Source organism: Melopsittacus undulatus, chromosome 3 (assembly GCF_012275295.1).
Source record: "Melopsittacus undulatus isolate bMelUnd1 chromosome 3, bMelUnd1.mat.Z, whole genome shotgun sequence".
NCBI lineage: Eukaryota > Metazoa > Chordata > Aves > Psittaciformes > Psittaculidae > Melopsittacus > Melopsittacus undulatus.
Window position 1 is genome coordinate 16087111 of NC_047529.1, and position 130918 is coordinate 16218028.

The following is a 130918-nucleotide window of genomic DNA, read 5'->3' on the forward strand; positions in this document are numbered from 1 at the left end:
TATTTGCTGTCAGCATGAAGAGTCCTTTGGCTTCTCATCACTGCTTTTAAGTTTGATTTTGCTCAAAGCAGAAGGACTCGAGGGCAGCCCTTCACAGACTCACCAACACTCTCAGTGTAAATGCTGCATTTCAGTGTTACCAGCTTTGAATTTAGTTGTTAACCTTGGTTTGGAGGAAAACCCCTGCTAGTGAACCACAGTTTGGGATGGAAGAGACCTTAAAGCTCATTCAGTTCCAACCCCCTGATACAGGCAGGGACACCTTCCACTAGATCAGCCTGGTCAACGTCCCGTCCAACCTGGCCTTGAACACTGCCAGGGATGGGGCAGCCACAGCTTCTCTGGGCACCCTGTGCCAGGGCCTCAGCACCCTCACAGGGAACAACTTCTGCCTAAGAGCTCATCTCAGTCTCCCCTCCATCAGGTTAAAGCCATTCCCTCTTGTCCTGTCCATACAGGCTCTTGTCAAAAGCCCCTCTCCAGATTTCTTGTCAGCCCCTTTAGGCACTGGAAGCTGCTCTAAGGTCTCCCTGGAGCCTTCTCTTCTCCAGGCTGAACCAGCCCAGCTCTCTCAGCCTGTCTCCATAGCAGGGGTGCTCCAGCCCTCAGAGCATCGTTGTAGCCCTGTGCCAGGCCCTGTTCTCTGGACCCCAACTTAGTCTAGCCAGGTGAGCTGCTCCCTGGCATTGCCTGGGTCAGCACCGCCTGCTGCAGACCACATCCCTGCCTGCACCTCTGCCAACAAATTCAGTGTGGACCCTGGGGTTTCAGCTGTGCCCAAACTCTGAGGCTTTCCTAACGGGGATGTACTTTACAGGGATAACCCAGGAAAAAGCTCTCGAGCTTACACTGATTCTCTGTCTCCTCACCCCCGCCTGTGGGATGTTGGCAGTGTTACAAGGGAAGTTCAGGTTAGATCTTAGGAAGAAAGAAGTTCTTCCCTGTGAGGATGGTGAGGCCCTGGCACAGGGTGCTCAGAGAAGCTGTGGCTGCCCCATCCCTGGCAGTGTTCAAGGCAAGGTTGGATGGGGCTTGGAGCAACCTGCTCTAGTGGAAAGTTCCCTGCCTGTGGCAGGGGACCCCCATGTCCCATTTTATAGAGCTGCTCCCCAGCCGGGCAGATCCCAGCCTGTGCTGCTCTCCTGGGCCGTGCTCACCCAGATGCAAGACCTGACACGATGGTAACTGGGATCCTCGGTGTGCTGCTGGGCCGCCTCTGGGAGCGGGGCTGCCGCCTTTCACCCGCTGCTGTCTATACACGGAAGATCCCGGTTGATGCCCCCATGGAGGGGGCTCTGGGGGCACCCTTGCAGAGCGGGGCCAGGCAGCTCGAGTGTCAGATCGCCATTGCCGGGTGCTCCTGAGGCCATTTAGAACACGAAGGGCCGGGGCGGCAGGCCTGAATGTGGGACCTGTTCTATGGGCAAGCGAGGAGCCGCGGCAGGCACCTCTGCACCGGCTGTGCCTCGTTCCAGGCAGGTTCTGCCGAGTGCCTTCGTGTGCAGCCGCTGTCACCAGAGTGCTTCAGCGACACAAACACCGCGGCTCTGCCCGTTTGCCCTCTGCCAGTGCCGGCTCTGCGCGGCTGCCGGCTCCCTGCCTGGGCCAGCTCTGCCCGGCTGCCCCCTGCCAGTGCCGACTCTGCCCGGCTGCCCCTTGCCAGTGCCGACTCTGCCCGGCTGCCCCCTCCTCGCTGCCCGCCCCCACCGCCCCGCCCATTCCTCTGGCCCCGCCCCCTCCCCGCTTCCCCATGCCCATTGGCTGCTCTGCCATGAGGCCCCGGCCCCGGCTCCGCCCCTCCCCACATGCCCGCTGATCCCGCGGAACGGTTGCGGTGGTGCCGCGGGCCGCGCCGGGCTTTTATCGGCAGCGCCCTTTCCGGTAAGGCAGCCGGGTCCCTTCGGAGGGCGGGGATTGGCTCCGGTGCATCACGTGAACTCTCAACATCCGGCGACGGGCCGTGGTTTTCCGGGCTGTGCCGCTGTGCGGGCACGTCCGGAGCACGGCGGGGCGAGGGGTTCGCGGAGCCGCTCCGGGGCTGCCCTGCCGCTGCCCTCTGGGGGTACCGAGCGGCTGCGGGACCCCACAGCCCCCGCTCTGGGGCCGGCGCTGCGCCGACCACGGGGAAGGTGGCCCTGTAAGAGCGCCGGCCTCTTCCGAGCGGGCTCGGAGCTGCCCCTCGCTCCGCGCCTCCTTCTCCCCGCCCTGGGAGATGGGGTCACCGTGTGTGTTATGCCGCTGCCTGCCCGCGGTGGCATAGCGCTGCGCCGGACGCCTGTTCGCCGTCCTGCTGCTGGGCGTGTTGCTGAGGTTACCCCGTTCTCCCCTGCACGGTTTTGTGGCTTCCCGTTTGCCAGCAAGCATGGAGTTTGCGGAGCTGATCAAGACCCCCCGAGCGGACAACGTGGTCCTGCACCGCCCGTTCCATATGGCGGTGGAGGGGACTCTGTGTTTGACTGGCCATCACCTCATCTTTTCTTCGCGGCGTCATGATAACGCTGAGGAGCTGTGGCTGCTGCACTCCAACATTGATTCTATCGAGAAAAGGTATGATTGATGGTTTGTGTCTCGGTGCTGAAAAGTGGTTGTCAGGACTGGCCTCCACCTTGGCTCTCTCAAATCGAAGTTTTGAGGGGAAAAAGGACCGTCAGAACACAGGGCAGAATATTGGCATGGAAAGTTATTTAATATTGTGGGGTATTGTTGTTTGACAGAGCCTTTTTTTGGTCACAGTCAGATTTTTTTATGCTTAAACACCTTTGTCAACAGTTCTCTGTGTTAATTGTTTAGTGGATTTCATCAGTAGATCTTGAAACACTTGATAAAAGATGCATCTTTACCATTGTTCAACGGAGGTGGAAGCTGAGGCACTGATTAAGTGATTTCCTTGTGTCACTCACCACAGCTGATGGCTGAAGTGGACTCTGGGCTTTCTCAGCCCCACATCAGCCTCCTGCTGCTCAACAGCATCATCCCCTTCTCCAGCTGCTCATGGAAATCAGTAATACCTGAACAGCGTATTCCTTGTGGGGACAGTGTGTGGGTGGTGAGCTGCTTTCCTTGCCCATCCCCTTTTGTTGCAGGCACTTATGGATTAATCTTCTTACTATCACTTCTGCCTGCTTTATGTACCATTGCTCTGTTGTGCTTCTGTTGTTGAGTAGCAGTCCCACTCTACCTGGTTATTGTCTTCTGCTTCCTTGCCTTGATCCCTTTTTCAGTTTCATGGGATCACAGAATGGCTTGAGTTGAGTTGGAAGAGACCTTAAAGCTCATCCAGTTCCAACCCCCTGCCATGGGTAGGGACAGCTTCCGCTAGACCAGGTTGTTCCAAGTCCTGTCCAACCTGGCCTTGAACACTGCCAGGAATGAGGAAAAATCAAGCAGCATCGATTAAAAATATCAGGTTGCTTCACAATCTGAGAATGGGTGAAGTACTGGGTGCTGATTAAATTTGTTCCAGTGTTCCTGATATCTCTGTGCGTTTCTGAGAAATGCTGCGTCTTGGCCTGAGGATGGAGAGGAACAGAGCGGTGGAAGCCTTGGGAAATCAGTTCCTGTCTAATGCTGCTCCGTCATCTGTGGTTTGGCCTCATCCTCCTTCCTGCTGGTACTAAACTAGCTGTAGCTGTTTTGAAAATGATTGTGGCCAAGCTTCTCTTTTGTTTTTATGTTTGTATGAGCATAGGTGCAATAATTTAATAGCAAATAAGCAGATAACACTTGTTAAGTTAGGGGGTAGCACACTGATAGCTCAGTACATGATTTATAACAGGATTAGCTATGCCTGCAGATGCTCACAGCCTTTATTGCCAGCCCTGGTTTCTAGAAGGTTTCTCGAGTAGATGTCTCCCTCCTTGAGCATTGTGTGTAACCGCAATGAACCTTTCCTATATAAAAGGATTAGAATATATTCTTGGTGCTGGGGAGGGTAGAATAACAAGACTCTTAAACTAATAAAGGTTGTAGAATGGTCCAGTTTGGCACTACTTTAGGTTATTAGTGCACAACAACTGTGATGTTGTGCCAGATTCATAAAAATACCTTCTCCCACTTTCACATTATGAGTGTCTTTTGTACAAAACAATGTTTTGCCTGATTATCAGATGGTCATCAAACTGCTTCTTAAATCTTTGTAGCTTTTTAAACAAATACGACCCATAGGGTTTATTGGGGAGTGGAGAAGTCTCTAGTGATTTCCTGTAGTGGTTTTGCTTGAAGAAAACACAGCCCTGTTGATGTGTTGTAGCTTCACTGTGTTATTTCCTTGGAGATGTGTTAAACAGTGCTGAAGCAAGGGCAAGCCATGTAGAGACTGGCTCTGCTAGAGCTGCAGAACCCTTCTGTCAAAAGGCCTGTAGTGCTTCCTTCAGCACTACCCAGATTGTAGTTGGCTCTGCATGTTAACCTTTGCCTGCACAGAATAGGCAATAACCTTTCAGCTGTAATAACAATTCTAAAATAAATTACAGGCATCTTCTGTAGTACAGGTGAAGCAACCCAGAGCTTAGCAACAGGTCTATTGGAGTGTGCACAGCTCTGCCTTTCCTTGTGCTGAGGGTCAGGCTATGAAGAACTGAAACTTTGTCCTTCAGGTCTTGCCTGCTTTTGCCTCTTGCATCACCCTGGCTGCTTCAAGCACTGCTGTGATGTCTGGGAGACTCTGGTCCTTTTCCTCAATTCACTGCTTTATGAACTAAAAACTACATCTTTCCTGTGAATGCTGGTATTTAGTTAATGTAAACAAAACATGGATGCTTGGGCATCATCCTTTCTGGTTTGTAAGGAAGACTGGTGAGAGCATCTGTAAGCTGTGTTTGCTGTGTAACAGAGCTTTTTCTGGATTAATTTGGTTTGTAGCCGTCAGTGATAAGAGCTTAATGTCTCTGAGGTCTCCATAGTACTGCAGCTATCAGAAACCAGATTTTCTTGTTAAGGACATCAGAGTGTAATGTACCCAGACTGAAATGTTATCTTGAACATTAAACTAAACTCAGATGTTTCTAGCAGTCCTCAGAGTTTCAGTGCATTACTTTAATGAAACTGGAAACTGCCACCTGAAGCTTACAGTACTACCAGAAAATACCTGAACACACCTTTTCTTTTTCATTCTTTAAAAAAAAACTGGTAAGAAAATCTCTCTCTTTCTTAATACTTACATTTCCACTCATTGCTGCATCAAAGGATGGAATTTCCCTCCCTCAAATAAACTTGCAAATACCAAATAAAGAAGTGGTTTTGTTTATTTTTTGAAAGGTTATATTGCAGGCAAATTAGTACTAATGGAATTTTGTCTTGTAGACACATGTAGGAAGAGCTGTAATACCTCATCTTACCTTAGATGATCCTGTTCTCAAGAGATACTTCCTTTGTGTCTTGCTGTAGGTTTGTGGGCTCATTGGGTACCATCGTTATAAAATGCAAAGATCTGCGGATTATTCAGCTGGATATACCTGGGATGGAGGAGTGTTTGAACATTGCAAGCTCTATTGAGGTAAGAATTCATAATAACAACAGCTAGGTTCTCAGATATTGGTCTCAACTTTAACAGCATGGCACAGGCTGGAGAGGGTCCAGAGAAATGCCACAAGCACTGGGCAGCTGTATGAGGAAAGATTGAGAGAGCTGGGCTTGTTCAGCCTGGTGAAAAGAAGGCTCAGGGGAGACCATATCCACATGTTCCAGTATTTAAAAGGTGGCTACAAGGAAGATGGAGACTCTCTTTTTACAAGGAGTAACATGGGAAAGATGAGGGGTGATGAGCACAGGTTACTGCTGAGGAGATTCTATTTGGACAAAAGAGGACAATTTTTCATAATGGAAAAAATCAGCCACTGGAATAATCTCCCCAGGGAAGTGGTGGAATGCCCAACACTGGGCATATCTAAGATTCAGCTTGACAAGGTGCTGGGCCATCTTGTCTAGCTCATGCTTTGCTGAGAAAGGTTGGACCAGGTGATTCCTGAGATTCCTTCCAACATGGAATTCTGTTGTCATGGTTTAAGCCCAGCTGGCAACTAAGTACCACACAGCCACTCACTCACTTCTCACCCAATCCCTAGTAGGATGGGGAAGAGGACTGGGAAAAGGTAAAACCCACAGGTTGAGATAAGAAGAGTTTACTAATTGAAATAGAAGTAAAATATAGTAATAATAGGAAATACATAGAGAAAGGAATAAAAAAGTGATGCACAGTACAATTGCTCACTACCTGCTGATTGATGCCTAGCTCATTCCTGAGCAGTGATTGGCCCCTTCCAGCCAACTCTCCTCATTTTGTAAACTGAGCATGACACTCTGTGGAATGGAATATCCCTTTGGGTAGTTTGGGTCAGGTGTCCTGTCTCTGCTCCCATTCGGTTTCTTGTGCCACTCCCCACTGACAGAGCATGAGAGACTGAAAAGTCCTTGATCAGGGTAAGTGCTACCCAGCAACAACTAAAACATCGGTGTGTTATCAGCCTTATTCCCAGACTAAAGCTAAAACACAGCGCTGCACCAGCCACTAGGAAGAAAATTAACTGTATCCCAGCTGAAAGCAGGACATCTATGATTCTATGAACTTTTTTTGCAGTTAGGAAGATTTTCACTGATATTCTGGAAGCAAAATGAGTAAAGCAACACAAAACAACCTATAAACAAAAAGTCCTTCCAAAAACCCCGACCTTACTTTTCTTGATCAAATATTTTGCTGTAACATTTGGGAAAATGAAGCTCAGCTTCATTATGCTGGAGCATGAGAATGCAAGCCCAAAATCAGATCAGTTGAGTTTCATGTGTCTCAAGCAACATTAAGTGACTTCTCGAGTTTACGCTCTGTTTGTAATTAGGTAAATGCTATGTGGGGTGTGTCCCATTAGTTATACTTGTTCAAATATAACTCATCCTTTGGGGTGTTGTTACATAGTGAATTCTACAGAAATTATATCTGTACAGACCCCCAATTGCAGTTAGATTGTTATAACCTGCTTTTGTTTGTGCTACTGAGTTTTATGTGTTTTAAAGTACCTTGCTGGTAATTTAATATCTTAAGCTTAGTGGCTGTGTACTTTTGGGTATCTTAAGTTTGCATCACCAGTATTAGAGGAAAATACTATTTGATGCATGGTGTTTTATTTGAAATAAAATAGCAGATTGAATGAATTAAGTAGCTGTTTATTTCTCTTCCCTGAACAGGCTCTTTCCACCCTGGACTCTGTCACTCTTATGTATCCCTTCTTCTACCGGCCCATGTTTGAAATCATTGAAGATGGCTGGCGCTCTTTTCTGCCTGACCAAGAATTTGAGCTTCTCAGTTCAGTAGTAAGTTGGATCTTAAGGGTATGCATAGGCACTAGGATATGCTTGTGCAAGCACTGTGTGAAGTTTTTCACCTGACAGTGTCTGAACTGGAAATCCTGGATGTTAAAAATAGCTGTCTGGTGTCTGGGTGAAATGTGTATTGTTCAAATACTCTGTTGACATCAGACACTTCTGTTTATGTGCTAAATATTCCTATTTAGCACTTGTGTTTCACCTTGTACAGATGGAGTTTTGAGGCCTGTTTTAAAGTTCCAACCTTCATGTCCTCCCAGGTAAATGTTTTTGTCCTCTGGGGATGATTGTCCTTATTGTGAGAACAAATTTAAGACCTCTGGCCTGGGTTTGTTGTACTTAGCTTTCATCCCACTCTGCTTCAGTTGCCATCTTTGTCAACCCCTTAACTGATATTGGCTTTCTAGGAAGATGCCTAATTTGAAATGCTCTCAGCTTTGCTTTGTGCTGGGAAAATACTAGGAGGGTTTAGAAAGCAGGAAATTTCCAGTCCTACTCTTTCAGGTGCTGTGAGCACTTGTTGGTGTCTGTTACCTGTATGGTAGGAATTGTTCTTCTGGCATTGCCTGTTGTAGCTGTTATTCAAACTTTCATTTTAGGATGCTGAATTTGGTGTAGTGGGAACTGACTCGGTGTAGGAGCCAACCTGTTTTTAATAGTGCTTTGGGTTAGCATCTTTGTGTTCCAGGTCTTTGTTTCACTTCAAATATCTGCACTTCCTGCATCATCTTAGGTTTCTGAGACCACATCCATTAGTACAGCATCAAAGAACATTGATTTTCCTTTTATTTTATCTGCAACCCAGCTTGTCTGCAGCATTTATCATTTCCTGTTTATGACTAATAACTGAGTAATATGATTAGCTTGACCAGATTCATATGATGAGATCACTAGAAAATTAAAGGAATTGAGGTGTTTCTATTTTTGGCTCATAATTAGGATACTCTCATATGGCCTATCTTCATCTACTGTCAAAAGGCATGCAAACTGACCTGCTAAAATAACTAGCACTGCAGTTTCAGCTTTAATTTCAGCTGGGGAAGTCAAATGTGATCAGTGTATCCTGATCTAGAAGCAGCAGATGCTTTCCCAGCTCAACAGAGGAAACTTGCAGGCATTTCAATGAGAATCGAGAGGCCAGAAGCTGGAGTGTTATCTGGTGAGAAGGGAGGAGTATGAGAGCAGGATTGAAGGCACCAGAAGGAAATCCTTAAGAGCTCAAGGGAAGATTGCAGGAGATGGTTCTGCTTCTGTTTGTGTTATGCTTTCTGTGTGTAGCTGAAATAGATTTTAGACTTTAGGGATCAAATCAATTCTGATGGCTGCATTTGCCAGCATGATACCAGTGCTAGCATGGCTTAAAAATGCATGGGCACCTTATTTGTAAATGTGTTGGCTTTCTTGACATACAGTCCTTGGAAGGCTTGCATTTAAAAACCTGATTATTCTATAGCTCTACATTTCAAGGGCAATAATTTTAAAACGTGTTTGTCTAATGGATGTTGATTAATTCCTGGTTTTTAACCCAAAGTTCAGATGTAACTCCCTTTTTAACAAAACGGTGGCAACAGCCATCGTAGAATGGTTTGGGTTGGAAGGCTCATCCAATTCCAGCCCCCTGCCATGGGCAGGGACACCTTCCATTAGAGGAGACTGATCAAAGCCCTGTCCAACCTGGCCTTGAACACTGCCAGGAATGGGGCATGTTCAAATGATTTGTGTTTCCTGAACAGCAGATAAATGTATTGTTGACCAAATATTTCTTTGTCTGTAATTAAACTGTCTTATGTGACAAGTTAGAACAAGTAAATGGTTGATTTATCTTTTTTTCTCCCATAAGTCACATGAGTAGAATACAGAAGGTTACTTCCCTCTCCATTAAATCATCCATCTGGATCTGTTATTCCTTACCTTCCCCAATATGGTAACAATTTGTTAAAAACTGCATTTCAGCCACACTGCAGCTGAACTAATGTATTAGTTCCAATTTGTCTGCTACAGAAGAGTTGTTTTTAAACTGACACATTCTGTAATGACAAAGTAGAACTATAAAAATTAAAATTAAAAAGGTTCAGTAGTACATTAAAAATCAGACAATATATTATGTTGTTATAATTTATTATTATAATTTATATGTTTATCCCTTGTGTTACCTAGAGTGAGCTTACAAGAAAGCTCGAGAGGGACTTATAAGAGTACGTAGTGACAGACAAAGAGGAATGGCTTTAATCTGACAGAGGGGAGATTTAGGAGAGATCTTACGAAGTTGTTCCCTGTGAAGGTGATGAGGAGCTGGCACAGGTTACCCAGAGAAGCTGTGGCTGCCCCATCCCTGGTAGTGTTCAAGACCAGGTTGGGCAGGGCTTTGACCAGCCTGTTCTAGTGAAAGGTGTCCCTGCCTGTATCAGGGAGTTGGAACTGAATGAGCTTTAAGGCCCTTTCCAACCAAAACCAGGCATTGATTCTATGATTGTCTTGGCTTATGTTATGCCAAATGTGTTTTTCTTACAGCATATGTACCCCTTGCACAATTTCACTCCATTGCATTGATCTGACAAAGTGTCATCTAGTGTTATCTCTACAATTTGATAGCAAACACTTGAACACTTTACCCCTGTGCTTATCTTTAGCGTTAGGGAGGCTGCTGTGCTATTACAACATTCTTGCATTTAGTGCATGAAGGTGTTAAGGGAAGAACTGCAAGGCTAATGTCTTTGGTCTAAAGGAATCAGATTAATTAAGTTTCAGTGCACTGTTGCTTGCTGATAGCTGTTAGCATGTGTGCTGCGTGTTTATTTTCTTGGGAATAACCTGCAGCACAGGTCAGCAGGGCTTTTGTCAAGTGACTTTCCATGAACTGCTCTTTGGGTAAATCCAACATACCAACAGAGTCGTTCAGCTGAGAATTAAGTCATATTAAGAAATTGGCTCAACGCTTTACTAAATGTCACAGCAAAACTCCACTGTGCATGCAGGCTCCAAGTTATTGTACTGTGAGAGGAGACTTTAATGATACTACAAATACATGAATGGAGTAAAAGTTTCATGGGATAGTTCATGTTTGCTCATCTAGCTTTATATTGCATTGTGTTTTTCTTGAGGTACTGGGTAGTACATCAGATCTGGATTCGTTCGTTATAGGTATGCCAGCTCTTCCTGGACAGTTCTGTTCAGCTGTGCTCTACTTCACTGGAGCTTCTTATTTGTCTCTTACAAGACAAGCATCAATCTTTGCTTGCCTCTGTTGTTCTGTTTCCTGTCCACGCACAATCTGTTGCTAACAGGTCTTGTTGCCTTCTGCCTGTTCCTTGAAAACAGCCTTTCTCATTTCTATTTTGCAGGATCCTTCAAGGTCTTTTCTTCCCCAGCTCTTCTTTTAAGGCTTACTAGTAGAGCTTGAATTGTTTCACACTGTTTTGTGGAAAATGACCTCTCCTTGCAATTTCAGCTTTTAGAAGGAAGGATAACTGCTGTTTTAGCCTTTCAGTAACATTTGAAAGCCTATATATCTAAACAGGTACTACAACAAGAAAAGTAGAAACGTAAGAGTTAATTTTGCACTGTGTTTTAAGAAAATACTTCAGGCTACTTCCTTTTTTCTTTGAAGCCTTCTCTCCTTTCTACTCGGCCTCAATTCTTTGCTGCTTCCAGCCTTAACTTCAATTAACTGTTTCTGATCCCTTAAAGTACAGATTTCTTTCTGGGAGAAGTAAATGTTAACTGTGTGTTTAGAGTTTCCCACAGCATACTGGTGATATCTGAAGATGAGGTTCACATCTTCTGCTTCACTAAAGTCCTTACTGCTTCCCGTATCTGTATCTACTGCTGCATGTAGCTGGATTGCTGTTGCCTTGCTCTTCCAGTTAGTAATGGCAATTTTTGCTTTCAAGTTGCAAGACAAGCCCCCAGGTAAAAGCTAAGAAGTGACTTGGACTATCAGGTTTTACTGTCATCTGATGTGTGTTGTAGTGTATTTTAGCAGTCTAAAGCTGGCAAAGGTTAACTGGGTCTCTGCAGAAGTAGCTGTGATACAGAAGATAAATGGTGCTGATTGTTGCTGCGCTTTTTCTCCTTCCTATGTAGCAATAGACTATCCCTGGGTGACATAACAGTCGTCTGTCCTGTAGTTATAAATGGTGAGGAGGGTAGGTTATGGGCAGAGTTAAATTACCAAAGTGGGAACAAATCAGGATGATACTCTTCCATTCACAGAATGATTTGGGTTGGAAGGCACCTTAAAGCTTATCCAGTTCCAACCCCTGCCACAGGCAGGGACACCTTTCACTAGACCAGGTTGCTCCAAGCCCCATCCAACCTGGCCTTGAACACTGCCAGGGATGGGGCAGCCACAGCTTCTCTGGGCAACCTGTGCCAGGGCCTCACCACCCTCACAGGGAAGAACTTCTTCCCTGTATTTAACCTGAATCTCCCCTCTGTCAGGTTAAAGCCATTCCCCCTTGTTCTGTCCCTGCAGGCCCTTGTCAAAAGCCCTTCTCTAGATTTCTTGTTGGCCCCTTTTAAGCACTGGAAGCTGCTCTAAGGTATCCCTGGATCTTTCTTTTCTCTGGGCAGAACAACCCAATCCCTCTCCATAGCAGAGGTGCTCCAGCCCTGTTACTATCTTCATGGCCTCCTCTGGACGCACTCCAACAGGTCCATTCCCCTCTCATGTTGGGGCCCTGGAGCTGGATGCAGGACTGCAGGTGGGGTCTCACAAGAATTTCTTCTTATGCTAGTCATATTATTGGCTGCCAGTGTCTCAAAAAGCGTACCACAGAGTTGTGATTTTTGCCTTCTCTACCTCCTATGTAGCAGTGAGGTATTTATCAGTTCTATAGCCATGCATATTTTTTCCATTGTAAAAAAACTGCACACCATTGTATGAAATTTGCTGTAATTCAACATAAAAGGCCTAAAAAGCTATAAAAATATTATTGGTGAATTAAAGGTATGAGCTCTTAATGTAGGAGTCAGCCTCCCTTATGTGATCCAGAACTGCTTTAATCTCCAGCTATGACATGATTGCCAAAGGCAATTTAACTTTGCATATGGGAGAACCTCTGCTTTTTATAAAACATAGATGTTCAGGGAACCTGTTTTGAGTCTTTTGAATAATTCAATAAACATAGAACTGGGACAATGCAAAACTGCCTCTATAGGCTCCTGAACAGAGGTGGCAACTTATGTTCTGGCTGGATGGCTGCACGCAAAGAGTTGTGGTCAATGGCTCAATGTTCGGCTGGAGACCAGTAACAAGTGGTGTCCCTCAGGGATCGGTGTTGGGACCGGTCTTGTTTAATATCTTTGTCGCTGACATGGACAGTGGGAATGAGTGTGCCCTCAGCAAGTTTGCCGATGACACCAAGCTGTGTGGTTCTGTTGATACGCTAGAGGGAAGGAATGTCATCCAGAGGGACCTTGACACGCTTGTGAGGTGGGATGATGCCAACCTCATGAAGTTTAACCATGACAAGTGCAAGGTCCTACACCTGGGTGGGAGCAATCCCAGGCACAGCTACAGGTTGGGCAAAAAGGAAATTCAGTGCAGCCCTTTGGAGAAGGACTTGGGGGTGTTGGTTGATGAGAAAATGAACATGAGCCGGCTTCAGTGTGTGCTCTCAGCCCAGAAAGCCAACCGTATCCTGGGCTGCATCAAAAGGAGCGTGACCAGCAGGTCAAAGGAGGTGATCCTGCCCCTCTACTCTGCTCTCGTGAGACCTCACTTGGAGTATTGTGTGCAGTTCTGGTGTCCTCAACATAAAAAGGACATGGAACTGTTGGAACAAGTCCAGAAGAGTCCATGAGGATGATCAGGGGACTGGAGCACCTCCTGTATGGAGATAGGCTGAGAAAGTTGGGGCTGTTCAGCCTGGAGAAGAGAAGGCTGCATGGGGACCTCATAGCAGCCTTCCAGTATCTGAAGGGGGCCTGTAAGGATGCTGGGGAGGGACTATTCATTAGGGACTGTAGTGATAAGACAAGGGGTAATGGGTTAAAACTTAAATGTGGAGGTTTAGATTGGATCTAAGGAAGAAATTCTTTACTGTAAGGGTGGTGAGGCACTGGAATGGGTTGCCCAGGGAGGTTGTGAATGCTCCATCCCTGGTAGTCTTCAAGGCCAGGTTGGACAGAGCCTTGGGTGACATGGTTTAGTGTGAGGAGCCCATGGCAGGGGGCTTGGAGCTAGATGATCTTAAGGTCCTTTCCAACCCTAAGTATTCTGTTATTCCTGATGACTGTAATGCACACAGTGTGTGCCTTTCTCTGCATCTTTTTCTTAGATTGCTGCCAAAAGTACACTTTTGCTGTCTCCTATGCCATACATCCCATATGTTGCATCTACTGATGATTAAAGTGTTGTGGATTGGATCAGCTTGTCCATCTGATGGAAGGACTTCATTGCCAGCAGACCTCTCCAAATTGATCCTAGTTCTCCAATGGGCCAGTCACCAAGTCGTATTTATACAACTAGGTACCAGTTAGGAGCTGTAAGGCAAAAGGTTATAAGCCTCTAGAAGAAAAGAAGGAGGAAGATACACCTATTTGTGATCAAGCTATGTAATTAATGCCTGCTAAACCAACCTTCCTGAATTCATGTGGGGTTTTGTGTATTCCATTACTGCATAATTTAGCTGTTATGCTCTTCTCTTACTTTCTGTGATACCTGTTTTATCCTCCTACCTTTTTGTCTACCTGAAACTTTCTTTCAACACAGCTGAGCAGAGTTTTTTATGACAACGGAGGTCTCTGCCTGGTGCAGTGGCCTGTAAATGTTTTCCCATCTGTACCAAAACCACTTCAGCTGAGGAGTGAGTTAAGGTCATGTTTACTCTAACACACTTGTGTCATGTTAAAGCACAGAAACTAAGAGGAAAAGAACCCAACTGTGTTGAAAATAGCTGCCTATTCCCTCTTTGAAAGATTTTTATCTTTCCTTTAAGCTTCATTGTTGTGGAGCTTTTATGGGTAAATTTGACTGCTGTTCTGCTGCCACTTTGAAGAATTTAGTGCTGCTGTTAAAATCAAAACATGCTGTAGAGGCTTCTGGGTCATTTTCCTCACCAAAGCTTCTGCTAGCAGGTTCTGCTTGCATTAAGAAGTACTGATAAGGGTGCACTGACTGATGCAGCCCAGCCAAGCCGCCCACCGTCCTGATATCAAGGACCATGAGCTAAGTTTGCTGCCAAACTTTAGGCAAGGTTTTGCTGTGTGATATTCTCCCCTGGGAAAAGTATATGCTTGTGGCCATCTGATGTACTTGAATGCTGTCCTTAGTGCAGGAGGCAGTGGTGTGGTACCAGCCCAGAAGCAGCAAGCCCTCCACCAAGGCTGGGCTTGTCTGAGGATGCAAGTTAGGGCAGCTCTTGCAGCCTGTACTTCAGTAAGTGAGGACTCCCAATCAGTGAGGCTACTAACTGACCTCTGGTTTTGCCTGACATGGGACAAAGTCTTGTGTCTGACCCTGGGTATCAAGTAGCCTGAGTTCTCATGCCAAGTGCTTCTGAGGGTGCAGGGTGCCAATGTTCACTTCTTTCACAATTGTTTGTTGGAAATTGAAAAATTATACAAGAGTTTATGAGGAGACCTTTGTACTTAGATGCTGTGCTTGGTACCAGGAGGTGCTTCTGGATGAAGAGCCATAATGCTTTACATAAAACAGAGCCCATAGAAAAGAACCAAGCTAGGAATGTTAAACTGAAATTTTAACCTCCAAGCAGCTTCAATCATCTGGAGTTGGTGGACATTCTTGCCTTTTTTGGCTTTGTGTTGTGGATAGTGTTGCTAGCTCTGCTTTCAGCACAGGTAGAGGTTTGAGCCCATGTTACCCCAGTCTAAATCTTCTGATGTGGCAATACATTTATGTTTTGGGTTTCCTGAGAGACAGACATGCCATGTTCTTAATTCCTATTGAAGCTATCTGCAAATGCAGTTATGTTGTAGTGTGTACTGCAGATGTGCTGCCTGCTGTGTCTGAAAGAATTAAAAGCCACAGTCACGCGTTTCTGACCATGTGTGCTTGTTTTGTGCTGTGTGTTGAGGATGTGGATAAACCAGACGAGGAATGAGCCATTGTTCAACAAGTCTTGCACTTCAAGGAGCAGAGCCACCTGATAACTTCTTCTCTTGCTTTTGAGCTTCACCTGCACACTGGGTAATGAGCTTTTGGGAGCTGCTGCAACAAGATGATGTGATTACAGGCGGCATCAAGAAGTGTGGGGAAAAATAATCACTCAACAGACCTATAAATGGTTACTTAAAGGATTAGGCAGGAATATACCTTCTAATGTCTATAATACAGCATCTGAAAGATACCTGATGAGTGCACCAAGAGAGCAGGTGGGCTTCTTTGTTTTTGAATAGCTTCTCTTTTGCCAGCTTTTTGTTGGAGACAGGATAGCGGTGCTGGGTTTGATCTGACCGATTAGGGTGGTTATGGTATTACAGGGGATCCAGGCTCCTGCATGAACAAACATGGTTATACCAGTAGTGACAATTGAGCTTTCATCTGCGGTGCAAGTGGAATAGATAGTTGACAAAACTCTGAACATGGAAGGTCCTATTCCCTAGTATGTTATACTGTCATAATATTTCTGATCCAAAGTCTTGTATGTTCTGATTTCTTTCAGACAGATGAATGGCGTCTAAGCTGCATCAATAGGGATTTCTCTGTCTGTCCATCCTACCCTCCAGTTGTCATTGTCCCCAAATCCATCGATGATGAAGCGCTTTGGAAAGTTGCCATGTTCCGCCACGGCAGTCGCTTCCCAGTCCTCAGCTATTACCATAAGAAGAATGGGATGGTAAGCTGCATTTGAGTAACAGTTCTACCAGAAGGAAGTATGTGAATCTCTCTGTTTAATGAAAACAAACTTGTGCTCTAGACTTTATAGTTCTTTGAGATGTTCTTTTGGTTTATTTTCCAAGTTACTAGGTGTTTGCAGTGAAACTGGTTCTGGGTGATGGAATGAGTAGTCTCCATCCTAGTAATAGCTCTTAATCCACTTGCTTGTGGAGCTTATGTAGCATGAGCTTGCTCACAGCAGTAAGAGCAAGATGAGACTTGTAAAGCTACTGCTGGCACCCTTACTTGCTTTGTGTGCCAAGAGGCTTCATGCTGAAAGGATGGCAGAAACCACATTGTCCTGTCGCAGGGTGGTGGGCTGTCTCCTTCGTAATAGTTCTGATGACAGCAAGCGTGCCCAGAGCCAGCACCGCTTCTGCTGTGTCTGTCTAAGGAGTGATCAGTACAATCTGTTCCCTGAGCCTGTCAGTATAACATGTTTCAGGAGCAGCAAACTCTTGTTGCACAGATTTCACCACCTTCCGACAAGCCAAAATGTAATTGAGTGTCTGATACACTATAATTAGGAAATGCACTTTATGAAATTGTTGGGTAATTCTCTGTATATTTTGCTGAGTTAACCAGTTCTGAGGATGTTAGGATGTCCAGCCTGCAGCTTATAAACTTGATCCAGGCTTCTGAGTCAAATAACTTTAATGTCTTCTCCTCTTGCCAAGATTGTTAAGTTCTGAATTAGAAGACATCTAGTCTGACCTAGCAGTACCTTTGTTCTTTTTTTGCTTTGTTTTAAAATCAGCCTTTCACCACTTTCATAAATTGTGCTTTCTGCTTTTTCTCAGCCTGACTGAAAACCATTAAAAGAAGATTTATTCCATTATCTCTCTGGATTGTGTACTTTTCAAGTTATGAGGAATATAATAGAATTTGGCTGGAAGTGCTTGAACCTGTGACAGTAACACTTCCATCCCTACAAGGATTGTGCTTAAAGAACTGAAGGATTCAGGGCAAGGGAGAACAACAATTCTAGGAAGAGCTAGAGGGATGTTTCTGTGCAGCAGTCAGTGCAGATCATGGTGTTCACTTGTCTGTGTCCAGTCATGGTGGATTGAACTTGAAGCAGATGGAAGCAGGAGGTGCAGTGGGGTAAGAGCTGTGCAAGAGGACCCCACTTGGATTTTACCTCTGAACTGATGGAGGAAGCTTTTTTTAAGTTTGATCTATCTCACTCCTATAAGTGTTGTTATAATAGCCTGTGTTTAAAGGAAAACAGGAGCATGCTGTGTGAATTTCAGCAGCAAGCCACTTTAGAGCTGTTCTCCATGCCTGGAATGGAGACTTGGTGAGGTATTCCATCAGTTTGCAGTCTACATGTACAGATCCCTAAGAAATCCTCCGGTGGAGGGTTGCCCTTTGTATAGTGAACTTAAATTTCTATTTTTGGCTTGGAGCCCAATTGATCAATTTCTTTTAGTCTTAAGTCTCTCCATTTCCAGTGCCTGATTTGTGGTTCTTTGTTTCTGCAGGTCATGATGCGAAGTAGCCAGCCTCTTACAGGTACAAATGGAAGACGGTGTAAAGAAGATGAGAAGCTTATTAACGCCACCCTACGGCCTGGCAAACGTGGCTACATCATTGATACCAGGTCTCTGAATGTTGCCCAGCAGGCCAGGGCCAAAGGAGGGGGCTTTGAACAAGAAGCGCACTATCCCCAGTGGAGGAGGATTCATAAATGTATTGAGAGGTGAGTAAAATCACACAGTCTTGGCTTTGTAGGGTTATATTGGCAGATCCATGCTAGCTCCATAAAGTATCTGCTTTCATAAGAAGTGGCTCTGAATCCTTGTTCCTGTCAACAGGGTCACATTCCTTTTTTGGCAAAATTAGGGTATGTGGATGATTAAAGTATTTGGCTTCAGAAAGCTGTGTTTCATTCTTTGTTCTGATCAGCTTGCTGCAGGTTTCAGACATTAGGCAGTTTCCTTGTGCCATCTCTTTCTCTGACCATCTATAGCTGCACTCCAGCCTTCCTGTGTTCCACTTCGCAGTAGTGCACAGGAATGAGCAAATACCTTGGCAGAAAACTTCTGCAGATGAGGATTTGTTCTGTGGCAGTCAACCTTCTTCTTATCCAGTATTTTTCTCTGTAAGTCTAGTTTTGTTTAGTCATTTTGGGACAAGGTACTAAGTTAAATAGACTTGTAGTGTGACCTCATTCAACTGCTCTTAAGCCTTAGTTCTTGTGAATCCTTCTGCACAGTTGTGCATTAATATTATTGGAGCTGTTGGAAGGCTCTAGTGTTGTAATGCCTTATGAAACAATTTGTTCTGAAACGTAAGAGGCTGCTTATGTCCAAAGGGTAGTGTCCTGCTGGCAGCTAGCCATGGTGTGGCATTACCAGCAAGAGTAGGTTTGCTGCATGAGGAGATATGACTTCTGTATAGGGTCAGTTTGAAATAACTGTATAAAATCATAGTGCTTTATTTAGAGATCAGTTAAGCACATTGTCCTGATTGCTGTGTTACTGCTTACATTTTCAGTAATATTTTGCTTTTTCCCAAAGGTTTAACATTCTGCAGGAAAGCCTCATTAAACTTGTGGAAGCTTGTAATGACCAGTCGCACAACATGGATCGCTGGCTCAGTAAACTGGAAGCATCCAACTGGCTGACTCACATCAAGGAGATACTAACTGCAGCTTGCCTAGCTGCTCAGTGTATTGATAGGTAAATCTTCAGAAAGCCTTGAGTTTCTTATTCACTCAATACAGACTGCTTGTTAAATACCCCTATTTCCACTTTAAATACTAGTGATGACCACCGTGAACTGCCTTGTACCCATGCAAGATACTGTTTCATCATGGCTAAGGAATGTTCCTCCAGTAAATCCTGCTTGCATTTTTAGAAGTACAAGCCTGAGGGAAGAAATCTTGACTAAACATATGAATGTAGATAATCGAGTTAAGGAGTGTTCCTATGTCTGATACAACCAGTCTAATTTCATTAGTTTTATGGAAGGTTTTGGTTAGAATGTGCCCATCTGAAATGCTATTTGATGGCTTAGTAAAGTGAGAACACAGAGGGTTTGTTCTTTTAAAGTAATCTGGTTTTAGCTGAACATTTCTAATACCTGACTTCTGGAGATGAAAACAATGGTGTTTCCTTGTTTTCCCCAGGAGTTAGCTCAGTACTTTCTCCTCTTGATTTTTTTTTATCCCCATAGTTTTATCTCAGCAATCCTGTTCGTCCTTTGTAAGTGTTTTTGATCTGACATTTCATTAATAAATACTGCTGACTTGGCTGTCTTGTCTTCAGACCTCAGGCTGGAGAGTGAAAGTCGTCAGGTGTCAGGGTTTCTAAGACCAAATGTAGGGCTCTAAATGTTGATTTCTTTGTGGCTCTGAGGGGAAAGCCCTTCTCAAAATACAGGGAAAACTTAGCTTTTCGTACCAGCTAGGGAATGTGCTATACAGATGCACAAATAGGCTGAAATGTATTGTTAATGCAGTCCTGCTGTTTTACCAATAAAATAGGAGCTGCTGTGCTTTTGAGAAACACTGACAGTGCCTGTTTAGTTATTGGCTCTGTCAGAAAAGGATTGCTCTTGATCAATAATTTTATCTGTAATCTTTTTCTGCATGTGTATAATGAAAGTTGCATATAATGAGAGACTGGTGATGAACTGATATGGTTTCTTTGGGCAGTGGACAATTTCATCATTTTTGTTAACTTCAGCTTTGCTTTTTCTGTTTACCTGGAGCTATGGCAGACCAGGTCAGCACTGGTGCCTGGCCTGCCTCCCTCAGAGCCTTGAGATCATAGCTGAGCTGACAAGGATGGGTCAGTTACATTTGCTGCAGGGAGGGAATGACTGGGACAAATCTTGCAGTATCTTAAAGGTCTGAAGCCTGAAAGATTGAAGGTGAAAACAGTGTTATTCTGGTGTGCCCCACTTTAAGGAGAGCATAGGCTTGCAGTTAGCCTTTGCAATTGTGCTTGGCTGCTAAGCAGCGTCTCTGTCTGCACTGCCTGGGGAAGGAGATAAAATATATCTGAAGATTATCTCTACCTTAAAGGCATTGTGTTTGTTTTAGCCATAGGACTATAGGCAAAGATGTTGCAATGCTTAAGATACAGATTCTTAGGGTTTTCACTTCAAAAAGCAAGTAATATCTGCAGGATGACTTGCTTGGTATAAAGATCTTGCTTACCTATGCTTTGTTGCATACCTTGGATCTCTGCACAGAAACAAGTACAATCTGCAATTAATTTCCTTTCTAGATGTAAGGATGTTTGTGGAACTGAGATTTTGGGTCAAGGTTTGGGAAGAGTAAGAGCATATGGATGAGATTCTGATATTGTATCCAAATTCAGCCTAGGATAGAGAAGAGGGGAGGGAATCAGTTGTCCTGGACAGTCCCCACTGTAGGGAGTGATGGAATGTGGGGCCCTAGCAGTGCACAAAACCTTCCTGCCCCAAACTGTCTTAGCTCCTTTTGCTCTTCACATTGTTCTGCTTCACTTGTGCTGGCTAGTGAGCCTTTAGGCTTGCCTTTTTGACAAGCTTCCTTGCTCAGCAAACTAACTCTGCTGCCTTTCTGGAGGCCAAGCTTTGCCTTTTCTTTATTTCTTTCTCCTGACCTGGGTTATTGGTTTATTTTTGTTTCAGTAAACCCCAGTTGAGACCCAGATGCAATTAAGATTTGAGCAAGGATCTCATGGTATTGTTTTGCACCTGGGGGATGATATGTCTTCATTGCAATGCTTATGGGAATATTTCAGAGTACTTAACAAAACAATAAATGACACAGGCAAATTTTGAGATGCATTTCCATGCTATAACTCAAGGGGTTACCAATTCGAAACAGTGAGAACTGCAAAAGAGATCTTGCTGTGCATCTTCTGTCAGTGTGGCAAGGGGTCTCGATTTCCAGTATACTTAGCAAGAAACTAAGACTTAAGTGATCCAGAGCTCTGGTTAGTGTTGGCGAAGATCATGGGTGGAGAAGGTGGTACAGTTCCATGTGGGGCAAGGAGTAAGCTTATGGGAAAGAAGACCAGGTAAAGAGCCAGCAAAACCTCAGCATTGTCAGGGTAGTGACACTGGTGTCTGTGGGATGTAATGTCATCCACTGGGATGCGTGTGTCCTTGGGATGTGATGGGCTCACTCATTCTTTACCACTTTTTTTCTTTCCCAGGGAAGGTGCGTCAGTGCTAGTCCATGGGACTGAAGGAACTGATTCGACACTCCAGGTAACTTCTCTGGCACAGATTATCTTGGATCCAAGGTGCAGGACCATACGTGGCTTTGAATCCCTTGTTGTGAGGGAGTGGCTGCAGGTAAGACATGCCTATGAACAAAAGGGCAATCTATTCCAGTGACAGTTGTATTGAGAAATAGCTTGAGAGGCAGCAGACAGGTTGGGCCTTGTTGCAGCCTTGCTAAATGTAAGTGGCTCTTTGTCCTAAGAGGAACATCATTAACTGAGTCATTTGCACTTTTGGCACTCAATGGGGCTGCTGCCTCTCATGATAATTTGGTTTGGGGTTGCTGCCTGTTCTGCATGCTTAGGGTGAACAGCTCTTCAGAAAACACTGTTCAGACTGAACCACAAAACCTTAGTACTCATTGTACAAAGAAACTAAAAGACTCCTTGTGCTTTTGCAGCTAATATTCTCAGCCTGGTGCTTTGAACCTACATCGGTTTGTTCTTGGTAAACTTCTCTGATTGAATACAGGGCTATTTACATAGCCTGAAACAGGCAGCAAAGTTGGTCATGGTTGCTAGCAGTCTGTTACCGGATGCTTGATGAAATTACCGTCGTAGAAAAGAGTAGTAGTAGTATAGTTGCATGGACAGAACTAGCTTTAAAGTGTTGGGTTTTTTTGCTACATGTACTCGCATCCCAGTACTTTGTCTGATGCTTTCTCTGATTCTTACGTACAGGCTGGTCACCCTTTTCAGCAGCGGTGTGCCCAATCAGCTTATTCAAATAGCAAGCAGAAATGGGAGGCCCCAGTGTTTCTTCTCTTTTTGGACTGTGTGTGGCAAATCCTTCGTCAGTTCCCTTGCTCTTTTGAATTCAACGAACGGTTCCTCATTATGCTCTTCGAACATGCTTATGCTTCACAGTTTGGGACTTTCCTGGGAAACAACGAAAATGAGAGGTTGGTAAGGATGCTTGCCTTGAAGCCCTTAAATACTGGGCTGTATTGGATAAAAATAGAAAACTTTCTTAGTTTGAAAAAGGGTGCAGGGGCTTGTGTGGTCTCCCTTAGCACAGGTGAGCTTCTTGTGTTGCAGTTATGTAATATGATGCACTATTAGAGAGATTGTCCCTCTTACAAGTGTTTCAGTGTGACTAAAGAAATCTCTGGTTCAGTGTCTTCTTGGAGACCAGTAATGAGTGGTGTCCCTCAGGGACTGGTGTTGGGACCGGTCTTGTTCAACACCTTTGTCGCTGACATGGACAGTGGGATTGAGTGCACCCTCAGCAAGTTTGCCGATGACACCAAGCTGTGTGGTTCGGTTGATACGCTGGAGGGAAGGAATACCATCCAGAGGGACCTTGACACACTCATGAAGTTTAACTGTGACAAGTGCAGGGTCCTACAGCTGGCTCAGAGCAATCCCAGGCACAGCTACAGGTTGGGCAGAGAAGAGATTCAGAGCAGCCCTGCGGAGAAGGACCTGGAAGTGTTGGTTGGTGAGAAAATGAACATGAGCCAGCTTCAGTGTGCGCTCGCAGCCCAGAAAGCAACCGTATCCTGGGCTGCATCAAAAGAAGTGTGGCCAGCAGGTCAAAGGAGGTGATCTTGCCCCTCTACTCTGCTCTCGTGAGACCTCACTTGGAGTATTGTGTGCAGTTCTGGTGTCCTCAACATAAAAAGGACATGCAACTGTTAGAACAAGTCCAGAGGAGGCCACGAGGATGATCAGGGGACTGGAGCACCTCCCATATGAAGACAGGCTGAGAAAATTGGGGCTGTTTAGCCTGGAGAAGAGAGGGCTGCGTGGAGACCTCATAGCAGCCTTCCAGTATCTGAAGGGGGCCTATAGGGATGCTGGGGATGGACTATTCATTTGTAGTGATAGGACAAGAGGTAATGAGTTTAAACTTAAACAGGGGAGGTTTAGCTTGAATCTAAGGAAGAAATTCTTTACTGTTAGGGTGGTGAGGCACTGGAATGGGTTTCCCGGGGAAGTTGTGAATGCTCCATCCCTGGCAGTGTTCAAGGCCAGGTTGGACAGAGCCTTGGGTGATATGGTTTAGTGTGAGGTGTCCCTGCCCATGGCGGAGGGGTTGGAACTAGATGATCTTAAGGTCCTTTCCAACCCTAACTATTCTATGATTCTATGGTCCGAAGACTACTGAATGTGTAGAAGGGAAAAGCAGAACTGATATTACAGATGCAGAAGGCAATTTAAAACTCCCTATCAACCTTTCTGCCCTTAAAATAATCTTTGCTGAGAAGAGACTCTTCTGTCTTCTGCAGGGCTGCTGAACTGGTCATCTGCAAAACCAAGTTAGACTTGAAGCCAGTAAGATGAAATTTGAAAGAGTATGAATGTTACGTGTAACCTGCCTGTCACATCTGAACATGTCAGCCTGTGACGACAGAAAATGTTTGAAGTTTGATATTAAGCTTGTGCTGCCTGAAGCATGCACAGGGATGGTGAATCTCCTGCCTGATGGCAGTTCAGTTTGCTAGTGTAAACAGAATGAGGTCTGCCAGAATCTCTGTGTAACTCGTGGAGGTGGTTTGACCAAGGAAAGCAGTGCTGCTTTCTCTCTGTGCTCTGATGCTTCCAGCCACCAGAGGGACCTCCTCGGACGTGCCCATTTCACAATTCCAGCAGTAACGCTGCCTTAATGTACTCAGAATTGCACTACCATCCTTCCCCAATGCAGACCTATCACATCCCCCAGCTCTGTAGTTGAACACAGGAGTGTTCATCCTGTGGTTGAACACAGGAGTTCAACCCCTTTCCAAACCTGGCACTTGTTGAGCCACTCTGGGGAGGTGACTGTTTCTTCCTCTGGACAAGAAGGCAGCTGACTTCCACACAGCTTATAAATGTTATTTCCCCATCCTTTTCTTCATAACCAATTGTAATCGGCCAGGTTGAGTAAATTGTTTTAGGTTTGCATCCTGTGCCATGTTGGTGAGAGGTATTGAAGGGATTAGCCAGAATTGTCTGGGCACATAGAAAAGCTTGAGGCCTTCTAGGTCATTGGGATTCTGATAACATGAGTCTTTACAGTACAGAAGTGAAAACTAACTTGTTCCTATGGGTTTGTTAGGTCTAAACTGAAGCTGCCGCAAAAGACTATGTCCCTGTGGTCCTGGGTGAACAGTGCTGAAGAGCTGATAAAATTCCAGAATCCTCTTTTTGAGGCCAACAGCCTTGTCATCTGGCCCTCTGTTGCCCCACAGAGCCTGCAGCTCTGGGAAGGTAAGGCAGGCTGGCTTTTTCTATTACAGGCAAATACATGTTTTGTGGCTACTTGTAAAGCTTCTTAAAGGTTTGTTCCTGTTGTCTCTGCTCTGTGCTTAGTCTGTCTCAACTGATGGATGTCTTTAAAATCTCTCCCAAAGTAGTTTTGGCATACGCCATCCGCAGAGGCATGATGCTTTTTCCTTCTGAGGTTTGGTACATGCTACTCTTTGCCAGGGAACCTTACAAGTACTATTTTACAGTACAGTATTTCTGCAGTACCTAATCCATAGATGTTCTGCAGACCTCAGGCTTTTCTTCTATATCAACCAAGACTTTCCTTTCTCTGTTAGTGGCCATGTTGGCCAGGGTAATCTATGTGCAGTGGGTTCCCTGCTGTAGAAACTTTCTCCGTCCCAGGTACAGAGAAGCAAGCAGGCTGTCATGGCAGGATGGAACCTGAATATGGATTGGTCTGATCAATATATGAGGAAAAAGGGAATGAAATAACCTCCTTTTTTTTTTTTTCCTTTATTAAGCTTGTTTAATAGAATGCTGAACTTGGAGAGTATTTCTTGGTCAGTATTTCTGAATGCTATTTGGAAGGGAGGGTAAAATGCATAAACTGTATGTACATTACTTGAGAGCTGATGGAATATGAGTAATGATTCTTCCTTGTAACAGGGAAGCCTTCTGACTTGTGCTGTCTCTGGACTTTCAGGTGTCTTTCTTCGGTGGAACAGGCCTTCCAAGTTCCTGGATGAAGCCCAGGAAGAAATGATCAACATCATAAAATACAACAAGCAACTTCAGGCAAAGGTTAATGCATTGAGGAGGCAGATAGCAGAGATGGGAACAGATGATAGGATGTAGGAGAACCTGTGAGCTGGCAGGGCTTTGCCTCAGGTCTTTCCTTTCCAGTCCCCTTTACGTTAAAGACTAAACATGGAAAGTGCATGTATTGCAGAGCCCTCTGGGTACAGCTGGCCCTCAGTCCTCCCACTGCTGAAACCTCCACTTCACACTATGTACCTCTGCTTTTTGGGAGGGCATTTTGTTTTGTTTACAGCAGACATACATGACTGGGCACAGTGTCCTCCTCTCTTGGCAGCTTTTGTGTCTCAATATTGTGTAGTGTCAGCAGAAGCTGGAACTCTTACCTCCAAGCAACTGTGTGGATGACCAGGATCGGCCAAGAGACAGGATGTTTCACACTTCTTTTGGACTTATTCTGATCTTGTTGAACTCTCTAAACACTCAGCAGGATGAAAATACAAAGTTATGTGTAGATAGGTAAAGGTGTTTTGTCTGGAAGCACCTTTTCTCCAGAAGTAAGGCAGCTTAGTTCTTTAGTTTCCTGGAAAAACTAGAGAATGGTACAATCTATCTGCAGGTTCTACCAGTCTATATGATACCCTCGGTAGCCTTCACATCTAATAACACTTGGGGTTTTTTATGTTAAGCATTGGCTTGGGAGCAGTAAGTTGAATACCAAACTAGAGTGAGAAATTTCAGTGCAATACAAAACTGAAGGAGGGATTCTGCTGCTAATGTTTAAGCCATGACCTTCAGGTAGAATTGCCCTGCATGGAAGAATATCTGTTCTTTATTCTACCTGGAAAACAAAAGGGTTAAGCAGTTGACAGAGGTGTTCACTTGCAAGACAGTGGCTCAGAGTTGTCCTTTTAACTAGAATCAAGCTGCCTTCTTGAAACTTTGAACTGCACTGGCTGGTTTTCTGCACTTGAACAGCTTCTCAGCATTGCTGGGGTGCAAGAGCGGGGCTTAACATGCAGCTCAACAAAACACTTTTGCTCCACCTGGTGTGCTTTTTCCTTCATGCTCTTGCAATACATTTTGTGAGACATCAAAAGCGGAAGCCAGAAGTTAAGGTGATCTGGCACACCAGGTAGCTGCTGCAGAAGAAAGGGCCATCACTACAAAACCGCTAATGATTTAGGTCATGTGTAGCTGCTAAAACTGCTTGAAGACTTTAGGGATAAGCTTTTTTCCAAGTACCTGTATTTTGTAGCTGGTCTTTGTGTTTCTGTGACTGAAATCTGCTTTTATAAAATCAGAGGTTTTGCTAGAGAGTTTTTCTCTTAAGAAAATAATGCAGATAAGAGTGGGTCTGAAATATTAACTCACCTAGGCTTTATTCAGCTTGATTCCATTGGTAGCTGTACATGACTGAGAAGACTTGAATTAACGAAAGTGCACATGGGACTGTCTAAAAGGGCTAACAAGCCTGGTCTGCTGAAATGAATGGAGCTGCATCAGGTCAGCATTGATCTCTTTGGAAACTGTTGAGCTTCTGTGACAGTTTAATCTCCTTTTGAAATGAAGCTGCCTTTATTTAAAAGCCACTTCATATAAAGATAGGTGTACGTGAGAATACAGCATCTTTAGCTGTCATAGAAGTATCTGGAGAGTAATTGCAAAAATCATGTAACCACTAAATATATTCTAAGATAAGTTCTATAATCAAGAAGCTATGTAAAATTATGTGAATAGCGATTAGGTGCTACCTTAATGCCTGTTGCTTCAGTCCTTATTTCTTTAATTGTTTTCTTCTCAAGTAACCTAAACTTAGGGCTAAGTCATCTGGCTTAAAAAATAAAAAGATCCCTTTTAAACTGATGTTCAGTTAAGGCAGAAGAGTAATTCCCCTACTTGTAATACCTATTTCTGTTTAGTTTTGAAGAGTGACGGTCTTGCTCACTAAACCCAGTCTGACATAGGGAACGCTTCCCAGGGTGTCTGCACTGTATAACAGAGGAGGCACAAGTTGGCCATGCTTTCCTCCCACTGCCAAACACTGTCTTCTAGAGCTGCCTTCCAAGTATAATGCAAATGTAAGTCCCTAAAATTATTCCTCACCCTTTAAAATTATGACTGTGGGATCTGCACCTGCCTGGGTGCTGTATCCATATCCAATTCAGAATTTCTACTGTTCCTGTACATCTGAAATGCATTCTCGCTAACCAGATGGGAAGGATTCAGAAGGCGTTATTTTCCCCATAATAGACTATACATGAAGCACACTTAAAGGTTATGCAATTTCCTAACATAGTAATTATGTATTGAGCTAAATAATAGAGAAGCGAAGAGGGTTTTTTTTTGATCTAATTGCGGGGCTGCTCTAGTCTCTCATGCAAACTGCAGGCATCTGAGGAAATTGGGTAACCAGCTGTGACAGCTAACAAAAGGCAGCAAATTCTCTCTGAGCTGGCATTTCATCCTCGATGGGTGTATCAGGACTGAATCCACACCCCAGTGCTGTGTGCTTGCCTCAGCTTAATGCTGTTTCACAGCCTCCATGTGAAAATGCTGGTGTTGGTCTGAGCAGCCACAGCAGTTTCTTCCCTGATCCTCTGCTGTGTAGGCACTGCAAACAGCAAGAGCTGGAGGCTTGAATTAACCTGCAGGTCACCACCTTCCTGAGATGTTACCTGGAGAAGTCCTGCAAGGTATTGCACATGATGTGTAGGCCATTGCACGTAGTACTGGGAGAAGCCAGTTCACAGACCTCCTGTACCAGGCTACTTGCATGTTCTCTTTTACCTTTCTGTTCCCAGTGCTTTCTAGGCTCCAGTCTGGTGGCTACTGGTGTAATACACAGTGGAGCACGTCAGAGCTTTGTTTACCTGTGTGTCCACCACATTTATTCACATATTTAATGTTGATGACCAGCTTGCTTCCTCTTGGAGGGGCATATCTGGTGGACTCTACCCCCTGAAGTCACTGGCACCTTGTTTGCAGGTCACCTCATCTTCCTGAGCCGTAAGCACCATGGCTCTGCAGCCTGACACTGCCTTACACTCTTGCTAACAGCCCTGCTTCTGCTCTTTTGCACATAGCTGTTTGTGTAATATGCTGGACACTGAGGGCCCCCTTCCCCAAATGCTGGGGTAAATCAGTGCGGACACTCTGCCATTTACCAAAATTAAAAGCAAAAGGGAAAAGGAACTAACTTGCACAGTGTTCATAAGGGAATATGTACCTTCAATATTTTGATTGTATTGATCTAACTCTTGAATGTGGCGACTGGTTTAAGTGCACTATTGTCCATGTTGCATATGATATAACTTAAATTGCACTGTACAGCATATTGGCGTCTAATGTATGCTTTGCTAAAGCCTTGGGAAGTGCTGCTGTGTACAGGTTCCTGCGTGAGGGGAAAACATCTCTGCTAGCACTCCCTTTTTTTGTAACTGTGTGACACTGAATAGCACTGTGTGATGTGTGCTATGTATCTGTTAACTGCTACAAACCTCAGTGATGAGTACACTTCTGTCCAAACATCTGGAATTGCTAACTGGACTTGGCTGCTGCATCAGTCTTGGTATCATTTTACATTAAATAAGTCACAGGGCTGGGAGTTGTGTGCTATTATTAGGTGTACGCTTTATGTGTGCAGAGTCCCAGCTGCTGTGGTGTTGAAAATATTGCAAAAAGAATCACAAATACGAGAAAAAACTACCATGGTTGAAATTGGGGAGAAAAACAGATACAAAGTGATGTAAAGTTTGCTGTAGATATCTTGACAACACAGTAGAAATGTCTGTTCAAATTAAAACCTTGAAGACTAAAAACCTCTTTAATTACAGTGCTGAATCTTCTTTATTAGTACTGCCTTTGCTTTCCATTGGAGGGATGTGTGTGTGACTTGGATGTAAACTGTGCCTGAAATAGTGTCTTTTCAGCTCACATGTGTTCTTTTACAGCCGAACCTATGCCCTGATGGTAGAAGAGGAGTTTGTACTGCAGGGCTGCATGGAAAGGAGAAGGTTGAGACCCTGAGGCTGTGCATGGCTTGCAGAACTCTGCTCACAGGAGTTTGGTCCTTTGACACCAGCTCTGCACGTGATGGATCAACAGTTAGCTAAGACTTTGTGCTTGTATTGAACTCTCTAAAGGGAGGTAGGATGATGTCTTCAGTGGGAGAGTGGTTCGGAATAAAGCAAAACTTTGCAAGAAGTCCATCAGCAGGCATGGGGTCATGATTATCTATGGCTTTTTTAAGGGAGGTGGGGTGCTTTAGTGTAGTTGCCAGGGAAAGGAGTGAAAAAAGGACAAACAGCTCTTGGGAAGCACAGGCTGTGAACGGTGGAATCTGGATCTCTCCTGGCTGGTGGCTCAGGGGCTGTGTACCTCTGGCCTATCTGTTTGCCTGCGGCTTCATTTTTGGTCTCTGCAGCTCCTCTGGAAGGTGAAGAATTCTTATGGATTTTGGTATTTCAGCAGATGGAGATGTGTGTATCTGCACTGCCCTGCACGTGTGCAGTCCTCTATAAATAACCGTGAGGGATACTGAAGGTTTTGATGTGAAAAGGTTGATTTCAGTCCCTACTTGAGCAAAATGCTTGCAAAAGTCCAAGCTGCAACAGAGTGGATCTATTTTTAAACATTTTTATCTACTATTAGAGCAGCTTGATTTGGTTTAATCTTGCTTTTTAGATGGAAGAAAGTAATGGACCCATCTGTTGATATTTCTTTCAATTTAACATTCCTTCTTATGTTTTTATTTGAGCATTGGCCAGAAGACATCAATAGTCCAGCAGTTTAAAAACAAATACAGAAAGGTTCTGGAATATTTAAAAGGATGTAAAGCCATGTGCTGGATTCAGGCTACAACTGAGATGCCACTCATGAAAACACAATGACTTTAAGAGCTTGTGTATGCAAACAGGCGGCTCAGGGCAGCTGTGATGGATTTGTTCAGCCCATATTATCTGCTTGTAAAACACCATGTTTTGATTCAATGTGTGGAAACATCTGATGGGAAGGAGTGGAGAAGACAGAGGCAGACGCTGTTTGGTGACCAGTCAGTGACTCACTTGAGCTCTAGCCTGGCTTTCCAAGCCTTTAGTTCTTAAGTCATATGGAGCTGGGTCTGCCCCATCTTGCCCCTTTATAACTTCTTTGCCACCTTTGACAAGGCTTTACAGGGTAAGGGAGGTGATTACCTTCCTACAAAGCAGCCTGGCAGGGAAACTATGCCTACATGTCCACATTTCATCTCGATGAAATGTCTATGAGCTCATCCTGTGAAGTGCTGGGTTCTTCTGGCTGATGGTGACTGGGCAGCATCTACGTAATAGTATCTTGTACATGCTGTGGGACGAATAGATCTAGAGGAAGCTAAAACTCAGCAGATTGAGGCCACTGAAAACACAAGTGTTTTTGCTTAGTGCCGTTGTAGGGCTCTCTTCCATGCTGCCAGTTGTTCAGCCAAGCAGGAAAGAAAACAATAAGAATGAACTGCTATTGTGCATTAAACATAACTCAAGGATGCTGGACTATGTTGGGTTGCTCACAGTTTCTCCTGCTGTGTAAATGTCAAGACAAGCCTGTGGCATTTGTGTGTTAGAGCTTGAGCTGCTGATCCTTTGATGCGCTGTTGCAAGAGTGTTGCTGATAGCTTTAGATTACTTTATCTGATGCTGAAGGTCACGCTAACTGAGGGTTTTACTCTGAAAGCTCAAAATCTGCTCCTTCAGTATCTTAAAGTACTGGCAGACAGCCTGGACACTGCACAGAAGACAAGAAAACCTGCTTCTTGTATAAATATTGGGGGGCTTGGACAATTTTTGGCTGCTAATCTAGTGAGCAAAACTTGCTTGGGATAAAACAATTAGGGGAAAAAAAGAGATGCAAAGTTGTTGAATTCCTGAGGGAATTCACTGGGTTGGTTGCATAAATTCAGTGTTTGCTTCTGCTGGTTTTTAGGCAGAATGTACTTCCGTTGTTGTTTACACAAAAGGAGTTGAAGGTCTTTCATACTGCTGTATCTTTTACCAGATATTGAGCATTGTGGGTCATAGCGCTCAGCTGCAAATACTAAATGCTTTTCTGTTCCTGTGCAGTGAGCAGGAGAGCTCTGCAAATGTGGGATGCTGTAAGAAAAATGTCCATTGAATTGGCTGCTTGACTACTGTGGTAAAATGCACATAATCACAGAATGGTTTGGATTGGAATGAACCTTACAGTTCATCCAGTTCCAGCCCCCTGCCACAGGCACGGACACCTTCCACTAGAGCAGGTTGCCCAAAGCCCCTGTGTCCAACCTGGCCTTGAACACTGCCAGGGATGGGGCAGCCACAGCTTCTCTGGGCACCCTGTGCCAGGGCCTCACCACCCTCACAGGGAACAACTTCTGCCTAAGAGCTCACCTCAGTCTCCCCTCTGTCAGGTTAAACCCCTTGTCCTGTCCCTACAGGCCCTTGTCAAAAGCCCCTCTCCACATTTCTTGTCAGCCCCTTTAGGCACTGGAAGCTGCTCTAAGTTCTCCCTGGAGCCTTCTCTTCTCCAGGCTGAACAAGCCCAGCTCCCTCAGCCTGTCTCCATAGCAGGGGTGCTCCAGCCCTTGGAGCATCTTCATGGCCTCCTCTGGACTTGCTCCAACAGCTCCACGTTCTTATGTTGGATCCCAGAGCTGGATGCAGGACTGCAGGGGAGGGTCTTACCAGAGTGGAGCAGAGGGGTAGAATCTCCTCCCTCAACCTGCTGGTCACGCTGCTGGGGGTGCAGCCCAGGACACGGTTGGTTTCTGTGCTCAAGCACACACAGCTGGGTCATGGTGAGCTTCTCACTGACCAACACCTCTGCTTGTTATTTAATCAGTTGTTTCAGGGAGAGAACAGTAATCTAGACTGCAGCAGGGTAAACACAGGGCTCTGCTTCCTACATTTCCCTAGGTTTGTGAAGGAAAATAAATAAAAGGCCTTCCTGGGAAAAAGGCTTTCTTCCACAGGTTCTCAATGGATACTTGCGCAACATCAAATACACAAAGTGCCCTGGCTGCGCTGCCAGCAGTTGGCGAGGCTGTCATTTCACCATGGAAAAGGCTTTTGCAATGCTGAATTCAAATGCTGCTGTTCACCTCTTTCCTCTTCACTTGTGCCAGTCCATCTGTTGTGATTCCTCATGGTACATTGGATTGGAGAAACTGGTAAGGAGCCCAGCCAAAGTTAAAAGCCCTGCAACCTGAGTCAGCACCTGCATTGTTAAACATTGCTATTTAGATGCTTTTAGTAGTTGTCATAGGATAGATGTGTAGTGTGGCTTAATGAGCGGTCATCTAAGGCTCTGTCACTGCAACTGTATCCTCATGTAGACTGGAAGGATGATTCATTTTTATTTCTTTTATTATTTTTATACTTTCTTAGACATTTGACTGGGGTTTGTGAGACCCAAGTCCTGGTGCTGCCACTGCTACAGATTGCTGGTGTCATTTGAACCATCATCTGCATCAGTCTTCGCTGAAGAAGTGCACTTTCTGAGTGAGTGCAAGCAAAATTCCCTGTTCTCATGTGCCTCTTGTCTGCTTACTCTTTGGGACAGAAACTGCTTGACTATTGTATAGTTTTGATCAAAGCTCTAGGCACTGACCCACCTCTGCACTATCAGGCATTCAGTAAAGCCAAGGTAGAGCTAAAAGGGGAGAAGAGAGGGCATACCTCCATCCTTGCTCACTGCTCATCTTACAGAAAGCCATGTATTTAGTATCTGTATGATTGTCAACAGCACTAAAGATATTCAGTCTGCAGAACTGTCATATTCTGGGCATGAGCCTTGTACCATCCAGAGCAGCAAACCAAAGGGATAGCAGGACTCCATGGCAAGAGCTCTGCTGTGTCTCCAGGTGTCCTGCAAGGCCAGGAATAGCTCCTGTGCTCAGCTATCCAGGCACAGCGGTTTGTGGTAGAATAGAATAGGGAGAGTTACAAGAGCACTCATGGAGCCATTGGCTCCATGGCACTGTGCTACCTAGGAGAGGATGGATGGTTCCTTGCTGCTGGAGACTCCCAACAGCAGAAGCCATTCCCTGATCCTTGCCCTGGCCCTTTTGGCAGTCCCACCTCAGAGGAGTGCCTCCCCACACGATGTGCAAAGGATGCTCAGGAGCTTGCCAGCTTCTGTGTTTTAATAATCTGCCCCCCTAGAAGAAGGCAATGGTTTGTACGCTGCAATTGCTGTGCTTGCATTGTACCTGAGTGACACCATGCTCAAATTGTTGCTGTTTTGGAGCAGCTTGAAGGGGGAAAGAAAAGAAGTAGGATTAACTACTGAAGAAGCAGATCCCTATGGGGCTGGTGTGTGTATTGTTCTCCAAATTGGGAGCATTCTTAAATCTGTAACTCAGCTGCCGTTACAGGGTGGCACTTCCTGTATCAGTGAGGAACACAGGGCGCTGTGCTATGAGGACCAAGCTGTCCCCCTTCCAAGTTAAAATTAACCTTTTACTGTTCTCTATCCCTATCTTCAGCTCCCTGAATTTCTTCCTAATGAGAGTGTTGTCTCAACACCCCGCCCAGATATAACTCCCTTCCCTGTCATCATGGCCTTGAGAGGCACACCAGCTTGTTGGAATGTGTCCTACTCTCTTCCCCTTGCCTCTTTTAATTTACATTTCCAATAATCCTCCTTTTGCGTGTTTCTGAACTTCAGACTGGCTTTTTACAGACATGGATTAAAAAACCCAAAACAACAAATAAATACAATCCTAAACCAAAAAAACAACAAGAAAACCCAAACCCACAAAACCTGAAAACCCAGATACCATGGAAAATATAAAATATACAAGGGTCTCAGTAGTTTGTAACTCTCCCTCTCTCCTTGGAGTTGTTTTGGAGGCATCTTTTATCATGGGCAAAGACTGTGAGTGGGATACAATACAGGTGAGGACTAGTGAGCTAGAAGGCTGTGCTGACCGCTGACAGACACCCGAAGTGTCTTTGCTGTGTTGATGGATGCTCATCAGGCAGGAGGGTTAGCCTCAGCTGCTTGCTGGAATGGAACATCCATGCTGCTCAGATGCCATCATCTATCTGGGGTTGTGGTGTCACCCCTTCAGGCTTTTCTGCCTTCCCATGTTGAGGTTCTTCCCCTTGCACCTTGGAGCTGTTACCTATCAGGTCTTGACAATCCTACCTCTGTCCTCAGTTTTACCTTTGTTATCTCGCAGGGCTCTGTGCTTTTTCTCACAAGCTGGCAGTCTCCTTGGTTCTCAGAGGCAGGCTTACCCAGCTGGGCTGTATCAGGGAGGCCTTGGATCACAGCTGAACCTGGAGGACATGGTGGTTTCAGGGCCAGCTTGCTGGAAGCTCCACCTAGCTTGTGTTTGTCCCAGTCTAAGGCTCCAGATGGTTGCCTCTCTGCTAGAGGTAACTGGGTTATTAAACCATTCCTGCTTCTTTTGTGAGTCTGATGGATCCACCGTCCTGGCATGATACTGGTCTAGAAAAGAAATTTATAGAGCCAGGCTAGCAGATAGAGCAAACCCCACCCCTGCTGCATGCATTATTCTTCCTTAGTGCGTAAGGCCATTTGGCCCAACTGCATGTGTAGATCAGGGCCTTGAGGACAACAGGATCTTTTCTTTTTATCTCTCCAGCATGAAAAGTGAGGTCTGTTTGCCTGGCTGCAAGGCTGGATCCATGGTGCCCTTCCTGAGAGCAGCCATGGAGTCATGCTAGAGGCTTTGCTCTTCTCTCTCCTTTGATTTGGTAGCGGAGTCCTTAGCCTGGAAAAGTGATTGTTGAGGTGATGATATGGAGGTCTAAGCTATATTGCCATGAAGAAAGTAAAGGACAATAGTTTGCCTCACACAAGAATTAAGGTGCACCAGAGGAAATTAGCAGGTGGCACTTGAAACAACCACTGGTGCCATTTGGCAGGGTGCGTGGTTCAGCTGGGGAGCTCATGGCCATTGGATGTGGTAGATGCCAAGCATGACATGGGTTCAAAAAGGAGCTAAACAAGGGAAAGAAAAATCCATCAAGGGTTATTTAACACAAAGACATCATCTGTGACCTGAAGTTATGGAGCAATACGGCATCAGGATGCCAAGGAAGCACAACTCTTAGGTTTTCCTCTGTGTATGGTGCCCTGGCTGGCTGCTGGCAGCCTTTGAGCAGGATGTGGGATTCAGATGACCTTTTACTTTTTTGAAAATACCACTCAGTCTACAGCAGGTGGAGTGATGCTGCTGATACTCCCACAGTTTTGCTTTCCCAAGGGCTTTCAATGCCTTTTTTGAGGCTCTGCAGTCCAACAAGAGAGCTCTTTGTGTTTATTTTCCTATGGCTTTCCCTCTGTTAGAGACACCTGGTTTTGTGAATGGTACTTAACAGTTCTTTCAAACTCAATTAGGCACTTGGGAGCCAGGAGTTGTGAGCACTCAGCTTCTATATCCAGCAAAGGATTTTCCCCACCTGCAGCCTCTGTTACACCATTTTCCCAATACTTCCATGCTTTGTGAGGCAAGGTTTTAAAACTGGCCATTTTTTAGTGCATGAAGGCCTTGAAAAGAGTGACCAGTCCTGCTTTGTTTGCTCTCCTGACTTTGTGGTGCTCTGAAACAATTTCATTCATCACTTCCCTTTGGAGGGGGGTGGAATTAATAAACTCAGGCTCTGTCCCACCCCTGAGCTTACTTGAATCTTGTATCTGTAACAAATACCATTTTTGGAAAAACAGGCTTGACAAAATGCATTTGAAATGGCTGGACAACGAAAATACACTGCTTTTGCCTTCTGTTACAAGTGTGTATCAGGATGCTGTTTTGGGTAGGGTCTTCTGCCCATGCCCTGTAGCTGTGCCCACGTATGGCACAGCCAGGTGTTCAGTGATGTGGTTAATGGCTGTCACATGTGGTTGAGGCTGCCTCTGATCTCTAGGCTAGGGAGATCTCTGTGTAGTGGAGGGTTTTATTTTGCTCACAGAGCTCTGTGAAAGGTTTTTCCCTCAGGAAATTGTTTCTGATACTTTAATGCTGATCTTCATCCTGGCTGAAAATTAAGACCTAAAAACAAAGCATACACACATAGTTTTGTGTGACACCTTTTTTCCTTCATTTAGTTCAGCCTGACAGAGTATTTCCTTTAGGTACCTTTAACAAAAGCATTTTAATGTATCAGGATTTCTCTTTGGGCTGCTGAGCTAAAGGTTCCATCTCAGTGAGCCATATGCTCAGAGGGGCCTGGGATACTTTATATGTTGTATTTTCATGCTCTGGACTCTTGCCCAGACAATGTCTCCCAAGAGCAGGATACTGCCATGGGAAACAGCTGAGGTGGCTTAATGCAAGCATGTAAGAATGACCATGCTGCTCAGAGTGGAGGTACGAGCATCTCCACGCTTGGTTTCCAGCAACCAGCATCAGTGGGTATATAAGGAGAGAATATAGGGAATGGGGTATTTGCCAGACTCCCGTCAGAAGCGCTTCAATGACTGCTTGAGGCAGAAGTTATATCTGGATTGTCACGTTTAATACTCACTATGGAGCTATTCTCTGCAAATTGCTTCTTGAATCCATGTTCCCTTTGGGGCTTGGTGATCAAGCACATGGCTTTCTTGTTTAATTTGGAAAGGCTACAAGTCTACAGCACCCAAAGCTGCAGTCCCAGCAGGAAAACAGCGGCCTGAAGTCATGCAGCTTAACACTGACATGACTTGAACACTTTGGACCTAGCTCAAGAAAATGCTGACTTTTGATTTAAGGGGAATGAAAAAAAATAAGTTGACTGATTTAGGCAAAAGCCCCTTTTTGACCCCAGGACAATTTTAATGCTTTTTTGCTTTTTTTTTTTTTTGCTTTTTTGCTTTTTTTTTTTTTGCTTTTTTTTTTTTTTTTTGCTGAGATTGCGCTTTCTGTGGATGGAAAATTCCCAACCTGCTGGAGTTGGCAAGCTCTTGTTTTTAGCTAAAGCATATGCTGACGTACATTTATATCTTCCTTCAACAAAAAGCTGTGGATAAATACAGAGCTGACGGCAGCATGCAGTTCCCTTCTCCCTTCCAACAGTCCCCATATTGCCAGTTTGGGGGGATGGAAAATTGTCAATTACAGCTCAGCCTGCAGGAACAACAAAATTATACTAACAAACTATGAAGATGTAATTCCAACTCCATCACCTATCCTAGAGGGGACTTTACTGTAAACATGGAAAGATCCCCAAAAGTTGATCTACAACACCCATTGCCTGAGAAACATCAATTGAGAAGGATTGCACCTCCTCTATTTCAATCAGAGGACTATTAAACTTCAAGAGCAAAGGTTTTAGACTCATCGTGCTAGATTATAAAGATTATCTAATAGCTCTTTATGGAAAAGGGGTTTCTTAAACGCCTTTTGCCTCTCCCTCGCTCATAACACGGCGCCTCATTACCCTCCAGCAAAGGCAAGAAGTTCTTAAGCCAATTTTTCACTGACACTCTGCAAGCTGCTGGCTGCCCTGCTCGGTGTGAACAGCTGTGAGAGGTTGGTGAGCCTGTGGGAAAGGTGTCTGCCTGTCCTCGGTTGCACAGAACATGCTCCTACCACTTGATAAATGACTCTGCAGCTGTGGTAGCGGCTCCATTCTGCAGAGACGGCTGGTTTAGATTCCATCTGAAATGCATTTCAACTTGTCTGCCCTGAAGCTTCCCTCCAAGGTCTTCAGCCAAAAGCCAGCTTTATTTTAGAGTGAAAGTTTCGAGGTTAACTGAACGGTGGTTTGGAGGTGGGGGATTTAAGGGGTTTAAGTCAGGAGACCTTGCAGATTTCATTGAATGCACTGCTACACTGTGCTGGGTTCAGCTCTAACAGTTTTTTCTCTCCTTCATAGTGGCTGGGGCAGTGCTGTGGGTTTGACTTCAGTCTGAGAACAGTGCTGATAACACACTGATGTTTTTAGCAGGCTTTTTGCAGGTCAACTCATGGAGGTTGCGCTCTTCAAAGATCAATGAAACCCAGTGGTTCCCTGGACTTTAGTGAGCTACGTTGCACAGTTGTGCTACTACTCCCAGATGTGGCAAGTCACAGATTTTGGAGCCCTTGTCATGGAAGCTTTACATTACATTATCCGATAAAACCAGAGTGCTTTTCATAAACCCACTATTTATTCTCTGAACGTGCTCAATAAATAGAATTGGGAAAGTGCCTTTAACTTTGTTACGTGGGTTTTCTCCTCTGCTTTGTTTCCTTACAGAAAATGATCCTGATGAATGGTAGGTTGCTTTTGCTTAGTTGAGTGTCCCATCAACTGCAGTGATTGCCTCAGATCAGTACAGCAGATGCTGCCAGCTTCAGATGGACCCTGTTCAGTTTGGAAAGTCCTTTCCAATGAAGCCTTCCCTTTCTTATAGGGCTTAAAACCTTGCTGTGTTTTTCAGTATGCTCTACCTCAGGTACACACTGAACAGCCCAGCTGTTACTCTGGAAGACCAGGTCCAGATGAACCTTGATGGAAAAGAACAATTACATTCATTGCATTAATGACCACTGTTTTTTGTGCTGTGTGATAACTTGGTGTGAGGCTTTGTCTGAATTTTTAAGATAGTCTGTTTTTCATGTCTCACAGGGCACATTCCTTACGCTGTATTGCAACACCTGCTCACCTCAGAGACCTGTGTGAGCTTGTTTTCATACCAGGTTGTGTGGGTTTTAGAAAAGCAGACCATGATTTTCTGGACAAAGAAGATTTACTGTGAACAAACTCTCTTCTACTTGCCCGATTGTTGTTTGATGTGCTGCTCCTGTTTAGACTGGAAACTTGACATTAACTGCACTATTTTTACATCTCGTTTCATAGCCTACTTGAAATGAACCCCTGTGTCTAACCCTGCACTGTCAAGACCAGTAAGGAAAGAAGAAAACTGGATGCAGCATGCACCCAGACACTGTTAGTGGGTCGAGCTCTGCAAAACTGGCTGTAGAGGGTATATAACATTTCCATTCTGCCTTTGGTTTTGGCTGTGGTCACCCATGTTTGTTACAGGATGAATGCATTAGGCCTTTACAGAAGCTGTGAAGAGCAGAGAGATTGGTTGAGACTTACTGTTTGTGTTCTGAACCTTCCATGTGAGCTCTCCTGGAAAACCATGAATGTCAGCAAAAGAGAAGTGAGTCACTTTGCATTCGTGCGCCTGCTTGCCCCTGAGATCCCTGCATATCCACTCTGAGGTGTGAAAACCCTGTTTAAGGGCAGTCAGGTTGATGCGGGTTTCTTAACATTATTGCCTTTGTACAGGCAAATGTTCATGAGGAGTATGACTTGGGCCGTGATTTTTCCCTGTCTGGCTTGTTACCTATACATGCAAATATATCTCAAATCATTGTTCTTACATCTGTGATTTATCCATCCATTTGTTTGCTTAGATGTGAAGCTGCAAGACAGTGGGTAAATGGGCCTGTATAGGAAAGCCTTCAGGGAACAAATAAAGCTGTTTCTTTCCCCAAAATAACAAGCACATGTCTTTCCTAGATCTAGGAATTCCTACTGGCTGCTTGCAGTGCAGGTCAGGGCTCCTTGAGGATTATGTGATATTCAAAACTTGAATCAATTACCTTATTGATACATTTTCAGGATAAACAACTGTTCCCTTATTGTTTCTTGGATATTAAATCACAAACCGGTCTGTGGGTAACATGAGAACTGAATCATAGCTTTAGAAGTAAACAGAGCTAAACAGCAAAGGCTTCAGAGATGCAGAAGTAGCAAGTAATGGGGAGAGATTCAGATGCGAAGTATGAAGAGAGGAGGTCTTTAAGCCTCTCTTTTTGCCCTGAGACAGGACCCACAAAAGGCACATCTCTGTTGATGGGGCTTACCTAACCTGCTCTTAAATGTCTTAGCAACTGAACCTCTGCTCCTTCTACAAGTGATATTTTCCAGGGTTAGAATTAGATGTCCCTTGTGACTCAAACCATACTGTGCTTCTGTGATAATGGTGTCTCATCTCTCTTGTAAAACCCCTCACCATGAAGGTGGAAATTAACATCATGGATATAAAAGAAACCGTATAAAGTATCTGCTGTCAGTGCATTAGCAGTATTCATGTGTCTTGCATTGAGGTGGAGAAATACCTGTCTCTAACGGGAGCTGATTTCGTGGGATTGCTATCCTGCATTCCCAAAAAGATGTTGACTGTAAGAAGGCAGCAGCACAAAAGCATCTGGGGAGCTGTGAAGGGCTTATTGTGGTAAGTTACAGTGCAAGATGCTGTACACACCTCTTAGGCAGAGAAATGTGACTGCAATCACTAAGATGCATGCACCCACTGCTGGAGCTAAGCTTGCTGCAGAAACTGTGGCTTTCTCTGCCTGGATAAAACATTACCTTTCAGGTAGTGATCTCATACAGTGCGTTGAACAACCAGTGTGCACCTTCTCAGCCTATCTCAAGGGCTGACATCTGTCTTTTCACTTTGTGGGAGCTCACAAGAACTGGAACCTTGGAGGTGAGATCATGAAAACAGCATCCATGGTTCACCCATTGCTTCACCTCTCATCTAAAGAAAAAGAAAAAAAGACAAGGCACATGTAATTGAACCAGAGTATCAAGCTCCTTCCTTCAATTAAAAGAATGACTTCTAAATAACATCTTCCCCATTTATTCTCCTCCAAAGAAATGGTGACACACATGTTTGGGTGCAAAAGCAATGCCAGTCACTCACAGAGGGAAGAGTACAACTGACTTTGATCAGGATGAGATTCTCCTTTGCCTGCCAACACAATGTGACACCTTCTTGTGCACAAGCATAGCCCATGTCAGATCTGTTGGGGATGATGAGCATCAGGGTTAAACCAGTTCAGTGCCACGGGGAAAAGATGTTCCTTCTTCTCACATTCTGTGTGACTGAGCTGTCATCGAAGTGAAGCTGTCTCCCTCCTTGGTGATTCTTTGTGGCTGCATTGGCATATTTGGACACAACAGGGACAACTCTAGAATTGACAGTTCACTCAATAGGATTGGCTGCTATGGTCTAAGGGACAGAAGAACATATAAAGTCAAGGCAAAAGTCCTTGGTAACCTGTCTCTTGACAGCAGGCAGGGGCAAAAGCTTGTAGAAAAAAGCATAAGAATATAAGAATACAACCTGCTATACAGCGATCTTATAGTACTATGTGCCTCTTGTCCTCTGGTGATCATGTCTTATTACATTCTCCAGTTCGTGTGAGTCTTCTGAGCTAACCTCCCAGCACTGCTTTCAGATCAGGATGATCCCATGTGATTATATCCCCAGCAACATTATAGATTAATATATTATAAAATTAAAATTATGAGGAGAAATAAAATAAATCAGGCCATATCCCTTATTCCTAGGGTGGAAACTCTGTAATTTTTCCACTCATAACTAAGCTCTGCTGGTTTCTTTTGTTTTGATTTGATTTGTTTTGATTTTGTTTTGTCCCCAAGTTGCATGTTATAGTCTTCAACTGCATATACTTCAACTATATGTAGTCTTCAAATACATGTATAACATGAACATTCAACTGTTGCATACATTGTCTCTTATGGTTATTATATCTACTTGTCTGAGGGCAGAAATGAGGTCCAAATCAGTATTCACCAATAAACATGGTGAATCACCTGCCCAGTGAGCACAGATCAGTAGATAAGCTCCACAGGTTTACCCAAGTGAGTGACCTACTCATGGAAGAATCTGCTAGCATCTATATTGTGATCGCTGAAAGGCTGCATCTTGTTCTTTCTGCTTCCCATGAGCTCTGTCTGGCTCAGTCCATGTGCTCAAGGGCTGTTCCACACCATCCACACTCCTGGTCAGGACTGCAGTTCATTATTGATACGGCTGGTTCTCCTAGGCTATATCACCAGGTCCTTGCCTGCCCAGACATCAGAGAGGTCTGTAGTATGTAAATGATCTTTCAGTTTCTAATCATCACCTTCATATTTCAAACTGGTTTTGCTGTCTTTCCTGACTTTGCATCCTTCCAGTGTCTCTTCTGCATGAGCAGCTGCTAAGAGTTATTCTCCCTTCACTAGACTGTGGTTTCCAGTGTTCCCACTCTTACTGAAGTCACCAGCTCAGTGACAGGATAGGGTCCTTAGGTTCTATAGCATTTTGAGCAAGGTTATGCTTCTTGAAAGAGCAATAGCTCCCTCTTCCCCAATCAAGGCCAGTGTCTCATGCATTGGCTTCACTCACTGAGGCTACAGCCCAGTAGAATGAGTCACCTGGTTGGTCTTAGGTGCAGAAACCAATGTAGGAGGGACTTTGTTAAGTCAAGAGAATCTTTGCTGGAACAGAGACTGTAGGAATTGTTGTGTTTGTGCTATCTGCACAGCCTGACAGTTGTGACACCATGCTCAAAGCTGCAGATACACACTATCAGTACACACATTTAGAGCCCCAGCTGACAGCTGTTCAGCATTCTCTTGTGCAGCTTCCAGCATATCATGCAAGAGAGTCTGCTGCTGATTTTGGCAGGAGATGGGGATAACTATTCCAAGAAGAAAACTTAGGATATCAACATGCTCTTCTAAGTAGGAGTCTGTGTAGAGAGTAAGGTTAATGGAGCTTCAGATCCACAGCAAGGATCCCATTGGGTGTAAGACTCTGTGCTAAGGTTAAACAATTATAATTACTACTATTAATGAAACATTCATATATTGTTAGACTCTACATGTAAAAACTAAAAGAGTCTGAAGAGGAGAATTCACCTGATATCAGGTATATTGAGCTGGGACAGGACAGCACTTTTCACTGGAGACATTTTACACTGTTTTGGAACACAATTGGTAGATTTCTATACAGGACAAGAGTGCAAGACTGAATACTTCACTGGTTATTAACCTAGGTTCAACATTTTTGGATCTCAACCACAGGAATGTGCCCTGTGAGCTGACAAGCCCTCTGAAGAAAATGCAGTTCTACATCTTCCCTTCCCATGTCCCCCAAAGCTATTTGGGCTGAGGATCTGGAGCTGTGCTTCTTGTTTACTAGTTCTGCCCCTTCAGTCTCTTCTCTGGGGAAACGAGCTTTGTTTGAAGCACCTGCCCCTGTGTTTCACACAAATGGCAGAGAAAACAACTTCTACACATCTTTTTCTTACCCTCGGTCACTGTGAAGTGGGCTCTGGAGTGTCAGATGACCTCCAAATCAGAGAAATTCCAGAACTTCCAGAGGAAGCCCCCTCCCTGGCAGTGTTCAAGACCATGCTGGATGGGGCTTGGAGCAGCCTGGTCTAGTGGAAGGTGTTCCTACCTGTGGCAGGGGAGTTGGAACTGGATGAGCTTTAAGGTGCCTTCCAACCCAAACCATTCTATGATGCAAGTTGGTCCCACATCAATAGCCATCTGTGTGCTTGGGCTCTGGACTGTCTCCCTTACCTCAGGTTACAGTTTGCATCATGCAGTGCAGATCTCTGTTGCGTTTTTGCACTGGTGTTTTTCCTTCTTCCCACGACTGGGAGGTGCGCAGGTAGGTAGAGCTAAGGGCTCCCTTGGGGGTAAAATGAGGGCTTAAAAGGATCCCATGTGAGAGCCCGGGATTGCACAGGAGGTGTGTTACCTGAGGCACCAGGATCCCTGCTGGCACTTCTCTGACTGCAAAACCATGGAGCAAAGCCCATGGTGAACTCTCCTGGAAAGGCTGCTAAGTCTCCCATAAGAAGTGACTGCATAAAGCAGCCAGCTCACAGAGTCATCAGGGACCTCAGTACACTAGTTTTGCTCATTTTCTGCAATGGTCTCCTTCACTCAGTCTCTCCAGGGCTGCTCTGCACTCCTCTGTCTGCCCCAGGGCTGTGAGTCTCATCTCTTCTGTTTCTCAGCCCATCGCGTGCCATTTGTTGCCCCCATCTTTTGTACTTCTCCTCCCCAGCCCGCCTCTGCATGGTTTACTTACAGCAGATGTCCTGAACTGTCTGTTCTTGTCTGCAAGTCACCCCACTGAAAGGCAATCCCATTTGCTTGGGCTGACACGCAGGCACTCCCCAAACTGATGGGATGATACGTGGGGCAGTGAGGACAATGCTGCACCTTTCCTGGGGGGTACTGGCCAAACATGCCTCTAGATTTAGGCCTTAGTTGGCAAGGACTGCAGAAACCCTGTAACATGGAACTATATGAGCTTTAAGGTCCCTTCCAACCCAAACTATTCTATGATTCTGTGTTTCTAGTTCATGGTTCAGTCCAGACACTCATCATTTCCTAGACAGCTGGAAGGTGAAGGTGATAGGATTTGCGTGATGAGCTTGAGCAACACTTTGAAAACAAGCTCTGAGGCTTTGATACTGAGCAAGCCTTGGGGTGGTAAGCGAGGATGTTGGTGTAATAGAGAATTTCAGTTGAAGGGCTGAGGATGTGGCAAGATGGGAAGCAAGAAGGCGGAACTGTCGTAGCGTGAACAATGCATGATCAGCATTGTGCTACAGGTTGGGCAGAGAAGAGATTCAGAGCAGCCCTGCGGAGAAGGACTTGGGGGTCTTGGTTGATGAGAAAATGAACATGAGCCAGCTTCAGTGTGCGCTTACAGCCCAGAAAGCAACTGTATCCTGGGCTGCATCAAGAGGAGCGTGACCAGCAGGTCAAAGGAGGTGATCCTGCCCCTCTACTCTGCTCTTGTGAGACCTCACTTGGAGTATTGTGTGCAGTTCTGGTGTCCTCAACATAAAAAGGACATGGAACTGTTGGAACAAGTCCAGAGGAGGCCACAAGGATGATCAGGGGACTGGTGCACCACTCGTGTAAAGACAGGCTGAGAAAGTTGGGGCTGTTGAGCCTGCATGGAGACTTCATGGCAGCCTTCCAGTATCTGAAGGGGGCCTATAGGGATGCTGGTGAGAGACTATTCATTAGGGACTGTAGTGACAGGACAAGGGCTAACGGGTTGAAACATAAACAGGGGAGGTTTAGATTGGATCTAAGGAAGAAATTCTTCACTGTGAGGGTGGTGAGGCACTGGAATGGCTTGCCCAGGGAGGTTGTGAATGCTCCGTCCCTGGCAGTGTTCAAGGGCAGGTTGGATGAAGCCTTGGGTGATATGGTTTAGTGTGAGGTGTCCCTGCCCATGGCAGGGGGGTTGGAACTAGATGATCTTAAGGTCCTTTCCAACCCTAACTATTCTATGATTCTATGATTGTGATTGGACTACTGTGCGTGTTTAACCTAGGGGGTTTTCACAGAATCCAATGAGATTGAATGTGGTGTGCTCATGCATGTTGGGAAAGTACCAAACAAGGGGATAAAAGGGCTTGATCGTAATAGAGCTTTGTCTCAGTATCCTCACCAACCTGAGTCCGTGTCACAATACACCACAAATGGCACCCAATGTGGGGCACAAAAATTACTAGCTGTCAATCCAGTGGGGTAGCTCTGATGAACTAAGGGACTACATGCTGAAAGGAAGTGTATCTAGCGTGCTCAATTACATATCACAGGATGAGGTTAAGTGGCTGAGAACAATGGGGCCTGCTTTAACAAAACAGCAAAGAAATGTTTTACAAGTCTTTGCTAATATTCTGAAGAAGTATGGGTAAAAAGCAGATGAGGGAGAACTGAAACGTATTCTTCTATGGGAGTCAAAAGCTGATCTATCTATTTATTCCACTACTATTTCTACTGTGGAGGTTTGGGATAAAATTAGCGTTGATCTGTGGGACTGTGCCACAAACAATGATAAAGTTGCTGCCACTTTATTGAGCCCTTGGCAAATTATTCCTGAAACTTTCAAACTTCATGCCGGCTCACAAGCACAGGGGCAGAAGCGGCACCCTCCTCTCCCTCACCGCCACCCTCTTTGGTGGACTCTGCTGTGAGACCTAAAACTCAGCCTGCTGTCGCTGCTCCTGCTGTTCTGCCATCTGATAATTCCTGTGTTGGCCTGGATGGTCCTTTTGACCCGGGGCTTATTGATCCAGAAAAGGAGCCTGATTTATATCCCCCAGATCGTCATGATAAATGGGCGGCTATAACGGGAGAAGCGGGATGAGCAGGGGATGCAGGTGTATTGTGTGCCTTCCCTGTGGTGCATGTGCTGGAGAAAGACGTGCAATGGGAAGGTCTCTCTTATGCTCTTATCAAAGATATCAGGCGAACAGTGATGGACCATGGACTTGCGGCCCCGTGTACAATCCATTTGATAACGTCTCCCTGTGATACTCATGTATTTAACCCAAATGATTTTAAAATATTGTTTTGTTTTTATTCCTTGTTTAATGAAACTTATACAATCTCTTATTGATTGAGACCTTAAGCAGTTTTTGATAGTGGATGTACAAAACAAAAGAAGTGGGAGATGTGGGAGGTAAAGGCGATAGGATTTGCATGATGAGCTTGAACAACACTCTGAAAACAAGCTCTGAGGCTTTGATACTGAGCAAGTTTTGGGGCAATAAGCCAGGATGTCGGTGTAACAAAGAATTTCAGTTGAAGGGCTGAGGATGTGGCAAGATGGGAAGCAAGAAGGCGGAACTGTCTTTGCGTGAACAACGCGTGATCAGCATTGTGATTGGACTACTGTGCGTATTTAACCTGGGGGGTTTTCACAAAATCCAATGAGATTGAATGTGGTGTGCTCTTGAACGTTGGGAAAGTACCGAACAAGCAGATAAAAGGGCTTGATTGTAATAGAGCTTTGTCTCAGTATCCTCACCAACCTGAGTCTGTGTCGCAATATGCCACACAGCAGGAATTTCCTAATGAGTAGCCAGGATGGGTTAGAGAACCTGGAGCATCTTACTCAAGTATTTGGGCTTAAATCTGATCCTGGGTTACACTTCCTAAAACTCTTAGTACTGGCGTGCTAGGTCTTCCTGCAGCTGAGGAAGCAGGGCTTGGTATGGGAACCCCACTCCTAAATCAAGGTTCTTCATGTGTTTCTGGCAGAGGAAGGAGGTGGTTTCTGACAGCAAAAGGTGCTGTCAACAGGGGAAGCTTGTGTGTCATTCCCCTTTACAGGGGAGCATTGTAAGTGGACCAGTACAATGCCCTGTGAAGGACAAAGGATACAAGCTGCTGGCAAATGGGACACTGTGTTTGATAGAACATGGATTTGATGGACTGTGGGAAGTCTTAAACAGGGATGCAGCCAGAAGTGCCTCCTTTCCAATACAAGTTAACTGAATCCTCCTCTTACTGAGCTGATCACCACAAGTCTTCTCGTTGTCAGCAACATTTGTATAAAGACCCTTCTCCTCCTTTCTTATGTTAAGATGTACTTCTAGCAAACATTGCTACTTTCTTCCCTCTCCTTGTTCCAAAGCGCTTCTAGCTTTCACAGTCATAAAGAACATTAACTCCCCAAGCAACCCTGAAGAACAAGGTCTTTGAAATAAGATTAGCTTGCCATAGAGACATTTATAAGACTCTTTTTTCCCCCTTCCTTCCTGCTTACTAATTTCACCCCTTGGCATACAGGTTGGGGATTGTTCTGTAACAGCTTAGCTGCATATAATTAGAGGGAACAAGATTACGTGTGAAGCAGACACGTTATCCAGTGTGAATACTAAAAGCTTGCCTGAGTTTGAAAAGCATATGGGTGAGTCTGTGGAGGAGAAAAAGACATATATGTCAAGTGACTGTAGATATACTGAATGTATAGATACCATGTCTGGTTTGTAAAGTCCTTCAGATGGCAATCACAGAGGTCCATGAGAATATTGTGGGGAAAGAGCTGTTGCTAGAGACAAAAGAATGGACTAAGATGGCCTTTGCTTCATTTGATGTGGTTGCTCTTACGTCTTAGTTCATTTCACTTTGTGATGAGCAATACCTGCCTAACCACCATGAGGAGCAGACAAGGACCTTGCAGAGCTTTGCAAACTAATCACTTTCTATAAAAATGCTGTTTTTCAAGGTTATTTATTATAAGCAGAATACTGAGGCATAAGGAAGCTAAGTGCAGCAATTACATTTGTTACGTATGGGTCATTTCTGTTGTCTGGATCCACTTAATTGCTATTCATACAATAGTGTATTTTTTATTTGGGATTGAGCTTATGAGTTACTGTTTTAAAAATGGGTAGTGCTGGACTCACATATGTCCTCACTCTCAGCAGCATGTACTTGTGTTTGAAGGCACTCCTGAAGGCAAACCAGGCTCCTCATTTGACCTGGATTTCATATTTAAACATCTCATTTGGAAACATTGCCTTTTTTCCCCAAAGTCTGTTGCATTTCAGCGTTTCGTGGATGACAGGCTTTCCATCTTGCCTAACTTCTGCCCATAAACAGGTCTCAAACTGTTAACAATGAGGAGTTAAAACACATTCAAGCTTTTGCTTTTCCATCTTCCTCTGTGTAGAAAGGCAAATGTCTAATAGTTTATTTATTCCTGAAGTCTTCCCATCAGTGTTCTGCCATTAATCACCACAGAAGACAGTTACCATGGTCTTAGAGATCGTCCCCTTCCATCTTCTTCATGATGGAGTTCCCTATTCTTCTTTTTTGTTGTTGTTGTTGGAATACTCAAAAGCCATTCAGTCACTTTAACTCTGATAAATGCATCTGCTCTTGAACCTCTGTATGGATTCCTTCTTGGAGGTAGAAGAATTTTCAACCTATTGCTGATCATTGAAGAGTCTTATTCCCAAGTGTACAAATCCTGCAGAACTCACCAGTTTACCAGGCCATCTTCAACGGCTGTTAAATCAAAAGGTTTTCTTTGGCAGAATGTGCTGGTTGATGGTCCTTCTTCTCACCCAGAGGGATCACCACCAGCAGCACCCATCCTGCTCAAGCAGCTGAGCAACAGGTCACCCTGTCCTGAGAGATTTATTCACTGTTATCTTGAATTTGTTCCTTAACCGTATCTTGACTTTTCACAGCCAGCCAGGCTTTGTGATGTTCTGACATTGCAGCCCAATATGGAGAACGCTTTTGGCATTTGCAAAGGGGGTGACCCTAGGGCAGGGTGGAATCATAGAATCACAGAATCATGGAATGGGCTGGGTTGCAAGGACCTTCAGATCACCTAATTCCAATCCCCTGCCAACATTCACTAGATCAGGTTGCTTCAAGCACCATCCAGCCTGGCCTTGAACACTGCCAGGGATGGGGCAGCCACAGCTTCCCTGGGCAACCTGTGCCAGGGCCTCAGCACTCTTTCACCTGCCCCTACAGCTCTGCTTGCCTCAGAGCTTCCATACTGCAGCATGTCCTGAATTCCTCATTGCAAACCTACCCTCATCCTGCACTGTGTTATCATACCACAGCAGTCACAGCTGATGACTGCTGACCTTGTGACTTTGTGCTTCTCCAGCGTTCTCTCTGAACCACCGATGACAGGGAGCATCCACCTGCAGTGCATGGCTGGGCTCAGGTCTGTGGGGTGCTCACCCCCCTTACAAGGATGAGCCTCGCAAGACATGACATCATTGCTGAGTGTCATCACTTTAACGTCACACACGCCCCTCCCCGGCAGGCGGGGACATCAGGGGCTGCAGCCCCGCCCCCCCAGAGCCCCGGGGTTACCCTGGAGCGGTCCCCATCGCCGGGATTGCGTTATCCAGCGCCGGGAGAGCGGTACCCAGGGCTGGGGAGCGGTACCCAGGGCCGGGGAGCGGCATCCAGCGCGGCGGGAGGTGATGCAGGGCGGCCTGAGCTCGGCGGGGCCCGCCGGTGAGCGAATGAATGAGGTGTGGAAGGGCTGCGGGCGGCCGATACGGCCACTGCGGAGCGGGGCCGGCCGCCCTGCATCCCCGTAGCGCCGGTTTCCCCCCGCCCTGCCCGGGGTAACGGCGTGAGGTGCTGCTGCCCATCTGGGGCCGGTGACGGGAGTGTCGCGTTGCTCTTCCAGCCGTTTCCTGGCGCTTTGGCTTCTCGGCAGGGACCTGATTCGGGTTTCTTCATGCGGCTGACACACACCCGCCTCTGCTTCGTCTTGGAGGCCTCATGTAAAGTACATCTTTTCTTATCCGCTCCAGGAGCATCGTGGTCCCTCTCACTAAAAGAGGGCAGATTCAGGATGGATGTGAGCAAAAGTTCTTTGCAATGTGGATGTTTCAATACTGGAACAGGGTGTCCAGGTGTGGTAGATGTGCCATCCCTGGAGACATTCAAGGGCAGGCTGCATGTGGTTCTGGGCAGCCTGATCTAAGTGCAGATGTCCCTGCCCATTGCAGGGGGGTTGGACTAGATGAGCTTTGAAGGTCCCTTCCAGCCCAAACTGTTCTATGGCTCTGCTCTATGATTCCATGCTGCTCAGTAGCTGGTGTATATAATCTGGGGGTTGCTGAGGTCAGATTTCTAGTGGTTCCCTTGATGTTTCAGGCTGACATAATCTCTTGGCGGGCTGTGCAAGGGATACGGCATCGTCCCTCGGTCTTGCGTCACCTCTATAAAGCAAGCGGCGGAGGTTGTGTGTGTGTCAAGGTTACTTTAACTGAGGTTGGCCAACAGCTGCCTGCCAGACAGAACAGGATGAGGCCCTCCACCCCTCTGCCCTGGCACATCCACCATGCCAGAGGACTCAGGGAAGGATGCAGTGTTCCTTTAACTGAGTCTGGGCTTTCCAAGCCAGAGGAAATGCCAACAAAGGGAGTGTGATGTCCTTCCAGGCTACATCAACTGTTGGTTGAGCTGACAGGATCTCTCAGTTGTTGGAGCTTGAACACTCTAAATGTGGTGATCTGATGGACTTCTCAGTTGGCAGAACCAGGGAGTAAGGCTTTCCCATGGGACACACAAGGTGGCATGTACTTTGTCCTCTGGATGCCCATGGCAGGTGGTATCTTGCCACTCAAGCTATTCTTGATACAGATGGAAAAAGTAGAGGAGCTTTCCAGATCATAAGCCCTTCTTCTGTAGGGTCAAAGCAGAAACTGGTTTTGGAGAGACATGAGTGGAGAGCAATAGCTGGGAGTCCAGTGCTTGGCATGGACCATGTGCCACCGATGTTGGCTGTTTTGGAAGTACCAGTGGTTAAGAATCAGCAGGATCCTGTGCCCAGGTTTCTTTGCAAGAAGCAAGCTCTGGACTTCTTTGCTTAGCTCTGTGGAGGAGCACCCCATGGGATCTCAGCAGCTATGCCACCCCTGGAATACAGTGGGAGATTTGGGATTTGGTTCTAACCTCTCTTTTTTCCCTCTTACCCTTTTTCTTTGACATTTACTGTTGTGGGATTTCCCAGATCTAAGTATGAGTTTATTTTTCTTATCATCGTAACGTTCAATAAGAAACTACTAGCTTAAATAAACATGTTTTTGTCTTTTGCATGACCAGCAGGTGACTGCAGCTTGTAGAACACATTGGAAATCCTGCAAAGGAAGAGTAGCTGGCACTTAACTCTCTAAATATCACTTTATGAGCCTGCTTCTTCCTTTCCCCTCTTTTCCCTATCCCCGTGCTTTAATCTTCTCACAAAACTCAGGAATTCCCTGCTATCAATGGGGATCATTGCTTTACATTCCACGACACGTTTGCTTCACGCTAATCCTTTGTGCTGCAACCGATCAGTTTCAAACCTGTCTTTCAGAGATGACCCTCAGTTGTGTGGTGCTGCTAGTTAAAGGAGCTGGTTGCATAGCTTTGGTGTCCTCTGCCTATCACAAACGTGCAGACATTTCAGACCAAAACGAATGTGAACAAAGTGATATCCCTGGCTGCTGCTCTCATGAGCAAGCTCTTTTTTCTTCTCTTTTTTTTTAAGGTGTGGGACAACTCCTACTTTCTGTCTGGTTTTGATTGGCTTTCAGAAGAGGCGGTGTCCTATAAATTGCTCTTGCCAACCTGCTTCTGCTCTATCACCAGCTGACAGACAGGTGAGTACAGAAGAGGGAAGATTCCAGCGTGTATAGCTTAATCCTTTACATTAGCGTTGGTTGTTACTTGAAATTAGTGGGGTAGGGGAAATAAATTCCACGTTTCAGAAGAAAAAATCCTTGTTTTCCTTGATTTAGGAAATGAAAGAGCTTGTTTTGAGTGTCAGTTTTTGTCAGTGAGTAAACTTAGTGATTGAGAAAGTAGTCAGAAGATAAGGGGGTGAGGGAGGAAGAATGTGTTTGAAAATAGGTATGATTGTTTTCTCCCCAGTTCCTAAGATTACAGAAGTACTCCTCTGTAATAGTAGGATAGAGAAACCTATAGTTTGGGATAGTAAGAAAGAGAAACCTATAAAAAAAACCCCAAAGGATGTTCCTTTTTACATCAGTTAAATGGATACTTTTTGTGTTTAAAGCTGTTAATAACTTCTTGAAGTTAAGTAAAATGGGTAACTTTTCTCTCCAAGTTACTTCTGTGAGCTAATCACTGTGTTGGGGCCAGCTTTATCTCACAGTTGGTTTGGGGGAGTGTTTTTAAGGCATATTGTTAATTTCTTAATGGATCTGTGCATTGGTTGGCAACTTTAGAATTCCATAGGTAGTTACAGCATTCCCCTTTCATATTTGAAACAGAATAGGTGGTGATTTTTGCATGCAGTTGTGCTGCTGGGTGAGATGGGGGTGTGTGTTCAGTATCTGGTATAAAGTGTTTTTACTGTTCTTTGGAGTCAGCCTAGGCTTACATGTAAATTCTCAGCTTAAGCCTGGGAATTTCACTCCAGGTATGTTTGGAGAAACCAGTTCAGTAGGTGGGAAAACAGCTAGCCATGAGCATGGCACTTTTAGTAACAACTAACTTTGGTTTGTACTTTGTTTATAGAGCTCAAAATGCCTTTTCAGGTACTTTAAGGGGAAATTCTCTGCTGCAGAAGCCAGGGAGTCTCTCTTATTGTTGTAAGAGCTATTTATTGTCCCATTCTGAAAGAAGAAAGGTTTATCATGGCTCTTTAGAAGGCTGTCACTGCCCTTTTAGACTTTCACATGGGTTTCCTAGGAAGAAACTTGTCTTATGAGATTGAATTGTCTGGATATGTCTGCCTGCTGCTTTCCTCCCCTGCACACCTAACTATTTTTGCACCTATTGGCTAATTTCAAGCAAGCTTGACAGGGACTGAGTCTCAAACACATCTGCTTTGTGAAGGTGGGTTTGCAGGGGAAGGAAATCTCATTAGTGCCTTGGCTGAGCATCAGACAATGTAGTTGGAGGGGACCTCTGGAGGTCATCTGGTCCATCCTCCCCTGCTCAAGCAGGGCTACCCAGAGCCAGTTGCCCAGGACCATGTCCAGATGGCTGTTGAATATCTCCAAGGATGGAGACTCCATCACCTCTTCGAGCACCTTGTGCCAGTGCTTGGTCACCCTCACAGTAAAAGAGTGTTTCCTGATGTTCAGAGGAACCTGCTGTGTTTCAGTTTGTGCCCATGGCCTCTGGTCCTCTCACTGGACACCACTGAAAAGAGCCTGGATCCCTTCTCTTTGCACAGCCCCTTCATGTATTTATATACATTGATATTTCCTTGCTGCATTCTGTTCTCCAGGCTGAACAGTCCTCAGCCTCTTTTCATATAAGAGATGTTTCTGTCCCTTTGTCATCTTGGTGCTCCATTAGAAATGCAAACTGAACTGTACTAATGAATGGTAGAGGATCAAGATAGGAGAAAGATGTCATAACCTCTGAGACTGAGTCCTCAGGAAGTGGAGCTTCCTCACTTTCAGCACTCAAGGAATAGCTTGCTTGCTCTATTTTGTAGGTGGAGTTAGATGTAGGTATGTAGGGTTGGTGTGTAGCAAGGAATTGCTAGAGACTTGTGCAAAGCCTAGCAAAGATAGAGTGATTGCTTCTGTGGCACTGTGACAGGAGATATGGCTTTAATAGATCAAGCCTATAATCAGGGAGACTGATTCCTCTAATGGGTTTGTGGCTGTGAGGTGCAGCACAGGCTTGGCTAATTCATTGGGATACCAATTGACCATGCTTCTCAGGGCAATAAGGTGAGCAAACAATTCTAAGGGGTGGGGGGTTGCATTTCAGAATAAATCTCTTTTATCAGTTTAAATATGCAAATTTGCTTTTGAATACTGCCCTTTTGGAGGGTGGTATCCTATTAAGCACATGATAAGGAGTTAAGCAAAGTCTTCTGTAATTAAATAGCAGGGCTCCCTAAAATATCAGAGAATCCTCAGCCTTGTCCATTGCTGAGAAAGGAACACACGCACTAATTACTTGTTTGCTCTTCTATGCAGACTAGAATTGGAGTGGTGGAATCCATCTGCAGCAATCAGCCACTGTAATTTCTTTTTGTGGCCTTCCTCCTCCCCAACTCTCCTTATTATAATACATTCCACAAGAGCACATATGAGAAATGAGTTGTCAGGGTAATCTCAAACAACTAGTTTGAAATACGTTTTCATCTGAGAACTGACTTATTTTGGCACTTTGTGAGAGTTAAAAGTTGTTTGAAGTGGGATAAGGAAGAATTTAAATGATTGTGCCTTAAGAATTTTATTCAAAAGAAGTAAATGGAGATCTTAGAACAGTTGTGGATGCACATGTGATTCTATGATTCTGTGATTCTATGATTCTATGATTTATTTGGGGTACATCCTTCTCTATTTTCTTCCTCAATGTGAAAGATTGAAACAGAAATAAAACTATCATATAGCTCAGGGTAACTTATGGATTTTTTTTACATTGTTTTGTTATGATCAAATAATTCTCCTTTTTTTGTGAAATAATTAGGACGTTTTCATTTACTCCTGGGTAAATACAACTTCTCCTTTGTTTGCTTCCCCGTATGTGTCCAGCATTAAGTCTGAGCAAAGTAATGCTCTTGAGAGTGATTTACTGCTGCATCTGTTGGCTTAGCTGAATCTTGCTGATGCAGTACTCAGGTTTGCTGTTTCATGGCACTCTACAGACTTTCAGTACCTGCAGTGGAGCTGTGTAATCACAGCAGCCAAACTTGCTGAATTTGTTGTCTTTTGTGCTTGAAATCCAAGTTTCTAGTGACTGTTTTGAAAGGGTTAAACTCGAACTATATTCTCTCTTATATTTGGCTCTATGCAGGGTCTATGGATATTTTCTGGAGCTCACTCTGGTGAGCGTATTACCTCATTCATATTACTTCACAGGCTGCTTCTAACAGACAAGGCTCTCAGCTGGCACATCAGTTAGGGCGTGGATTGCATCAAGCTTCCCTGAAACCTGTCAGAGTTTTCTAAGGAGGTGTTTAATATGTTTAATATGGTTGAGTCACTTGTGACTGATCTTTTCTCCCGTTCTCACAGCGTATTGGAAGGAGGAAGATGCCAATTGTCAGAAACATGAGCCGAGCTGTCCGCCAGCTGCTACAGAACCCTGGCTGTGGATGCGCGATTCCCGTCATTCCTGCTCGATGCATTGGAATCTCACCCCGCCAGGTGGCCTCCGATGCTAGCTTTCACTCGGTTTCCTTTTCCAACTCTGACCATCCTCGGGTGCTAATCACAGGTCAGCATTCTGGTCATAACTATTCCTGCTCTAGCTTCTCCATTGAGTCCCCACTCCCCTCCTCCCTTCCTGGTGAGCAGAATACTGGAAACAAAACTACTCAGAATACTCTGGAATTGTGATGCTCTTTCTCTTATGGCAATAAGATCAGAGTCCTTAGTGAACTGTCCTATTATTTTTATTCCAGAAATCTACTAAAACCAGTTCATTGGATTTTCCTTGAGAAAAAGTATAAAGGCTTTCTGACTCACTGAGAAAAATAGTACTCATTTATGGTGTGATACATATAATCTTGGTTCTGTCTTTAGGTAGCCCTTTTCCTCTGACTTTTGTCTCTTGTGTGTTGCTTTTAGGTGGTCTTGGCCAGCTTGGAGTGGGACTTGCTAAGCTTCTGAGGTATGTTGTGATTCTCTGACTTGCTATTAGTGAGGAATTCAAGCTTCAGCCATCACTTCTAGAAGCAATATTTTTCTGGACAGTTGATTATAACAGGATCCTCATGATGACTGAAGATATTCTCTTTTTTGGCCTTCCCAAATAAGGCTGTATTTAAGTGCTCAACAGAGAGACAAAGGCTGTGATTTTATGCAGGTACTACAGGAGAGAAGAAAGTACAAACACCCACTTGAAAAAATACATAGTCCTTTGCTAACTACCCAGCTGCTGGGCTTTGTGACTGCTGCCTTTTACCTTTCTGAGAATTCCAGCTGAGCAACTTCAGGAATAAGTTGCCCCATATAGTAAAGTACAAACAAAACCAAAGATTAGGATACATGATCTTGAAGTTTTTATGATTTGGTGAAACACAAACTGGTGCAGCAAAAAAAAAGCAAGTCTAAAATACATTTATTTTGTCTCTTTCTGTTCCTCTGCCTCCCATACAGTTACCTTATTTTTACCGTGGTAAAATGTAAATATAATGCAATGCAATGTAAAATGCTCCGAGAGCTCTCCCTGTTCTGTATCATTATCCATATCCACTTGGCTCCAGAGTATTGCTTTCACGTAGACAGTGTTTGTTGCAGAGGATTTGGACTGTGAACAGAAGTGAGCAAACTTACTTTGTTCAACGCCTTGCTGCAGTTTGAATGTTTTCTACTATTTCTATGATATATTTAAAATTCATTCAAGTAATGGAAGGCTGAATGTACTCCAGTGCCATCAGACTTGCTCTCTGTGACAGCCTTGGGTTCCTTAAAAAAGCACAAGGCAGAGATTGCTCAGTTGCATTTTCTTTGTTGATATAAAAGTAGCTGCAGTTACAGCAAGCCCAGTGGCTTTTTGCTGTCTGTAGAGGAGTGGGTTATCTCTGAGTAATGTATTGAGAATGAAGAGGGCAAGAAAGTCTTTCTTACTAATGTTTTTTCATTTTGTGAAGATATCTCTGTTCTTATGTGGTCTCTCACTGCTACTAGAAGTAGTTTACTGATTTCCTAAGATGCTATAGTAACATTTGAAGGATCAGCAGTTGTTTTTTTAGTGCAATAACTGATTTCGTTGTGGAAATTATTGTTCTTTTGATACTGTTCCTGCAAAACAAAATAACAGAATAGCAATTTACGAAGACTCACTGTACCATGTGGGTATTTTTACACAGGAAACGCTTTGGAAAGAACAATGTGATCTTGTCTGACATTAGAAAGCCTGCAGATAATGTTTTCTATAGTGGTAAGTGACTGGGGGAGCATATGGGGAAAAAATCTCGACTTTCATGTTGATAGACTAATTACCAAAGTCTAAATGTTAAGTGGATTAAACTGAACAAATCGCTCTTCAAAACTTCTGGATAATGCTTTCCTGCTTTGAAATCATGCCAAGACATTCCTTTCCTTTGCCTATTATTCCTTTTTTCTAAATACTTTTCTTTGCTTTTTTCCACTGCTGCTTTGCCACTTTGTTGACCAGAATAACTGCTTGAGTCAAGCTGAGCTTGGCTGTCTGCTCCTGCTGTAAAACAAGATGCACCTTTCTTTGGTAGGGAACAAGTTGGAATTAAATTTGTGCTTTCTTTTTCCATGCTCAGGCACTTTTTAATGGCAAGATGGATGTAGAATAGGATTTTTGGATGCTTTTATTTTCATTAGGAACTTGCATAAGTTTTTCTTCATCATTACTGCTTAATGATGTATTTAGGTATTTGAACAAGGTACACAAAATGTTCCCTGCTTTCATGCTGTTGAGTGGATAAAACAGGAGTTCTTGCATCATTAGTCTGTTGTTGAGGTAAAGGTAGCAGTTTCCCTTCATTTGTCCTCCTTATTTACTAATTTATGGACCACTGCTCTTCGGTGTTTATTCTGCTGCATAGTCAAATCCTGAATGTAGGTATGGTCAAGAAGCAGCCATGTGAGTTTAATGTAGAACTTTTCTTTGCATCCATTCTTCTTGGTACTCAATTTCCTACTGGTTCCGTTTCTTCTAGGTCCTTTTATCTACGCAGATATCTTGGACTACAAGAATTTGCGTGAGATAGTGGTGAATAATCGGATAACTTGGCTGTTCCACTATAGCGCTTTGCTCAGTGCTGTTGGAGAAGCAAACGTCCCCTTGGCCAGAGCCGTAAACATTACCGGTGTGTGACAAGGGTTTCAAGTTCATGACTCCTACAGAAGCTTGATCAGGTCCAGTGAGTGTTCTGACAAATCCTGTTGTTTGTCCCAGGTTTACACAATGTTCTGGATATTGCAGCTGAGCATAATTTGAGACTCTTTGTTCCAAGCACTATTGGAGCCTTTGGACCCACCTCTCCTCGAAATCCAACTCCTGATCTCTGCATCCAGAGACCAAGGACAATCTATGGAGTATCCAAGGTTCACGCTGAGCTCATGGGAGAAGTAGGATTTTTTAATTTTATTTATTTCTTGAAAATTTTGGGATAACTTAATTGCTTTTGTAAGATTCCTCACTGCAGTGTTCTTTTCCCCATTCTTTCCTTCCTTCAGGCTTCAGTACTCAATAGTAGTCTGAGGCAGCTCTTAAGGGCAGGTATCTTTTGAGTTTTGTTAGAAAAAGTACTAAGAATTGGAAGCTGGTGAAGATCTAAGTTTCAGTGTAATTTCTTCCCTTGCTTCTTTTGACTTTGGCCTGATCTGCCAATATGAGTGACATTGCAGCAATGACAGTGTACAAAGCCTTGCCAAAGCATGCTGGGAAATAATGGCTTTTGGTCCTCCCTTTCCCATACAAGAATACTCTGAAGTCCAAGCCATGAGAGTCTGTACATGCACAACATCTCTTTTGGCTTTGTAGTTTATTATAAAGATGATGTTAAAACTGATACTGTTATATACTGTTTCCTCATACTTTAAATTTATGAAGAGCAGTGGCAGGCCTAAAGACTGTATTAACCTGAAAAGGCTCACAAAGGTCTAGACCCTGTATTTAGCCAATCCATACCAAGAATCCATATCAAGAATATGTATCTACTGATGTGGATGCAAACCAGAAAAGAGCAAGTAGGGACATCAGCTACCTTATAGGGAATTAAGACTGTTCACCAGTCCCTTTCCTTTTATTCCTGTCATCAGATGGCTACAGCACAAAGGTTCATCCTGTGGCAGATTTTTCCTGTGAAATCAATGAGTTGTGAGGCCTTAGTCTTGATGCATAAAGCTGTGCTTCTCTCCTCCTTCTATAGTACTATCATTACCGGTATGGCCTAGACTTCCGCTGTCTGAGGTATCCAGGAATTATATCTGCTGACTCTCAGCCTGGTGGGGGAACAACTGGTAAGAGACTTGTGTGCAGTTCTCAGCATTACAGACAAAAACACTGAAACAAAGCCAATATGTTGTAATTTATAATGTTTTTGTAGAAATTTAATCCATGGCAGTATGAAGCATCACTGCAGAGATGCTGTTTCAACAGCATTACAGGACTTCTGTCCACTCCAGCCTAAGGCATAATGTCGTTGCCTTTAAACAATACCTGAGAGATTTCAGATTATTTTGACTCATTGAGATGATTTGCTTTAAAATTATTTTAAGCTTTTGAGTTTTGCTGCAGTGTGTCAATACTGGAATAACATTGGCATAGTTTGGAATTACTTACACTTGTGCTGTAAAATGTAAATAATGCATAGTCCTGTGGCTAGATTTTATATGGAAGACATTGAGGGTGGTGTGAGGATCGCTGACTGTCATGAAGTGAATAACAGATTGAGTAACAGATTGAGTACACACCCACATTGTTCTTTTCTACAGATTATGCTGTCCAGATTTTCCATGATGCCATAAAGACAGGCAAATTTCAATGCTACCTAAAGCCAGACACTCGTCTCCCTATGATGTATATTGATGACTGTCTGAAGGCAACTCTAGAAGTCATGGAGGCCCCTGCAGAGGCACTGAGCATGAGGACATACAACATCAGTGCCATGAGCTTCACTCCTGAAGAGCTGGTGCAAGAGGTGCAGAAGCATGTTCCTGAGCTCCAACTGACCTACAAAGTAGACGAAACCAGGCAGGCCATAGGTTAGTACTGGCTTCTTTGGCAGTAGGTAAGAAAAAAACATTAGGTTGCTATAGATTAAGGGCAAAAGAAAGTTTATTTTCTTTGTAGGTGCTTGCAGATTACTTCTGTACAATTCAAGTGTTATGAATTGAAATTCAGCTTTAGTAATTCAAGTGATGATATACCTTAAAGTTGAAAGAAGTTCTTCTTAAACCTCATGCTCCTTGTTTCTCCTCTCTTTTCACCACAGCTGACAGCTGGCCGATGAACTTTGATGACAGGAACGCCCGGAGAGACTGGGGTTGGAAACATGACTACGATCTGCCCGAGCTGGTGACTACGATGTTTAGCTTCCTTGGGTCTGACTCCAGGATCGCTCGAGTTAACTGAAATACTTTGTAAGATGCTTCCAGATTTCTGAAGAGGACCAGGAAGAAATGGCTACATTAGTTTATATTTTTCTGAGTCTGAGAGCATGTCAGTTATTAGCTTTCATAAGTAGCAATAGAGTTGGGTGGAAACATGCTGTTGCTGGAATCTACTATTAGATAAACATCATTTGGTGCTGTCTGCAAGCACAGCACCAATGGCAAACATAGATTTCTTGAACTTTCATACTTAAGCAGCTATCAAAAAAAAGAGAAAAAAGGCACTTACTGGTGGCTGATGACTCTTCAACCATTACCACTGCCTGCCTCTTCTTTGGCAAACAACTTGGGCCAGTAATGTCAAACCTGGTATTTCAGGCATATCCCACCAAGTTAACAATAGGTTTCTCATTTTTCCTGGTGGAGGATGTTAGATTGTAGTAAGATACCATCCTTTCTACTCTTTGCTTACAAAAGAGAGGTCGGAAGAGCTACTTCATGTTTTTAAATTGCAGGGGTTGTTGCAATTTTAGTTTGAAATCAAACTTCGGTCATAGTTCCTTTATATATATATGTATATATATTGCTGTAAACATTTTTCTACAGGACATACAAGGTAACATTCTTATAATGCTTAAGGATGTGAAGAGGAATAGGACTTGAATTCTCATCATGCTTTAAAAACCCAGGGTTTACAAGCTAAGCTTTGTCCTACGCTGAAAGTGCTGCTGCCTCCAGTTTACCCTTGGAAGTAGATCTGAAATCTGAGGAGTTGTTATGTTGTTATGTGTATGTGAATCTGGGGCATATTTCAAGCAGGCAATGCTTATGTATGGGTTTATTACTAATTGGCAATGCTTTTGGTTATCCCAGTTGTTCGCTGTGCTAGCATGATGACATACTGCCTGGAGCAAGTTTTTGGGATGGGCTGATGATGGAGCCTTATGGTAAACTCCCATCAGCCATTGTAATCTGTTTGTGTTCAATACATTTTCCTTGTGCACTGTAAGTGTATTTGTAGATGCTATTTATGTCTAACTGTCATATGCTTTTATTCTTTAGAGAGGGATCCAGAAGCTTCAACCACCTTCTAGCTATAGTTAAGGGCTGTTCTGCTTATTGAGTTTCACGCACAACAGATTCTGGGATTAACAAGGGGGTCTCAGTAGATGCATGCAAGGTAGATATGTAGATTCAAAAGGTACTTACGAGACATTGAGAAATGACAAACTGGAGAGACAGAAAAGCAATCTAAGTAAAATATCCTTTTCCATGGATGTGAGTCTGAGCCATCAGCTACTATAGCTATAGCGTGCCTTGAGAGACAGCATCTGGGAACTTTTGATTTTGTTTCTTTCAAAGAAAAAATATCTTTCATTTTTGAAATGACTGGAAATTCCCTATATGAAGCTCTCCATCTTTTTTGTCTTGTATACTCCAATAGTGTGTGTAGGTAAACATGTTAAAGTCTTTTTTCTACCTACAACTTGTTTGCTGTGTTTTTTGTGACAATGCTTTCCTAGTTGTGAGTCTTAGTCTCTCTGTAAGCCTGCGGTGTTTCTCAGTAAGTGGCTAAGTGACATGACCAGATTTCTGTCTCTCTGTGAAGGAGTCTGTATGCTGCAGGGAATAGGTTTTCTCATGAAAGCAACCTTCAAATGAAGATCTACGGTGAAACCCAGTTATTTTGAGTGCTTGTTAAACTTATTTCTCTCAGGTTTGTCACGTATTTCACTGTTTCAGCTGCTGGCAAAGTACGCATTTACCAGCTCCTTAAGCTCAAAAACCCCTAAGGTTTTGGCTTATTATTGAAACATTTTTATGTTGTTTACATTTCTGAAAAGACAAATTTTTAGACTTTGGCCGCTGTTCTAGCCATCACATTGTTCAAGTGTAGCATTTGGCTCAATGGGCCAGCAATGTTGTGGCCCTCCATTTGTACCCTACCAGGCAAGGCTGGCTCAGGTTTTGTCCTCTGCCCTGCCAAATCTCTCCTAGTGAACTTTACACTGAGCTGTCGGGTGGAGGGCTTTAATACGAGCTCCAGTGTCCTGTCCATTCCAGCCTCCATTCAGACCCTGAGGACTCCTCATTGCCTCCTTTCTACAAGAGGCATAAAATAGTCATTGATGGATCTCACTCCATTTCCTTACTTCACTTAGTTGGTTTAGGAGCAGCCATTTAAGAAACTTATATTTTGTAATCTGAGATAAACCATATTACAATAGAGAGTTGTTTGGAAGTAACAGTGCAGTGTTAATCAGGACTGTGATTAGATGTGTCTAGATAGGACTGGAAGGTCTGATTCTTGCTTGAAATCCTGGTTTTCAACCTGTGATGCATGTATTTTTTTCATACCTTCCTCATTACTTTCTGTTATAACAGAGTCTTGGGTTACATGGTCTAGAATGAAATGTCCCTGCCCATGGCAGGGGGTCAGAACTAGATGGTCTTAAGGTCCTTTCCAACCTTAACTATTCTATGATTCTATGTTACAGTATCTTCTGTATTACACCAATTTGCTGTGGTACGAAATGTCTAACTTTTGCTACCAGTTTGAAGTTTGACTTCTGGGCAGAGACTTCTCTCATGACATTTGAGCATTATAGCTGTTTGAATTACGTATTCAGGAAAAGTTCTTAATATTTTGTTTTTCAAATATTGTCAGTTGTGGATGATGCGTTAATAAAATCCTACACAGATGTATCCTGTATTGCCATCCCTGTTTAGAGCATGTAAGAGCAGTGATGAAGGATCTCAGTTAGTGCTGAAGCCTTTCAATCAGCCACAGAAGCAATGCATGATTGTAGGCACAGAGAAAGATACAGCCCTCTCAGTCTGTGTAGTGACTCTCAACCATTTGTATGACCCACCTGCCTCGTTAGTTGATGAACTGACACTTCTTCAGGTTAAACCCTTTTCCTCCTCATATACTTCAACTTTGTAATGATGGGAAACCTTCTGGTGGAGGAAGCATTCCACTTGACCATGGTGTAATGACTAATGCAACCACTGTTTCTTGCGGAGTGGGTGAGGGTGTTACAGCACCATCCTCTTCCCAGCTGCTTCAGTTTAATAGTGAGTGTATACATGCTCAGTCTGGCTTCTGTAAGTGCTATAGGTGATGGTGCTTCATCCAAAGCTGCTGTAATGGCAGAGAGGACCAACATTACCAGGTCCCTACAAAAAAACATCTATTCCACTTTTCCCATTTTGCCTCCGTCAGAGACAGAAGAATATTTTACCCTGTAATCACATTGATGCAGCAGAAACAAAAGCCCCCTAACCTGTTTGCTTTCAGTTCTCAAATTTACATCTTGCTGGCTTGCCGTGGAGTCAGTGATGGGCTTTGTTATCCTCACTTTGCTGTTCTCAGTACACACAGAGCTGAAGCAATGCTCATGCCATGGTTATCAGTAGGTACACACTAAAAAGCTTTAAAGGAAGGTGCTCTGCTCCTTTTCAAGGTCGCAGTGCTGATGGAGCATGCACACCAGTGTGGAGATAGAGGCTGGAAAGAACTTTATGGCCCTAGAGTTTTAAAGGCTCATGGCATGACAAGAGGCAGATTTGGACAGATGGAAGAAGACAGGACAATGGACTCAAAGTTATGGTTGGAGGCAGATAGAGCTGGATGGGTTGAAGACATCTCTGCACATCTCCCGAGCTCTTCTGAAAGTTAATGTAAAGCTGATTGGAAAACATCTGCAGGAGGGGTTGTTTCTTAGCACAGACATAACCTCAGGTTACTTGGCCAAACTTTCTCAGAGGAGAAAATGAGACTGTGGAAGGCTGACCCTTGCTGGACACCAGGTGCTCACCAGCCCACTCTATCACTTCCCTCCTCAGCAGGACAGGGAGCAAGAATATAAGATGGAAAAAACCCTCATTGGTCAAGATAAAGGCAGTTCAATAAAGCAAAGGCAAAGGTTGTGTGTGGGTGCAAATGAAAACAGAAGACTATTCTCTACTTCCCATAAGCAGGTGATGTCTGGCCACTTCCTAGGAAGGATTTCAGTATGTGCAGGGGTTGCTCCAGAAGACAAATGCTGTAAATAACAATTGCCCCCCCCCTCCTTCTACTTCTTCTTAGCTTTTATTGCTGAGCAGAATAGGAATAGATCAGGGATTAGCCCAGAGCAAAACCATACACAGCAGGCAATTTTGATTCTGTGACCCTCTTTTGGAGAGCAAACAAATCCAATATATGGTTACAGCAAGGCTGTGCCAGGCAGAGAGAGCCCAGGCTTTGCTCAGGTTGGCCATGAAGTCCTTCATATGGGTGTCTCAGTGTCTGGCACAGTAAACCAAGAAGCAGGAGAGATGTGGCCATCTCCTTTCCACCAACGTCCTGGGACTTGGCCATCCAGCCACACTTGGGAAGGAGCATGAGGAGGTTCTTGAATATCTTCCTGTAATCAAGTCACATGTCCCCTGACCATCTGAAGTTCAACAGACGTGTCATCCACTTTGCTTCTGGCTCCTCAGCATGTCTCTGCCTTTTTCCCAGCCTTGTGGGCCTCCTCAGCCCCTTCCTTGTCAAGGGGAAAAGGATGGGACCATGCACCTGGCAGGGTAAACACATCCTCTGTAATTTCCCTCCTAGTGAGGTCACAGTGTGTAGCTGGATAGGTGGGATGACTTTTAGACCAATCCTCAATAGAGGAGGTTCTTGGCAGGGGATGCTAGACTGCAGCTCCAAGGACACCAGCAAACTGATCATTTTTTGGCAAGAAAGGAGCATTACTGCAAGAACTATTGCTCCTTACCTATCTGGTGCAATAGGTCCCTGATCTCCCCAGCCTTTACATAATGCCAGGGTAAAGACCCATCGCCATCAGAGCTTTTGCCAAAGCAATGTGTCAGGGGAGAGAAAGCAAAGTCCAGAGTTTGTCCACTGACTATCCGTTTCCCCTTCACCCAGTGCTGCTGGTTCTTTGCATCTGAAACCATTTGAAACCTTTGCATCTGAAATTCATTAGATTTGGTGCATTTTTTAAAGCCCTGCTTCCTGCAGTCTTAGATTCTGAGAGGCTCATATGAGGTTCTGTAACAATCCGCACCTTTTTAATCCTTATGAATTAAAGGCAAAAAATAATCTTCTGAAAATGAATATGAACTGCAGGAGTTCAAAAATCTGTCATTTCTGAAAGTGCACAGTTTTGAAGTTTTATTATTTTACTTACAATAATTGATTATACTTTTATTATCCTGCTTATTTTTGCAGACTCACAGTTATTCCCTCTATGGCCACAGCAATATTCATACATTCATTTGCTAAATACAGGAATTACATTGTTATTGCTCAAATAGCGGCTTGCCAAGATTTTCTAAATGGTGATAAATTGCTAAAATCACATTTTTGATAAGTGTGTCTTACATGGAGCTCATCACAGAGTGTCTGAATGTGTTTAGTTACACAGAAACACCACCCTAAGGATGCTGTTTCAGGGAATAAGTGGTTTATTGAGCTCCAGCACTAGGGAAACCTGGTTTGGTATGGATTTGTGTCTTGCAGCTGATTGATGTGGGTGTCCAATAATGAAATAAAAAGTGTTATTTTTGCAAAGAGATGCTCCTTCCCTCTGTCTGAAGGAACTCCTCATGGCCAGACACACACGACCCTCCATGCTCTTCCCCATTGCACTTGCCTTTGGGGAAGGCAAAGGGAGGAAGGGTCAATAAAAGAGCAATTTCTGTTTCTTCCTATTGCTCCTTTTTTACATCTTCTCTCCTCCTTTCTCATCTGTTCTCTTTTTTCCATGGTTATGTGTGAGTTAAGCAGGTTTGAAGTTGTGTCAGGGTCCAAAAGGTGTCATATATACCCTATTGAAACCAAACACGCTTTGGAAACTGGGAGTAACTCCAATTCCTCCTGCAATCTCTTCCCCACTTGAATGTTGTATGAAAACTGGCATATGTATATATATATACATACATACATGCATATATATATATATAAAACACCCCCAACCATCCCAGTCAGGTAACAGCAATCTTTACCAGTGCTGAGGGCAGGAGCAGAATGAGTCAATGAGGTGCAGATCCTGCTCATCCAATCCCAAATCAGCTAACTTTGTTTCCCCACCAGACGATGCAGCAGAGCGGCTGCTACTGCTTGAGTGTGCTGATGGGGACTGGGGAAGTCAGTATAGCATGTGAGTAGATAATGAACTCTGTCAACGTCTGAGCTCTTGCCAGGAACAACAGGAGCCCAATGCTCACTAGTGACTCCAGGGCACTGCATGCTCAAACTTCCCTGTGGTCACCAGCAACCTGTGTCCAATGAGTAAAGTTCATCCCTTGGTTTGCACAGTGGTTCCACCTCCTTCAGCACTTGTCTGTGAATATTGCTTCTTTCATTAATAGCAGAGGACTTGCAAAGCAGAGGACAGTGTCCACCCAGGGGTTTGCTCAACTGCTTTCTCTGCTGGCTGGCTAATGAACTGCCAGGAAAACACTAATAAAAGCCTTTATTTCTTCATCCAGCTCACCCTGAGGCTTGCTGTCTTCTCAAGAGGTGGAAAACACGCCCAATCTGCACAAGAACAGCAAGGTCTCACTCAAGACACACACAGTAGATGGTAGCACTGATGTCTGAACTGCTGATGACCTGTGGCTGCCCAGGGGTATTTGCTCTGTTGGCAGAGTGTCCCAGGATCAGTGCCAGGAGCACATTTTCCACCTCCAGCCTCCCCTCCTGGCAACAGCAGCTGGGACGTTTGCCTAAGATAACGCAGAGCTTTGGGACAGAGAGGGGGACACTTCCCACCCATCCCCAGACATGTATGCCTGTCGGTGACTTCAGCTGAGGGCCCAACAAGATCCACGTTGCACAGGAATAGGGGTACATGGGGACACACCATGGCCCCATCCAGACCCTGTATCAGTGCAAGGGCAGTTTGGAGGGGTTTTGAGTCTCTAGAGATTGCAACAGAGATGCAGCCACTATGGTGAACAGTGATGTTGCACTGTGATGCTGCACATCTCCTATGCACTGTGCATAGGAGAAAAAGACTTCACTGGGCTGGGAATCCATGGACTCCACTTCACACCCCCTAAGGTGTTTGCTGAAGGCTATGACCCAGCATCATTGGGTTGCCGTTGGCTGATCCTTCTGGGGCTCAAACATCACTCTGATATGCTTCTATCTGCCACCTCCTCTGAAAGGAGCACAGTAACCCAGGTTTCCCAATTGCTCGAACCTACAGGGGAAAACCATTCAGTACTCAGTGGCCACCTTTTAGATCTACTCTTCAATACCAAGTGGAGAAGGTGTGTAGGCCCCATTTAGCCTGGATAACATGCAATCCTGAAGCTGACCACAACTGAAATGAGTGTGCAATTGGGGACCTAGAGGGGAATGCAACGAGGTGAGAGGAGGACATGAAATTTGGTTGTCTGTCCCTGCCCTGGTATTTTGGATTTCCCTTGGAATGCTGTCTAGAGAGAAAATAAGGATTTTGCTTTAAAATAGAACTAGAAGAGGGAAGATTTATATGACATATGAGGCAGAAGTTCTTCCCTGTGAGGGTGCTGAGGCCCTGGCACAAGGTGCCCAGAGAAGCTGTGGCTGCCCCATCCCTGGCAGTGTTCAAGGCCAGGTTGGACAGGGCTTGGAGCAACCTGGTCTAGTGGAAGGTGTCCCTGCCTGTAGCAGGGGGTTGGAACTGGATGAGCTTTAAGGTCCCTTCCAACCCAAGCCAATCAATAATTCTGTTATTCTATGATCTGAGACCTTCACAGGGAGTTTCTGGGACTTTGGATGCCCAGTGCTATGGGGTGATCAGAGCTCTCTGGCAGATATCCTTCCCAAAACCCCAGCCACATGCAGTGTCCCAGCTCCACTACAGATGTCACATGATGTTGATGTTGGCTGGTTGCTCTTTTCCTCTCAATTCTCCGATGTTATCGATTTACTTCAAAACCCGGAATTTAAACAAACAAATAAACAAGGTTTGGGGTATTTTTCCTGTAAAAAATAAAGAAATGCAGGGCTTTAGTAAGTTGATAAGTAAAAAATTTCAGGGATAGTTTTCTTTCTTGATGGTACTCACATCTCAATTGAGGACCAAGCAACATTTTTGAAACAAAGCCCCTGTTTAAACTCCTTGAATACAATGATAAAAACACAGCAATAGGAGTGCTGCTTACACTGGTGATGATGCTTCTGGCAGCCCCAGCTGGGGAACTCAGAATGAGGATGCTCTTCCAACACCTTGCAGTTCCTGCCAAGATGTTTCTGCTCACTGCTCTGGACAATGTTTCTTCACAATGGCTTTTCTTCCCTAGGGATGGTGATTAGGTATTTACTGAGCTCAAGGCATGAGCTGCTTGCATGCCAGTTTCCAAATCCCTTCCCACTGTAGCCACCTGCCATGCCCCAAGAAGTAACATCTCCATCCCTTCCAAGACACACGGAGCCTGTCGCAGTTCTGTTTGTCATCTGGCCAGGGCAGGGGTCTCCATCCCTGCTGAGACATCCATTGAAGTGGAAGGTTTAATTTAAGGCTTGACTTGTCCTCTCCCCAAGAGCCATTAATTAATTAGTGCTGGTTTTGGCAGGGAGACAGAAGCAGAGCTGGTGAATGCTCTGCTTCTCTGAGCAATGGAGACACTTGGGTGTGCAGCGATTGCCCCGATTTGGGGTGTGCATGGGGCAAGCAACACTGCTGGAGCAGGGGTAGTCTTTGGAAAGGCCTTTCCCATGGCCATGGCTGGTGTCAGAGGTACATCTGTCCCAGGTTTCTTCTGTGGCCCCAGAGAAGCTGCTCAAGGAGCAATTTTTGAGAAGCAGGAAGGTGAGGGATTCTCCATCCTCAGTTAGCCCAGGCCAAAAATGCTGCTTTGCATTGCCACATCCTGGATTTTGAAAGCCTTGTGCATGATGTATTGCAGGGGCTCATGATGCAAAACTTCCCAAATACCTGATTTTGTTTGGGTTTTGTTTTGTTTATTTTGTTTGGTTTTTTCCAGGGAAAATGATGGGATGTGGAAGTTTATGTGAAACAGCTCTCCCCTTCCCAGCAACTTTTTAAAGCTATTCCAAGATATTCCCTGCCTAACTGTGAATCAGCGTTTCAGGGTGAATCCAACATTGCTCTATAAGCTGAGCAGTGCAGTTACTCTGCAACATGATGCATTTTGCTTTAAGCTTTCTTTACCCTCTGTATCTCTTCTACATATTGGTGAGCTTAAATGTGGATGTACGATAAGGTCCATGTACATGGTGATAACCAGGGGAGCCCCAGTCACACTGTGGCTATTGCAACCCCCAAAGTGACTCCAGGCTCTGTTAGGCGATAGCAAGTGCCATGCTGCTGCTGGGCTAAGAGAGGTTAAGAGCATGGTCCCTGCTCTTGGGGAGAGGAGATTTCCCATCCTAAGCCATCCACAATGCCTCAGAAACCCATGTGGCCTCTTGGGCAGGAAGGCAGGATGGGAAGCATATGGCAGGAGAGGAATAAATCCCAGATGTGTGAACAAAGTCTCTCCCAAGAAGGCCAAATGCAGGCAGGGAACACAATCAAGTGATTTGTGAGGCGGTTTGCAAGGGGCCAACATTGTTTTACCATTTATTTTCTAAAGTACTTGACATCCAGCCCTTCTCCCTTGCTCTTCCGCAGGCTCCAGTGCCATAGGCACCTTTTAGCTTACTTCCCAAGGAAATGAAGAAACGTGCTGGACTGCCTGCCTGCCTGTCAGTGCTTCCCTAGCAATAACTGCATCCCATGATGGATTTCAACCAGGGTGCACCAAGAGCTAGAGAGACAAGTGCTAAGTCTGCCAACCGCCTTCTCTCTGGAAGGAGAGAGAGATGTCCCCGGGTCAGCTGAACACCATATTAGACACCAGAGAAGCCCTTCCCTCAAATGGGTCCCACTCCTTGGGGTTCATGGCTGCTACCACCCCAAATGTGGGCCTGTCTTGCCATCTACTGGTGGGAGCCCGTCAGAGGAGCAGGGGCAGAGGACAGCCAGGAGATGCTGGTTGGGAGGACTGAGTCCTGTGCTTATTATGGCACCCAAAGGGTGACCAGTCAGCTCAGAAGGGAACCAAGCACAGCCCTGCAAGTTAACTTATTGGTTTGCAGAAGGTTTTCATTGTTTCTGTTGGCTACTAATGTCATAGAATCATAGAATCATGGAATGCACAACCTGTGCCAGGGCCTCACCACCCTCACAGGGAACAACTTCTGCCTAAGAGCTCACCTCAATCTCCCCTCTGTCAGGTTAAAGCCATTCCCCCTTGTCCTGTCCCTACAGGCCCTTGTCAAAAGCCCCTCTCCAGATTTCTTGTCAGCCCCTTCAGGCACTGGAAGCTGCTCTAAGGTCTCCCTGGAGCCTTCTCTTCTCCAGGCTGAACCAGCCCAGCTCTCTCAGCCTGTCTCCATAGCAGAGCTGTTTCAGCCCTCAGAGCATCTTTGTGGCCTCCTCTGGACTCACTCCAACAGCTCCAAGTCCTCCTTTTGCTGGGCCCCAGAGCTGGATGCAGGACTGCAGAGGTGTCTCAGCAGAGCAAAGTAGATGGGAGATGTGTACTGGACATGCCAATGCTTGGGATGATGCTGGTGGTGCTGTGGTTTGGTTCAGTATGCTTACTAAGGTTTTCTGGAAGAAGCTTTGCTGCAGCGCATTGCACCCAATAATTCCTTCAAAGGCTTCTGTGGGTGAGCCATCAAAAAGCTGGGTTTTGAGGGGTGTCTGAGCAACTCGGTGGCTTTGTTCATGCCTGTGACCCAGTACTGATGAGCAATAAGCAACCCCAGTGCCTTCTCTACCGGCTTTTAGGAGGATGGTTGGACCAGCAAAAGATGTCAGGAGAGGGAGCCAGAGCCTCAGCTCAGAGCTGCAAAGGCTGCCAGGAGGGCTGTTCACCGCTATAGGGGCATCCCAGCCTGCACAACCACCCCTGATCTGGCGCTGATCCCTGACACGTTTCAGGATGCTCAGAACAAGCCCAGCAAGTCAGGTCCTTCAGGGCCCTAATTTCTGGAGACTGTCCTGGTTTCAGCTGGAAATTGAGTTAATTTTCTTCCCAGTAGCTGATACAGTGCTGTGTGCATGGTTAAACCATGACAAGTACACATCCTTGTGTAGCCATAGTATCATACAATGGTTTGTGTTGGAAGGACTTGAAAGCTCACCCAGTTCCAACCCCTGCCACAGGCAGGGACACCTTCCACCAGACCAGGTTGTTCCAAGCCCCTGTGTCCAACCTGGCCTTGAACACTGCCAGGGATGGGGCAGCCACAGCTTCTCTGGGCACCCTGTGCCAGGGCCTCAGCACCCTCACAGGGAACAACTTCTGCCTAAGAGCTCATCTCATTCTCCCCTTTGTCAGGTTAAAGCTATTCCCCTTGTCCTGTCCCTACAGGCCCTTGTCAAAAGCCCCTTCCCAGATTTCTTGTCATCCCCTTTAGGCACTGGAAGCTGCTCTAAGGTCTCCCCAGATCCTTCTTTTCTCCAGGCTGAACAAGTCTGGACAAATCAGCAGAAGAGGCCAGTACCCTGTGGGACAGCAGCTTTAAAGCCTCTGAGAGTTTTGCCTTGAATTTTAATTGCATTGAGTGCTGTGAGTGCCATGTGCTTTGGGTGAGATTTCTCCTTCCCTCCTCTCCTGCAGTGTTAGGAACCTGCACTCAGCTGCCCATAAATACATTCTGTGTATCTGAACATGTTGGTGTATTCCTCTGTGTGTGTCAGCGCGTGGTGATGTGGCTGTGCATGCACTGGTATGTGTGTGTAGCCATGGTACATGCATGTGGCCATGGGGCCACGTGTAGACATGCACTAAGTGCTGTGTGATTGAGAGCTCATCCCAGTGTGCGTGTGTAGTGATTACATGAGACTTGGGCTATTTAAGCTCAAAATCTTACTCAGGGTACAGGAAAGCATGTAGGTGTGTGGGAAGAGGTGATAAAGGAGACTTGTTCCTTTTCTGGGAGGGAGATCCTAGCAGCAAGCTGGAGCCTGGTGGCCTGAAGCCTGGAGAGAAGCAGGATCCTACCACCTTCATTTGTCAGTGTAATGGGAGAAAGACTGGGGAGCCTGAGTTTGGTGTCCACCCCTTGAAATGTACAAGTGGTGCTGCTGCATCCCCTGTGTGCACCCATAGCTTGGCTACCCTGGCCCCAGGGCCAGAGCAGCACTGGGTGCTGCAGCAGCTGAGCAAGCACTGTCCTGCATCTTGTGTCCTGCTCAGTTTCAGAGCTTCCTGAATTATTGATGGCTTTGATGCATTAACCTATAATTAGCTCCCCAAACCTTTTCCCCATGGGCTGGAGCTTGGAACAGATTTTCTTCCTCTTTCTGTGATTTTGCTCTGACTTGAGCAGATTTGGGAGGGTGGAGGGAAGTAAGGGATGGTCAGAGACCTTGGGGAATGTCAATAGAGGACTAGGACAGCTTTGAATGCATGGGGTGGTTTAAGAGATTGGCCACCCTCATTACAGCCCATCAGGGAAAGGGGCTTGGGGAGGCCCTGGGCTATCTGAGGGATCTTAAACCCAACTTGTACAGGGTAGAGGCTGTGCTGGGAGCCAGGACAAGGCAATCAGTCTTGTTCATGTCACCCTCTGAGGCCACCACAGCCACAGTGCTGGTGGGCCTGCAGGTCAGAGGGAGAAAACACTGAGCACTGGCTGCTAAGAGAAAACCAGACTTCTTCTCAAGCAAAGGGACATGTTTGTATGTGCTTGGATGTAGAAAACAATGGGTTAGAGGCACAGTGAGGCAGCAAAGGGGCTCTCCCACTGCCAGACAGCAGCTCAGTAGTAGTGGGCTCTGCATTAAGGCTATTCATGGTCTAAAAACAGCTTCAGTGATTTCCAGGAGGTCTGAGTGCATTAATGCTCATTCCTCAAAACTACAAGTCCCAATCAAAACAGGAGCACACATTCCCTATGGCTTTGAGGTCAGAGGCACAAACCCTCAAGCTTAACTCCATGGATTGCTTTCTCAAAAGCACAGTTTGAGGTGCAGCAAATAGTGGTACCTGCAAACTGTCTTGGCTCCAACAACCCTAATTCAGGAGCTCTGTAGTTATGCTATGGAGATGTTTTGCTTATAAAGGAAAGCAGAACATGAGGCCCTGCTATTCTCCTCTGCTTTGCTCTCCCTTCTGAGCTATGGAGGGAGCCCTTCATTCCCACTGACCCAGTGCCATCACTTGGGTGCATAGGAAATGTGAGTCTTTACATGAAGGCCAAGGGGACTCCACCTAGGGAGGCAAATCAGGTGTAAAGGCTTATTGAACACTGGTCAATAATCCATTTCATATATGAAGCTCATGGCTGGGTTTATGGGAAGGGATTTTTGCAATAGCTTGCCAAAGGTCCATTTCAGCATGAGGTCTCCCTTTTTCAGCTGGTGAAAGTCCCTCTCCATGGCATCAGTGGGAAGGACCAGCATGTAAATAAGAGCAGGATGGTTTTGATTGCAAGATGGACTCTGAGACTGAGTAAGAGTGCACTGATTGACCCTCCCAGCCCTCAAACCTGTTCACCACAGCTGAGCATGGCACAGATTTTAGGCAAACATAGAGGAATACACCGATATGTTCTGCTCTCTTAGGGGCAGAGATTAAGGCCAAGCAGGAAGGACTTGCAATGAGATTTGTGCTATTGCTGCCAATACTATTTTGGGTCTGGAGGTGACCACAGCACCAAAGACTTGGCAGGAGAGCTCCCATTCCTATGTCTTTGCTCTAAGGTAGGATCATCTCACCTAAGCTCATCCTGGCAATTATTTACCTGGGCTACTTTAAAAACAATATATGGAGATTAAGGAATTTCGCTTCTTGAATGAGCTGTCCAGTGAGAAACGCTATTCCAGTCTCCAGTCCTCACCCAGTGACTTGCCATTTCAACAAGACTCACTTCCCAGGGAGATGCAGCAAGTCAAAGGGAGGCATGGCAAGGAACTGGCTCATCAACAAAGAAGAAGTGAATTGACTTCAACCCCCAGAAATGTTGAACACCCACTTCCCAGGCCAAAGCATAGTGATAGGGGCTCTGCCCTGGTGAAAAGCTGGTGCTGGGTCAGCCTCTGCACCACCATGCTGAGAACCACTCTTGACAGCAACAGCACATTCTTCACTCTTCTTGGCTTTATGGGGACTTTAGCATTAAGACCTCACTTAGGCCTTTAAAACAGCAGAAAACTGTACTTATTATAGCATATTTGCATACTTTGTGGTAGGGCCTAACCCATGGCTGTCGCCTGTACCAACACCACCGAGGACCCACCCTGCCCCAGTCCCATCCCTTTGGAGATCCCTCCCTTGGCAATGTGCGGTCGCAGTGCTCCTGCCACACAGCCTGCTTTGCTGTAAGTGCTTGCTTCAGGATGTACATTAAACATATATTTAAGCACATTCCCTAGAAAATTGTTCCTTTTTTGAGAAACCTGACATAATTGAAGAGTTGGCTTAGTTTCAGCTGTGTGGGAAGTGCTGCAGGCAGGCTCAGAGCTGTGTTCCTGCTGTGCACCCACTCACCCGCTTGGCTGTGGGCATAGGTTTGGTCAGGATGAGTCCTACTGACCCAGATATGCACCATACATGTGCATGTGGTGGTGGTGGACTAAAGAAATGGGCTTTTTGGGGAAAGGAGGATTTTTTAGAAGACAACACCAGGACATGGATGGAGATGCAGAAAGATGCTACCATCATCTCTATGTCATAAGCATCATCCTGGGGTGAAAAGACCTAAGGGATGAAGTAGTGTCATTGGGGCATGCAGAAACATTAGACCAAGCAGAGACAAAGGGCAATCTAAGGAAGAGAAAACCCAGGGCAGATGGGACACAAGGTGATGTACCGAAGTTACTTGATGAGACCATCAGATACGTGCTGCTAGCACTGATTTACATGTAGTTTCTCCTCTCATAGAGCAGGGAAATGATCTGAACCAACCTCTCAAGGCACTTTCCAGATCTATAATCTGTATTTGCTGAGAACCAAGCAAGCTCGCTAACCAATAGACTGACCTTCCCTTTCACTCAACAATGCAAAAAAACAGAGATGAGTGGATAAGAGAGCAAAGGGGGAGGTGTAAGTTCAGGGAACAGGTCATGGGAGCCTGTCATAAATAAAGCCATAAAAGAGGGCTTATTTAGGAGCTGATATATGCTGCTCTAATATTGTTCTCAGTCTCCCACTCATTACTGAAAGCTAATTACACTTCCTGGAGCCATCAAACTTTTCTTTGCATCTTCTATGCACAGTGCAAGGACCTGGAGCTAGTAGCTTAGGATTGGGGCTGACCCTTCTGTTTAGTGCCTTTTAACTTTTCTGCTGTAATTGGTCACACAATTGCACACTAATGAACTGTGTCCTGGCCCCTGAGGAACTCCGGGTCCCTGTCACGTTCCCATGAAAGAGCATGGAGTCAATATGAGGTGAAGTGCCACATCAATCTCATATAAAACTTTGTGTAAGTACAAAGGGATGCAGACTGAAGTGAGTTTCATCAGCTGCATTTGTGCCAGGAAACAGGGTGGACTCACTCGCTGGACCATGACCATCTCCACTGGATTGCCATACTCAGAGTTTTGGCCCACTGCTTTCAAAATGAAGAATTTCTACCTCAAATCTGGAAGAGAAAGGGTTAATGGTAGGACAGCGGAGAGACTGTGAACACTAGCTTCTTCTGCAGTGTTTTCATGTACGATCTATGAGAGGCAGAGGTCCTTCTGCCAGGGGTCTGCATGCTCGCCAAGCCAGGAACTCATAGAATCATAAAATGGTTTAGATTGGAAGGGATCCCATCACTGCTGAGAGGGGGCTTTGAAACACATCCTTGAGGACTACAGTCCCCAAGGCCAATTCAGAGGTCCTTGGCTTTGGGCAGTGGGTGCTGTGAAGTGCCCCTTGGCCCTCACCAAGTGTTCATGACAGCTGCTGGGATGTGTGCTGTCTTTAGGATGCTACATGCATCCCTTTAGCTTCAGTGGCACCCTGCAAAAAGTGGAGAGGATGTCTAACAAAACTGGGGATGGATAAGTTAGGGATAACTCCTCTGAGAGGATGGAAGGTGCTGTCAGCTAATCTACCAAAGGATGAGCCCCATGCCAGCTCTGGCCACAAGCGTGTCCCTGCTCAGAGCAGGTTTCCTGTGCGATGCTGGGGCTCAGCCCACTCTGCTGCTCTCCATCTCGTTGTGAAATGCTTGAGTGGCTCATGCTGCAAACCACACAGGTCTTTTCTCCTCCTCCGGCTCCATATTACATGCATAATTGATCAGCAATGCTAATTCTGTCACCCTGAAACCGTGTCCAGGCAAAGTGAGCTGAGGCAGGTAATATATCAATATATCTGTCATTGCTCTGACCCACAGCATCAATGATGTCTTGAAAACCAACTTGCTGTGTAGTAAGTAGGATGCAGCTGGGTACAAATATCTTGATTCCCTATAGTGTCTAGAAGCTGATGCCTACAGAATACCATGAGGATAAGGCAAAGCTAAAGTACCTTCCCTAAGGTACTGTTTCAAATCCAGATGTGCTTCAAGGTATTCCTGAATTTGTCTGTGGTTTCTGCCCTTCCATTTCCCAACACTGAACTTCAATGTCATAACATAACCTGGTCTCCACCAACTTCATGCCAACCTTTAGCAGCAACAATATCTTGCAGCAAGGGGTCCCCCAGTTCTGGTAGCCAAACCTATTTTTAAGCACTTTCCAAATTGAATTGGGTGGAAAACAGAGTCTCAGAAATACAGACACCTCCTCCAGCTTCTGGGCACAAGCATTGGCTTCTGTCTGTAGAAAACGCTGCTGACTTTGAAGCAAAGATGGGGATAACAGATCCTTTCACACCTCAGCAGAGAAAGGAGCAGAGCCACAAAGCCAAAGACACAGATTTTCCATGTCTGGGCCAGACAGGTGGAAAACAGGACTGCCAACAAAGCAAAGAGGGAAACCCAAACACCTTAGGTGCAGTATTCCATGGTGCTCCAGCCAAATTTGAAATTCTGCCCCACAAAGGTTTTAAGATTGCTCTTCCTGAGGCTGAAGATGGATGGGTTCATTCCTTCCTTTCCCAAGAGTCATTTCTCTTATTCTGACCTTATTCTTAACAGCTCCAAGTGTTTAATGTCTGGGATATTTTCCAAATAGTTTAAACACCAGCTTCAATGGCTGACTTGATGGTTTCCTGCTTTAGCGTATGCTGCAGTTGGATGTCACACTGGATGCAGATGATTTCTGGTTGGCTTTCTCCATAGACCAGCAGCTTTCCATGGGACGGTGTCAATTTGCCTCTTCTCAGAGTCTGGTTTATCCTTTCCATGTGTAACACCTGCTTTGCTGTTTGGAAATTGTTCCAATATGCTGAATCTGAACAACCCCCAGGAGATCCCCATTCCCACTTTCGGATATGCCCCTGCATGGCTCTGCTGTGATGTTTCTGGATGAGTGGTTCACATTTATTGCAGGGATTGGTGTCATCAATGTCCAAAACCTATCTGGAAAAGTTAATTAAAACCCCCAACCAAACAATCCCCACCAGATGTAGCCCCCAGAGGTGAAACTGATTCCTGGTGACTGGTAGTAGTTAGTTTATTAGTACAGATCACAGCAGGATCATGGAACCATTCTGGCTGGAAGGGACTTCTGGAGCTCATCTCATCCTGTGTCCTGCTCAGTGCAGGTCTGATCAAATCAGGTCACTCAGGGCCACATCCAGCTTGAATACCTCCAAGGATGGAGATGCTACAACCTCACTGGGAATTAGTTTCTGTTCCTTTACCATAAGATATTGCCTTGTAGCAAACCCTAGCACAGGCTGGCATAGCAGCAGCAACTTGCCTGCCTACCTGCCAGTCTGGGGCAGGGGTTTGCAGGTGTCTGAACTCATGTCCTCTGCTTTGGGAAGGGTTTTGCTAGTGGTGTCCACACTGTGGTTGTTTCAGCCTCACAACTAGGGTGAGCAGGATGTGGGATGTCTGTCCCAGAGCTGTGAGTGTTACTTGCACCATGCTCAGGCCCTTGGCAAATGCCTGGAGAAACCTTCAAGCACCCACCCTGTGTCACTTCCCAGTCTTACCACCACGGAACAGCCTGTTGCAACATCTGCCTTCCCTTTTTGGCTTAGGCACAGTGTTTGTTGACTTCAGCTGTAATGTTTGCATGGGGTACTGAGCAGGTAGCAATGTGCTGGTTATGAGTAATCAAAGTCCCTGTTGCCATGTTTTGGTGCTTTGAGGCCAAGAAGGGCCTGGTCATGCCATGTAAAGCTTTGAGGCATGAAATAATCTCCAAGCCACATGGAGTGCTCATCTGGCACTGCAACATTCTGCAATCAGTTCTTCGCCCAGAGATGAGCCCGAGCTGCATCAGGCACCGTGATCTGGCATGAGTCTGCCTCCAGAAACCATCATGGCTGTGGTTGACACTATAGGTGTTAAGAGTGCCTTGAAGCTTAGCTGGGTTTGGAAATAAGTTAATGAATCATGAGCCTGCTCAGGGGTGTTGGAAGGATAAAACAGAGCCTTGCACTCACACCCAGCCTGGTTTTGCAGTAGCTGCCCAAGGCAGTCCTGCACTGGTTGGAAACCTGTCAGCTGAGCAGGACAGAGCCCTTCCAGACCCTGGGATATTTCATGTTGGAGTCAGCCCCCAGAATACCTATATGCTCCATGGGAGATGTTCCGTAGTGTTTAGGAACTGTGGGGCTGGACAGTCTGTCCCAGAGCTCTCTCCCAGGAGGAGGATTTCCAAGGGCTATGGGGGAGGAAGGGGTGCGAGTTGCATGTGTTGAATGGGAGCTACTGACCTCCAGCCAAAGGACACTTTCTGCTCCACCAATCTGTTCCCTCTTTTTCCTCATTAATGCTACTTCCATGCCCGACAGTTGTGATTTGAATAATCTGGACTGATTAGTGTTTACACAGCAACATTTGGAGGAAATGAAACCAAGCACAGCCAACAGCCAACTCAGGGCTCTGAAATGCTGTTTTGTTCAGGTTTCTAAAGGGGCTTGCATGACCATGCAGATCTATGCCATCTACTTGTCTGCAAGGTCAGTCAGCCTTGCAATACATCACAAATCACAGCTACATCCAAGCTAGGGTGCAGGTCTCAAAGATATTTGGTTCTTGCAGGGTTTTAGTTTGCTGGCTGAAGGACAGGAGATGCATTACTGTTGGCACTGAAGGGAAGGCAGGGGTGACAGAGCCTCTGACTGGCTGATATCCACTAAAGCACAGGCACAGCACACAGGCAGAGCCTCTGGCCTTTTGCTCAGCACCTGTATAGCTCCAAACAAAGCCAAGATATGATATATCCACAGCCAGAGAGCCAAGAATGGGTATGAGACAGGGGGATGGGGGAGACAAGGAAGTGGAATTATAGCACCTGGGAGATCAAGGGGACATAGGAAGGAGAAATGAAGGTTATGGGATTATCTGGAAGTCTTGTGCGAGTGGGTGAAAGAAGCCTAGGAGCTGTGGGACACAAACCTGAGCACTGTAAAAACGCATCCATTGCACAGAGCTTCTTTGCCTTTTTCCCTGATCAAAGCCCATCTTTCAAAGGTTGCTGGGGATGCGGAAACCCTTTCAGTGAATCCTCTGCCTTTCTTCATCTCTGCAGGCAGAGGCCCTTTATCTGATCTGTTTGCGGGAATGGTTGTCCTGACGCCTTCTTCAAAGGTGCTGGTAGAAACTGTGATCCTTGGAAATGTGCAAAGCCAGGAAGGCTCCTCCTCTCCAGACTGCTTTTGGCAACAGCTATCTTGCTGTGTACTTGGCGCTCAGCAGTTTGCTTGAGCTGGCTCAGATGATCCCAGGAGTTTCCTGGTACCTCCAAATTCCCCTGAGGAACAGTTGTAAGGGGGATATCTGAATGCAGGGGAAGGTCTGAATGACTTCAGTGGGGCTTTTGAGCTCTCCCAGTCAGTAGGGGTTATCTTAAGTGTAGCAACAATGGAGAGACACAGGATTCCCATCACAGAGGGATGGGACTAACATGAAGTTTTAGGTATCCTTTTGTGCTTTGGTCCCTGTACTATTTACCACTATCTTCCAGGGTAAATACTCTCTTCCAGCCTGCAACTTCCCACACTGGATTCACCTGATGGAGGCATTTCCCACCCCCATCCCATTCATCCCCCATTAGCCCTAACCAGACAGGAAAATGAGAGGATTTAACAGAAACTGAAATAATCAAGTCCCAGAGCCCTCCTCCAAAGCTGATCTTTTATCTGAGGAAAGGAGCAGCTCCCAAGCCCCTTCAATGCCTGCTGGGAATTCAAGCTGAGAACTGATTTTTCTCAGGAGATGGTCTGGTCTCCAGCAGCGAGCTGAGGGTAAAGCCCAAGGAGAACTAAAGCAGCCTTCCTGTATTTACTTATTTATTGACACTGTGTGTGCACGTTCGTTTGCTTGTATAAGGATTTCTAGATGAACACAGGGTTTGATTTCCTGGTTTGGTTTGGTTGTTATTTCCCTTGAAAAGGCTAAAATACACCCCTCTAATTTAGGTAGATCGGAGTGTTGGCTGTGACTGCACACAATCCACGTGCTTCCTCAGTGTCCTTGTGGGTGCTTGAGAAGAGCTGTCTGTCCATGTGCTCTCTACATGTGGGAAGAGCTGACATTTCTGCCCTTTCCATTTCCTGCCAGCACATGATGCTGCCAAGGAAATGCAAATACCTCTCCAGTTTATTGAGACAAATGACACCAGCCTCTGTGTGTTCATGGCTCAGCAAAACCCAGCGCTCAGCTCTCAGGAGCTCCCAGCTCTGCTCTGCTTGGAGAGCTGCTCCCAAGGGAAAATCACCTCTCCTGAGACCCCAGTTTCCTGTTTCCAACAGTCTCTGTCCTTGCAGGACCTCTAGGGTTTGTGTCTCTCTGCCTCCTCATCTGCCTCCCTGGTTCTCAGCTGCACTGTGGGCTCCCTTGGAGTGTGTTTGCACAGCACTTTGGACAAGGGGCATCAGTCCCAAGAGGAACTGTGAGGATCTGGGTGGTACAAGCAGAGGTGGACATAAGAAATATCTCCATGGGTCACAGCATGGCCCCTTGAGACCATGCGGGTGTCCTGGGTTCAGCAACAGCAGTCATTTTTCTCCTTCTAGTAGCTGGTGCAGTGCTGTGGTTTTGACTTTCAGCCTGGGAACAGCGCTGATAACACCGATGTTTTTAGTTACCGCTCAAATGTTTACTCTGACCAAGGATTTTCTGAGCCTCATGCTCTGCCAGGGAGGAGGGGAAGCTGGGAGGAAGCAGAGACAGGACACCTGACCCAAACTAGCCAAACAGGTATTCCATACCACAGCACGTCATGCCCAGGAAGTAGAACTGGAGGCAGTTACCCGGAAGGGCTAGGTCACTGCTCAGTGGGGCTGGGTATCAGTTGGCAGGTGGTGAGCGGTTGTATTCTCTTCCCTGTTATTTCCCTTATCATTATTATCACTGGTGGTAGCAGCAGTTTGTGTTATACCTTAGTTACTGGGCTGTTCTTATCTCAATCCATGGGAATTATGTTCTTTTGATTCTCCTCCCCATCCCTCTGGGAGCAGGGGAGGAAGTGGGGGAGGGAATGAGAAGGAAACTGTGTGGCTGACTGATATTAAACCACGACAGCAGGCCAAAGAGATGCTTTTTAGGGAGAGCTCCTGAACCCAGCAGCTTTCCATGGACCAGTCTTTTAATGCTTCCCCCCCGGGGTTAGGGACTCTAGAGAGGACATGCAAGCCTACATTTGTGGCCCTGCTGCCCACACGTATTTCTTGCTCTTCCCAGCACCTTTGTGCTTTCTGACGCCCACTGTGCAAAGAGCTAATTCATGTTATCTGTTTTAACCTGATTCCCTGATGGTTTCATCACTTGCTCCCTAGGATTTGGTGAGAGGGGGTTGGCGGTTGTCATACCCACTGCCTTCATGGCCACTTGACATGGCCAAGGGTGGCTTGGGATGGAAGACAAGCCCAGGCACTGGTTAATTCACTGGTATGGACATAGTTAGTCTCAAGCATGTCCTCTGCTGCATAAATACACTGATGGAACAGCACTTGAGCAATGTTTGTAGGAATGTGACATCTCTGAGGTTCACTGCTCTGTCAAATGTGGCAGCGATCAGGAGGTTACAAAGTTGCTTGGAGAGAAGAAGGGAATGGACAATGAGCAGGGATACACAATCTGCATCATTCATAAGTGTTGTGGAAAAACACCCACTCCATGTTGTGCATCAACAGTCATAACTGATACCAAGAGAAGGAATATCAGGACAAACAGGGATATTTTTACAAGGTGCAATTAATCAGATCACAAATAAATCACAGCCTTGCCTTTGAGGAAGCCGGAGAAGCAGAGAGGCAGAAAATGAGGCTGAGTCTCTCTCTTTCTCCCTACAGCCAATGTGCAAATCCATCCTGAGCAATTTCTGGAGCAGCAGAAGGTCAGTAATTGATTTGGAGACCCTGAGTTTCTGACTACATCACAATGCAGATGTGCTGCCTAGCCCAGCCAGAGGCTGCACTGCTCCCGCTGCAGCAAATGAGCTTGGAATATGAATAGAGAGGGGAAGGAACATGCTCTTCTCTTGACAAGCAAGCAACAGGGAGACAAAACCCTTCCACACTGAATTAACCCAGTTTTGTGTCAAATTGCAATCCCTCTCACTGCCTCCCTTTGCTCCCCAGAGCAAAACCCCTGGTCAAGGTTGCCTTGCTGTGGTGAAAAGAGACAGGAGGAGGAAGAGAAGGTTATTTGTCTGCAATTGGTTTTCACTTGAGCTGGAAGCTCCTTGCTTTACAAATGGTGTTGCAGTTTCAATAGGCAGAGTGGTTCAGGTCCTCCTGCCAGCTCAGGCATCTTTTGGGAGTGCAATGAATCTCATCCCAGGGCTAAAACCATGATGGTGCAGTGGGAAATGGCTGAGCACTGGCACAAGCATGTGCAACAGAGACATCTCTCAGGCTGGACTCGAGCATAAGTCTTTGGGAGCCCTCAAAATCCTCCTGACTCCTGGGCTATTGCATCCTCCCCTACCAAGCCTAGGGGGTATGGAGATTCCAGGATGGGACAAGAGAAATTCATGTGGACTTGAACCACCCATAGCAGTTGAACACAAACTCAGAAAAACCTTACACTGACAACAGAAGCTTTAAAGCGTGGCCCAGGATGAAGATGCACCCTCAAGATGAGATCCTGAGAAGAGCAAGGTGCCTTCATCCTTTCCCACCAAAATCCTATACCCACTTGGCCCTTATAAGGACTATCCTGTGAGAAGGATAGCCACTGCCATTGCCTGGACTGATGGGCCAGTAAAGGCTCTTGGGGTGAGGATACTCACTCTTCAGTACCTGGATGAAGCACCATGGCTTTGTGTAAGGGATCTTGCAGTTCCAAACCAGCTACAGCTCTGTTTTATGGGTTCTGATACCTAAACACCACAACCTCAGAGTATAAAGCAGATGCCCACAGAAATGACTGCGTTGGGAGCCTTTGCTGTGGTTTTAAAAAGCCCAAAGGTTGGCTAAACTCAGGTTTGCAGGTTTTAAGCCCATCCAACACACTTAGCAGCTTTGAGTTTTGCAGCAGCGGCACTGGAGAAGTGTCTTAAGAAACAATATGAAAACCACAGGAAAACAAGGAAGGTGGTGTCCAGAACAGCTCTGGAAGCAGTGATGCATAGCTGCAGGCTGTCAAGACTCCCTGAGGTGGACACAGTGAACCAGCTCTGCTCAGAAAGTTACATACCATCAGGAGGGCAACTGGGGCTCTACCCCTCATCATCCTTAAGGAGCAGTGGAAAGATCAGCCCCTGCCTGCAGGAGACTTGGGGTTTGCTTGTATTTAGTGCCCCAAACCCTACAGAAGTCAAGAGGAGGCATCCCTCGGATACAGCTGGTGCAGGATGATTACCAACAACTGAGCAGATAAATATCTGGGAACATGGCTAAACAGTAAAGCAGGACCAGCACAGCTTTTATTTATCTGTTGTGTAATTATGTCCTCTCTTTTAATGAGACCTACACAGATACAGAGGACAGATGGGCTGGGTGAGCTGAGACCATTTTCTTCCCCTCCTCCCTTATTTCTACAAAGAGCTGCTGCAAGGAAAGGCAAATATTTGACTGTTTGGGATGTGAGGGAAGGAGAAACTGAAACATGAGCCAGCAAACTACTCCTTATTCAAGCAGGGCTTTCTATGGCACTGTCACTATCCTTTATCTATTGGAGGGGTTGGAATAGGAGATGCTGGCAGCCAGATGGAAGGCACGACTGAACGAAGAGCATCAACATTCTTTCCAAGGGGTGCCCTTACCGCAGTTCCATAAATGAAGGCAATTCAGGGAAATAAAGATTGGATGGGACGCTGTGGAGGGGAGAGGAGCTGGAGAACAGCAATGCAAGAGCAGGCTTGGGAGGCTGGTGTGGAGGAGGACTTTGCAGCCCCACACATTGCTGTGTGCAGCTCTGGATTCCAACTCTGCCGCTCACGGCTCCTCAAGGAAACATCCTGAAAACGAAGATTAAAATGAGCTGCCACAAGCCACATGGATGGTACGAGCCCTGTGTTGTGCTCACACAAATGCACCATGGGGCACACACCCATTTGCACATACAGTGGTACACATATAAGGTCATGTGAATGTTGTGCACATGCTTTGTGGTCTACATGTATCACAGTAGTTACACACACACTGCTGTGTTCAGCACAGAGCGATGCACACATGTGCCTGAGCACTGTGGTACACACACAGGTTGTTATCGCTTGACCGTGTTTTGAACAGGTTACCTGTATACATACACACATGCGGGAGGCTGTTACACACGTTAGCACATTCAGCATAGCCAACAGGTACAAACATACCTGTGCCACACAAATGTATGCCAATGCACACACACACAGCAGCACACACACACTGTTCCACACAGGAATACAGATACATCACTCTCCTGGAAGCTGATCTACAGCCAGAGATCTCTTCGCATGTCTGAGGCCAATTAATGGGATTTGGCAGCCATGTTAATAAATTGTAATCCCTTTGTAACAATACAGGGAGCCCCCCAAAGCCCCAGGCTCTGTGGCACGATTGCCTTTCTGAATGCCTGATGTCAGCTCTGACTCCTCATACTCCACTGCGAGCATCCTCACCTGTGCTGGCAAAGGCAGCTGTGCTCTCAGGGAAACCAGCATTGCATTTAGCTTTACTGGGGTGGCTTTCCTGATGCTCGCAAGCCCAGGGCTTAAATAAAGAGCAATCACCTGGAGGAAGGGAGGCTTGGCAGAGATGTGACACCCTGGTCCACAGAGGACAGCATCATGTGTCAAGGTGAGAAATGTGCTCATGAACATACACCCTGTGACTTGGAGACAGATGAAATCTGAGGAGGGCCATTTTCATAGGGAGGAGTGCTAATGTCTGCATTGCAGGGAAGCAGGATGGCTTTGGAGCTATGTGTGGGGACTGGATATGTCCTGCAGCTCACATAGGCACCTGAAAATCCCAGCACCCCCCCATGTACTCCTGCAAATCTCCTTTTCCTATCCCTCGCACCGCAAACACAGTACTATCCGGAGCATGCAGACATTCCTGCTGGAGCACTGCCAGGTCCAACTGCAGCCAGGAGCCCAGCAGTGTGCGGTGGAGTAGGGACATCACCTCCTTATTCCTAATACATCCTATACCGGCAAATTCTGGCTCTTCAGCCTGGCACAGCCACTGGACAGATGGTCACAGGAGACAGCTCAGGTAGCTCCCGCACGCTCAAAATCCTCCCTTCTCTCTGTGCTTCCAGCCAAGGAAGGGGACGATTAGCACAAAATCCATGGCAACCCGGCCGGCAGCTTTGGAGCCAGCTCCTCACTCCCTCCCCTCAGCGCCTTTGTCTGCTGTTGGCACATCCCTCAAGCCCTCATTTTTTGCTCTCCTTGATTTCAGAGGGAGCAGCTTCGCTCTTCTCTTTCCCCACAGGCAGTGCTGGCTGGGGACAGAACACGCAGATTCTCCCCTCCCCCCCCCCCCCCTTCAAAAGCCTTACCTGCAAGAGGCAGCTTTGCTCCTTCTCCTACGCCAACAGCATTACAAAACCCACCAGCAACACGCACAAGCACTCATTGGGAATTGCATGGGCAAGCAATATGAGTACATATGAGCCTACAAAAACAAGCCAGCAAATCTTCTGGGGAACCTCTCTATGAGGAGCTAGGCAAGGGCTTATGCTATCAGGATTCAAAAGGCTTGTTCTGGAGGTGGGTAAATAACCTGGACTGCCATCCCCAAGCTGATGATTTTCACCTGCAAACAGCCCAGTGGGAACAAAATCAGGCTGTGACAGCACAAATCTTCACAACAGCAACCTGGCAATTACACATCAGAGTGTTCCCCTTAGAAAAGACCCTGCAATAACACACAGGTGTGGTCATCTTTGAGGTTAAGGGTATTCCTGCACCAGTGAAGCTGTGTTTTCCTCTCTGACACATATAGAAACGAGCAGAAAGAGCCTGTGCTCAGGTTGCTGCTTGTGAGCAGCCCTGCTAAAACAGGCCTGGAGTTCGTGGCTTGCACACAATGCTAGAGGTCTGCAAGTGCAGCCTGCTGAGGACAAACCAGTAAGGACAGGGTGTTTGCCACCTTTCCTAGCAAAACCAGGGAATTCCCCAAACCCCTCTCTGAAACCCCTCTTACTTAATCCACCCCTAAGATATGGAAACCATTTTGCCCTTCTGAAGAGCAGCCCTTGAATATACCCATCTCCTTCTCTGCTCAGACAGCTTCCCCAGGGAAACATCCTCCTCTGCAATGTATGAAAACCCTGCAGGTACCTGGACATGATGAATTGAATCTTTGCATCCCCAGAGGAGTTGGCCCTGTGCTGTTGCCAGAGATTCCTGCAGTTCCCCCTTCTCCCTTAGCAATTACTCTGGGAGACTGGGGTGAGCCCCTGAGGAATCCTGTGTTGGCAAGAGCCCCCGCAAAACCTGGCCAAGCAGCCCAGCATCTTGCTGTCTGATGCCAGTAAGTGATGGCAGATATGACAGCAGGATCATCATCACCTTTCCATCGCCTTGCTTGGAGGCCTCATGCTCCCTACCCCAGTAGTACCTTGGAAAAGGGGTGACTGGTTGCAGTGGGTGTTGGGGCAGGGCATTTCTGGAGTGCTGCAGGAGGAACTCAGACGCCTGGCACGATGCACTCCTTGTCTTGGTATGTGAGCCGGTAACTCTGCTTCTGCTTCAAGATAAGCATGTGCTTACAGCCCAGGCTGGCTGGAGCCCAGCGCCAGCACAAAGAGGGCTTTGTACGAGCAGGATGCACAAGGGGATGGGGCAGAGCTGCTCTCTGAGGGTATTGGAGGCCCATAGACAAAATGGGTCCCCAGGGAGAAGCTAAAAGGGGACCTTTCTTCCTTTGCTTTTCGCAGAGGAGAAGGAGAGCTGAACATGGTAATTAATAAGCCGCAGGTGATCAAACCCCTGCAGCCGATGAGCACTGAAAGGGAAACAAAGCAGCACAGAGGGGAGTGGGGAGGCAGGAGTAAACACTCCACAGGGCACCACTGGGAAAGAAAGGCGAGCTAAGCTTGGAGGGGTGGGAGGCTGAGCATCTCAGATCCAGCGCGCTTGAACTCATCCAAAGCCTTATTTCCTATGGGCCATAATGCTGGCAGCCAGGCTTGACATGATAGACTCTAACAGCAGTCAGAGCAAAGGGAGAGGAAGGCAACGTGATATCAGGGGAAAAGCATGCCCCAGTGCTCTTACGGGACTTAAGGGCTTGGGCAGGCCAGGCTGGATGTCTGGCCAAGCTGAGGAAACACAGGCTGGTCTGGTGCTTGGGGAGAGCGAATCTGCAGATCCCACTTGGCACAAGCATTGACTGAAGCATTGCAGCTGAACCTTTCATGAAAGCACGACTTGGGGTCCAGGCTCTGTAACTACCTCTATGCTAGTAAGTAAAACAGGTCAGGAACTACCCTCAGCCTCAAGAACCATGTGGCATGGTATAGATGATGCCACCTGTGTGATCACATCCATACCATAGCTAAACATCCTTCCTCCCTCAGCAGGGTATCTATATCAGACTGCTGCTGGAGATTAGCCCACGCTACCATCAGCTCCGTGGTATGGCTGGGAAAGCACTGCTGGTACGTGCTAGGGAGAATGAGGCTGGTTGTGGGGCTCACCCTTGGCTGTGTTTTCTTTGGGAGATGGGAACAGTGTGTAGCTCCACTAACAGCACAAACTGGTGCTGAGGGATTGAGGGCTCCTGCCCTTGTCATCTCCTTCCTAACCCTCCTAACATTTGTGCAGCCATGTGCAGAGTTGCGATGATGAACTCATGTATGTTGTAACTAATTTGGCTAAACCATGCAAAAAACCGAGGCATAAAGCCAATCCAGGGTACTTTGTTACACTTGTGTCATCTTAGGGGACAGAAGGAAATAAGGGTGGAAGAGGAGGAAGCAAGCAGGTAGGTTGGCACCTGGAAGAGATCCAAGCCAGTTCCAGCGAGAGCAGGACTGTTCCTGTTTCTAACCCAGTTTTCCAGGAAAGACAATCTTGCACCATCAGGGTCTGTCATCCGCCTTCAACTACTACCCTTGCCTTCTTCTTGCTGGCTTTTAGATGTCCTTGATGGTTGCCTGTCCACATCCATCAATGTGCTTGACCTGCTGCTCATAAATGTGGAAGAGCAGAGGGCAATGATGGTCAGGGGCAGCAGCTTGATCTCTCCTAGCTGTGAGATGACTGGGCTCTAGAGATGTCGTGTGAGATGACATGACTCTCCAGATGATGTATCTGGTTTGGGAAGACACGCTGTAGACTGAGGACTGGACCTCAGGAGAGTTGACTTCAGCTCATTTGGGAAACTGGGAGGTTGCTGTGAGGAGAGAAGGTGTCCAAGACAGCTGGCTGGGTTGTTTTAAAGAGAACTTATTCAGAGCTTGGGAACAAACCTTGCCTTTGCACATGAAAATCGGGAATTGCAGCACAAAGCCTGCCTGGCTAATTAAGACACTTCTTAGTGAACAGCGTTGCTAAAAGGGAGCATACAAGAAATGGAAATAAGGAGAGAAAATGAAAGAAGAGTGCAAATGCATGGCTGGGGTACTTAGGGATGAAAGCACAAGGGCTGAAAACCAGCTGGAGCAAAGACTGGCCAGAGATGCTAAGAGTAACAAAAAGGGGGTTTGTAAGTATTTTAGCAGCATACTCCATGGAAAATGTGGGTTGATTGTTGGGGTGGGGGATAGCCTAACAATGGGTGATTATGGAAAAGGTTGAATGCCTTTTTTTGGCCTCAGTTTATGTATGTCAGATTTGCTCCAAGCTTCAGCAACAGCATTTGGGAAGGAGAACAGCCAACTTTGTGGAAAAAAGGTTAAAAACTACTTAGTGAAATTAAATGTATTTCCATCCATAAGACTGGATGAGATTTATCCCAGTGCTCTGATAGAGCTCTCTGATGTGACCATGAGGCTGATGCCTGTCATCTACAAAACCCCACAGTGCCCAGCCTCTGTTCCCCCACTGGGTGTTTCTTAAGAAAGGGGAAAAGGACAACGTGGAGATCTGTGGAGGTCATCCTCACCTTGGCCCTTGAAAGTTCATGGGGTGTTTCCTCTGGGAATTAATTTCTGGATATACGAAGAGCGAGAAGACAGGGACCCAGGGACTCCAAGCTACAGGGCATGGAGGGGAGGTTGGTGTAAAAGATGCTCTGCAGAAACAGATAAGGGTGAGAAAAACATGCAAAAGAAACTGCTTTTCTTCTTTGGTGGTAATGATTTAAATTGGTGCCAAGAAGAAGGCTTGCATTTCAAGGGTACAAAGAAACACCTTGGTACTGAATTTCTGGTACTAAATCCTTTTCTTCTCTGCAAGAAACCTGAAAAAAAAAGGAAGAAACCACAAACAATGGGAGCTTGCATGGGTCAGGAACCATTCCTAAGATGTAGTCTGGCTGTAGGTGCCCTGTTTTGTAGTTAATAATAAGGACGTGGCCAGATTTGTCACTGGGCCTTAGGTCAGAGAGTGGGTCCTGGTTGCTGGTGAAGATGCAGCTCTTGGTGTTCTCGTACATATGAGTGATTCTACCTCTGGATGGGAGGTTTGTATGGTGTGAATCAAGAAAACTTTGTCTCCACAACCTAGACTTAAACATGCACTAGAGGTATGTCCATTCACAAGACTCACAAGTCATTAGAGATTGCTGCTTTATAAGAAAGGCTTATTGCACACTGTCCTGACTGTGCTGCTTCATACGGTTGTGCAGCTCTGTTGGTGAACTGATGAGAACCAGGGACCCTTTTCTCTCCATGAGACTAACTGATGTGGCTCAGACGTGGTCCTATGGTTAAATCCTCATACTCCAAAAGAGGTAGCTGCATTCCAGTTTGGGGTGGTCCCTGACTTACATTAACTCCTGAGCCATAACTGCTGGTTGCTTGGGTCAGTGCAGTTGAACTGGACCAACATCATGCCAGGGACCATGCTGACAACTGAGCAGGCAGAGATAACCCTTGGGAATCCACATGCCAAAGGCAAAGCTTTCACTGGAATTGGCAGCATGGGAAAGGGCAGTCTAACAAGCTGCTGGTTTCACAGGAGGATTTAATAGCATTAAGAACTTGATCCCTCTGATTTGTTAGAAGCCTTGCAACCAGCTTCCAACCTTAATTCACCTGCAGGACGGGCTTTCTTCCAAAAGCCCAGTCCCAGCATCTTCCAGGGTGGCAAAGACATGCTGAGCATGTCAAGGTGCTCACATCTGGAAGTCCAGAAGGTCCTTGGCTGTATCTCAAACTGGGCATGGACAGCATGGGGCATCCTGCATGTCATTTTCCACCTTATAATCCGAGGATAATTGTTCTATCTGCCTTTCTGTGGTGGTAGGAAGGAGCTGAACTTTGCAGATCTCTGCAGAGCAGTTAGCAGCATTCCTGCTTCCTATTGAGTAGCCTCCCTGGCTACCCAGGCCGCAAGCTAAAGCAGTTGGTAGAAACTCCATCTGCCTCCCTGAGCAATCCCCATCCTAAAGAAACCCCCTTGTAGCACATGGCATTTTTGTAGCAACTCTTTCCTACCCTCATTGTTCCCAGGGAGGAGAGACAATGATCTAAGAATGCAAAGCTCCTGAAACCCCTCCAGAAAGCTGTGATTTATGAGCAGCCTGTTCCAATTGGCAGAGGGAAACCATCAGTGGAACAAAAACATTGTGTAATAGCCCTCCTCCTCCTGCTCCCCCCTCAAGAGGCAGGCAGGAAAGGGGGGCTGAGACAGACACTGAGGGAAAGGGCAGCAGAGAATCATTGGGAATCTTCTGCCACCATCTCAGGGCTTGGGCACTGCAGAGCTCTCACAGCGGCTGACCTGAAGAGTTTTGAAACACATTTTGATGCTGAAGGCAGTGACCAGGATAGTTTGGCTGCCCCAGGGATTGGACCACAGGGACTCTGCACCACCTGCCTTTGCAAGGATGGGGCAAGTCCAGATCTCAGCTGCTCTGAATGATGGCTGCAGGTCCCTCGATCCTTATAAAACAGGTTGCAAATATGAGAGGTGAAAGCCTGCAGTCCTGAATTTACCCCAGATCTGAGCACTGATTACCTTAAAATCCACATCCAACCACTGCAGCCTGGGGCACAGCTTCACATGAGTGAATGTGGTCATCTGAGGCTTAGGGGTGTTCTTTGCTTGGAGAGGGCAGGGAGATGCTGCTGTTTTCAGCTTTGCAGGTTTCCCAGGTAGCACAGAGACTAGTGAGGATCTCAGGAGTGGTTTGCACATCTTTCAGTGCCACTTCTTTGGGCTGCTGCATGGCTCCTCTGGATGCTGGTTGGGTTGTAAGCAATACCCAAGGCGTGATTTCACCCCGAGGTTTTGGGATGCTTTACTCCCTTGTGTGTATGTCCTCAGACACAACAATTGGTTGTAAAACGTGCAGCGAGGGAGGCGAGTCTGATTCTGGTTTTGGTGTGTAGCCTGCCACTTCCTCTTTGCAATCCTTTTTTATTCTCCCCCCTTCCCTGCCTTCTGTCTTCCTGATCTAAAATAAAACCCACTAACAGACAGTGTCAGTCTGTGAAGAGAAAACCACAAGGTGCTGGGAATACTCCAGCTGGGATTTTTTCCATATATGTATTTTCCATATATATATAAAAAGAGGCTAGACCGTGATAGCTGAAATACTGTGTAACAGAGGCAATACGAAAATTCTGCCTGTAAGTCCTTAAACGTATCATTCCCCAGTGTTCCTGGTGTAAATGGGACCTGACGGGGCATTTCTATGATATCTCCATTGAATTTCGTGAAGGGTTATATGGCTGATTGTGGGGGATGTCAAAATACAAATCACTCCCTGATTATACGATAGCACTTCCCAGCGCCAAAAGAGCGAGAAATGAGACACTCTCCTAGGAACAATGACCCTTTTCATTGTTGCTACATTGGGGCTGTGACATTCGAGCAAGGTCTTGTCTATTAGTAGGTCAAGGCAGACCATGCCTGGGAGAGTGCCAGTTGAGCCTAAGTTAAAATGTGTAAAATTGCTTTCTGCTTCTTCTTAAGTGACCCAAAGGAAGTCAGAAATCAAGCTGGGACAATTCATATTTAACTGAGTTCTTCATGCTGAATAATAGATAGAGGCTTGGGTTAGGTAAAAATTCAGGTATTTGGTCTAGCGGGATAAATGTCCAATACTCACTGAAAAAGAGGAACTGGAAAAGATTCATTAAGGCTGTTTAAGGGAAAATATTTTGACTGTTCATTGCGAAACAACACATGAATAAAAATAAAGTGTTAATGGTTTCAGTTTCTATTTAAAAAATTTAGAGCTGTTTTAAGGAAAAGCAAAACATGACCAATTAAAATGCTCGCCTGATTCCCCCACATTCAAAATTTGCATTGATGTTTTTGGAGCAAGAAGTAATCTGAAATTTGGTCTTCTAGTTAGCATGGAGAAATCTGTGGTCTTTCAGTCTACCCATCTAAAACAACAATGCAGTTCATTATTCACACGGACTAGTCTCAAATGTGTTCTTTAATTTCAGCGAGGAACATGTCTCATTGCTGGCTGGCTGTGGACAACCTGTGAATCAACATCCAGCAGATCCCTGCTTCAAATAGGTGGATCACCAGCTACTGGTACTCCAGATGGAGATACCACAGCCTTCATTAGGTGGTCCACACATGTGGTCACATTAAAGGGCATTTTCAGGATGGATCACAGAAGCACCAACCTTAATAGCCACCAGCCTTTCACTGCAGGCACCATGGGTCATCTAGGAAAGGGGATGCAGCCATAAGCCACTTGCACTAGTAAAGGCACTTGGAGGCATGAATCATCTCATTGCAGACTGCTGAGATCAGGAGGCTCCTTTCTGGGAACTTTATGATGTGATCAGTTACCTGTACTCATATTTCTCAAGGCCCTCACAGCCTTTGGATGCTTTAAACAAAGTTCAACAAAAATCAGACATACTTCTACTTACATTTTTCCCTATCCTGTTATATTTTTAAGTGCCTGGACCCACTTTCGACAAACAAAACAGTTCCTCATGTAAAACAGTGGCTTTGTTTTCCATACATTTTTGCCCAAATACATAATAAATGCTCCTACCTTAATTTTTCCCCATCTCCTCCAGACTTCAAGGTGGAGCAGCAATTACTGATGAAGCTGCATCTGTAATTCTAACCAGTGATGCGCGTGGATACAAAAACTTGAATGGAAACTTGCACACCTGTAAACCTTGAGCACACAAGACTTGTGCTTCCCTGACCGCTCTCCAGGCCGAGCTGGAGCCATTGAACACAGTGAGAGACTGTCATGGGTTGAGCAGTAGCAGTCATTTTTTCTCCTTCTTGTAGCTGGTGCAGTGCTGTGTTTTGACTTCTGGGCTGGGAACAGTTGCTTGATAGTGAGCATGTTTTGGGGGTGTTTTTGTTCAGGGCTTTTTTTCTGAGCACGTGCTCTGCTGGGGAGGAGGGGAGGCCGGGAGGAAGGAGAGACAGGACACCTGACCCAGGCTAGCCAATGAGGTATTCCATACCATAGCACGTGATGCCCAGGATGCATACTGGGAAAGAGAGAGGAGGAGGGGGGGAGCTCTGGAGGAAAATGGAGGAAGGAACACGCAGTGCTCGGCTGGGCAGAGTGGAGTGAGTTATGGGTCGGTGGCTGTATCATTATTCGCTTGTTATTGGCTGTATCATTATTATTGTGTTATGCCTTAGCTATTAAACCGTTCTTATCTCAATCCTTGGGGGCTACATTCCTTGGATTCTCCTTCCTAACTCTCCGGGAGCTGGGGGACTTGGTTTAAACCACGACAGAGACCAGAAGCAGGAATCAATACAGACATAATTTTATTATTAAAAAATTGTGCATTTGGACAAACAGCTTTCAGATACAACCACCCCTCATCCCACTTAATGCAGAAAACACATGTCTGGAACCCAGACATCTGGTATTTCTAATGCCACATATCATGAACTCCCAAGACTGTGCTCGTACTAACCACCTGCATTCGACTATGTGACAAGAGCCCAAAGGCAGGTCCACCCTATTGCTGGCTCTAACTGATCCTAGAAAGAACTAGCCTCCCTCTTCCAAGGCATTATTTTTGCTGAAGAGTTGTCATTGCTATCTTTTAAGCAAAAAAGCCTCTGAAAATCAACATGTGGGACATAAACTGATTTTTTTTCATTAAAAAAGTAATCAAAGAAGAATTTTAATGAGATTTTGTTTTTCCAGATGTTCATGGGAAAACAAGGCTATTTCTCTACTACTGTAAAAACAACATTGTGGCTGGTTGTCTTGTCCAGAGGCTAACTGACACTCTGGCCACAACCCTATTGAACCTTTGCTACCTGGGCAGCACCAGATTCAGCACCCAGGCATGGCACTGATTGACTTTCTGGTATAGATAGAGCTGCTGTGTCCCAGATACCTCCTTCCTTAGAAATGATACCCAATGAGCTTTAAAGTGGAGGGGGAGGCACCACTGATGGTTTACATACTATGGGAAACAGAGGACTGAACTCAGCTCCAGAGCCCCAGTTCCCCAGCCCCACGTGGCTATGAACATCTTCATGATGTTAATTTGTTCCTCCTGTGGAGGCAGAAGAATTATTTGTCTTCTCTGCATTGACCCAAGTCTTGATGCCTCATTGCATCTTCCCAGGCATGGCAGAGTCTCATTAGATTCTGGTTCACACCACGTATGAGAACAAAGACATGGGGCCACCACTCAGCCTCCTGAGAGAGGCATCCTGTGGGTTCACACATGCACACACACAAGAACTTATGCACACATACAGTTTACAGACACAGTCAGGTACAGGCACGTCAACACAGCCACACAGCTTTCAGCTCAGTGCTGACTTGCATCTCCTGCTCATCCCCAGGGCTTGGGCTGGTGCTGCGTGGACACAGTCACGTTCACCCAGCTGCAGAGCACTCTGCTTGGGCACGTGGAGGGGAGCAGAGCTGGGCTGGGGCGATGGGTTGAGAGATTGTACCACTCTGATATGGTCAGGAGTGGTGCTGGCACAGGAGGAAGAGCCTAGAGGCATCCAGGCTTGGTCTAGTCAGACTGCTTTGGGTGCCAGGTGCCCCAAGACCTCTTGAGTCCCTGCCCTTGCTGGGCTGCACCACGGGTGTCTCTGCCCTCTGTGCCATGCAGAGGAAAGTGTGCAGCTATGTGCACAAAAGGCAAAACTCTATCTCTTCCATCTGACATCCTGCCAAGCAGGGAGGGTATCCCGTGGGTTTGCTGCAGGTTCAAAGCTCATTGCAGCGATATTTCTCCCTTTATCTTTATAGTCACACCTTATGCTCACCACAGAAAAGTCCCTTTTCTCCTCTCCTGATGGATGTGTGCTGCTACAGAGGATCCAGGATTTGCTGGTGCTGCTGTTGTGGTAACGTCAGCCTGGAGTGATTTCTCTCATATGAGATGTCTTGGACGTAAGTTACCTCCTTTGTCTTACTGCAGGGGTAACCACATGGTGTCCTGTGGCCACTGCTGACAACAAGATCATAATCATATATTGCTCTGGTTATAACTTCTAGGGCACACAAGCTACTTCTGGCTGGCTGGAGTCTCTATACAAATGTGTCCATGATCTGTCCATAATCTATACCACAGGCAAAATGAAGCTACAGTACATTGAACTCAATGGAGCAAGTCAACAAACATCTTCTCACCACTTCTTGGGGCTGCATACCATTTTACCCACCGTCCCTTCCCTGCTGGGAGGGCTCCTTTCCACTGGTAATCAGCTTCCACCTGAAATAGCCGCATGGACCCTGTGCTTGGGCCAGCAGAGGCTGAGGATTGTTGCCTAAGGTGACATCCATGGAGGAGAGTGATTTATTTTCTGAAGAAGCAGCTCTAGCCTGGGGGAAGGTGAAGGGGAAAGCAAAAGGGGTTTTGCTTTACTTTGTGGTTGATCTTTGACTCCCTCCTTTGATTTTTGGCTACAACCAACCACACTGGAGCTGCATCGTCTTAGTAACTGTGTGGGGAAGAGAAGGAGAACGGACTTTGCAAAGGAGCAGGCTAACTGCACATCTTGGGTTCAGATGCTCCCAACACTTCCCTCATACAGGATTTATCTCCCCAATGAGCATCGCTGGGCCATCCCATTGTGCAGCTCCACTGCTCTACCCTGTCACCAAGAACCAGCTGTGTGTACCCTGTTTTCTCCTGTTCCTTCTGCTCCTCTTTGGCTTCTTTTCACCCAGCCGCCAGGCAGAGAGAGCCCTGGTCCTGCCCAGTCCTCTCTTTCTCCCCCATCCTTCCCTCTCCTTCCCTCCTTCAGCACAGCGAGAACCGCCGGGAGTTGATGTTCATCTTGGTGACCCCGATGAGCTTGAGCGGCGTGGAGAGGCTGAAGGAGCTCACGAGGGGGAAGTCACAGAAGAGGTCAGCGAGCTCGTCCCTCTCCTCCAGCTCGTACGTGGCATCGTTGAGCATGCGCTGGTGGAGGTGGCAGGTCTGCTCGATCTTCAGCTTGTTGATGTCGCTGCGGAGCCGCATGAGCTGCCTCGCCAGCTGCTGGTCCTGCAGGCGCATTTCTGCCTGGAACACAAGACGGAGGGTGGGGAGGGAAGAGGGTATTGGCAAGGGAGCATCAAATCTGGTCATCCTGATACCATGCGATCAGCTCCCAGACAGCAGCTGCACTAAATCACTGGAAATGAAACTCTGCGCGAGAGGCTACACCATTGGGAAGAACTGGGAGGGAGATAAGCATCTTCCAAGCCAGCAGTGCATCCCAGTCATGTACCAGCTCAGGATGGTGAATTTTTAACTTTCCGGAAGTCTGTGCCTGCTCAGGTTTTTCAGGAGTTAAAGCCAGCCATGCCAAGGCTGTTGGTGTGGGTATCTGTCAGAGCAGGCTCCAGAGCTTCCACCTCAACCTTAAGCAAAGCTTAAATTAATTTTGCCCATAAGGGAGCAGCCACAGAGAGAAGGAGCAATTAGAGGTGGAAAGAACCAATTAAACAAACCCCAGAGAACTCATCCCCAAATACTTGGCCGGTATTTCCAGCCTGCATAAATCAGGGCTGGTTCATGACAGCCGGGAACATAGGCCTCCATATCCCCCATGGCTAAAATCTGAAGGAGCTCTTGGGATGGGACATCCACAGTTCCACATGGGAGTGAGAACAACTATCCTGCAGGCTAATGAGCTAAGTGTTTTGGAGGGATTTTTCCTCCCTTGGCACCTACCTTTGGAAGGTGGAAGATTCAGAAGTGATGAAAGAAAAGAGCTTGGGGTTTGTTTGTTTTTTAATTTCAACTTATAATAAAGCTGAAAATTCATGGCCACAGGACACGGGGAGTGGTGATGGAAAGAGGTGAATGCTTGTTGCAAGAATCAGCCTTTGTATAGGGAACAGAAGCAGGCAGAGCTGGAACAGCAGATGCCAAAAGCACAATCCCCACTTCTCACCCCATACCCTTCCCCACAGAAAAGCATAAGCCACGTAAGCTGCAAACAAAAGAAGGTGCTCTGAGCAAACCTTGTGGCTTAAATCTCTCTGTAACTGCTGGAAACAAGGAGGGGAAAAGCCTGGAATGCAGTCCTACATCTCCCCTAATGTGATATCCTACCTCTTTCCCTGGTGTTGCCTCTACCTCAGGACATGAACTGGCACTGGAAGAAGCCTCTTGGAAGAAGGATCCTGATTTTTATTTGTGGGTTTGTTATCTTTTTCCTCCTGGTGGCTTCCTGGGTAAGTCCTGTCCTCGCTGACTTCTCAGTGCATGAGATGATGCCCTGAGCTCACCTCAAGCTGCACAGTGGAGCTGCCCTGAAGCCAAATCCATCATTTACGTCACTCCTTTGACTTGCATCACTGATTTCTCAGCTCACTGTCGTTTGAATGAGAAGCTCAGGAACAGACCCAGACTACATCTATATTCATATATTAATTTAATATATTTAATATATTTAATAATCTTTAATATATTTTATATTATTTAATTATATATTGAACGTTATTTAATATGTTAAATAATACATTGCAACAAAGTCTTCCTCTCTGCTCAATTGTGAGCAAGGTCCTGGCATCTTCTGAGCTGAGGCCAGCTCTCACAATCCCAAGCTATTCCCCACAGGCACTCTTTAGGAGTTAACACAGAGGGATTCATCCTCAGCAGGCATTTGGGTTACAGCCCCTTGTCTGGATTTTGATGGTGTGGATTCAGTCAGACCATACCAGTTGCCTCCAGGCACAAAAGCAAACTGTTTAGTTTACAAGTACAGATGTAGCTCTAGGGGTTGGGGGTAAATTTATTCCTGATCTGGTGACTCATACATAAAGCTGCAGAAGGGAAGGGAGGAGGGAAAATTCCCCTTGAGAGGCTCCACAGGTGGCTCTGGTATTTCTGCATGAGACTTTTCTGATGCCTGATGCATGGGCTGCTACAACAAGGATGTGAACCACAGCAATCTCAGGATTGCTTTAGCTTGTGGCATAATCCCTCCTCCTCCAGGCAATGCCTCCAAAGACATTTGAATCACCCCTTGCAACATTTACAGTCTCACAGCAAGGGGAAGCAGCCACCTTAGGATGTTGAAAAGCTTGGAGGGAAGCTTGGCTCTGCTCCAGCTGTTTTCTGCAGCTGTCAGGAAGCCCTTTGCAATGCTGTGCTCAGAGCCTGTGCTGAGAGCTGATGTGTGTATAGTGAAAATTAACCCAAGCACAGCTTTTCTCAGTCCTGGACCATGGAAACATCCTGGAGGACCTTGTCTAGTGCTCTCAGCCAGCGACTGGATTCCAGCTTAGTTGCCTGGAGAGGATACGGTCATCTTTTTACCAGTCCCTGAGTGAATCTCTTTTTCCATCTTAGGGAATCTCAAACCATTGGCAGAGTTGTGGCCATTTGCCTCCTTCAAAACACCACTATTTCCTTGTGGACTTCATAGCCTGTGCCCTCAGCAGAGCAACACCACTGGGCAGGTTTTAATTCTCCCATCTCAGTTGCAATGGAAAGAAAAACTTCCTTACTTTGTTGATATTTTTCCCTGTTTCACAACCACTGCTGCACCTTGACATTTTATCAGGAAGGCGATCGTGAGCATTATTGAACTGGCCCTTGGTCGTTCTTTCTTGTCAGTTTATCAAGATACATAAGAAATGTCAACAAATGCTTTCAAGAATGTGGAATTGAAAAAGGCATCACTGCCACAAAGGGTTTAAAAATTAATTACGAGGCCATTATGGAGAGGGATGTGAGTTGGTGGTTGCTGTTTTTCCCTCGTGAGCCAGTTTTCCACTTTTTGACCTGTTGCTGCTTCCCCTGTCTTTTGAGGAAGCTGTCTTGGTTTCATGCAAGCTGGTAGTAGAAATCCCCCCAGGACATGTCCTTTGGGTGCTCAGTCTCCACTCACGCTTCCTTCTTTCCATCAGACTTGCTCATCCTGACATCTACTGAGCCAGCCACATGGCCTGCAGGCCTACCTGTAGGGTGGGAGTAACATGGCATAGAGCAAACCCACCACCCATCTACACTGATCATCTAAGCTGTGACACTGTCTCGGATACAGCCATCTCTGTCTGTGCTTCTGGCTGAATGAGGAAGCAAGGTTGACCAGTCAGATGTGCACTATCAGCCTCTCACTCTTCCCACTCATCACTGGGGCTTGGCTTGAGATGCAAACCCCTGTGCCCCCTCCATGGACTTGTCCCATTAAACTTTGCTTTGTTCAAAACCACCCAGAATATTAGCATAATTTGGGTCAGAATCCAGAAATCCTCATTCTTCTTCTCTTTCTCAGAGGCTCCACAGGAATACCAGAAACATTCAATCTGTCCCATGCTGAGGAGCCAGCCATCGCTAGGAATTATGAATGATCACTTTTTGAAAGGAGCACTATCCGGTCAGCAGAGCTCCACAAAGAAATAATGAGATTACAGGGCCTGCATCACGGGAAGCCATCGGGTTTTCAGTTTACACAGTTCATCTACAGGGCCAGTCACCACAAAGTAACTCAATGAACCAGTTAATCTGTATGGGATGACAGCATGATCCCACACACTCTGTGTCATGTCCAAGGGAGCACCCAGCAGAAGCCATGCGTTTTGCTTCCTTCAAGTCTCACGTGCCAAATAAAGGAAGAACCTTAGGTATGTCTTGCTCACACCAACCACTTTTTAACCCAGGCAAAGAGCTGCCTTCCATATGCATGATTGGAGCATGCTGTTGGGATGGACAGGCTGCCAGTTTCAGGTCCTTCCTGGAAGAGGAGCTACTGCGACTAATAGACTGAATCACAAAGCTGGACCATAGGGTATTATGAACCCACAAAGGATTTTTTGTTTGGAATGAGCCTCTGAGTCATCCAGGGATGTTCAATATGGGGAAGGGAGAGAAGAGACAGGGATGCATCCTTGCCTGTTCAGTGTCGGTAACCTAGTCCAGATTTGTCTTCAAGTTTGCCTTATCTATATGGTCAGACAGGAAGAACCATTGCCAGTGGTCCCCCTATGGGGGGAGTATCAGCAGAGAGCAAATACCCCATGACACGAACATGTGGAGCTCCTTGCGACCTCTTCCCAAAAGAGAAGTGTCCCATGGACAAAGTCCTAGTCTGTGGTCCATGAAGCTCTGTAGGTAAGTGGCTGCTCCCATGGAGCTAGTCCTTTTGATTTCCAAAAGATCAAACACTTAAATCTAACCTGGTGTTTTCCAAACTGCGTGCAGCCACTTGGATTCAAGCATGGAGAAGCACTGGCCTGTTATTAGGCCCTTACCAAACACTTCAGAGAAGTCAGTTAAGTGTGTGTTTTGATCTGAGGCTTCATCTTCAGAGGTGCTTAGATGCTACCCTGCTATGGCTAATTTTATATACTCATGCCTTTGTGCTGCAACCCAGAGACCCAGACGAGGTATCTCATCTCCTTTATTGCAGGGTTACTGGACCCTGGCACAGGGTGCCCAGAGAAGCTGTGGCTGCCCCATCAGTGGCAGTGTTCAAGGCCAGGCTGGAGGAGGCTTGGTCTAGTGGAAGGTGTCCCTGCCCATGGCAGGAGAGGTGGAACTGGATGAGTGTTGAGGTCGATTCTGACCCAAATTATTCAGTGTTCTATGAACTTAGCAGAGATGACCTCACTCTGGTCCTTTCATTGTCTTAAATACAAATACAGACAAATCCTTCATGGATCTGCTATGTAACAAAGGATTCCCAACACAGGACAGTCTCCATCACTATATCCATGCCCTAAGCTCATTCTACTATTCACCTCCCAACAACCACAGAGAAATCTGCTGTGAGGCTCATGTCAGCATTATTTTGGTGCTGCATCATTGTTTAAATTCATTTAAGTACTTATTCAGGCAATATCAGTACCCCAAAAGGAGATAATAGTGATTCATACTTCATATTAAGTGTCTGATGAACAGGGCACGGGTGTTCTGTTTTTTCCAGGAGAATGCAGCAGGCATTTGTGTCCCTTTTCAAGAGTCTTCCCTGCATTCTGGCTCACACACCTCAGATTTCAATGCCAAACACTGGTGAATTTGAGATGGAAAACGTATTTTCCTACTGGGACAAAGTCAGAACTGTTCCAAGATGTCCCAGTTCACAGCTTTGTTCTTTAACCACATTTAAGAGAAAGAAGACTTTGAAGGCTTAATTTTAGAACTCGTAAAAACTGTCAAATTTCAAGAACAAAGAGGAAAGTGGAGTCCGACCACTCTGATCCTTGGGTCTGTCACCATGCCCTGGCTGGCAATGGCTCTACTTTCAGCATTGATGAAGAGCAGCCACACTTAACGGTGGAAAGGCAAACACAAAGGCAAAGAAGAGGAGTTGTGGAGGGAAGTGCTGCAGCCCTGGGGCAGTTCAGCACATGCTGAGTGCTGCAATTTGCTCCTACACCTACACAGAGCCTCTCAGCGCAAAAACAAGAGCAGGAATTTGTATGGCTGAATAAATCAGCCTCTCAGGGCCAGATTCTCAGCAGGCCCCATCTGATGCGCCTGGCTGGAGCTCAGTGGACATATGTCAGTCCTATAAAGCAGGGCCAGGACTTGATGTGCAGAATCAGGTCCTGGGACAGGTCATGTGGGGTGAAAGACCAAGAAAAGCAGATGCACAGTAAGACCTTGGGTTTGTCCTTCACTTCTGAACGTGAGGAGCCTCAACCTGCCAAAAGCCGAATCCGAGTAGACCCTACAGACATGGAGGCAAATTCCTTGCAGCATGGAATCATAGAACTGTAGAGCACCAGGTTGGAAGGGAGCTCAGGGGCCATCTGGTCGAACCTTCCAGGCAAAGCATGACCTAGAGTAGATTATATGTTTTGTGTGGGATGGGAGTAATGCTTCAGATTTAACAGGTAACTTTAATTTTGAAGCTATGAACTCCTGTACTATTAATTCACCACACAAGTAACCCATGCCATAGCCTGTTCTATACCACCCTGGCCAGGGACATGCATGGGCATACACATACTACTGAAGTCACTTTGCCACCTCTACTGATTTTGGCTGGGATAGAGTTAATTCCAAAATTGGGTGGTCCCGTACAAACTGCCTGTTGGGAACAGTCCCCAGCATGTGCAGACTCCTGAGGCTCTAACTACTTGGCCGGGTGCTATCTGGTACAAGCCAAAACCATGCTGGGGCCATGCTATTGAAACAACCCAGCCTAAACACGCTGGTAGCTGTGGTGAGGGTTGCACAGCATGAGTGATGGAGCTGCACACATTCACTAAGGACACTGGCTGGTGCTCTTCTTTCCTGGATAGAAATCTCTACATTCACCAGCTTTTGCCATTTCATTGGATAGATGAATCCTGCATTTCCCAAATTGACTTCTCATGAAGGACTGTGTAGAGTGGGGAAGGATTCACCCTGTAGCAGAGGACAGCATGACAGAAGCAGATTTCACCTCAGTTATGAATCCTGGATCATTTAGGATAACCTTCAGAAAGCTGCCCAGGATACTCTACACTTGCTTGGGTTGCGTGGTGCTCCCAGGTCTATGGTCTCCTATGTTAAATCAGACCAGAAGGATTGATCTCCTGCTTAGGGTGACCTTACCCAAGCTGTGGAGTGCTGGTGTCCTGCCTGGCTGCCCCAGGCAGGGTGCTGTCTGAGGGATGGTGCCCTTTCTGGCCTTTATTCCTGCCTTAAATAAATACATGCACTTAGGTATAACCATATCCTTCTATGAAGCCTTCCTGACAGCTTTATTATCACAATATGTGGATAAACAAGGAAAAATCCTGGCGGTGTTGGAATGTGTGGAAGCTTGTTCAGTTATTTGCAAAGAAACTGGGTTTCACCATTGAAATGTAATGTGAAATGCATCCTTTTGTTCCAGCCTCCTGTGATGCACTGGCCTCGCTGTGTTCTTGCTGTTCGCTGGCAGCTCTTACCCAACAATAGTGCCTCCAACATAACTATTTAGCTGTGTGGTCAGTCAAATACATGCTCCCTTTTCTGGGGAAATTATTCTAAATTACAGAAGTCATATCCAGATCCAGAACAGACTGGTATAATTATGAGGCAAGAAAATAGAAAGTGAGGAACAATTAGGGTTTGCTTTGCCCTTTTTCTTCTTTAATTTAAAGTTTCAGTTTTCGTCAGACAGTGGTTTATATACCACACCCCAGTCAAAAGGGTAGAATCAGACTCTGAGACAATTTATACTTCCATCATGGGCAGAAACTGAAAGAACAAATCTCTTTAAATCCAGGGCTCTGAGAAGGAAAATTCGCTTCTTACTGTCTGGGCATCTTGAGGTTTGGGGTTTATATCAAGTGTGCTGCGAATTTAAGATTGCATCAGCGATGCAAACATGGGCCCAGATTCAGGTCTCAGGTCTGGAGATGAGATTCTCCAGAGTGCTGAGTGATTTTTAGGAGATCAGCCCAAAACTCTTCGTAATAGCCCTGGATTCCTGACAGCACTGCAGCTGCCTTCGGAAAGCCACGGTTCTGAGAAACAGCTCAAACCCCACAACTGTGACATCCTGAACCACCTCTGTAAATAACTTCTCCAGAGACCAATCTAGCTAGGTGAATACAGTAGGAGCACCAAAAAGGTGAAAATAAATATTATCTGGAACAAAAGCTGCAAAACTATTACTCACTGTCATGCACAAGAAGTTTTCCTCAAAGACTTTCAGTGCTTATCACAAGCAAAACGTGCACAGGAACGTTTTCACAAGTGCATCTGAACTGCAAGTGATGTCCCAGCCCCTGGGGATGCTGCTGCAAATGATGCCACTGTCAATACAGTTGGAAATGCTGGTAGAACTCACAGGTAAGCTTCCAATTAGCCATCAGAAACAAACACCAGAGTTTTGTCCAGTTATGTGGGCCAAACAATAAAGACTTTTCATTCCAGTGAGGAAAAGGGAAGGATCACTTGGAAGTGGGGTCTTCGTGTCTGCTTGCTCCTATACTTGGAGACTACTGGGACACATTCTCCAGCCTTGAAAGCAGCTGCCCTGATCCTGTCATGTTCATTCTATTGGCCTCCTGTGGCATTCAGAAAAGATGTGCTGTATCCACACTTCCTTCTGGGAATGATCCTTACACTGTGCTAACCCCTGAGCTGGGTTGGAAGCTGTTCCGGACAGCACTAGTTGGCCCGGGCCAGATTTGTGCCAAAGACCATGACAGATAGCAACACAACATCTAGAAGATTAATTACAGCACCCATGCTCTGGCTCTGTATGTTTCCCTAGCATAAGTGTAACATTTTTGTCTTCTCTTCCTCTCTGTGAAACTACAGACTCATAACTACAAGAAATAAACATATGTGTAAGATTGGATCCAAGGCTGGGATGGGAGGATGACAGAAATGTAGACCAGCTTCTAACAAAGCAGGAGCCAACAAACAATGAACCTGTAAAAGCTGAGATAAGGTTCTGGAATCATGCATACAGTGGAAAAAGGAATATTGACTGTTAGGTTTTACATGGTCATCACAAGGGGATGCCACAACAGTTTGGAACAAAAGGAAGCACTTGGTCTCACCGTGCAGAAATGACCTGGGGGAAGCACAAGAATTTATAGAGTGTTATGAGGTAAAGAAAAAAGGGGGAATTAGGCAAACACTCTGAGGTCAGATTCACTAATAATTGTTAAACACAGTGGTCAGCATACAGCCTCCCACTGAGGGAGTTCTTAAACCACAAGGTGCAAGGGCAGATCCAGGGGATGGATCTAGACATGCTTCCTCACCTACTACCCTGAAGAAGCACCTAAGTGTGATACCCACGGAAGAAGTGCTGTTACATCAGGACTGCCCATGTATCCATGCTGTATTCATACCTGTTGCATTCATTTGAGTGTTGAGATGTAATTAGAGAAGCAGGAGATGGGGCAAACTGCAAACAAGCCCTAACTAGTAAAAGCAACGGTTTCACCGAGGGATGCTGAGACTGGCTTAGCTCGTCTGAGGTTATGGATGCTCTGGCACTCATCTTTTCCCTTCTCTGTGGTGCTCCTGCCAGCCACAGAAAATGCAGTGACTGATTGTTGCCTTTTCACCTGGGCAGGTGAACAGGTAGGTAGGAACGGGGAGTCACTTGTTTCCTCATTCTTTATTTTCCCTCTTGATTAAGTGGGTGATATAAAAGGGGCAGGAAACCACTTACCAGTTCCTTCCTGAGCCACGTCAGAGCTTCATCGATGCTCTCAAAGCCACCTATTCTCCCTGAGGTAAGAGTCACCTTGTCCTGCGCAGGGCTCCCATTGAGGTGCAGCTGCACCTTCCTCAAGGGGACAGTCTCTCCCATGCCCTTTTTGGCTTCAGCCGTCTGTTCCTCCTCCTCTCCTGCTGGCTGAGGACTCTTCCATGCCTGCCCCTCCAGCTTTGCCTTCCACTCCAAGTAGGAAGGGCGCCTGGTTTCCAGTCTTAGCTTCTCTGTCAATGCCTTGAGGGTCCTCAGGTGGTCATCAGGAGGAGCAGCACTTCCAGAGCCAGCATCCATACTGTCCAGCACCTCTTCTATTTGGATTTTGGGTAGAGACATCCTCTCTGGGAGTCAAAAGGCATAGGGGTGGGCTGCAAAGGACCAGGGATAGGAAACCCTCAAGGTTTGACCAGGTATCACAGTGTCAAACACAGCTCCTCAGTGGACAGCCAGAGTAGTGGTAGCTCCCGCTCAAGCACCACGTCGGGCTTGGATGAACACCTAGAAGAAAAAGAGAGGGTTGGTTTCCCGTTTGAGAGGGAAAAGAGAGTGAGGAAAGCAATAGGAGGGAGTGAGGGCTTTGGGAGAGGCACAGTGCCAAGGTGCTCCTGGGGAGTGTTACCTCACCTCAGCTATCTGACTGCTTTTGGGGCAGGAACAGACAGGCTCTGGCTTTTAGGGAAGCTCTGGTTACCAACATCTCCAATCTTAACTTAGGGGGCCATGAAAGGGTTGCCAGGGAGGGCAGGACATATTCACACAACCAAACATCCTCAGAAGACAGCAATGGCTATTGCTGGGTGTTGAGGTGCCTGTGCACACTACTTTGCTGATTTCCTGGCTGGCAAACCTGCATGTTTCCATTTGGGCCAGATGAAGTTGGATTGAGCCCAGCAGAGGCCACAAAGATGCTCCAAGGGCTGACAAACCTTTCCTATGGAGACAGGCTGAGAGAGCTGCGCTTGTCCAGCCTGGAGAAGAGGGCTCCAGGGAGACCTCTGACCCTCCAGTCCTAAAGGGGCCCCCCATGTTTTACAAATCTGTGTTCAGGTTTAGGTTTGCTAAGACACCAAATTGCAGCCATAACATTCAACTCCTTCCTGTCAATCAGGATCAGAGCAGAATCATGTTCCCAGCCAAGTGTGGGAATAACCAGTCTGGATTCAGACGCCTGTGCTAAAGGAGACTTGAACTTGTGGTTTCCATCACTGGTCATGTCCAGTCTGCTCATGGAATGGTCCCAGTGGTCACCTTGAAAACACCCTGGTAGAGGACTAGCACAGAGGAGCCAGGAGCTTCTGCCCTGCTTCTCCTCCTGACAGCACGTATGGATTCAGGGAAGCCGTGCCCAAAGCTGCTCTACCAGACCATGGGACCTGCAGTGACAGAGGGCTCAATACCACAAGAGTTAAGCTCAGGCTGTTTCTGCATTCATTTGAGGGTAGGATCAGATAAGAGACTTTCTCAAGGTCGTATGCTCATCTATGGGTGAGCTAGGAATAGACCTGGAGCTCTAATCTACACGTTAAACACAAAACAAATACTTCTTTGAATGCTTGGTAACATGCCCAGAAAGACCAACCAGGACGTATGCATCTTTCTAGCAGGATGCACTAAACCACAGCACTGTGAGTTACTCAGCCATTCTTCTCCCTGCTATTTGCGCCCACAAAGACGCGTGTAACTCTGAAACCCAGACCATAATTACGCCTTTCGAACCTTTCCAGTAAGAAGATTCAATTTAAAATAAACACCAACAGAGAGCAAGATTTATCCCACAGTTGTGAGCAGGCACACGAGCCGAGCGAGGAGTTGATAACATACACACAGACAGTCTGGGGGTGGAGAATTAGTCATGTTGTGGTCTTGTTCCTGCTCTTACTTATGTTAATGAGAGTTGTACGGTGAGCGGGAGCAAACACAGATACTATATCTGGTTGAAGGCAACAGCTCTCATGCTTGTAGCAGCAACAGTTTTCCTTCTTCTGTTGGGAAACAGATTGTATTTGAGGGGAAAGCAGAGGGATGCCCTGTTGGAGGGTCAGGCCCTGCACCAGCTCTTGCAGGGATGCTCTGCAGAGCTGAGGACATGTTGATGAATTTCACTTGTCTCCAGCTCCAGCCTACAGAAATCAATAAGGGAAAACACCTAATGGCTTTAAACAACTTACCTCTGAGCTTTTTTTGGGACCATTGAGATGGAGATTGCTGGGGGTGGCCAAAACCAGCAGCCCAATAGGGTCTGCTGCAGCTCTAAGCTACAAGAGTTGGTAACTCCTTCCAAAGATTGTGTCGTTATTGCAAAGCTGACTTTTCCAAATGCCACAGCTACAAACCAGAGCCCTCACAAACTCTTCTGTGCCTGCAGCATGCATAAAATCCTCAGGGTGGAAAAGACTCCTGCTGTTTGAGCCCTGGGTACAGCTCAATTAGCATTTATAGCATGGACCATAAAAACAGGACTCCAGTTTGGAGCATCCCTTTTGTCACAATGCCACTGCCATCTCCTCTTCCCCAGTAGCTTTGGAAGAGCATCCCAGCAGCTTTGGAGGGAGTTGTTTTTTCTATCCTAACAGCAGCATCAATTCAACCCATCCTTCACCTCCTCCCCAGTGTAACAGGAAACTTCTCACTCACTCTGTAGGGACATCCCTAAATAGTCATGACTGTTCCCCAGCCTTTCCAAACTCAAAAACCACAGAAAGGAGTGGCTCTAATTTCCTATCAATACCTTGGACTTGGGACAAAGACCTCCTGTGGAGAAAGAGATGTGAAAGTGGTAAGCGTGTGAAAAGTGTCTGTATGCAAGGCTGTAATACAAACCTGTTTGCTGCCTGGGAGCTACCTAATTCCCAGGAACAAACCTGGCCTCTGGCTCAAACCAACAGACCCCAGTCTCCCTGACCCAGGTTCAGTTTCCCCCTAGGGTGGCCTGCAAGGGAATGTAAGTGATTAACCCTCGATTTATCTTTATCTCACTTGCCAGGCTTAGGAACATGTCTCATTAGCTTGGCACCAAAACAGGGTGAGGGTCTGCTCCCACCTCCCTAAGACCCTTTGCTCAGGCCCTTACATGAATCCTAGCAATATCAAAGGCACAGGACACATCAGGTCACTGCAATGACAGGAAAAACTTTCTTTCTTGGGTTAGGTTTCCATTGGCAAAGTCAGCTTAACTGACCTACCCTGCAAACTGTAATGCAAAGGGATTAGCAGAAGCACATGTCCAGGATGGAGGAATAACAGGATTGTCAACCTGGATTGTGTGTGAAGTTCTACCATGCCAAGACTCAGGGAGCTGGCATGCCCTGAGGCTTGGCTTTTGCATGGCTGCAGGTCAGCAGTGCAAATCCTGCTCTCTCCTACACCCAACACACCTTGTGAAGCTCACAGTGTGCCTTATCCTCTAAGAAACCAGGTCCAGCAGCACAATCTAATACCACAACTGCAGCCATTCCAATCCTGAAGCAGATGCAGACCTGTTCCATCCCACCCCTCTGATATGCCTTAGAGCAGGGGGTCAGGAGAGCCATGTGGACATCCCCTGACAAACCATGTATGATAGGGTAAGGAGGCAAGCAGAGGTATACAGGGGGGTAATTTTTCTCACTTTGTGTTATCATCACTGATGATGGAAAACAGTTAATTCAGATGCTGCTTGCTGTCAAAAGGGAGATTGTACAAAATGATGCCTTTTACCCTGCGGGGGCTCTGTGTGCCTGAGAAGTTTTATACATCTGTACCTTCCCCATCAGCTCTGTGCCCTGGTCAGCTTTGCACATAAGGTATTCATGAAGCAGCACTGATTGCTGTGAACTGGGCTAGTGCAGCACAGGTACAGCCTGCTAAATTCAAGGCTATAAGTAAGGGCACACAGTACTTTGGAAGGTCACACTCTGGGGAAGTCTAGGAGAAGAAAGGAGAAATAAAGGAGAAGAAACACACAGGATGGAAATAGGAGGGATAAAGCAGAATAAATCAACCAGCCAAGGTAGAGGTGTGGGGAGCAAATTATTCTTCTCCCTTCACTATTCCTGGTGGACTTCAGCTTACTGCAACACCATTTTTTACTGCAGAGGAAGAGCAGTGATTGTAAGAGTCTATATTACACTGCTCATCAAGCTTCCAAGAAGAAAATAGCCCCAGTATGAGACAAAGCCCAGGCTGAGGGAAGCCCTTTTGTAGGGTGAAGAGGTGCCCATGGGTGACACCTATGGCATGGGGTAAACAGAGCAGCCTGTTCACCAGGGTACATGGTTCAGCCTGTTAATGACCTTCAAAAAGCACTTCAGCCCCTTTTATGCCTCAGTTTCCTCTCACTGAGTAGGCAATTTATGCAATTGGTCTTCAAGGGAAAAGCTCTGGGGATCTTCAGAGATCTATAGAATTCATCTCTGGTATCTTGAGGTCTCCCCATCTCATCTGAGTGCCCATGGTTTTGCTGTAATTGGTACAGGGACACCCTCTATAACCCATGAAGTTTGGGATGCAGTTTCCCTGACCATTTGCAGGCATCTGCTCCAAGGGTTTGCATCCTGGAATAGAAAACCCTAGAGTAAATTACACCTGCTTAACATCATCATCGAGCTCTGCAGGTCCCAGTGGGTGAGGAGCACCCTGCATTGGAAACAGTGGGATGAAGAAATACCTGGATGGACCAAGAGGTGCAGGGATGGTACATGGAATGCATAGGCCATGCAGAGAGAGCAGTGTTTGCTTTCCTTCTCAGCACAACAAGAAGACAGACAGGAATGGGGTGGGGAGAGCTGACCCGCTGAAGGTCTGCAGCAGGTTGCCAGTGGGGCAGGGAGGAGGAGATGCCTGTTCAAGAAGGTTGCCATAGCAATGGAGTAAGGGAGGACTGGCTGCAGCACGGTGCTGGATGGAGGCTCCTGAGCATCCTCTGGGCAGCAGAGATACTGAGGCTCTGGGCAGCAGGTGAGAAGAGAGACATGTCTAGGTCAACAGTGCAGCTCCCTGGGGCTGGTGGTTCCCTTCTGGGGAGGCTGCACATGAATCATCCTTTCCCATGCTGAAATTACCTGGGAGAGAACTGCTGTGCTGTGTGGGCTCTGGTGAGCTCAGGCTTTTCCTCACCCTGGGGATCCTTGCCACAGCCCCCCAGGCACCATGGCTGCATCATGCTGCTGTGCACAAGGCACCTACAGAGACCAAGTAGCTCCCCCAGCCAGCCCACTGACTCAGAGGAGGGACAATCTTCCTGGGTTACATTATCCAGCACATGGCCACCCAATCCCTTTCTGTAGCACCTGAAACTGCTCCCGCAGAAAATGGATCTGGTTCCCAAATGCTTTTCTCACCTATCCCAAAGTGACCTTCAGCCTCCCTCCAAAAAGAGAAGACTCCAGCAGCCTAAAGATCTGCCTGATCCTGAAGCCAGGACCCCCTCCTGAAACGTGCTGTCAGGAACAGATGCTCTCTGCCTGCTCAGAATGGCTGGGGTAGGATGGAAGGGGGTCCATGTATAGCTGGAGAGGTTATGTCAGAGCCCTCAGTGCTCATCTGACACAGTGCCCATGGAGACCTCCTGGCCACACTCACGTGGGCTGTAAGCTTGTCCTTTCCTCTAGAGGCAGTACAATGGCACTGAAGGGACCAAGTTGAGCATCACAAGCATGGGTGTCTGATGACCCTACCTTCAGGCCTCCTTGCAGCGCTGCCTATGTTGGCTGTGTCCTTTCACATGCACACAGACCTGACTTCCAGCCTAATACCAGACAAAAACCCAGAGAGGAGACCAAGTCTATATCCCTGGGCTGATCCAGATTGTAATGCCCTTGCAGGGGTTTGGAGAGTTGGTCACAGAGGTGCTTCATGCAGGAGGCTGAGATAGGGGTACCGCACCTGGATTAATGGGCTCCTGAGTGCACCTGGATATTCCTGTCCATTTACTGCCATAAGCAAACCCCCATAAGATCTCCCAGACAGCTCAGATGCTAAGGTGAGAAGATGGGAAACATCCACTCCTGCTGCTTCAGCCCTTCGGATGTGCACATGGCATTCACAGATACATGGAGGAAAGAGGGAAGAAGTGGGGCTTTCCATTCACATATGACCTGGTGCGGGGAAGGGTTCACCCTGGCATGTCTTTTTGCCCAGATAACCTCCAGGAAGACCCCTAAGCACTGCAGTGCAGGGGAGAGTGCTGGGGGGCTGCAGAAAACCCACCAGCCTGACAATAGGAGCGGAGCAGAAGCACAGAGATAAGAGAGGACCAGTTTGCACTCCCTGCCCTCAGGTACTTCTCCCTGGCTAACCTCCAGCATCACTAGCAGATGATGAGCAGATGATGAAACAACCTGTTTCGATAAATACATCTGTACATTCCTGCCTACCTACATCTGATCTCTCCTGCGTCCCCTGCACAAATTCAAGCAGGCTCCTGGTGAGGAAGCAGGACTCAGATTGCTGCCTGCTTCAGATGGGCCCTAGCAGCTCCATTTTCAGACCAGCTCCACTCCCGCTTGGTCAGCATATTTCCATCAGTTGTGTTGAAACCCTGCACGAAGATGGGCACTGACAGATATTTGGCATTCCTATAAACCAGTTTTCCAAATGAGTGGGAAATATTTGCAGACTGGGAAGCTGGATGCAGTCAATGCTCTCAGCCCATCAGCCAAAACCAGGTATGATTATTCTTAGGGATTAAGCAGCAGCAGCAATGACAAGTTTACATGCTCTTGGCGAAGACACACCTCCCACTCCAGTCATCTGATAAAGCCTGTTGAGGTAAAGGGAGCTATGGATTATGGGCAAAGGTTGCTTCTTCATGCACTGCCCCAGGATCCTACCAGGTTTGGGAACCAATATTGGAGGTGGCACACCTAACCTGTCCTCAGAGATGTCCCTAAAGGACCCATGGCTTTGCATAGCCAGTTCCTTCCCTTCTTTTCCTGCCACCACAAGCACAGCCACATTTCAGCAAGGGAAGAGCAGACAGAGCAGGCAGGGATCTCTGCTGGTGCAGCCAGGGTAATGTGAAGGTCCTTGGGAATGAGCCAGGCCAGGCTCTCTTCCCACCTACTCTCTTCCCAGGAGACTAGCACAGGGAGCTGTTTTCCCCTGGATGCAGCATGGGAGGCAGAAGGGTGTGTTTCCAGAGGAAAAACAACACCTCTTTCTGCCTTTGCTGGGCTTCATTCTGCCTGGCACTGAGCTCCCCTTGCAAAGACAAGCGCCAGGGCCAGCTCCCATTGGAGACCCCCGGGCTCAAAGTTAAAGTGATCCAGGGAGCGAGGTCAGCCCTGCGGTGATCCCCTAATCCCCTTTACACGCTCCCTGTCCCATCCAATTACCCTCCTCGGTGGCTGCCCGAGCAGCGCTCACCCTGTGCTCAGCCCTGCCTTCTCCCCGTGCTGAGCTGCACTTTGTTATTTAACACGATTTAAGCGAGCCAGTTGCAGACAGGAAGCCTCGGGAAGGCTGCGTTACTGTACGGATGCTTATTTCTGCTTTTCCTTTCTGCAGTGTCCCTGCGATGTTTTGCAAACACCTAATGGCTGCGGAGCTATCGCAAGCCCGGAGCCAGGGAGAAGCCGGATCCCTCCCATTCTGCTTGATTTCTGTGTTGAACAGATCCCCCCATGAAGAGGTACCACTGCAATAGGCACTCAAAAGCAGGGGAGACCTAAGATGCAAATAACAGTGACAGCCCCGCTATGCTGAAATCATGGCTGGCACAGAGAAAACCCACAGCAGCCAAAACAGGCTTGTTCCCACTGGATAGTGGGGAGTGCATAGGATGCAGGAGATAAATAGACAAAGCCAAAGGAATCAACTGGACACAGCTCCTCACTGGAAACAAGGCACTTGGTTTTCAACCATTTTAACCCCCCTCTACTGAGGTCCCTGTTGTAGAAAAGCTCCGGAGGGCAGAGCAATACCAAATAACACAGAGAGCATCACAGTGAAATAGGGAGGGATCTCCTTTGCCCTGTGCGGGTCTCTGATACGGGAAAGGTGTCAGTGTGCACAGGCTGGGGGAGGCTGCAGGCTGCATGATGTGGGTGCAGCAGCGTGCATCGCACTGGGGTGTGCTGGTTGGGGCTGCACAAATGCTTGTGCTGGAAGGGTATTGTTTTGGCAAGTAGCCCCAGGCTGTTATAAAGGGCTCTGAAGAAGTTCTGGGTGGTTTGATTCCCCCACACACACACCAGCTCAGTGTTAACGTGAGCTGCAAGGGCCAGACCCGAGCAGGTGGAAACCTGCTCTGCTCAGCACACAGTGCCTGCTTCAAAATCCAAAGGTAGCTACGCCCTGGGAGGCCACCACGCTCCATCCCATTATGTCTGCCCTGCAAGAGCCAGCAAACCTGAACAGGGCTCTCGGGGAAGGGGCAGAGGGTGCAACAGGTGATTGTCCCGAAGCCAGGACAGACTCTTCCCTGTTACACCTCATCCACTGCAGGAAAATCCCCATGAAGGTGATGGGTACCCCCGCACTGCTCCCGGCTGGGAGCAAAATGTAAAAGCCTCAGCGTAAAGGAGGACTCTGCCCTGATTTCCAGCCAGTCCCGATCAACGGGAGCCACCATGCTGGCCATCTCCAGGGAATTTGGCAAGGCAGGAGGCTGTGATTGCGGGGGGAGCATGCAAGCCCCCAGCCCATCCATGCCGCAGCCAGCACTCCAGACCCCAGTGCTGAACTTCACGGTGCATGGGGTCCCATCACCCCCACGCCGTTGCTCCACAGGGACCCGGTCCGTGCTGCTACCCCTTTCCACGGGCAGAGGGTTCCCCTCTAGCACCGGGAATCCCCCATCCAGCTCCGGTGCTGGGCGCAGCGGGGTGTCCCCAGCGTGGCCGTGCTCCCCTCCAGCCGCAGCACAGCCAAGCTAACGCGAGCAACAAACTTACCGGGGCCGGAGTCAGAGGGAGGATGGCACGGACATCTTGGCTCCCTCCATGCGCCGCGGGTCTCCAAGTTGGTGTTTGCAGAGTGGTGCCACCAGTGCCTCCAGGAGACTGCCTCATCCTCCTCCCTGCCTCGCTTCAGGAATCTGTGTGTGCCTCTCTCCTCTCATTTAAGGGACTCTTTTTTCCCCCCCAGCGGTTGCGTCAGGCCTGTTGCCTGGAGACAGGCGAGCTATTCCAGTTTGAGCTTTTCAGTCCAGGGCTCCTCTCTCTCTTTCATTCATACCACCAAGCCCTCAACCTACCTCCCACCAAGCAATAACCCTGGAGAGACCTGAAAGGGAGGAGCTGCACAGCCTGGGTCCTAAACATCCTCCGACACCAGCACTCAAACACGGGAGGAGGGGAGAGTGATGCTCTCCGCCCGGGTAACTGGGATGAAGGGGTGCTGTCGAGGCTTGCAGGAGGTGCTGTTGTACTCCCAAAGGAGCCTGTGGTTCTTCCCGACACAGACCGGGCTGGTGTCCCTCCTGAGGCTGTTCCCGCTGCATGCCACGGAGAGCTATGAGCCCTTCTGGGGTCCGCTTGCACTCGGGAGAGCCTTGGGATAACGTTTTCCAGATGCCACGGCTTGCCCAGGGGTCAATGTGTGTGTGGAGGGGAATTTTGCAAGGCTGCATCAGCATCTCCGGGAAGCCCTGGGGTGGGTATCCTGGGGCACTGCGGGTAGTACCCACCTGCTGGCACCATCCATCCCCAGACAGAAACCAGCTCAGAGACCAGCCTCTGCCTGTCTTTTGGCCTGAGAAAGCGCCTGTTGCTCCCACGGCTCCCCTGATGGGGCTGGAAACCATTTTCACTGCTTCCAGGAAGGGACTGATAGAGGCACATGCCCCAGCTGCTGGCTGAGCTGGGGCCAGAAGCAGGGGCAGGGGGGGTTTCTTTCCTTCACCAGAAGATGAAGGTTAACCCCTTTATGTCTGAGAACAGCTCTCAAGAGCATCCCCACATGCAGCTATTGCACATCTGGTGTCTCAGAACCACTGGCCATGTTTGCAAACCTGGGGGTGTAAAGGGTTAAGTGCCAGTCAACACCTAACCATCCAGGCCCCTTCCCACATTCAGCTTTTGTGAGAGAAATCCCCTTGAAGCCTCCATTTGTGTTTTTTTACCTTTCTCTTCTCCTGCCTAAACCATCCCTCCTCTTGCCCCTGGCAGCAGGGGGAGATTTACAGCCCTTTCTGGACTCTGGCATCCCAACAAGAGCCTTACAAACCACAGCACAGGGCTGGATGATCCTGACCCCCCCCCCCCCACACACACACTAATTTGGAGGCTGTGCCTGTACAAGCACTGAACACAGGGAGAGAGGGCACCTGCGAGATGCAGCACCTCATATTCAAAGAGTGAAGAACAGCACTTTCTGATGCAAAAGTAGTTTAGATGTTTTCATTTATGTTTTTTGCTTTGCCAGCACCCTTTTTTGTCAGATTTTAGATATGCATATGCAAGCTCAAGTCTGGTGATCAGCTCTCGCTGTGCTGCAAGCAGGCACCCGACGGCTTGTACCCGCCCTTCCTGGGGATGCTGGCAATGGAAAGGGAACAGGGAGATGGAAGAGCTGTTGCCTTCATGCTAAAACCATCTGACGCTGATCTACAGCTGCATTTAAGCTCTTAGCAGCAAATGGGTGGTTCAGCATTTCCTGCAACACCTCATCAAAACAAAATCTGGGTCTGCGCTGTTGAACCAAACAGTGCCAGGGAATGGGCACGGGCACAGGACACAAAACCCTGGTCTGGTTTTGATGTGGGGTGAGCAATCCCAGGACATGGCTGCGATTGTGACATGGCTGCATTCATGACAGGAATGAGCAAGACCAGGGCCCCTTCCCTAGAGACAAGTTGGATTCAGCCACCCAGATTTGATAGCCAAGAGCATTTGATTGCATGGATGTAGCTAGACAGGGTCAGTCGGCCTTATGGCCAGGGAGCAGGTCTAGCATGGGTTAGTTTACTAGGAGAGGTGTCACTTCCGAGGCTGGACATCTATCTCATTGCAGTAACAGACCACACACTGTTACCCCCTCCCTCTTCTGTAAATGTTTATTTTTAATTTGGTTGTGTAATGGATTTCAAACGAGCTGCCATGAGACACCCATGAAAGGCTGGAGCCAGCTCCTTCTGAGGTCCCCTCATGGGTTTGAGTGGCTTTTTTCACCTGAATTTATCTTGTTTCAGTTGTCTTCACCCAAAAAAAAAACTGCAGTGAGGAACTGCTGAAGAGCCACAACGCTCCCAGTGACGAGGATTTAATCCCAATGAGTGGGCACCTGAGATTAGGTGTGATGAGTCAAAATAAGCCTATGCAACATGAACACTGCTGTTATAACTCAGACTTCCCTCTTTTGCTCAGATACAGTGAGGCTTTCTGTTGCACTCAGGGCTCTAGTTCTCAGGGCTACATCCCACAGCATCTTTGAAAAGAGCAGCTTTTTCAGCTGACTCCTGAATACTTGGGAACACATGGATCCAAGCCTGGGTCCCTACTGGGATGTGGTTTTGCAAAGCCCAAGCTGAGAATTGCTTGTTGCAGTGGCAATTCCCTCCAGATTTTCTTGGGAACTCCAATCTCCTGTGCCAGTCTGAGCACCACAAATGCTATAAGTGTAATTGTGGCCTATAGCCAGCTAAACCTCATCTGGAACTTCTGAGCTTCTTATGTAACACCTGAAATGGACAGAAATGGCCATTCCTCTGCCATAGTGGCAGCAGTTCAATACAGCTTGTGTTTGTGCCATCTGATTCTTGCCCCGGCTTCTGGCTTTGGGTGATTTCTCCTTGCAGGCATCCTGTCAACAGAGCATGGAAGACCTGGACCTACCATCAGGGGTGTGTGGCCATTCTGTGGGACCATGAGCTGGGAGCATCTTGCATCCATGCTTGCTTCTCAGTTAATAAACGCATTATTAGTAAGTCCGTGGGGCTCAGCCTGCCCAGGCTGGGATGGGTAGATCTCAACCATCACCATGATATCATAGCCAGTGCAGCCTTCACTCCCTGCACAGGGACCTGCACCAGGAAATTCCTCTGATACGGCTGGAGGGCCACTTGAAGGGCCGACATCCTGGAAATGTGGCAGAGGCACCTACAGAGGGCAGCAGGTCTCCAGCTAATACCGTCCCCTGGTCACCCCAGGGAACTGGTGCCAGTACAGAAGACCTGCAGAGGGTTGCGGTCCCCTGGCTGCTCCTGTTTATGGATCACTGAGGGACCTGGGGCTGGCCTTTTTCAGTATTGCTCTGTTGTTTAGTCTGGGTCAGCTGTTTAAGGGCTTCAGCTGGCTTTTCTCAGCTGGGATGGCATAAGGTTTCTGAGCTACATAGGTGAAATAGCCCACTGGAAGGGCAAGCCCCTGCACCCATGTGTTCAGTGCTGCTCTGCTTCTAGATGATGCTGAGCATAAACTGCTCTTCCTGCTAACATGATGTGCATGCTGGGACTAAGGAATTGGTTCTTCCTATGGAACAGGTTGTCTGACCCCACCTTCAGACTGAGACTGGTATATACTAGTTGTCAATTACTGGGAAGGGGCATGGGGAGGAATAGGGTTCTGGGAACCTAGAATAAAGTGTCAGGGAATGCTGAGGCTATTTCAGCATAATACAGGTTCAAGCAAGAGGATTTTTTGGCTTTTGGGCCATATATGCTGCAGGCAGGCAGAAGAAGAATGGTGATACAGGGATGCAGGGGAAAGTGCTTCAAGAACAAGGCAAGGAACTGTAAATATTTTACCACTACCTGGAATAGTTCTTAACTCGACCCTTGTCATGCAAATACCATCCCTGTGACCCATTAGGATTCTTTCTTATATATTTTTATGCATATATTATATATTTTCTTATATATATTTTATATTCTTATATATATTTTGTTTTCCTATGAATTTCCAAACCAGTTGTATTGTTGGTCCATCCATCAACCCCTCCCATCAAATAACTTGCAAGTTTTCCTGTGAATTCTAGCTGAGTTTGGTAGAGAAGGAAATGTTTCAAAGATGCAAAGAGATGGTCGAGCAAAGGCGTGAGAAGACTAAGTCCACCAGAGGAAAAGCTTCATGTTGAGCACCACAGGCTGTTAAACATGAAAACATCAACAGGAAATCAGATTTCATAAGTTTCACCGTCATGGAACGTCGTGATGGTTTATGTGGTGTTTGTTGCCTTGGGGTATCAGCAATATTTTCTCTATGGATTTCTCCCACGTGAAGCAATATCAAAGACAAAAGCAAAGGGCAATTGAGCCTGAAGTCCTATCAAAATTATGGTGGGAATTTTCAGCCCATCTGGTTTTTCATAGGTAAAAAGAAACACGTTTCCTGAATCCAGAACTCAGTGTGTATTAGTGGATTATTCCTCCCTCCAACTCCAAAAAGTTCCCGAGCCCTGAAGAACTAGAAATCATTTCCAAAGAAAATCAAAACCTTTTTGAAGGTTTGAAGTGGCTCATTTGTAATGATTGTCCTTTGATAAACCTTCTAATCCAGTTCATTGCAGCAGCCCATTAAAGTGAAGGGCATTTAAAATCTCAGGGCTGATATGTAGCTTTTGTCTGTTCTCTGCTGGAAAAAGGACTTGAGTTCCACTTTCACCAAAAATATTTGTTGTAAATTATTTTCCATAACTACTAGTGAGCGGAAAATTCCTCTCCCAGTTTTACCTGGCTGCCTCGCAAAGGCATCTTCACTGAAAAACACCGGAGTGGAGGGTGCAGAGCATCTCCTCAAACTTCAGTTCAAAAATTCTCTGATTACCCTCAATTTATTTCCTTGGCTTCCTGAGCCAAGGAACAGAAAGATAAGGAAAGCCCATTTCAGATACCTGCTTTAAGTTAGGATGAATGAACAATGAAATAGAAAGCTGCAGCATCCCTGTCATCCCCTTTGGTGCCAGAGTCAGTTTCTGCTCACTTTCATGTCAAGAGCTGGGTGAATTTTATGGGATTTGTAACTGATTGTCAGAAAACAGTTTCACTTCAACACTTTGTAGCCTGACAAACTTAATCTGGACAACAGCTTCAGCTCAGAGCCAAAAAATGAAAAACAAATTATTGGGTTTGACCGTTTTTGTTAGTGAAGCAGTTTGTTTTTTCATCTTCCTGAATCAAACTGACCTGTTTTGGGGACACTTAAATGAAAACAAGTGAAATGTTGTCGTTTGTTGCATTCTTCTGCTTTGCTGTTTTTTCAGCATAGGGAATGGCCCATTAAATCAGACTTTTGCAGAGCACTTACAGTAACCACTGTCCCAGAGAGATCCATGCTTTGGAGGTTGTCCCCATCCCCTAGCCACCCATCAGCATCAGGCCGCTACCTCAGTCAGTGATGCTACCTGGAACTGCAGGACCGAGACTCAAGATTCAGACTTCTCTTACATAAAGTTGCCATCACCCATCTCAAAAAAGAGTTGATAAGCAGCTTGTTGGTCAAACAGCCTTAGGCAGGATTCCTGTTGTCCTTTTTGGTTGGCTTGCCTTTCTGCTTGTCTTGACGTGACGAGACTGTATCCAAAATCCAGCGGGATCAGTAGGTGACACACACCAGCTCCCTGGCCTTCAGGTGGGTTGGTGGGTCTGAAATCCTGGTGATGAGGGTGGGAATGAGAATGATGGAGTTTTGAATGGTGCTCAAAGACCCTTAGGGATAGCAGGCACCAAAAGGCACCTGCACAGTGAAATCTGAGCTGGTCTCTGCCCACAGCAGGTCCAGGTGGGCATTCGGAGCTCAGCACAGGCAAAGCTTTTTGCAATACATCATTTGTGTGATTGCACAAAACAGAGAGAAGGAAGATCTTATAAGATATTACATACAAGTGATCAAGAGATATGAGGATGTGCTGTCAGCTCTCTCCAGTAACTCTCTTCCCCCCATGCTCTAAATGGCATCAGCTGTCTTGCACTCATTACCAAAAGGCAGCCAGCTCTACAGAGTGAGATTAAGTTGCTCTTTAGGTGAGATTTTAAGCAGAAATAGTACCTCAAAATGGAAAGTGAGTGAGATTACAGCACCGTAACCTAGTTGACTACAAAAGGGGAAACTGCTCAGATTAGAACCTGACTGGAGATAAACTCTCCCAGAGGTTAAGTGCATGCAATAATTATCTCCATTCCTCCTATTGGCCCAGCTCATCTTAGCTGTGAGTGGGCCAATCTAGAAAACTCAAAGACCCATATTTCTCCTCCCATCTGCAGACCAGTTTTACATCCTGTGGCTCAAGGCGATGACTTTCAACTCACACCAGCCTGAATAAGAGTGATGCAGGGCATCATTTGTAGCAGGACAGTACTTTTCATAGCCTACTGAGCCTTTGTGGGTAACGGCTCTTCTAAGGTAGACACTGTTCTAACATTAGCACTAAATGAGCAGTGTGGTTATACTAGCAGCTTTTAATTGCTAAAAGTGTAACAAACCAGTTTGATTTGTCATTCAGCTGTTATCGACAGGAAACCACTAACAGCAGTCAACTGATGTCACCAAGAAAAATTAGGGTTTCTCTTTCTACCTGCTCTAAGGATTCAAACTTATCAAGACACTGCTTATGTTCTTAAGTACGCACCCTGAGAGGGAATTTTTAACTCCTGTGGACAGCTAAGATCAAGTGGGATATGATTTAATCAGAACATAGGACTCACCAGGTAAGTACAAACACTTTTCCAGAAATTTTGCTTCATTCCTGCTGCCTGATTATTGCTTGGTGCTCCATTGGGTGCATCCCCTTAGATCATTTAGATCATTGGCACATCTATGGGATGGTGATAATGAAGCCCTTAAAAGACTGGGTGAGGGATATTCAATGGGCCACACTGCTGCCACGGAACGGGGAAGAGGGCACATCTTTCTTTCCTTGTGGCAGTGTTTCAGTGCTGAAATCAAGGTGACTGTTGAGGTGGGACTGATGCTCTAAGTCATCCACTGGCCCTGCAGGTCCTCTCTTGGGCACAGATAAATCTCTTTCTCTTCAAAAGAATAAAAGTAGATGGATAAATAGCAAGGCGTGAATGAGTTTCTCCCAGCTGAATTCATTGGAATGGTGAGAGAGAGGGGAGAAAGTTAAATCAGGAACCCAGTTTTGATTTTAAGGGGAAGTGGAAGTTTGAATGCTCAGGCTCCAATTTGGCAGTCTTTGCTGAGCTGGAGGCATGGGTGCTGTGTACGGTGGAAAGGAGGGCTGAAGCTTTAATTCCCTTTCTGCCGAGAGGCACATTTGAGGTGGAGGATCTTTGTTTTCTTTTGCCCCGCTGATGGGTTGGATGGTCTCCTTGGAGGTAATATTCTGTTTCCATCAGCTCCTCCATTCAGGCTGGTAAAACCATTGGCAGGTTAAAGCTCGTTGTGGACAAAGCTTCTGACAAGTTGGAGATCTCCAGTGGAGTTATGGAGAGGATGGACTTTATGCTTTGCCCCTTGGTCAGTTCCCATCCCCACACATGCAGAGTCTACACTAAGTTCATAACTTTCCTTCTTGATTAAAATTTAGGCCAGACTCAAAATCCCACAGTGCTCTAACATGGAACCTGGATATCCTGGAAGCCATCTTGCTTGCTATGCCACTTCTGGGAAGGAAAAGCAATTGCTGTGTTGCATGGTATTCGCATCTCAGACCTCTGGTATTCATTCAGTGCTTTGTGGCCAGTGATGCCTAGCAAGGCAATGCTCTTCAAGGTGTTTCAGTTATCCCACTAGAGAAATGGGGGTATCCCCTGCCTTTCTTGCAGGAATGCTGTGATATTTAGTTGATTTTGAAAGTGTAAAGTCAGGACGAGGTGTGCACACTGTCAGCAGCAACGGCTCCTGCAGCATGCAGTGCACATACACGATCCCTGCTCTGGCATGTGTTGGAAAAGAGAAGGCAGATGGAAATGAAGAAGAGAAAAAGGACAGGTGTAGGGTAGCAATGGTACATGTTCCATTAACAATTACCAACAGTAACATGCTCCATTAGTCATTCTGTCGAGGTTTAAATAATTTTATCAGAAGACTTGAGGGCTGCAGAGCTTCTAATTTCTTGTCCACATTTTGTTTTTGATCCCAGACCTCCCTCCTGAAACATTATTGGAGAGGAACATTTTACAAGAGTCTGTAGGGACAGGACAAGGGGGAATGGCTTTAACTTGACAGAGGGGAGACTGAGACGAGATCTTAGGCAGAAGTTGTTCCCTATAAGGGTGGTGAGGTCCTGGCACAGGGTGCCCAGAGAAGCTGTGGCTGCCCCATCCCTGGCAGTGTTCAAGGCCAGGTTGGACACAGAGGCTTGGAGCAACCTGGTCTAGTGGAAGGTGTCCCTGCTCATGGCAGGGGTTGGAACTGGATGAGCTACAAGGTCCCTTCCAGTCCAAACCATTCTGTGATTCCGTGTTTGTATGATTATCGTTATACTGATGTACAAAACTCTGTGAAAAACTCCACAAAACTTTTGGCCCATTCTTGATTTGTTCTACCAAAGTAGAGCTATCACTGTACCTTGAGGGTTACGAATTCAAAGGCTGAACTTTCTGATGAAGGAGGAAACATCCAAGATGTATTTTAGTGAAATTTTCATAAAGATGTGACTGATTTTTCTTTATCTGCTTTTCTAATGACTTTCATGCTCTGCCATGCTCATGCCGTGTTCAGGGATGCTTTCAGCTGAAATGGTGTGCTTCTTAGCTTTTGTTAAATAAGCCCAAGATATCCCAGGCTGCTCATCCCACTTCTGCACACTTTGGGCTCTGTTTCTCTTTCAGACAAGGCTATCAGCTCTTTTATTTCTGCTTTGTGGCTTTCTTTCTGACTGACCTTTCAACTTTTAATTCTCTGTGGCAGTTTTATGACCACATCAGAATCCTAAAAAGTCTTGAAGCTGTATTTAAGTGCAGACAAGACTTTTTGTCATTTTGGTCAGGTCACCATGGATTTCATGGGGGTCACAGCACTGTGTTGGGCAAAGTAGGAACACCTGGGCACATTGTTACTTCATCATTATTTGTCTTCCTTCCTTCCCCTCATTCTTTCCATTCTCTCTGTGTTAAAAAGGGAGTTTCCTTGCTGCTCTTCCACGGTTGACAAGACTCTGGAGGCAACCAAGCATTGACTCCATGTGGGTGAGCTCCCCTATAGTCAATTATTTCCTGCAGGCCCACATGGTTTAATCATGGGCAAGAATTTAGCAAGATACCTGGGGCTAAACCCCACTGGAGCCTTTGACAGCCCCAAAGTTTCCATTCACGTCTTCATTTTATGTGGTTAGAGTCATCTTTCTCATTGGGTCGACAACACATTGCAAGATTAGAAGTAGCTGAGGGGATAAAAAAGGATGCAATTCCCCCTTGGCAGAGGTTTTCATAACAAATTATAGCCTCAGGGTCCTGCTGCTCATTGTGAAAGGAATGGTTGCACCACTGGACATCACTGTGAAACTCAAAAGAAAGTACATCACTGTATGAAACAGGATACACAGGGTCATGGTTATCACATAAAACTAAATGCTAAGGGGCAATATATGCAATACAAACATAAACCAGTATTTCATGATGGACAAGACATTTACTTCTAATGGATCACCCTGTCTTCTACATCAGAGGTTAAATCTATGTGAATTCATTTCACTGGCCAGCCAAAAAAACTCTGCCTCTCCCCCAGACAAAACTCAGACCACAGCAGACCCTTGTGTTGAAATAAAAAATAGGTCTCCAATTATAATTGTTTCCAAGAAAAAGTTGCAACTGAGCAGGAGAACAATGTTTCTGTGGTTTTACAGAGCAATTTTGCCTTTGCTAATGTTGGTTAGTTTTAATTAGGAAAACATTGTGGGCTTGCCTATTCAAACTTTCAAACCTAGTTATAAATGCCTGAAGGAGGGGGACACAGTAGAGTAAAGGTGTGGAAATGAAATGAGGAATCTTTGCAAGAAGTTTTGTTGCTTCATTTGCTGAAGCCACTGCAAAGAAGGAGGGAATACATATTGTCAACAATAGGCAAGACAAGCAGTTGTAGGTCTTTCAGTGATGGAGACTAGTGCTAATATTTAGGAAGTCATTTTAAGGCTATAGGGATTGGAGAGCTGAGATAGACTGATGGGGAGCAGTGGAAATCTCCATTATTGAAAGCTTTGAAGCGCGAGATAGGTAGTCTCTCATCTGCAATGTAGGTCCACCAGATCAGCCTTCAAGGGGCCAGTAATCCATTTCTGCCATCCTGCTTAACATATGTGGCTTCAGAAGTGAAATATACCTTTCAAAATCTCACTCCTGCATTTCCCCCTCTTTATTTATTTATGTATTTACGAAATTATTCTCTAGTTTTGACCAAATCTCACTGATTTCTGCTCTTCTGGAAGCCTTGAAAAGTGTTACTGATCAAAACGCAGCACGCAGGACCCCTCTGGTCCTGTGTCTCAGGCACACAGGAGACTGAGCACAAATAGAAAACACATGGTTTGCAAATGAAACTTTTGCTACCTAATGAGGGGAGAAGTGTAAAAATTTAGAATCATGGAATACTTAAGGGTTGGAAAGGACCTTAAGATCATCCAGTTCCAACTCCCCTGCCATCGGCAGGGACACCTCACACTAAACCGTATCACCCAAGCCTCTGTCCAACCTGGCCTTAAACACTGCCAGGGATGGAGCAGTCACAGCTTCCCTGAGCAACCCATTCCAGTGCCTCACCACCCTCACAGTAAATAACTTCCTCCTTATATCCAACCTAAACTTCCCCTGTTTAAGTCTTAACCTGTTACCCCTTTTCCTATCACCACAGTCCCTAATGAAGAGTCCATCCCCAGCATCCCTGTAGGCCCCCTTCAGATACTGGAAAGCTGCTATGAGGTCTCCACGCAGCCTTCTCTTCTCCAGGCTGAACAGCCCCAACTTTCTCAGCCTGTCTTCATATGGGAGGTGCTCCAGTCCCCTGATCATCCTCGTGGCCTCCTCTGGACTTGTTCCAACAGTTCCATGTCCTTTTTATGTTGAGGACACCAGAACTGCACACAATACTCCAGGTGAGTTCTCACAAGATGTCATGGGTTCAGCCATGGCAGTCATGGTTCTCCTTGTAGCTGGTGCAGTGCCGTGTTTTGACTTCTGGGCTGGGAGTGGTTGCTTGGTGGTGGGCATGTTTTGGGGGTGTTTTTGTTCAGGGCCTTTTCTGAGCATGTGCTCCAGCCAGGTGGAGGAGGGGAGGCCGGGAGGAAGGAGAGACAGGACACCTGACCCAGGCTGTCCAATGAGGTATTCCATACCATAGCACGTGATGCCCAGGATGCATACTGAGAGAGAGAGAGGAGGAGGGGGGGAGCTCTGAAGAAAGATGGAGGAGGGAGCACGTGGTGCTCGGCCGGGCAGGGTGGAGTGAGTTATGGGTCAGTGGCTGGTGGGGTGTTGTATTCTTTTCACTTGTTATTGGCTTTATCATTATTATCTGTAGTAGTAAATGGCGGTAGTGATTTTGTGTTATGCCTTAGCTATTAAACCGTTCTTATCTCAATCTTTGGGGGGTACATTCTTTGGATTTTCCTTCCTAACTCTCCGGGAGTTGGGGGACTTGCTTTAAACCACGACACGAGAGCAGAGTAGAGGGGCAGGATCACCTCCTTTGACCTGCTGGTCACGCTCCTTTTGATGCAGCCCAGGATACGGTTGCTTTCTGGGCTGTGAGCACACCCTGAAGCCATCTCATGTTCATTTTCTCATCAACCAACACCCCCAAGTCCTTCTCCGCAGAGCTGCTCTGAATCTCTTCTCTGCCCAACCTGTAGCTGTGTCTGGAATTGCTCCAACCCAGGTGTAGGACCTTGCACTTGTCATGGTTAAACTTCATGAGGTTGGCATCAGCCCACCTCACAGGTGTGTCAAGGTCCCTCTGGATGGCATTCCTTCCCTCCAGCGTATCAACCAAACCACACAGCTTGGTGTCATCGACAAACTTGCTGAGGGCTCACTCAATCCCACTGTCCATGCCAGTGACAAAGATGTTGAAGAAGACCGGTCCCAACACTGATCCCTGAGGGCCATCACTTGTTACTGGTCTCCATCTAGACATTGAACCATTAACCACAACTCTTCGCATGCGGCCATCCAGCCAGTTCTTTATCCACTGAGGGGTGCATCTGTCAGATTGATGTCTCTCCTATTTATTCCATTGTTTGGGATATCCGGGCTGCCTTACTGATGGTTGAATATGCAACAGTTTTTGTGAATGAAGGCTGGTTGAAAAAACTCTTTGTGCCATCTGCTTAAGAGTCCCTATGGCTAAGAGGTAAAAAAAGCGATTAGTCCTGAGCCTAGGTCACTGGCTTCCCAGTTCACTACATTATGGTGTATCCTTGTACAGAGAAGGTCACAGCTTCCCTGTTTCTCAGATCTCTGTGCTTCCCCAGGCTATGGTGGCTAGTGCTGAACAACTGTCAGGTCACACACGGTGTCCTCATAAGGAGGTTACCCTCTTCTTCATGAAACCCTGGGGTGGGAAATTAAAACCTTGGTAAAATGCTGCAGGCAGAGGAACTGTAGGACTTCTTTCAGCCCAGCCAATTGCTTGCCCAAAACCCAAGCCATCACAGAATCATAGAATAGAAAGGTTGGAAGGTACCTCACGGTTCATCTGGTCCAACCTTTCTCAGCAAAGCGTAATCTAGACTAAATGTCCCAGCACCCTGACCAGCTGAAACTTGTGTCCAGCGCTAAGGAATCTACTACTTCCCAGGGAAGATTATTCCAATGGCTGACTGTAATGATGGCATCTACATTTACATGAGTAGCTGCTTATGGTGAATGGCTTGGAACCATGAAAATTTAGGGCAGAACATTTAAAAATATTTTTATGGGAGGATGATGCTGAAGAATTGGGCTTTGAATAGAGGTTAAATTTGATCTATGGAAAAACAAAGGTGTCCCCTCCAATACATGATGGAAGGAGGGAAAACGAAGGTCACACTAGACAAATGGGGAAATTGATATAAAAACTTTAACTTGACATTTATCTCAAGACTTTTTCCTGGCTGTTTCTTGTGTATTTAGCCTTTACCATTTTAGAAGCACAGGAAGAAGACCGCGGCTGCTTGAGACATTAATACAGCAAACTTGCATAGGGAATTATTCTTTTTCCAGTGGCAGATGCCAATATGCATGGTGTTTTTGTGACAGAACATTTTTAAGAGTGGCAATTTCCCATGGAATGCTTTTTTTTCCCTGGAAATCTTGGGGAAAAAGTGTTCTGTGTGAAAGTCACTGCGTGAGCTGCCAACAAATAACAACTGTGCACAGAAGGGAATCATGAATATAGGGATCTGTACAAGGGAAATCTTAGCCAGGATCAGGAAGAAACCATGGCTGTTTGAATGTCAATGTGGCCACTGGCAAAGCGAGAAACTTGAGGAAATAGGATGGTTCTGATGCTATAGAATTAGACCAGATTAAAGATAAGAAAACACGAGGGTGAATCAACCCCATAACTTCTCTGCTGTAAATAATGACTTCTGCAGTAGACCTGGCAGCAACATTTGGCCTTGTTCCGCCACATATCTATATCTTTCAAGCTACATTGCTAAGTTTAAATGTTCTTTAAATTCTGAAAGTTAACCTCACTTAATTTTGAATAAGGTTTTAAAAAGTGGTGTTGGGGTTTGTTTGATTTTTGTTTGTTTAGGGGTTTTTTCTTTACTAGCACCGAAAGGGAAACAGTACTGGGGCAGGGTCTTGGCTGCTGCAGGTAGCCATGAATAAGCATGATATGAGCAGTATAGAAGCTGCCTGGCAGGGAAAACTGGTCTGGGTAGCACAGAAAAATCAGCACCACCATGCCTATCATGGTCAGGCACTTGGAAGCAAGGGCCACATACTCTGCTAGCAACATTTTGTGAGGACTGATCCTGCCTCAGGGCAGAGGACTGTGTAAGGTGCTTTTCCAGTGGCTATTTTCTGCAAGAAGTTGCAGTGACTCTGGGCAGTGGAAATTCACACTTAGATGAGGTCACCAGAAAGGTGTTTGTTTTAAAATGTTTTCATTTCTCCTCATTAGTTCTCTTATTTATTTGTATGTGAGAAGAAAAAGAAAGAAAGTCACTTCATCCCTCCAAAAAGACATTTTCTAACTGGGGCCAGACAAAATCTCTTTGAGGTCCCTAGTAGTAGAGCATCTCCCAGCTACCATCAGCCAAAGCCACTGCTGCATTTTCATCCCTGTCCCTCAAGATAGTCCGTGGGATTCGACAATAAATAATAGTGGAAGAAGAGGGAGCCCATCACCACCCTGCACTTGGGATGGCTTGGTACGTGGGACTACACGACATGCCTGTGTCTGACTTTCACCCCAAACATGGTGGTGTGTTTAGGATAATCAATCAGGGGAAAAGGGACAGCATATCTTTCAGAAAGCAGAGACCCAACAGGTGGATAGTGCAACCTGAACAATCAGGCTGGACTTCCTGAACAGAAGGAGACTATGCAGTGGCATACCAGTGTGAGTGCCTGGCTGTGGAGTCATCCTAGTGGGCTGTGGGTCATCTGGATGGAGGCTGCCACGTTTTCTGGTCCTTTTCTTCATCCTGTGGAGTGGTGGGTCCTGGAAGCTTTTCTTAGGGCAAGACTAAGAGCCCATGGGCATTTACACATGGGCTGGACCTCAGACCTTCATGAATGTCTTGTAAAGAACTGTAAAAGGTAGCAGAGACAAGACAGCCTCAGGACTGCACATTTGTGTGGAGGCCTGCAAAGATGTTGGAGAACATCTGGGAACTGACATGAAAGCAAGTTGGAAACCACTACCAGACAAACCCTGCTCTCTGGGTGAGATTACAGCCTGCGTTTTCAGGCTGGGGAAGCAGGGGCAGATGGAGCCCATCTGGAGTGACCGAGGAGATGCACATGAGAGACTTTCTTTTTAGTGTCCTTTGTCACATGGTTTCTCAGCGGCCTCCCTACAACTGCTCTCAAAGGACATCCCTGGGCTGTCGCTTCATGATTTATGAGTAAGCAAATTGTAAAAGGGCTCTCTCAGCTTAGGCTTCTTGACTCTGGGTCTCACCTTATGGCCATGAGGTGTCCAGCCTGGAGGACACAGAGGAGATACAAGCCTCAGATGACATGCAGAAGCACAGCCACTATATCTTAGATACCAGAAATCTTCCCTGGGATGCAATAGCCAAACCACACCATATCTAATCCTTTTTATCTTCTTGTTGTGGCTCTCACTGGAAGGGTCTTTGCAGCAGCTCTGATGCAGCTGCCGGGTTTCCCCACTGTCAGCATTGGGAACATGTCTCAGATCAGAAGCAGGTTTCTGTCTGGAGCAGCCACACTGTCGCCCTGTTTCTCAGGATTACTTGGCAGCCACTAGCTTACTTGTAAGCCTTTGCTGCACCTCTCGGTAGCTCCCCTTTCTACCTCAGCAGGGGATGAGAAGCAGCTTCCAAAAAAAGCAACTTCCCTTTTCATAGAAATAGGAAGTGAAGCTTGCTTAGAGGT

General features: G+C 46.2%; 3 protein-coding genes across 4 annotated transcripts; 2 read left to right on the forward strand and 1 right to left on the reverse strand.

Moving 5' to 3' along the window:
• Positions 1–1952: 1952 nt before the first annotated feature.
• MTMR9 (myotubularin related protein 9) lies at positions 1953–29543 on the forward strand. Of its 2 annotated transcripts, XM_031046615.2 has the most exons (11): positions 1953–2547; positions 5386–5494; positions 7177–7302; positions 15942–16115; positions 17641–17858; positions 18679–18840; positions 21313–21454; positions 22063–22283; positions 24422–24573; positions 25277–25374; positions 29283–29543. In XM_031046615.2, the coding sequence occupies exons 1-11, from the start codon at positions 2363–2365 to the stop codon at positions 29442–29444; spliced, it is 1749 nt and encodes a 582-aa protein (XP_030902475.1). In that variant the 5' UTR covers positions 1953–2362; the 3' UTR covers positions 29445–29543. The 2 variants fall into 2 exon arrangements, with proteins under 2 accessions (XP_030902475.1, XP_005146457.2); XM_005146400.4 differs by lacking the exon at positions 29283–29543 and having other exon boundaries at positions 1954–2547; positions 25277–29154.
• A 20296-nt stretch (positions 29544–49839) lies between these two features.
• Positions 49840–63124, forward strand: LOC101876489 (L-threonine 3-dehydrogenase, mitochondrial-like). Its single transcript, XM_034061125.1, has 10 exons — positions 49840–49907; positions 51937–52048; positions 55397–55598; positions 55952–55994; positions 57196–57266; positions 58021–58170; positions 58260–58432; positions 59236–59326; positions 59801–60070; positions 60301–63124. Exons 3-10 carry the CDS (start codon positions 55415–55417, stop codon positions 60438–60440), a joined length of 1122 nt encoding a protein of 373 aa, XP_033917016.1. The 5' UTR covers positions 49840–49907; positions 51937–52048; positions 55397–55414; the 3' UTR covers positions 60441–63124.
• A 31596-nt stretch (positions 63125–94720) lies between these two features.
• On the reverse strand, positions 94721–115761 carry FAM167A (family with sequence similarity 167 member A). Its single transcript, XM_005146402.3, has 3 exons — positions 115425–115761; positions 106510–107049; positions 94721–97463 (listed from the first exon to the last, which is right to left on the reverse strand). The coding sequence occupies exons 2-3, from the start codon at positions 106885–106887 to the stop codon at positions 97200–97202; spliced, it is 642 nt and encodes a 213-aa protein (XP_005146459.2). The 5' UTR covers positions 106888–107049; positions 115425–115761; the 3' UTR covers positions 94721–97199.
• Positions 115762–130918: the final 15157 nt, after the last annotated feature.

Bases quoted from the DNA above. Each gene is read 5' to 3' on its own strand.
- MTMR9 (XM_031046615.2), top strand. From the start codon at position 2,363: ATGGAGTTTGCGGAGCTGATCAAGACCCCCCGAGCGGACAACGTGGTC. The intron at 17,859-18,678 runs GTGAGTAAAATC...TTTTTCCCAAAG, and splicing joins ATTCATAAATGTATTGAGAG to GTTTAACATTCTGCAGGAAA. The intron at 22,284-24,421 runs GTTGGTAAGGAT...TGGGTTTGTTAG, and splicing joins GGAAACAACGAAAATGAGAG to GTCTAAACTGAAGCTGCCGC.
- LOC101876489 (XM_034061125.1), top strand. From the start codon at position 55,415: ATGCCAATTGTCAGAAACATGAGCCGAGCTGTCCGCCAGCTGCTACAG. The intron at 57,267-58,020 runs GTAAGTGACTGG...CGTTTCTTCTAG, and splicing joins AGATAATGTTTTCTATAGTG to GTCCTTTTATCTACGCAGAT. The intron at 59,327-59,800 runs GTAAGAGACTTG...TCTTTTCTACAG, and splicing joins GCCTGGTGGGGGAACAACTG to ATTATGCTGTCCAGATTTTC.
- FAM167A (XM_005146402.3), bottom strand. From the start codon at position 106,887: ATGTCTCTACCCAAAATCCAAATAGAAGAGGTGCTGGACAGTATGGAT. The intron at 97,464-106,509 runs GTAAGTGGTTTC...CTTGTGTTCCAG, and splicing joins CGTGGCTCAGGAAGGAACTG to GCAGAAATGCGCCTGCAGGA.